Source organism: Condylura cristata, unplaced genomic scaffold (genome assembly GCF_000260355.1).
Source record: "Condylura cristata isolate star-nosed mole 26May11 unplaced genomic scaffold, ConCri1.0 scaffold00024, whole genome shotgun sequence".
NCBI classification, from domain to species: Eukaryota; Metazoa; Chordata; class Mammalia; order Eulipotyphla; family Talpidae; genus Condylura; species Condylura cristata.
This window is the reverse complement of record NW_004567125.1, coordinates 1,219,831-1,360,586: the sequence shown is the minus strand read 5'-3', so window position 1 is coordinate 1,360,586 and position 140,756 is coordinate 1,219,831. Positions and strand designations below refer to the sequence as shown.

At 49.5% G+C, this 140,756-nt stretch overlaps 5 protein-coding genes across 6 annotated transcripts in view; 3 read left to right on the top strand and 2 right to left on the bottom strand.

Moving 5' to 3' along the window:
• Positions 1-3,848, top strand: part of RHBDD2 (rhomboid domain containing 2) — a 7,329-nt gene extending 3,481 nt beyond the window's left edge. The window contains exons 3-4 of the mRNA XM_004688280.2: positions 1,845-1,995; positions 2,901-3,848. Coding sequence (XP_004688337.1) covers positions 1,845-1,995; positions 2,901-3,258 — 509 coding nt within the window. The 3' untranslated portion in view covers positions 3,259-3,848. The remainder of the gene's footprint in view (positions 1-1,844; positions 1,996-2,900) is intronic.
• Positions 3,849-23,004: 19,156 nt separating this feature from the next.
• POR (P450 (cytochrome) oxidoreductase) lies at positions 23,005-71,941 on the top strand. The gene is made up of 16 exons (XM_004688279.2): positions 23,005-23,074; positions 49,918-50,103; positions 60,661-60,709; positions 63,898-64,026; positions 65,446-65,595; positions 66,110-66,234; positions 66,652-66,741; positions 67,126-67,224; positions 67,886-68,002; positions 68,109-68,227; positions 69,824-70,005; positions 70,157-70,306; positions 70,699-70,969; positions 71,041-71,186; positions 71,267-71,352; positions 71,450-71,941. Exons 2-16 carry the CDS (start codon positions 49,931-49,933, stop codon positions 71,592-71,594), a joined length of 2,031 nt encoding a protein of 676 aa, XP_004688336.1. The 5' UTR covers positions 23,005-23,074; positions 49,918-49,930; the 3' UTR covers positions 71,595-71,941.
• A 161-nt stretch (positions 71,942-72,102) lies between these two features.
• On the bottom strand, positions 72,103-77,524 carry TMEM120A (transmembrane protein 120A). The gene is made up of 12 exons (XM_004688022.2): positions 77,317-77,524; positions 75,657-75,775; positions 75,313-75,429; positions 73,992-74,051; positions 73,674-73,769; positions 73,507-73,596; positions 73,248-73,313; positions 73,085-73,146; positions 72,894-72,986; positions 72,709-72,773; positions 72,546-72,614; positions 72,103-72,462 (listed from the first exon to the last, which is right to left on the bottom strand). The coding sequence occupies exons 1-12, from the start codon at positions 77,395-77,397 to the stop codon at positions 72,349-72,351; spliced, it is 1,032 nt and encodes a 343-aa protein (XP_004688079.1). The 5' UTR covers positions 77,398-77,524; the 3' UTR covers positions 72,103-72,348.
• Positions 75,749-110,817, bottom strand: STYXL1 (serine/threonine/tyrosine interacting-like 1). Of its 2 annotated transcripts, XM_004688021.2 has the most exons (9): positions 110,695-110,817; positions 102,259-102,362; positions 98,311-98,372; positions 94,679-94,826; positions 91,196-91,341; positions 87,966-88,111; positions 82,948-83,045; positions 81,241-81,353; positions 79,198-79,406 (listed from the first exon to the last, which is right to left on the bottom strand). In XM_004688021.2, the coding sequence occupies exons 2-9, from the start codon at positions 102,359-102,361 to the stop codon at positions 79,275-79,277; spliced, it is 948 nt and encodes a 315-aa protein (XP_004688078.1). In that variant the 5' UTR covers position 102,362; positions 110,695-110,817; the 3' UTR covers positions 79,198-79,274. The 2 variants fall into 2 exon arrangements, with proteins under 2 accessions (XP_012584713.1, XP_004688078.1); XM_012729259.1 differs by lacking the exons at positions 81,241-81,353; positions 82,948-83,045 and adding an exon at positions 75,749-75,802 and having other exon boundaries at positions 79,194-79,406.
• A 96-nt stretch (positions 110,818-110,913) lies between these two features.
• On the top strand, positions 110,914-124,505 carry MDH2 (malate dehydrogenase 2, NAD (mitochondrial)). The gene is made up of 9 exons (XM_004688278.2): positions 110,914-111,120; positions 115,586-115,754; positions 117,171-117,254; positions 117,739-117,848; positions 119,317-119,442; positions 121,332-121,409; positions 122,367-122,466; positions 122,809-122,960; positions 124,191-124,505. The coding sequence occupies exons 1-9, from the start codon at positions 111,055-111,057 to the stop codon at positions 124,320-124,322; spliced, it is 1,017 nt and encodes a 338-aa protein (XP_004688335.1). The 5' UTR covers positions 110,914-111,054; the 3' UTR covers positions 124,323-124,505.
• Positions 124,506-140,756: the final 16,251 nt, after the last annotated feature.

Genomic DNA, 140,756 nt, shown 5'->3' with positions numbered 1-140,756 from the left:
GCAGCAGGTGGGTCAGGAGAGGTCTGGATCACCTCCAGGGTGGGGATCGAACTCATGCTGAAATGGCTTTAGCTTCTTAGTGCTGTGCTTTAACCCGCTGCGCCACCAGGGAGGGCCCAAGATAGCTCTTTTTTACCTTATTTTTAAATTTTATTACAATTTCACTTACTTCAAACTTTTTTTCTAATATCAAAGTTTAAAGCTATGAACACCCCTATAGGCACTACTATAGCTGCATCCCACAGATTATGATATACTGTGTTTTCATTTACTCAGTTAAAAATACTTTCTGATTTTCCTTGGGTTAGAAGGGTTATTTATAAGTGAGTTGCTTAACTTCTACATATTTGGTGATTTTCTAGAATTACATTTGTTACTGAGTTTTTATTTCATTTGGTCCTTTTAAATGTTTTTCTGGGCCTTTATTTGCTGTATCTTTGTGAGTGTTCTTTGTATACGGAAAAGAACATAATTTATAATCTGAACATAATCTGGTGGGTATAGCGTTCAGTTAACATGTTAGTTATGTCAAGGTGTTCATGTTCAAGACTCCTATATTCTCATACTTCTATCACTTACTGAGAGAAGACCATTGAATTCTGCAACTAAAATTGTGGACTTCTCTATTTTGTCCTTCCAACTTTTATAATAATTTTCCCTTTTTTAAACAGGCATGATTCACTTTATTTTTCTTGTATAAAACAATGTGGTAGCCATAACTGGAGCCTTGGTCCTTAGTGGTCATTTTTATTGTTACCCTGTATAATCCATCGTTTGTCTCCAACTTGTTTCATAACTTTCCCTCATTATCATTCAGCTATTTAACTGTCATGTGCCTCAGAGTGGTTTTCTTTGTGTACCTTGTTTGAAGTTTATTGATCTTGTACGTATGGGTGTAGAGTTTCCATCAACTCTAAAAAATTATCATAATTATTTCTTCAAATATATGTTTCTCTAGGATACCAGTTTACACATATGTTAAACTACTTGATATTGTTTACTGGTAGGATAACTCAGATGATTTATTTTTCATTTTTTAGCTTTTGCCCCCCTCCATTTCATTTAGAATAGCTTCTATCGTGCTTCCTTTAAGTTCAATGATCTTTTCTTTTACAGTGTCTACTGTGTAGTTTTATCCATCCAGGTAGGTTTTTTTCTCCCTCAAGTTCAAGAGGTTCCCTTTGTTCTTTTTTTAGTTTTCATTTCTGTCTTGACTTTCTTTCTGTGTTCTATCATGTGGTTGTGATTTCCTTTAAATACTTTTACATATGTATAGTAGTTGTTTTTTTCCTGATAGGCACTTAACTTACTTGTTAAGGCATTGCCTTTTTGGAGTTCTCTGCTGAATGCCCTGAGTGTTCACACACTGATTAGAACTTCAGCATATCTTCGTCCTGTGGGAACTATAGAGGTATTTCTCCCAGCATCCTGGAGTTATTCTTCCCTCATAGCTACTCTTTGCATAGCTTGAGGAGTCTCACCCTGTGTATGTACACCCTAGAGCGTACTAGGGCAATCTCTGCTTCATTACACAGCAAGGACAGAGTTACGTACTCACTTATGATTGCAGAGGTAGAGGAATTCAAGAGATGGCGGATGAGTTGTCTTAGGGAAAGGGGAAGGTTAGCAGCTATGTACCCTCCCTTTTTACTGGCCATATTGCTTCTGAGATACAGTGGGTGGAAGCTCAACATTTGGTTTTCCTTGGGCTTGAAACTTTTGTAAAGTAATGGTGGGAATGAGCACTAATATCCCTGTAGAATAAATGTGGGAACCTGTATTCTTCGGTGTGGAGAATTTAGGCCTTTAGCTGCCTCCAGTTTTACTTAATATACCAACCTCAGATGGCATCACATACTGCTATTCCATCGACCTCTCAGAGCGTGTAGCACTGAAGCTTGACCAGAAGTTCCCCTTCAGCCTGATGAGGAGGATTTCAATGTTCAAGTACATCTCAGGCTCTTCAGCTGAAAGAAGAGCAGCCCATAGCCGGAAGTAAGTAACAGAACTCTTAAATCTTACTTTTAAAGCAATTTCAGGGCTTGTGGAGATGGTGACTGGTCATGGGGGAAAGAAACAGTGTGCAGGCAGCCCTAGGCCCAGAAAATCTATACGCAGTGTTCTGAGTGTTTTAGAGTCTGCCCAGCTACATACATCAAAAGTAGGTGCCAGCCCAGCAGAGGTGGGAAACGGAGAGCACTGGAAGCCTTGTATTAATCCTAAATGGCATATGGCAGACTGAGGGGTGATGGGGAGAGGGGGCTACACTGTGTGCTGGGCCTATACTTAAGTCCCTGATGTACAAACATCAGTGGTATTGGCAATGGTTCCCCATATTCGGAACTTTGCACAAGTTCAGTGGATAAAACCTGTGGTCCCAGGCACAAGGCCTGTGGTGGGGTCTTTAACCTCAGCACAGACGGCTTCCCAAGACAGTCATGTCAGTGCCTGCCAGTCAGGACCTAGAGTTTATGAGTCACTGTTCTGAAGACACAGGTGGACAATCTCTCAGCAGACAAAGGCCCAGGTTCAAGCCTGTTGCTCCATTAGGGTCCTCCCACCAGCTCTCCCACAACCGGAAGTACATTCTCTCAGGGGAGAGTTGCTGAACCAGCCGCACATGTGAGCTGCCGTGGCCTGGCCCCCACCTCTGACCAGTGTGCAAGCTGTGTGAGCAGACTAGCCTTCAGCTGACCCTGAGTGGGCCCTTCTCTCTCTGGGCATCTGTTTTCTGTTAAAATTAACCTTTCCCCCAACTGAGTACTTAGAGCTAGCTGACAGGAAGTGTTAGCAGCATGTTGTAATGTGAACAGCAGCTCTGCTCCAAGTATTTCTCCTGTGTGTGCTGCTTGCCTTGGCATGACTGGCCGAATGACCGTTTTGTCTCTTGTTCATTCCAGGATGAACCCTGTGCCCGGCTCCTACCCGACGCAGAGTGGCCACCCTCACCTGACCCCAAACCACCCTGTCGCCCAGATGCAGCATGCAAGTGGCCAGAAATTAGCTTCCTGGCCACCCTGTGCTCCTGGGCACATGCCCAGCCTGCCTCCATACCAGCCTGCCTCTGGCCTGTGTTACGTACAGAACCATTTTGGCACAACCCCTAATTCCTCTGGTGTCTACCCTGCTTCTGCAGGTGCCTCCCTGGGGGTTCAGCCCCCCGCCCCCCTCAACTGCCCTGGCACAGTGTATTCTGGAGCCCTGGCCTCCCCAACGGCTGCAGGCACCAAGGAGTGCTCACGGGTCCTAATCCCTTGAGAGAGTCTCCAGAGAGGTTATCTCACACCATGGCCTTCTGCAGAAGGTCCTCTTCTGAGATTTTCTTTACAAAAAATTATTTATTGAACACCTCTATGTGCCAGCTCTGTGTTGAGTACTTTGATATTCCTATTTCAATCTCGTTCATCTTCATGACAACTTTGTGAAGTGCAGTTTCTTGTCCCCAGTTTACAGGTGCAGACAGCGAGGCACTTTGTGATGCTATCAGGTTGTGTAGCTCTGCCATGCCATGGCTGGGGTGCTTGGCGTCAGGCCAGGGCGCCTCCTACCTGCCTGCCTCCTGGAGAACACAGGTTGAAGAAGAGGCCCAGGTTGTCTGCGGAAATTCTAGCTCTGCATTTCCTGCCCGTCGTGTGTGTTGTGCTCTTGGTTATAGTGTGTCCGTGTATCTTGTGTCTGCCTTTTGGAAGCTCCCAGCTGGTGTGCTTGGCGTCCCCAGGCCTGTGTAGTGTTTCTCCCTGCAGCGGCACCCTCACCCAGACTTCTGCCCAGAAGTGGTGAGACGGACCAGTGTGAACCACAGTGGCCTGCATAGTGTTAACTGCCTTTGTATAAAGAAACAGCCTTCAACCTGCTTGTGGTGTGTGGTCTCTCCGGGGTCTGCTGGGGGATTAGAGAGAACATTGAGATCTGGGCATTGGGGTGATGAGGAGAAGTGTTGGCAGGTCATTGAGTCAGGAAAACAACCTCTACTCCACTTCGGTTTGGGGGGTGAAATGCAACAGTCCTGGGGGAGCTAAGATTGGCAATGCCTTCCCTAAATAGGGGAGCATCTTCCCAGGGCTGTCTTACAGCAATGACACCTGTAGGTGGAAGCAAGGAGGAAAGCCCTGCATCTTTCCTGCTCCATCAGTGTCTCCCACTGGGCCAAAGCCAGGAATGCATTAGTGAGAGACCCAAGGAATGTCATCGGTGGGGGTCGGCCTCGGGAGGCAGGGCTGGACTGGGACAGCAGGGTAACAGCCAACAGGCACCTGACTAGCCCAGGCAGAGCGTGTGGCTTCTAGTGAGCGCCTGCTGCGGCTCCTCCCCACATCAGGAAGTGCCTGACTTGCAGGTGCCTTCATTTCCCATGGGAACGGGGTGGCTCACTAGGGCTGGCTTTTTGACAGGTCCTGGGTGTTAGAGGTGGAGAAGACACCCACAAACCCACCCAGCCAAGTGGGACCCATGGTGATAGGCATATACTTGTGTGGCCTCATTTGGGGGACGGCTTTGGGGGTGGAGCTGAGCCGGTGACTCCTGATTGTATTGTGAAGGATTCACCAGTCAAGGAGCCAGGTGCCTGCGCTGCAGTTGGCACGTGTCAGCAGTCACAAAGCAAGTCTGGCAGGGCCCAGCCTGGGCCCTCTGACTTCAGCCATACCTGGCACCTTTCCCAGTGTCACTTGGTGAAGGCAGGCTGCTGTACGTTCTTGAGTTTTTCTTCCACTCCCATCTCAGGCACATAACCAGACCCAGTGTGGCAGGGTCATGTCCTTAAGTTGGGCTTCCTGGCATGGACTGCCCAGCTGTAGAGGCCATGGGCCTGGGGATAGTGGGGCTGGGGGGCCCCTCAACCTCCCACACATCTCTGAGTAGCAAAGTTATGAGGATCCTCAGAAGCCATTCATTCCAGCCATCACCCCTTCCTCGTTTTACTGGTGCTGTCAACAACCCTGACTACAGCATCTGCTGAGACAGCTGCTCTGGAGCTGACTGTGCCTGGATCGGGCAGCACTGTACCACCAGCAGCCTGGGAGCAGTCAGAAGGGGCCATCTCTCCCCTCCATGTGCATTTTGGAGGACCTGTTGAATCATCCACATTCACAAATAAGTGTGTGCCCAGACTCGAGATGCAAGCTAGAGGTTGGGATGAAGGCCGGCTCTGAGCAGAGAACCCCAAAGTGGGGCTATGCTCAGTAAATATTCATCTAAATATTTATTGATGAATGAGCTTAGCACAGGCCTAATCACAGGCAGATCCCTGCCCCTTGGGAGGCCAGGGAAGAATGGACAAGCAGGCAACACTTTATACGCCTCTAAGAAGAGCCCCCCTTCCCTCCACCCCATCCTGGAGAGCTGGTGAGCTGAGGATCAGACCCTGAGCACGTTCATGGAGGGCGTTTAGAGGCAGGGAAGGAAGAAGGCACCAACCATGTCCTGTGGCTATTGTTAGAATGAAGAACACATGATCGTCAGCACAGGGAAAGCGACTCCCTGCAACCAGAAACCTCTCTCCCATCCCCAGGCAGGCAGGACCTACTGCAATTAGAGAAGCTTCCAGACTTTGTCCAGATTCCTCGCTTTGTCTGCAGGGAGCAGCGGAGAAGCAGAACCACACTGGGGCCATCTCTACAAACCTTCCCGGGGCAGTTTAGCTCGAGGCCCTAGAGTGACAGGAGGAAGAGGGCTGGCGCCTTCTCCCCTCCCCCACTGCCTAGAGACTCACCTCCTGGTGAGGGAATCAGATTTGTGGATCACTACAGCTCAAATAAAAGGCTGTGTGCCCTGCCAGGCTTCATTCCTTTTCACTCCTGATTTTCATTCATTCATGTATCACTTTGTGAACCAGGACTGAGTCCCAGGCCTGTGCTAAGCTCTGGGGTCATGAAGATGAAAAAAGAGCCAGGCCTGCCTTCACAGGATGTGCTCTTGGTCCATTAAGGGAGATGCTATATGGAATGAGTGAGAGAGAGAGGAGCCAGGAGGGAGGGGCAGAGAAGAAACTTCCAAGGAGGAGAGATACCAGGCCAGGGCAAGGCCAGCAGGAGGTGGTCACAGCAGAAGCAGAAGCTAGAGAGTAGAGATCCAGAAGGTAAACAAAACACACTAGGAAAGAGCTGGTTGCGTGCAGTAGCCCAAGCTGGTGGCCTTGGCTGGCAGCCTTGTGGGGGGCTGGGGGAAGTAAGGGCAGACAGGCTGAGGGGAGGGAGGGCGGGAGGGTTTTAGGCAGAAACAGAAGCAGGTAAAAATTTCTGGGGTTGTCCTGAGCTTGTGGTCAAGCTGAATATGTGCACACAGCCTCACTCCTGAAATCAGTCCTCCTTCCCTGCCCAGAGGAGCCTGAGCGGGATGGGGGAAGTCCCCCCACAAAGAGCTGGAGGCAGGATAATCCTGCAGGATTCTCTCAGGCATGGAATGTGAGGGTGTGGGGAACTGATCTTGGGGTTGGATACTTGACTTGGGTCCCTTGGGTTCCTGAGAGTCACAGAGGCACCTCCCTGGTCTCTATCCCAGGGTGCTTCCTGAGCGCTGGTCTGCCAGTCTGCGCATGAACCTGTCAGCTGCAAGGGCGACATCTAGCCTGCATCTGGAGCTCCAGGCCATTCCCAGATCACACCTGGAAACTCGCTCTAGGCTTCCGGTTTAAGCCTAACGCCCCTTCCTGAAAGGTCCCCAGAGGCTTGCCTGACCAGTTCCACCCTTGAGTGGCAGCCAAGTCACATCTCAAGGCTGCCTTTGGTGGAACTCTCCCTCCGGGACATCTAGCTATGGCCTCCTACGCGCAGAGTGCCCAGGACGGGAGAGACAGTTTCCACAGACGTGGCCCTGGGATAGCTCCGGCCTTCCCAGTGCCCAGGAAAGCTGGAACCACATAGCGGCCCCTGCACTCTCCACCACAGCCTGCACAGACTCATGTAACCAGGCACAGCATTCTAAACATGTCTGTGTGCACGCACTCACAAATCTGGGCCCTCCCCCACGTCGATCAAGTTCAGACTGGTAGATGCCCACCACAAAAATGCACAGAGAATCATGCACGAGCTGGTCTGCGTGTGTCTGCACCCACATGTGCCTTGTCACAGGCAGAACAAGCACGCAGGTGGGAACCCCTGTCCCTCCGGCTGGCCCAGCTTCGTCTCCCACCACCCCTGCCTTTCCCGAACACACACAGAGATGAGCAGACGGCTGGCAGGAAGCATCTGAAAATAAGCAAAACCTTCAGGAACAGGCGTGACCTAAACCTTCAGGAACAGGCGCGGCCATCTATCTCCCTGAAAAATAGGGTGCTGCCCTTCTGCCCTTGAGCCTGCTCATCACTTGCCTGGAATTTCACCATCAGAGGGCTGTTGCTTTGAGTTCAGTCCCACCCTCACCCCATGCTTGTGAACGTGAGGCCCAGAGAGGGACAGTATTTGGCTAAAGACACACAGTGAATCCGTGAATGAAGACAGTGGCCACCACTGCCAGGAGTGAGGAGAAGGCAGGGAGGGGTCCCTCTAGAGTCCCCAAGGAAGCATGGCCCAGTCCACACCTTGATGTGGGCGTTTAGGCCTCCCAAAATATACCTGGATACATTTCTGTTGTTATAAGCTTGATGTTTTCGGTTGCACTAACTCTAGAAAGAGAACACAGGCAGGGTCATCCAAGCACCCCACATCACAGCCTTCCTCAGCACCCAGGAGGGCCCCAGGCCAAGCCTCACCCGTGACCCTGCACTGCCCCATGATGGCCTGGCACCAGGCCTCTCTGGGACAAAATGTGGACAAGGGCATTCTGGGGAGAACAGCATGTGCCAAGATGGGTGTGTTTGCTCTGCTGGTTGGGCCCAAAAGTGGGGTGTGGAAAGGTCAGTGAGGGTTTGCCCTTAGGGTTGGACTTGTGAGGTTTGGGGCCAGGGTGGGAAGTGCCTTGGGGACCAGCCTAAGGGGGGCACCAGTGAGACCAGTGAGTCTCTGCTCTGTCTGCCATTTGGAGGTCTGGAAGGAGTCACACTAATTTGCCCATGATAGAGCCCGGCTGAAGCAGGGCCCTCCCTGGGGCTGCCCCTTGGGTTCAGGGGTCAGGAGGCTGGAGTGTGAGCTCAGAGCAGGCCCCTGGCCTTCCCCTGGCCTGCCACCTCTGCCAAAGGTGAGCAGGCTGTGCCATGTGAGGGGCCCGTTCCTCCACCCCACGCACAGCCAGGGACATTCCTGTGGTTGCCAGAGAAGGAATCTAAAACCCTTGAGCCTCCTATTTGTTCTTTGTTGTTATCCACTCCCAGGTGTGGTCCCTCTTCCCTTAACTCCCAGGCCTCCAAGTGTACAGAAAGATCACCTGCCGTTACAGGTGAGGGAGGGCATGCCCAGGTGGGAGGGTGGAGGCCAGGTGTCCCACTGCCCATATGCCCCCTGCCCTGAAAGCTTCCCCTCTGCTGTGCAAGAAAGTGGGCAGAGAGGAGGGGTGACTCTCCACCCTCATTTTGCAAGGGGTCTGCCAGAGTGGGGAACTCTCAGCCACCTTGCTGAGACAGCTGGACAATGCCGAGTCCCTGTCCCAGCCCTCCTGTAAGAGAGGACACTGGGCTGAGCTGTGGGTGTCGTGTCCTGCAACTCTGGTATCCCTTCTCCTTATAGAGCAGCAAGGCAGAGGAGAGGAGGGACAAGACCTCCTGGGGCCCTGCGAGGAGGGTGGTAGGTCCCATCAGGGTGCCTCATCAACCTTCCTTCCCTGGAGGAAGCAGAACGGACAGGGAGATGGCCCGCCCTGGTGGTTCAGTGGGTTAAAGCGCTGCTCTATGAAGCTTTCGTCAGCCGCTGCAGCACCGGTTCGAACCCTGCCAGGGAGGTGACCCACATGGCGCAGCAGAGGTCTCCTGGCCCACCACTGCTCCCCTCAGCAGTGTATTTCAGTACAGCGGCCTGTTCTGCTCCCCACTCCGTTCTCTGGTGAATCCTCTCACCATCACCCCCAGCCTCTAGCCTATACCCTAGTTCTTGTGTGCATAAATAAATAAATCTTTAAAGAAAAAGAATGGCCTGGGAGTGACGAGGATGCGCATTAGCACTGAGGCTCAGGGACGCCATGAGACAAGTCTGTGTTGTGTCTGGTAAATGGGCATGAAGGCGCAGGTGACACCGCACTATATACTGGAAATGATTCCACCGGTAGGAGAGGCCCTTCCGCCCACTGGGTGGGCCTCGGGGCGCTGATGGCTGTGCTGCAAAGGCCCCTGAGCTCTCCGGTCTGAGAGGAAAGAAGCCTTCCCTGGGGCTGCACAGGGGTGCAGGTAAGCCCACATGTGCACCCCACCTCCCTCGGAGGCTAAAGACGGCCCCAGCCTGCCCTGGCCAGACCTCTGCAGCAAACGTTGTTCAGAATGCCAGCAAGCACTGCAGAACATTTGGGGGAGAGCCCTCTGCCTTCCTGCCTTTCTGCCGGAGGCAGAAAGGGGCCTTGTCCTTTAGTATCTTTCCCTTGGGAGCCAGGAACCCTTTCCTGGGGTGCCTGGAGGCCAGCCTGAAACCCACCTGCTGCAGCCCCAGGCCCCATGGGAGAAGTCTGGGCCTCCCTGCAGGCCCTGGTGCCTTCCTTCCTAAGGTACTCTGGCCCTCCTGTGGCTTCCGCACCTGGGAGAGGTTCAGCTTTCCTGAGAACCAAGGACTGGCAGGGAGTCAGGTTGCAACTGGCTTCAGGGAGAAGGGTCTGGATCTCAGGTTGCCACTCACCCTGGGAGGCTCCCCTGGAATTAGGTAACAGTGCCAACCCTCCAGAGCCTGGCCCCAGACCCCTTCACCCATCTTGAAAGGTGAAGTCCTGAACGAGTTTCCCCCTGCCCTGCTCTTGGGAAAGAGATGGAGAGCAGAGGATCCCATGGTCCAAGTTCCCCCAAGAGACCTCACCCATGAGGAAGGAGACAATTGTCAGGGCCAAAGCTCACGCACATGGCATGGGACAGGATGGGATGGCATGACTCTGCAGGCCTTGCTAGCTTTCTGGCTGCAGAACAGATGAGAAAGAGGCTGGTGGGCAGTCTTGTCGGCAACAGAAGCCCCTGCCACAGGGCCGAGGAGCTGGCGATGCCATAGGGCAGTGCTGACACCAGGTCAGGTCATCGTGCCCGCTGCAGGGAAAGGCTCAGGCAGAAGCCTCGGGACCAGGGAGAAGCCACGGGCAATCCTCACAGGTGGCTGGGTCCCGAGGCTCCTACTGCTACCTGTTTATGAGGGAGCTTTTCTCAGAGCCACTGACCTGCCCGGCCCAGCGGCAGTACCGGGGTGGTACCAGCTTTTGATGAACTCCCCCTGCTCATCCAGGAAGTGGCTCTCCAGGAAGTCGCAGGGGTGGGCGTGCCCGTGGCTGAAGCCGGAGCCTAAGGACCTCAAAGGAGGCTTCCACAGCATCTCGGCTTTACCCCACTCGCCTCAAGATAGCTTCTTCATGTTCAGCTGCACGTAACAAAACCCCAACTCAAACTGGATTAACAAGTGAGGACACTCACGAGCTCACACGGACAGAGGCCCGGAGGCGCGTGGCTGAGCGCGTGGCCTGGTGGGCCAGGGTGCAAGGTCTCACGCCAGAGAGCCCTCTGCCCCTCCTTGTCAGACCACTTCCCTAGCGGCCATAGGGCTGCTGACCTGAGGTCACGGCTGCATGTGGCAAGACTCAGAGGCAGAAAGGGACCTTGTCCTTTAGCATCTTTCCCTTGGGAGCCAGGAACCCTTTCCTGGGGTGTCCCAGCACCCCTGGCCTCCAGCTTCCAGGGCTGGAGTCGGGGCTTGTGTCGATCCTGTCGGTGGCTGCAGAGGCCACCACCAGGTGCAGGGAGTCACAGCCTGACAACAAGACCAAGGTGGGGGGCACCTTGGAGGCAGGAGGTGTCTGGATCAGGCAAGGTGAGATGCTGAGGAAGCAAAAAGCACAAAAGTTAGCTCGTGAGTGTCCTCACTTGTTAATCCAGTTAGCACTCTGGGACTGGTTTCCAGAGTCCCTCACTGTCCTAATCATTTTTCTGTTTATTCACCCATTCACTTGTTCCTTCCTTCACTCACTTGTTCAAGTAGTGGTTGCGTGCCTAGTGCAAGCTAGGTCCTGCGGCAGTCCTAGGAAGTATTATTGCTACTTCTTAGAGACGAGGAAACAGCTCCGAGGTGGCAGAACTTGTACAAGGTCTCAGGGCAGGTGAAGATCATCTTACCTTTCTAGCTTCTGAAGCAAAACTTTGAACAAATGGACATATATACATCCTCGTGCAATTTCCATTGGAGTTGGTCTAATCACCCCAAAAGAGATCATAGGATTATTTTTAAAGTAAGATATGAAGTAGGAATGTCCCCTGAGAGGGGAGCTGGAGAGGTATGTGTCCTGAATGGACCTCACTCCCTTGGGCACTGATGGGCCCCAGAGGACCTGGCTGGAGGGGGCTTCTGTGAGGTCTTATGAGGGGCGAGGGGTGAGGGGCTTGGCCAGGGCAGGGGGCTTGGCCAGTCCCCAGCTAGGGCATTCAGGGAGGAGACAGTTCTCAGATGTGTAGGCTGCATGCTTAATCCCTCACACCACGCCTCCGCCCCATAAAAGATCACCACGGGGCTCGAGTCCTGGAAACTGGGACAGTCCTCAGCACAACCCTGTCCTGCTCTGTCTTCCCTGCGTGGGGTCCCCACATCCCAGCTCCCCAGGTGGGTGTCTCCTCCAGGACAGGGGCAGGGCAGGAAGAGTGGGGGTTGGGGTCAAGGACTTCTAGCTCATGGGAGTCCTGTGACCTGGCTGCTCCCTGCACCTCTGAGGGAGGCCTGGTTCAGAGGAAGGAGAGAGGGCTGCCCACATCTGGTGGCCAACTGGAACTGAGCCCCAGGGCAGTGAGGTGGGGGGTGGCCAAGCCTCAGTGAAGAGGTGGGATAGCTGGTGGGGCCTGCCTTTCTCCATCCAGTCTAGCCGGTTGGAGGGAGGGAGCAGGGCCGAAGGAGCTGGTGTGGAGTCTACACTCCCCCACCCCCACCTGGGTCCTGACAGGTGGTGCAGTGAACCAAGCTCTGGGTGATTGTGGATACTGAGGGCTGTCACCCCAGGCCTGCCATGGGTCATTGTGCGTCCTTGGAAAAGTGTTTCGACCCCTCTGGTTGAGTATTCTCATTTGTAGGATGAGATGGCATGCGATGATTGTTAAGTTTCCTCTGTGTTGACCAGCTCTGCTTTAAGTGGGTGGTGAGACTGGATGTTGGTGGGCCTCACGTTTTGTACCCCCATTTCATCTGCTGTCACCCTCGTCCTGTTCTACTACCATCTCCAATTCCCCCCCCGCCCCGCCCCCCATGCCAGGGACTAGCGGCTTCCGAGGGCTTGTGGGTGCAGCGCTCACAGTCAGCTTCTCTCTTCCCCAGAGGCAGGCCAGAGGCAGAGTGGACAACCCAAGGCCACACGGAAGACGGTCTTGACATGCAATTCCAGGGGGTCTGTGTAGGCAGTAGAGTCTTTGAGGGTGCTAGCCCAGCTGCAGGTGTGGGACTGAATCTCTGGAAAGTCACCCCTAGTTTCTCTGGTGCTGTGCCCCCTGGCCACCTGCAGGGTGAAATCGTGTGTAGATATGCAGGGATTCCTGGCCCCTGACTGGAACTGCCTGGCATGGTGGGAGGCAACTGCTTTGGCTGCCTGGATCGAGGTGGGTTGAACCTCCAAGGAGGCTGAACCTCCACATCCAAGGACTGGGAAGCTTCTGAAATCTCCATAGGGTGGGCACTAGCAGCCACCTCTGGGAGACCTGGAGGCACCTGGCTTAGGTCAGGAGTTTAGTGTGTTCTCTGGAGACTCAACAAAAGCCGGGAGGATGACCTTGGTGAGGGGGACAACTGTTAAGTGTGAAGGCCCTGGGTGAGTGTAGCCACGTGCAGGCTGGGCAGCTCAAGGCAAGGAGGGAGATCACCGGACTCTTATTTCTCCATCCAAACACTAATCTCTCTTGCAAAACACGTTATGGGGAGTGAGGCCAGCGTTTTTTTCTTTCTTGAGCTCTGGCATTGTCTTTTTCTCTTGGCAGACTTGGTATAACCAGTGTTGCCAAACTGGATCGAATAATCCTGTTGCAGTCCCCACCGAGCTGTGTGAGGGGCCTGATCGGGTTTCCTTCCTTGTGGGGCGTGACCCCTCAGAAGCAGAGGGCCTCTCCAGCCCTGGGAGAGAAAGTGTCTCTGTGCCCAAATGTGGGCAAAGTCCCTTCCTCAGACATGTGCTCAGGGACACTTTGGAAAGAATCCTGTGAGAATGGTCCTGGAAACCAAAAGAGAGTGAAGGGTGACAGGGCCATTTCACTGTCCTTTACTAGAGAGCTCATCCCCCCATTTCACGGGGCTCTCAGGAGCTTTCGCTGAGGTCCCTCAGCCTCGGGGTCCCTCTGCCTCAGCCCGCAGACTCCTCAGCCTCACCCCGAGTGAGCTGTGGTGCAACCCCCTCCCCAGCTTAGGAACAATCATCCAGTTTTCCTCACACCTGGACACAGTCTTCTTTCATACCTTGATTTCCATTCATTTTAGAAATCAGAGACTTTAATACCACAGAAGATAATCCCCCTTTGTTTCACTTTTTGGATCTTCAAACCAACTTTGGAAAGTGAATTGACATATTCCCATTTTACAGGCTGAAGAATTGAGGGCCAGACATGGAAAAACTTGTGCCGGGTTAGAGGTGGGTTTGCATGAAGCCAGAGTCACTTAAGTTCCAGCATCTTCATTTCCTGAAAACAAGAACATATATGAAAATCATAATTTTATTGGTAGAAAAGCTTGAGGAAGGTTTGTTTTTCTTTACTGAGCGAACCCTGGTTTTCAACACTGTATATGATTTAGAGGAATAGGACTAAAAGCACTATGAATGAGCTTTACCTTTTCCATTATTACAAGGCATCCATCTGGTGACTTTACTCAGCAAAATGAAACAAGTCTGGAGAATCACATTTGTAATATCCTACTATTTTTCATGAAGGGAGCCCCAATATTCATCTATCCAGAAAAACCTGCTCAAGGCCTGCCAGGGCCTTATGTCTCAGGACATAAGTAACAGGATGGAGGCCCCAAATCAGCCATCTTCCTACCCCCTCTATCTCCTTTTGCCCCTCTGCTCCCACCCTGGTTTCCCCAGTCCTGCTGTCTTGGGGCTGATGGGCAGGTACAGCCTACCTGCTCTGTTTAGCCGCAAAGGTAGGAGGTAGATTCCTGGGGATGGTTAACACTGACATTCCTACTTCATATCTTACTTTAAAAATAATCCTATGATCTCTGTTGGGGAGAGCAGACCAACTCATATGGTGCAACGTGGCAATTGCATGGGGATGCATGTCCGTTTGTTCAAAGGGAAACTTAAAACCATCAGCAATTTCACAGGTCATTGGGCTTTCTGAAAAGGCAGTGAGCACCCAGTCATGGGATGTGTACAGAAGGGGGCTGGAAGCCCGGAGCTGCTGAAGGGGTGAGTCAAAATGTGGGATGGAGGGTTGTTCAAGTAGAAGCTGTGTAGGGTGGGAATCTGAGAGTCTACAGGGACAGAAGTGTGGAAAGACTGCATCCTAGCTCGTAAATGGGTGAACCGAAGACAGGTCTCAGCATTGGGGTCTGGATAGCAGGTGGAGGTGTCTTATGTGAGATTAGCTCCCTGCATTTGGGGCAGGAGGCTGTCACCAAGACTCTTTTTCCTGACTCTACTCCCAGCTCTGCTCTGAGAAAAGAGGCTTTGATTTCTCTTCACAGGCATCACTATGCTCAGGGGTGCAAGAGGAACTGAGAAAGCCTCATTTCTGTTCCAGCTTAGCCCTTGACCTTGCTGGATACAACTTAAGATATCTCCTAGGTTTCTCCCGGGACAAATAATATCTGCTTATCACCTGAGCCCAATTGCTGCTGAGGTTAGATTTGATACTCAAAGGATCCTGAAACTCCAACCCCTTTATGAACTCTCTGCTAGCCTGCACCCCAGAGGACAAGAGACTCAATTTCCTCATCTATAATTTGGGAACGATTACACCCATCTTTTAGGATTATGTGAGGTTTTAATTAAATCTGTGGCTTTCAACCTGCAGCCTGTATCAGCATCACTTAGGAGACTTTTGCTAAAACATGGATGTCAGGGTTCCCTTCCCCCAAGAGTTTCTGACTAAGAAGACTTAAGAAGAGGTGAGAGATTGGCATTTCCCACAGATCCCCAGGTGATGTTCGTGCTCTTGATTTGGGGGCCACACTTTGGGCATCACTGAGTAGGTCCTGGAGCATGAGCTGGCCAGGAACCCACCAGCCTGCCAGTCCACGGGCTGGCTGAAACCCACTGTCATTTCCGCTGGGCAACCTGACACACAAGCAGGTGCTCTCGGTGAGCCCTGTTTGAACTGAGCATTCATGGAAGCCAGGAAGTCTCCTCCCCAGGGGCCCTTTCGCAACGGTTGTCAGGGATGTTCTAGTTGTTATGGCAATAGCAACAGCAGTCTGGCGATTTCTGGAAAATAATCATGGGGCTCTTTGCAATGTTGGGGACAGGGGACAAAGGTTCTGGCCTAGGACACGTGGACAAAAATGTGAGTGGAGAGAGGGAGCGGGTGCGGCTTCAAGGCCTTCCCTTGCAGGACACTCTCCCATTTGCTCTCAGTCCCTGTGCAAACCCAGGAAGGATTTAAACTTTGGTTGCATAACAGAGATGGGAACAAAGGAAAGGGGGTGTATGGAGGATGTAGGGAGCAGAAAAGGGGAAGGGATCTGAGTTCCTAGGAACCACTGAGCTCTGGGCCACTTCACACACATTAATCCATTCAGTCCCTCCCAGATCCCAAGGGCTCGTGTCACAAGGATCCCTCCAGGGTCACACAGCTGGCTGGGCCTTGATGGCTTCCAGACTGGAAAGCTAATCTGCTGTTGCCAAAGGCCATGTTTGTTCTGTTCTCTCAGGGCTGCCTCTGTGAAGGAGCTGAACTTTGGAAGGGATTAGAAGGACCCAGGAGTGTGGGGGTGGTGGAGAACCTGCAAGGAAGGTCTGGGAAAGTTTTCTAATACATATCACAGGGAGCCAGGCCTGTCTTCATCAGGGCTCTGGTCTTCACAGCAACCTCCCCTCCTCTTCATCTGAGTCCCCGTTTGCATCCATCGAAGCCACACTTTGACACACCACCCCACTCTCCTTGTGGTCAAGGGAGCCCCATTAAGGCAGACAATGGATCTCAAATTCAGCTATGGCTGAGAATGAAGCTTATTTAAAATGTCAGTTTCTGCCTTGACTCCAGAAATTCAGACCCAGTGCCTGGGGTAGGGGAGTCCTTGGAAGTGGCAGCCTTCATAGGCCTCACTGGATTCTAACATGGGCAGCTCACTGAGTACCCTTTGAGGTACCCAGGGCCCCCACTTGGCTCTGTTTTCTCACAATGCCTTCTGGAAGCCTGAAGGTTTAGAGAGCTTTCCTTTCAATGTCCCCATGGCATCTGCTCCCCCCCACCCCCACCCCACCCCCAGCCATTCCCCTGGGAGTGCTGATGATTTGTGTAGTCCCCACAGCTCTGTCTGCAGACAGTGTCCCCGGCTGGCCAGCTCAACCTGCTGACAGCAAGGCCATGTGTCTGGCTTGATGACCCCAGCAGCTGGAATGTGCTGTTTACAAGGACTTGGCTGATGACCAGCCAGGAGGCCTGAGCAGCTGTCCCTGGACTCAGAAGTGAGCTAGCCAGTCTGGGGCTCTTTGTAGGAGAGGTTGGGGCAGAGAAATATCCCATCAGTGGTGAAAGTACATTCACGGTCAGATAGGACTGTTTTGTTTCCTTTTTACATCTGTAAAAGTGAGGAAAGGCCAAGTGCTCATTAAAGAGCAGCAGGAAGTTCAGAGTCCTTCTGTACTCAAGGTCAGGCATGAGCTATGCCTAGGCTCAAGGTCAAGCATGAGGCATGGCCAAGGCTTGGAGGTCAGGAAGGTGTGTCTTCAGGGCCTCGCTCTTTAACAATATGCTCACATGGAGAGCTGCCTGCTGCCTGCTGTCACACATCCATCTTTTGATCATTATCATGGGCCTCAGAACACCTGGGAGACGAGGCAGGGCCAGGATTTTCCCATTCTGCTAACAATTATTCAGAGACAACTTGGCAAAAAAAAAAAAAAAAGCATCTAATTAGCATTGGAAGTGAAATTTGTCCCCTGATCTCTGTGGGGGACATTCTGTGCTTCCGGCCAATAGGTTCCAGAGTAACCATGGCCATGCAGCGTCAGGAAATCTGCAAACTCATTTCCCCTGTATGCTCATGGAAACTCCCAAGGGAAAGGGCAGGGCCATCCATCATGTAAAGGCCTGGGAGCTTGGCTAGAGCCAGTGGACAGTGTCATGGGGTGGGGGTGGGGTGAGGGGGAGTATGGAGCTTTCTCTGTTTATCAGCCACATCCCTCGGAAATGTCAGCCCCCAGCTTCTCTGAGGACCCGGCTGACCTGAGGTCCTCTTTATCTTTTTAAGAGAGTGGTCAGTCCCTTTGGGGCACACTGGGAGGGAGCACCTGCTCAAGGCAGAGGGTGGTATATAGCACAGCCTTGGAGATTCTTGAAGACAGCATGCCAGTGAAGGGAAACTGAGGGAGAAGAATACAGGAAAGAGTCAGGTCCACAGGAACAGGGGCCATGCGAGTCGGGGAGCCGACACCAACGTGGGGCTATCAGTCCAGAGATAGAGCTGAACACAGACCCCTCTGGGGACTGGCTGGAGGCCCCTAGAGGAGCCAGTGCCATCAGTGGGAAGCCCAGTTCCCCGGGAAGAAGTGCAGTGGGAAGGATTTGAACATGCTCGAAGCACTCCCAGGTGGGTCCCAGGGCCTGCCCCACTTTAAACACTTATACGTTGGATATTGGGGCTCTTGGGACTCTTCCCCTCACCTTTCTGAGCCTCGATTTACTCATCCGTTGAATGCAGATATTAGCGTATACGCGAGAGCTCTTTAGTAAGGGGTATAGAGTGTTTAGCACAGCATGTGGGGTCTAGTTGGAGTGCAAGACATAGCATTTAGGGCCTCCCCCATCCCACAGCAGGTGGGAACCTACTGCAAGTGCCAGGAGCTTGGTCCCACTGAACTAGGAAAGACTCCCAGGGATCATGTGGTCAAAAAATACTGATACTGCATCAAGGGTGTTTAAAAGCTTCATCGAGGAAAAAAAGCTTTGCATTAGGGGCCAGCTTCTGACCGCCAGTTCCTGAAATTTCTGTCTACTGAAGGTGCCCTGAGTTTTCAATTTGTTCACACTCAGGGGGGTGAGTGTGGGCCTAGACGACTGCAGCAGAGGAAGGGCCACTCCCCTGGAGGTCCCATCTCTTCCTTAGAAGATCACACCTTTCTCATTTCTTACTGCACCCCTACCTGTATTGAGAAAAACCCTTCCATTCTGTGCATTAGAAAGAGCCCCGAAATACCACAAAGGAAGTCTCTGGACAGGCCACAAAGCCCTTAATTTGAGGGGCATGTCCAGCAATGAGCACGGGCTAGTCCCTTAGGCCCCTGGCTCTAGCCTAGGCTCTGAGGCCCCCTGGACTCCTACTCCCTTTCATCTAAGCCCAAGCACCTTAACTCCAGCCCACCTTTCCTGACTCGTCTGTAGCTTGTCCAGCAAATGTCTCCTTCCCACCTGTATTTGGCAGAAGTTGGAGGAGTTGGAGGCGAGGAGGTAGAGAAAACCTCAAACACAGAGGCTGAACAATAGTATGGAAGCCATCATTTCCAAAAGGAATTCAGTGACTTTCCATGGGTAGATTTAGAATACAGATATATAAACTACTCCGATGGTTCAGCGGAATAGAAGCATACAGCACGTGTGAGGAGTCTTCCAGTTTCACTGGAGTACTGAGTTTGTCAAAGAAAGCTCTGAAGATCAAGCTGGATTGTTTGGGGTCAGATTCGAATGCCCTTGCATTCTAGACCAAGGATTTCCATTCGTTCCTCAGTGTGCTCCTGCCAGGAAACCTGAAACACAAATAGCAATTCAGCCTTCATCCTTGACAATAAACCAATCAGAACAGGGGCCTCTAGCAAATCCTTGATAGCACGAGATTGAAGATCTGTTTCTTTTAAATCATGCCATGAAAATAGATGACGGTTCGGGAGGAGGACAGCTGCACAGGAAGAGTCCTGTGATCACAGGAGTGGCTTGCTGAGCTGGTGCACCCAGTGCTGCATTACAGCATTGTGGACGTGACTTTCAGGCCCGGCCACAAAGAACACATAGGCAGAATGTAAATGTTCTCAAACTTAGTAGTGAAAATATTGAGACTCCTTAAGGAGGCAGGGCTGGGAGTTCAGATCCAGAGAAAGATCAAGGAAGCTGACAACTTCTCTGTTCAGTAGGAAGAGATACAGCTTGCAGTTGATGAATCCAGAAGTAAAGGCCCAAGGCTGTTACTTAAATTATACAGATTACTAACAGAGGAAGTAAAGTAAGCACGTAAATGATTATGTTGAAATGTGTGGGCAGGGGAGGTGAGTTATAGTTTTACATGACCTGACTCATCATTAGGACTCAAGACATTTACACCTAAAATAAAGGACAATAAACTGCCACAAAAAGATTTATTTATCACGATGGTAGTAAGGGCCACAAGGAAGTGCTAACCAAAGTAAGAAGTGATTCTCTCTGGGCAGTAGTGATAGCAAAGAAGAGTTATTTGTCACCCACATGTAGAATTTTAAGAAAAAGGATGTGTAATTACTGTTCTTTAAGTATTGGGAACCAGTAAGGAAATGACTCTTTCACCAGTAACAAAGTTGTTTGAGTATTTTTTTTTTACTTTACAACAGTTTATTTTTACATCATTTTGTACATTTTTTTTCCATCTCATTTGTAATCCCCACGGGTTTCCCATCACCAAGTCACCCGTGTGTCATCACCATAATCCCGTGCACTTCCCTCCCCACCCCCGTTTTTGATCCCATTCCCCACTCCACCCCCGCAAAATGTCTCTGGTATATGGTTGTTCATTATTTTGGTATTTTCTCGTCTGGTCCATTATACTCCTGCTATGAGTGAAACCACCCGGTATTTTTCTTTCTCTTTCTGGCTTATCTCACTAAGTATGATCTTTTCCAGCTCCATCCAAGTTGCTGCAAAAGACATGTGTTTCTCTTTTTTGGTTGCTGAATAATATTCCATTGTATATATGCACCACATCTTTTTAATCCAATCATCTACTTTTGGGCATTTGGGCTGCTTCCATGTTTTTCCAATTGTAAATAAAGCAGCAATAAACATGGGGTGCAGGTATCTTTTTCAATCAGTGTTTTGTGTCTTTTGGGTAGATACCCAGAGTGGGATTGCTGGGTCGTAGGGAAGCTCCATGTTTAGCAGTTTGAAGAGCAGTGGTGATAGTGGACACCCTTGTCTTGTTTGTTTGAGTATTTTTTAAAAAGTATGTATTAGATGGGATTAAGAATATTCATAAGACATAAACTGTGAAATATACAAAGGACATTGGGTCTCCCTGGTGGCAAAGGGGTTAAATCACAGCACTATGAAGCTATCCACAGCCACTGTAGCCTGAGTTCGGTCCCCACCAGGGAGGTGACCCACATGGCACAGCAGACCTCTCCTGTCTCACCCACTGCTCCCCAATGTCTTCTGATCTCCACTCTGTAGCTGATGAATGTGCTCACCCCAGGCATCTCTGGCCTGTACCCTATTCCTTGTATGCATAAATAAATGAACCTTAAAAAAAAAGATACAGAGGACTTACAGTAATGCCTCCCTTTGCCCTAGAAATACCAGTTACTATTTCCTCTTTTTTCACAGAAAGTTCATGCACTTACAAATATGCATACACATTACATACATCCTCCTTCCTCTTCCTCCAGAGTATCTCCTTCTTCTACTCCCCCCCACCAGATTATCTTTTGACAACAAAAACAGGTAAGCATTCTATACCTGCAGCTCTCCAATTTGCATCTCTTTTATGCATATATCTCAGATTTTTCCTTATCGATTGTGAGCAACCTAGAAAGCTTGTTTTTTTTTTTTAAGTCAAATTTTATTATCATTTGCTTACAAAATGTTGTGAATTCAGGACGGCGTCACCCCTCATGTGTGGATGCTTCTTTTGTTGTTTACAGCTGGATGTTTTGGTGTAGGGATGGAGCAATAGAAAATGATAGTGCCTATGTCCACCCAGCTTCACCAAACTGGCATCAAACTGTGGGATTTTGACATCATTATAGGTGAAAAATGGTATCTCTGCCAAGTTTTAATTTGCATTCTTTATGTAGAGGCTTGAAAATTTTTTATATGGTTAAGAGTCACTTAGGTTCTTTTCTGGGAACAGATGTTTCCATTGCTTTTGTTCATTTATATTCATTAGTCTTTTTCCTCATTAATGAGTTGGGGCTCTTTATTAGGGAAACTATTAATAACTGCAAATATTTCTTTCTAGTTTGCCATTTGTCCTTTGACTTTGTAGCTCTCTGTGACATATGAAGTTTTGATTTTTGTGTCATAATTCAGAAACTTGGAGGTTAACACAAAATCTTCACAGCTTCTTCTAGGATTTATGGGGTTTCTTTTTCTTCTCTCTTTTCAAAACAATAATTTAGGTCCTTTATCTTTCAGGATTTTATATTAGCATAAGGTGTGCAGTGTGTATCCAACCTACTTATTTTTCCCCCAGCTGGCTAGTGGGAGTGTGTTTTGAGAGGGAAGCATAAAGGGACAGAGGTAGGGCAGCAAGCAGAGCAAGTATCGGAGGAAGTTTCCCTGATTAGTGGGTGTAGAAGAAACTGCAGGTGACACGACCTAATGAGATCACTCATGTGAAAGGTGAACCCAGGTATGCCTGAACTAGGACAGGGTGGCTGGAAAGAGAAGGGGTGGAGCTGGGGACCCAGAAGAGAGAATCCATAGAAATGTAAATTGGCTCACTGGAGAAATGCTAAAGAGGTAAGATGCCTTTTCCTATCTTCATGAGGTTATTATTAACTGAGAGAACTCCGTGTTAGTCAGTTCAGGTTACACACAAGCACAGGCAAGGATTCAAAGGTTAAAGCTTCACTGGGATACCAAGAGAAATGTTCAAAAAGCATGAAAATGTGGACGGGAGCCCGATCTGGTGATATATTTCCCTACTGCTCTTTCCAGGGCTCCGTGTCAGATTTACACCTGCGTTCATTTAGACGTATGCCTCACACTGAGGGCGACTGCATTCTTCAAACCTGTTGGCCGGATTAGTTCAATATCTGGATCAGACTGGTTCCTGGACTCAGGAGGCCTAAAACTGGGCATAAAGCCTCTAGCTAGGATTTTACTATTTTCAAATGGCTTGAAGGTGGTTTGGTTGGACCCGGGCTCTAAAGATGGAAAACAGACTCGAGAGAAAAGAGTTGCCCACTGTTCCAGCTGAATTCTCCACAGCGCCCATACAACAGTGGCAAAGCTTACATTTGCAAACACTTACTAGCTCCCTGAGCTAAGCCCTTCATGGGTTACATCAGCAACCCTCAGCACCCTACACTCGGGAGCCACGGCAGCGGGCAGAGGTGGGAGTCTTAGCACCGACTGGGGGAGCCAGACTTTCGAACCCATGGCGCACTCCGACCCCTCCCCGCCTCTCCGATCCAGCCCTAGCTGTCTCCAGGTCCCATCTCGCCCCCACCCAAGCCGAGTCCTGCACGGATCATCAGTGCTTGCAGCCTCGCCATTGTCAGAGGAGAGAACTCAGGGCGTTCTTAGAAGAGAAGCTACCGCAAAGGCGAGCGGCCGGCCGCGGGCGTCCAGGCGGCGTGGCGCACGTGCACCGCCCCGAGGCGCCCGCGGGAGGGTGGGCAGTCCGGGAAGGGCAGAGGGCGGGAGGAGCAGCAGCCGCCCGCTCCGGCATTCCAGCGGGTCCCGGAACGACGTGCCGGGCTCCTCGGCCGGGCTGCCCGGCCGGGACGCACAGGGGGCGTGGCCATCCGGGCCGAACCAAGAGCGCAGATTCGCAGGGGGAGCCGTGACCCGGGGAGCGCGCGCGCCGCCCGGCCGGCCGGGGTGGTGCCGCTGCGGCCACGCCCCCACCCCTGCGCCCGGCGCGAACGGTGGTAGCGCCTCAGGGGTTTGGGCCTGCGTCCTGCTCAGGTGCCGGGAGAGGTGTCCTGCAGCCCCGCGGTGAGTGCGCGCGGTCGCGACTGTGGGGTTGTGGAGGTGGGGGCGCCGGGGCTTGGGGTGCCGAGACGCCGGCGCCTGGCGCCCTCTGGCCCTCGCGGCCGCCCGAGCTTTCGGTGCTGGGGCGGGCTCTCGGGCCGGGCAGCTGCGTGCCTCACCCGATGCTCTCGCAGTCAACGCGGCGCCCACCTCGGCCCTTGCCGAGATGGCCCATTCCCCGCGAGCTGACCTCTCGCGGCAGCTTGAGGGTCGTGGTTTTCTCTGCTGAGGGCGTCCGAACTGCCTTTGTCCAAGGGCGCGGTCTCGGCGTCAGAGGGTTCTGGGCTCCCGTCCCTGCACCATCACCCTCTGGCTAAGCCACTCTTACTGCCGGAGCCTCAGTTTCCCCGTCTGCCAAATGGGCTCAGGAGCCAGCAGTTATTGGAGTGGCTCACGTAGGAGGCGCTCGGTGAGTGGGAGTGAGACCCGCATCTGACCCTGCAGCCTACGGTGGGCTCGGGAGCCAGCGGCTGGTCGCTTGTGGGAATCTCAGCGTGCTGGCTAGCGGTGGCATCTCTAGGGACAGTGACCCTTGAGGGCAGGTGCGTTGGTGCTTCTCGGACTGACCTTTACCGGGTTTGCTGAACTGGGTGCATTGGGTGAGAGGTCGAGGTCTTCTGGGCGGAGGGGAACTTCAGGAAACTTGACCTCGACTTTTTGCTTTTCATTTCTCAAGGCATCCTCCTTGTGTAAGCTGATGACCAATGCTTAGGAGTTTGGAGTCAATTCAAAGAATGTAGCTGCCTCCTCTCTGAGACCCATAAATGCAACTTTCCCTCTCAGCTTGACCAGGCTAGAGAATAACCTGGAGTGGGTTTAAACCTTAAACTTCTTGAGACTGTTTAATCCTCAGTAACAGAGTAACCCAGTCCAGCCTTCTACTGCTTAGCCCCCACCCCAGGATTGAGGTGCTGAAGATCAAATGAGAGGGTCTTGGAGACATTAAGAACTGTTCCTTAAGCCAAGGAATTGCTAACTTCTGGTTAGTGCCCCTTATACAGTGCTTATTCCTCAGACGCTTGTTTTGCAAAAGGCATTGATTCTTTATCCATTCCTAAGTTCTACCTCTACAGGTGCCCTTTGGGTGACGGTGGGATTGGCTTGATCCAGGAAAAAGTCCTAAAACCCCAGTTAGTAAAGCAGTGAACCCAGAGAGATCACTTGCTCAATTTTGTGTTTCTCTAAGGCATTCTTACCCTCCTTTTGAGAGAGTCGTTGCTTGGTGGATTTGCCGTGCTTTTCCTGCAGGCTTTCATTCCATACCAGTAACTGTTCCGCTGGGCAGATAGCTTAATCATTGCCTTTGTGTCCCAAAACATCGGCATTTCAGAGAATAACATGTTAGCTCCCAGTTGTGTTGTGAAGACTTAGGATTGATCTTACCTTTAAAATTCTTCGTTTCTCACATTGGAAACATTAACAGATAGGCCAGCCTCCACTGAGACGAAGGGAACTCTAGGGATGGAAGTAGCATTATTGAATGCAGGCAACACGAATAAGGCAGGTGAATACTCCTTGGCAGTGTGAGTTCTGCTTAGGTGCCGGTGCTTGACAAACCTGAAATTTTAGAACTTGCCAATGACTTTGGGTTGATCCTGCCTTAACCCCTTGCAAATCAGAATCTGAGTCAAACAAGTCCATGTGTATTTAGGAAATAGGCTATTTGATATCAGAACCATTTGGCAAATCAGAACACTTATTAAACTCTGGAACATTTCAAGCTATTTAAGGATTTCGATTTTAAGCAAACTTTTTTTTTCTTGATGTAAAACTTCTGTAAGTGCTAGCACCGTTCATGGTTCCAGAGAGCCCAGTTGCTCCTGTGCTAGTCTCTGCTTCCTGTGCTTTAGGAAGGAGCAGAACACTGAGTGGGGGACCAGGGAACCTGAGTTCCAGTGTGGCACTAGTGCTGTCTGCCCTTTGCCAAAGCACCCCAGCCTGCAGGCCTCTCTGTTAGTGCGCTACAGCTCAATTTGTTATATGTCACCTTCTTTTAAATACTAAAATCAGAAGGAAATGGAGAAGTAACTCTTTAATAAAAATGTATTCTCCTTATAAATATATTAAGTGATATTGTTAAACTTAAAGAAATACACAACAGAGGCAGTGAACATTCCTTAGAACCTGACATTGAGACCAAAAAATCTCCATTGGCATTTTTCTTCACAAATAATTTTTTTTCACTTAAACAACAAAAAAAATTTTTTTAAAGATTTATTTACTTATTTATGCATACAGAACTGGGGTGCAGGCCAGAGGTGCAGGGGGTGAGAGGATTCACCAGAGACAGAGAGGGGAGCAGAACAGGCAGACTGACAAGGTCTGCCGCGCCATGTGGTCACCTCTGGGGCAGGCAGGGATCGAACTCATGCGGAAGTGGCTTTCGATTCCTAGTGCTGTGCTTTAACCCGCTGCGCCACCAGGGAGGGCCCTAAACAACAAAGTTTTAACTGCCAAAACTTTAAACACAAAACTAAGGCGACACTACTTACGCCTTTTGGAGGCTTGCTTTCCATGTCAGGAGCTACCTCATTCTCTTTCTGAGGCTCACTTTTTAAAAAATGACTCTTTCAGTAACCAGTATTATTGAAAACAATTATGCTGTTTGTCATTTTTTGCCATTAGGAATTCTGCTACAGTGAGTCGTCTTACCTTTTTATCTTTGTGCAATTGGGCAAACATTTGTGCATAATGAATTCTTAGAAGTGGCAGATCTGAAACAATGCTTGCGGGCTTTTAGATGTATTTTCTTAACAGATATTGAGGATTTGCTATGTATCAGACACTGTATGAGGTGTCAGGAATACAGCAGTGAAGAAATAGACAATCCTCATGGATCGGGGTCTTCTACGGGGGCAGAGAAGAGGGAGAGAGGCTGAGGCAGCATACATGGTTTATCGAAGAATGATAAATAATTTGGGATTTAGCTCTTTCTTATAGGTCAGATTCATTTATCAGAAGCAAAAAAAAAAGAAAAGAAAGATGGAGAAATTCCTGCTTTCACCAAAATTATAAAAACATGAAGTTTATAAAAATATGAAGTACTTATTAGTACAAAAAGACTACATTTGTGTATTCACAGAAATAGCCAACATAGACAGTGAACATCCCTCAGAGGATCCTTGCACTGAGATATTTTCTCTATGGAGAGAAATGCAGAGGGTGTGTGTGTAAATGGTGTGATTAAATGCCAGTAGACATTGCAAAACTACCCTCCAAAAAATGCTATCTTGTTTCACTCCCACCTACATAGATGCATTTTTTAATTCAGAATTCTACAATCAATTGTGAAGATTAACTGTTGGCTGCAGGGATGCTTTTATTTCAGGAGAGCTTATGCCAGACTCTGCTAATTTTGTATTATGGATACACGTGTGTATACATGAATTATCCATTGATATTTTTAAAGTTCTTTTGACGACCCCCAGAAGGCTGGCATTTCCATGTCTACTTCACAGCTGGGGAGGCCATCTCAGAGATAAAATTCCTTGTTCAAGGCTCTGAGAATGAAACTGAGATCTAACTCAGAACCACCTCATTCCAGAGGCTCACTCCTCCTCCTTTTGTGTGGTGTTAATCTCATTTTTTAGCTGTCGGGATTGTTTTTTTTGGAAGAAGGGAAGTCTTCTAATAGATATAATTGCTGAATAATGATGTGATTATTCCGCCTGGGTTCAAGTATCACAAAGCACAAACAAGTATATCTGTCTACAGGTCTCCTGATATGTTTCATTATATGGTGTAAGAAATATAAGTGAAATGCATATTCTAGAGATAGATGAAGCCAGTTCTATTATTATTGTTTTACTATTGTTATATAGGCTAGAGAACAAAACTTGTTTTCTTTGTGTCGTTATTTTTCATATTTACTTGATTAAAGTTTAGACTCATCAGGCAGGTGGGGAGAAGCTTCTAGGTCAGAGGTAGCTTACCGACCCATAGGCTGGTGCCAGGCCCTACTTCATCAAGTGGAGGAAAGAATCCCTGCTCCACCCCCTCCTGGAACACTCAATGTGTTTCATTTTTGGCTGCTAATTCTCCCTGTTCTTGGCAAGCTTTCCCTCCTTGTGGAATAACACTTTAAAAAAATACATGTTTGGTCCTCAGGATCTAAGCTTCTGTGTTTGGGGCCAGGTGCAGATACTTGAGGTCTCTGGTGGGCAGAGGCAGAAACAGAAAGGTGGACATTTGTGACAGAGCCCCTAGAACTCACTCTAGAGACTGCATCAGTGGCTCTTATCCTTGGTGCTGACCAGTCTGTGCCGGGAAGCACCCACAAGGAGCTACCATCCTGGGGAAAGGGGGGCGCACAAGACCCCCCAGAAGAGGTGACATTGTGGTTGAGTCCTGGAAAGTAGGTAAAAATTCACTGAGCCCACCAAGGCATGTACCCTCTGTGGTTGGGGGGCTTTGAGCCATGCTGAGTGATGGGAAATCTTAACATGATAGTGATGAAAGCAGAACAGTTTGCTTATAATGGGTTTTCTTTCACCCTTTCTTCCTACCTAGTGTTTTCTCTCTGGGTGAATTCATCAGGTGGGAATCTTCCTATGCCTAAATCTATAAGCAGACAGTTTTAGGGCTCTACGTCTTCAATATGTTTTCTTCCCCAACCCTCTCCCCACGTGAGGTGTTTACGTTAGTCGTGTACCTGTTGGGAAGTGTAAGTGTGGGGGCGAGGTGGAGACAGAGTGAATGAGGCGGAAGATTCCCACGGTAGATTGGCTCTTCATAGGCTGCTGGCGCCTGTTGTTGGGGCCATTTGGAGCCAAATTCATCAGCCTCTCATGCCCAGTGCTGGTTTGTTTGCTACCTTGATTAACTTGGGTATGTTGTGGCCAAAAACCTGGGGGCCTTGCTCTGCTTCCCGGTGGCTTGTGGATGTGATTATCAATTTATTTCACTCACAAAGAGGTGGCAGGTTAGGGGAAATGGAGGGACTTAATTGGAGTGCCAAAGGGTGACACATTTGTCCACAGCTGAAAGAATTGTACGTGTGCTTCCCTTCATCAGTTTCAAGACTAAACCAGAATCCACTGGGCCAAACCCTGGGCTGGGGGCTGGTTCTCAGAGAATTGGACTCTATGAGACACCCTTCAGGAGTAGGATACAATGGAACAGATTGACATTGGTCCACCTGGTTGTATGGGTAGGAAGGTGGGACTCTGTGGTGTGCCCTCTGATGTGGCACTTACATAATTTATTTCCGGGGGAAATTTACAAGTTATGTTTAGTCATTTTCAAATCTTCCTGAGTTTTACATTCTGTACCCTTCCCTGTGACCTTGCCTACGCCACCCCACTTGCCATGCCCAGCCTTCCACTTCATCTCTTCCTTTGATGCTTATGTAAGAGCACTGTAACCTGTGCTGCTTCTCTCCTGGCAGGCCTGAGATCATCTTTGCATTGGGTAGGCTGTGTCTTTACCAGGGTTTGAGGGCTGGTAGGACACATGAACTTGTGCTTACCTTCTCTGACCCAGATGTGTTGACTTGGTAAGTCATTTGGGGTCGGTTTCAACACTGCAAACAGGGATGGCAGTTCTGGAATACACAGACTGTATTAGCCAATTGTGCACAGTTTCTTTCAGGGGTGGGGTTCAGTTGGGACACCTTCCAGGCTTCATCAGGGATTTGTGGTCTGGTGAAGTGTTTGTTGGTTTGCAATTGTTTAAGAACCACACAGTGTTCCTTGAACATGTTGGACCCAGTCCTTTATGTAATAAGATTTGCAAACTCTAAAAGGTCATTTAGCATGACAACAGGGTTGAAAAATACCATCACACCCACTTGAAGCCTCTACTGGCAAAGTTTGTATTGCTGCTGGTGGCCTCGCCATCTTCCCGGTTGTAAGTTCAAAAGACATCTTTCCCTTCTCAGCCTCATCCCGGCTCTCCCCCACTGTGCAGACCTGTCAGATCTCAGTCCTTGGACCCCTGTCATTTCTTGCTGCTCTGTCCTCCTAGTTGGCTTCCCGAGTCCATGGAGTCCATAAATCCTCCCTGCTCCTGCCCCCCAGGTCTCAAGATCTGTCCGTGGTACCGTTGCCAGTTTGATCTTAAAGCACAGACAGTTGCTGTCATGGTTTTACTGCTTAGTGGGTGTTTTCGTTTGTTAGTTCATTTTTTCTCCATCTCTGTGTCTGCTTCCAAAAGGATACTTAAGTGTGTACTTAAGTGTGGGCTGAATGCAGTGAGGACAGGTACCGCCCCATTGTTACCACAGGTGTAAGCCCATGAGTCGAGCAGTGCCAGGTGAGAGGCGGTCGCTCAGCCACTGCTAACTGGTAAATGGGGGAATAAATGATGAGCGAATGTTTTGGCTTTTTTCTCCCAAGTGCCCTGCTAAAGCTTTCTCCTGCCTGTTGATGAGGCCCAGTTGTCAATATTGGGTGTGAGCTGCGTTTTTGCAGATTATTCTAAGGTATAATATGAATTTTTAAAATGGTTTTAAGTTTTCTATTTAGGTGTGAAATTTTAAATGTTTCAGGTTCTTTCTGCAATTGATAGCTTATTCAATACTTAACAATTTTGTAATTGAAAAAGAGAAAATGGGTGCTCCCCCATAGTATTTTGTGTCTTTCTAGATATTTCCAGATCTATTACCTAGATGCCAAAAGCATGAATAAATTTGTTTGTTTACAAAATTCTTTTTTTTTTTTTAAAGATTTATTTATTTGTACATACAGACCTGGGGTAATAGGCCAGAGGCTCAGAGACGGTGAGAAGCTTCACCAGAGACAGAGTGAGGAGCAGAACAGGCAGATCGACGAAGTACACTGCTGAGGGGAGCAGCGGGCGGGTCAGGAGAGGTCTGCCATGCCATGTGGATCTCCTCCGGAGCAGGCGGGGATCGAACTCTTGCTGAAGTGGCTTAAGCTTCTTAGTGCTGTGCTTTAACCCGCTGCGCCACCAGGAGGGACCTGTTTACAAAATTCTTATGAAATAAATAAAAGGGTAGAGTCTAGTCTCACCTTTGAGTGTCTCGTATGCAGGTCTCAAGCTGGGTATTTTATGCTTCAGCTGACCTTTGTAACATTGTGAGGGTGCCTTGGCTGAGACTGAGGTTTAAGTAATATTTCCAGAGCTCTGTAGTGTGTAGGTAGCATATCTGGAGTTGGGACCAAAGTCTGTCTACCTATAAGGTGAATGTTCTTTCGTGGCTCAGCTCACATTGTCCTTAGACAAACCATGAAAGGACTAAAAGCTGAGACCCCAATATTTAAGAGAAGAATCCTGGGGGACAGGTAATTATAGTGAAAGACCAGCAAGGGAAGCTCTTGTGTAACACATAGCCCAGCTCAGCGCTTCCTAGCAGACAGGGACAAAGAGGGATGGTTGCACAGGCAATATCATTGAAACAGAAAGCAGATCAACTTATCAGGGAGACTCCTGGGCCTTTTTATTGGGTCCCTTGAGTCAGTGGGAGTGACCTCTGCTTTCTCAGGCATTTGGAGAGCACCACAGCCAGACACTGGCCTCTGGGTCTTGAGCAGTGCCTCACCTGGTGGTACACCCAAGATGCTGACTACAAAATGAACTCAGGTCATCCAGTGAGGTGACTTCTGTTGGTGACTTTATCTCATTCTAAGGAAGTTTTGATAAACTGACTCTGACATCAGTTGTCAGCTTCCTAAGGCAGTATGGTTAGGGCAATAAAAAACTCCCTTGAGCAAATGATTTAGTGCTGATGGATAGTCTTATAAATGGTGCAGTAGTTATGGATGTTTTTATGAACACACCAGAGTCTTCTGTCACTGTGGAGTCAGATTACTGACTTGTTCACTTGTGAGTTAGTAACCCTATTCCCCAAACCCTACGAGTTGGAAGTATAGTATGAACCCAGACATGGGTCACGGAGATTACCAACAGTCAGTGCTCAATACACATGTGATGGACGCCAGCCTTTGTGGCTTGACGGTGTCACATGTGGCGATGGCCTGACATCGAGGTGTATGCAGACGAAGCTGGGGGTGTCAGTACAGTGCCATCTGAAGCTTCAGCTCCAAGACAGCAGGCCTGCCCTCGCAGTAGACTCTGGCTTCAGGAAATGGAGGCCTGGTCTCTGACAGGCCATGCTCTGTCGTAGTCATGTGACTCCTGGGCACTGCCTGCGCCCTGCTGCGTGTGTGGAGCTGCCTCCCAGAGCAGCCTCCCAGAGCAGCCTACGCGACTAGCTTGCTGCCCTCGCCAAACTCACTTTTGCTGAATGGCACAGCCTGCTATGGCTGGATCTGGGATGACTGAGGGTAGCCTAATAGCAACTGGGGGCCAGTGTGGGACACCCCCAGTCATGCTTGTGGGTAGCAAATGATCACTAGGGTTGCAGTAAGAAGTGACAGAGGGCCCTTAAATCTTCCTCTTTGAGTTGCAGACTGGGAGACCTTTGGTAGTACGGGCGGCCCTTTCTTCTTTGAATATGTGCCTGTAAAATGAATGAAATGTATTTGTTTAACTAGGTTTACTTAATCAAAAGAAAGGGCTTGTGTGACGCTGCTGGCTTGGTGTTTGGCACACAGTAGGTATTGAGTAATGTCAGCCCCTCTGTATACCGAGCATGCTGACCAGACCAGCGACGGCCCTTCTCTCGCCTGCAACTTCCCGGTGCTTGTACTTGGAGAACCAAGGGCACTAACCTTTGTCCCTTGGAGTTTGTGGGGATCCCAGGTCGGCAGACATTTATTCAGCACTTGCTAGAGAAGCACAAAGGTGAGTAAGACATAATTCTTGCTCTTCAGGAGTTTGTGATCAGTTGAGAAAGCGGGACGTGGAAGTAACTGTGATGTGAGGCAGAGGATACTCAAGGCATGACTGAGCGAAGAGTGAAGACTCAGTAGGAAACGGTACTCAAGGTAACAGACCCGGAGCACATGGCTCTGAGGACCACAGACAAAAAAGGGAAGACCCTTGCAGGAGGGAGAAGAGTGAAGCGAAAGCAGGCGGCGATGTTGTAGCGTGTAGGGAAGCCCGTGAGGGGCCTGTGATGGGAGCACTCCTGGCAGGTTTACTCCTGACTTTATCAATCTGACCAGTTTTTGACTTGCAGGGCAGTTGTGAAATTGGGACAGAGTTTTCTTACGCTTTTCATGCATCTTTCCCCGATGTTAGTATTTTATATAATTGTCATGCCATTGTCAAGAACAAGAAACTAACATAAATTTGGTAAAGTATCATTAACTCATGGTGCTCAGCAAACTTTCTGTGGAGGACCAGATAGTAAATACTTCAGGCTTTGTGAGTTATAACTTCTCTGTCACAACCACCAAATCTGTTGTCATAATGAGAAAGTGCCCATAGATAATCTGTAAATGAAAGTGGGGCTTTCGTGCAATAAAACTTTTTATACAGGACTATTTGTGCATTTCTGGCAAGAATTCCACAGTCCATAGTGTGGGGCTTCCCTGGTGGTGCAGCACTGTGAAGCAGTCCACAGCCATGCTGTGAGCAGCACGAGTTCAATCCCCAGCAAGGGAGGTGACCCACATGGTGCAGCAGACCTGCCCTGCCTGCTCCTCCCCTCAGCAGGGTATTTCAGTATTAATCTGCCTGTTCTGCTCCCCACTTTGTCTCTGGTGAATCCTCTCCAACCCCCTCTGGCCTGTACCTCAGTTCTTGTATGCATAAATAAAGTTTAAAAAAATCTTTAAAAGAATGCCACAGTGTGGTGTGTCCTCTTGGGAGTGCCGCAGGGTGTCGGGGAGGCCTACCTCAACCTTTTGGGTAGACTGGCAGGTCAGCAGGGGTTCTCCACTGTGAAGTCGCTGATTTCCCTTTGTAGTTTGAGGTCTTGTCTTTGTAGTGTCTAGGAAGAGATATTTTGAGAGATGCAGATCCTGTCTCTCAGGGATTCTTGTAGATAATTGGTAGATAGTACCCACAGCGGTTATTACTGTGGTGTTTGCCTAATTGTAATTCTCTATTTTTCTCTCTCTTTCTACATTTATTAGTTGAGCTTCTGCTGTGAGAAAGAGCTAACTGTCCCTTCTCTTCTATTTATTTATTTGAATATTATCAGTATGGACTCTTGGATTTTTATTCTATGGTTAAAAATAAGTATTTCACTGCTGCTGTTGAACAATTCAAGAGGAAATTAAAAAAACAATTCCACTTACAATAGCAACAAAAAGTACTATACTTAGGAATAAATTCAAGCAAGGAGGTGTCAAACTTTTTTTTTTTTTTAAAGATTTATTTATTTGTGCATACAGAACTGGGGTATAGGCTAGAGGCTCAGGGGCGGCAAGAGGCTTCACCAGAGACAGAGTGGGGAGCAGAACAGGCAGATCGATGAGGTACACTGCTGAGGGGAGCAGCGGGCGGGTCAGGAGAGGTCTGCCGCGCCATGTGGTCACCTCCGGGGCAGGCGGGAATCGAACTCATGCGGAAGCGGCTTTAGATTCTCAGTGCTGTGCTTTAACCCGCTGCGCCACCAGGGAGGGCCAGGTGTCAAACTTTTACACCAGAAATGTCAGAACATTGCTGAAAGAAAATAAGATTGCTGGACAAATGGAGATGCTTCGTGTTCATAGACTAGAAGGCAGTCCAATCCAGATTGTTACCATCAAAGCAATGTAGTAATTGAAAGCAGTCCTAACCAAAATCCTGATGGTCTTTTATTATGCAAAATAGGAAAACTAATCTAAAATTTCTATGGGATTGATGGAACCCCTAAGATTCAAAACAGTCTTGATAAAGAAAAATAAAATTAGAGGGCTCATACTTGACTTTAAAACTTGCTACAAAACTACAGGAATCAAGACAGTGTGGTACTGTTTTAGGGATAGACATATAGATCAGTGGAATAGAACTGAGAATCTAGAAATAAGCTCATTACGTCCTTAGTTAATTATTTTCAGCAAGAGCACCATGGTAAGAATCCAGCAGGGAAAGAATAGAATAGTCTCTTCACAAAGGAGACTGGGGCCGACTGCACGCACGCACACCTTCACTTGCAAGAGTGAGGCTGATTCCTACCTCACACTGTGCAATACTCAACTCAAGGAAAAACCGTGTAAAGGCTAACATTATAAAACACTCAGAAAACCTTAGGTTTAGCAATGGTTTTTTGGACATTACTCCAAAATCATAAGCAAGAAAGGGAAAACTAGGAAACTGGACCATTACTGATTGCCTAGTCCTCTTAGAGGTAGAGACACGAGCACTGGCTTCCTCTTTCTGTATGTGAGGATGTAACTGGAGAACTGCTGTCTGCAAACCAGGTAGCAAGTCTTCAGCAGACTCTGGATCTACTGATGCCTTCATCTTGGAATTCCCAGCCCAGAACCAAGAGAAATAAATGTTTGTTTAAGCTTACCTAACCTATGGAATTTGTTATAATTAAAACATTTGTTTACCAAAGAACACTATCAAGAGAGTGAAAAAGACAACGCACATCATGGGAAAAATGTATGCCAATTATATATCTGATAAGGACGTAGTGTCTAGAATAAAGAAGTCTCATAGTTCAACAACAACAAAACAACTCAATTAAAAATAAGCAAAGGACTTGAACTGAATTTTTCCAAGGAAGATAGTCAACTAGCCAGCAAACACATAAGAGGATTCTCAGCATCATTTGCTTTTAAGAAAATGCAAATCTAAACCACATGAAATACCACTTCACACCCACTAGGATGACTATTTAAAATAAAACCAGAAAATAGCTAGTATTGGTGAATATGAGGAAAAATTGGAATACTTGTATATTACTGGTGGTGGAAATAAAGTATAGAATGAACCATGTGACATAGAAAACAGTTTGGTATTTCCTCAGTTCATAAAGTATAGAATGAACCGTGTGACCCACCAATCCCATTTCTTGTTATATATCCAAGATCACTAAAAACATGAATGCAGCATTATCTATAATAGCCATGAAAACAAGCCAAGTACCCATCACCTGATGAACGGTTAAACAAAGATATAATCATACCGTGAAATATTACTCAGCCATAGAAAAGAATGAAGGGCAGATGCATGCTGCAACGTGGATGACCCTTGAACATTTTATGCCAGACATAAAGAACCACTTATTTATACTTATGCTGTGAGTCATTTTTATGAAGTGTCTGTAATCAGCAAATTCATGACAGAAAGTTGATTAGTGGTTAACAGGGACTGGGCAATGGAGAATGTCTGTTTAATGGGTACAGCATTTCCCTGAGGGGTAATGAAAGCCTTCTGGACCTAGACAGTGCTGATGATTATACATTTTAAATGTACTCAGTGTCACAGCATTTTATGATTTAAAATGTTAAATTTTGTGTTACGTGTATTTTATCAAACACACATACGCACACAAATCTTAGAGGAGTTGGGGAAGAAGGAAAGTCTTAGAGATGAATTATCCCTCCACCCAAAAAAGAAATATCCAGTAATTTTATTTGGTTGCTTAAAATGTTCTAGCTTTAGCCAATGGGGACTCCTTCAACTTGTCTCCTGGCTCTTTGGATAGCCTCATCTTTTCTTGTGCATTTCCTTAATTCACTACACCACAAGAGGTTCAAACTCATGGGAGCATTTTCCACGTCCTAGACCTGGTATCTGTTTCTTTGAGAAGTCCTGCTTCCTTCTGTTGGAGAATGGTGTTTAGAAACCAAGATCCTGGGTGCTAGCTGACACTGTATCTTTAATCTGCTTCTGCACCAGAGCATAGAGCAGGAGGGAGGGAAAGCAAGCCAGCAGGAGGGAAAACAACCCAGCAGGAGGGAGAGCAGCCCAACTTCCTGGAGTGTCTCCACGTAGCAAGTGCACTGCTAACCCATATTTGGGCTTTGGGTTGTATTTTTTTTTACTTCTGGAGTTATTGATGATACTGATACTTCATTGTAGAAAGGGAAGTGACTAAAGGGAAGTTGAGATTTACCTAAAATTATAAAGCTATAAATGGGCAGAGCTATTTTGAACAATTCTTTTTAAAGAGCTGTGACCTCCATTGTCCCTTCAGGCCTTTCTCTGTGCTCTTCCCTGTCACCTGCCATTCTGTGCCTCCCTTCATCTGGAAGCTCTTCCTAACCTACCCTGGTTCATGCCAGCCTCACCCAGATGTGAGTTGTCACCCACCATCTGTACTGTTCACTTGGCACAGAAGTAACTGCCTGTTTTTGTCAGGAGGGCAGAGGACGTTCCCCAAATAGTGTGTCTTCTCTTGTGTAACGTGCCTGGTGCTGGGCATTGTGGGGCCTGGTGAAGGTGGACGAGCCTCCAGCGTATTCTTCCTACTACTTTTGACTATGGTCTCAACATCACCCTCCGTATTTCTTTTTTGTTTGTTTGTTTTAGACATTTCTTAATAGGATATATTTGGGAATGTTTGATATCTGCTTTTTATTGTAAACAAGCCATGAAAATATTTGAGAAAAAAGTCACGTGTTAGCCCATGACTCATATTGTGCACTCATATTTTCACTTGTTTCTCAGAGTACATACATTTGTATTTTTAAAAATAATATAATAGTTTATTTTTACATCATTTTGTGCATTTTCCCATGTCAGTTGTAATCCTCTTGGGCTTCCCATCACAAAATCACCCTTATACTATCACCAAAGTCCAATGCATTTCCCTCCCCCCTCTGTTTTTTGATCCCATTCCCCACTCCACCCCCATAATATGTCCCTGGTACATAACTGTTCATTACTATTATTATTATTTTCTTGCCTGGTCCGTTATACTCCTGCTATGAGTGAAAGCATTTGGTGTTTTTCCTTTTTTGGCTTATTTCACTAAGCATGATCTTTTCCAGCTCCATCCATGTTGCTGCAAAGGACATGTGTTTCTTTTTTTTTGGTTACACCAAAAGACAGAGGCTACACCAGAGACAGAGTTGGGAGCAGAACAGGCAGATCGACGAAGTACACTGCTGAGGGGAGCAGTGGGCGGGTCAGGAGAGGTCTACTGCGCCATGTGGTCTCCTCCAAGGCAGGCGGGAATCGAACTCATGTAGAAGTGGCTTTAGCTTCTCAGTGCTGTGTTTTAACCTGCTGCGCCACCAGGGAGGGCCCTTTATTACTAGTTTTGTGTAAGAAATTTTTTTCCCAATCAGTGGGTGTCTGTTTGTCTTTTGTAATGTCTCTTTTGCTGTTCCCTCCGTATTTCTTATTATTTTTTTTTAAAGATTTATTTATGCATACAGAACTAGGGTACAGGTCAGAGGTGCAGGGGCAATGAAGGATTCACCAGAGACAGAGTGGGGAGCAGAACAGGTAGATTGATGAAGTACACTGCTGAGGGGAGCAGCAGGCAGGTGAGGAGAGGTCTGCTGTGCCATGTGGGTCACCTCTGGGGCCGGGGATTGAACTCAAACTGCAGTGGCTTCAGTGAGCTTGCAGTGCTGCATCCTAACCCGTTGTGCCACCAGGGAGGGCCAACCTCCATACTTCGGGGTACTCTGTGGAATGTTTGCACAGGCAGCATTTGCACAAAAGCCAACCAAGTATTTATAGCCCATCTTGTTAGCTAAGGCTCAGTAACTTGGTCAGTAAAGTATAAGTAAAGTCATTACCCAAATTTGGTTCTTTGAACTCCCACACCCTTCACTGTAGTTTTTCTACTAATACTGTTTTGTAATCCCAGACTAGAGAAAAATTTTTAATGAGATGGTCTGCTTCTTTCAATGTTATGGCCCCTCCTCTGTGAAACCATGTCTTTTTTAGCAAAGTCATGATTTTAGTTACAGTTCACATGTTACTTTCGGAAAGTCACCGTGATTTCCTTCAATCTGACTGAAGTGGAGGCATTCCAGGGTCAGCCGATGATGAACAAGCAGTGTGCCCGCTCTTTACGAGCACGAGCATGGGGCCATTTGAGACCTGACATAGTGCTGTCGTGGCAATGGAATCCCTGAAGGGTAGATGGGTCTTGTTTTCCTACTCATATGAGTTGGAACAAGTACAGGCTTGGGTACAAGAGCAAAGCCCAAAGTACAAGAGCAAAGAGGGAAGTGTGGCTGAAGGTGTCACTGTTTTCCGTGTGGTCAGTGGGGGTTGCAGAGACTGCGCCAGCACCGCCCAGTGACAGCAGGGGCTTGGGCCGAGCGCTGGGCTCGGAGGAGCTCAGTCCTAGCCTTCGTGCTCTGCGAGGCCAGAGCGCCGATCTTCCCCTTCTGCACCTGCCCTTGCCAGGTGTTGCCCCAGTCTCCCTCATGTAGGTCTGGGGCCCTCTGTCCCCCCTTAACCTCTGACCTCCCCACGAGGGACTTCACATTGCACCATCTATGGAGTGAGCTCACCTGGACATAAACTAAGCTTTCCCGTTGCCAGTTGAGTTGAACCGATCAACTTGGTTAAAAGACTGTTTCAGACTGCCTGTGCCCCCGCTCACCAGGCGACCAGTGAGGAAGGGCGCTGGCGCCTCAACCCCAGCCAGGCCTGCGGCGAGCCTCCAGGCAAGCCCTCTGGTGTTGCGGTTCCTTCTAAGGCAGCGTTGGACTCAACCCACACCCTTGTTTTCCTTCAGAAAGGCTGGCTTTGTCTAGAGTTTTTGGGTTTGTCCAGTTCATGTTTCTCTAAACTTTTAAGGAAATCTAGGCACTTCGGTGAGTCACCTAGACTGACTTCCAGGGCACTAAGTGAAACCTGCTACCTCTCCCCGCATCCTCCCAGTGTGAGCACATCCAGCTCACTGCACCCAGAAAAGAATCGCACTTTTGACATTTTTCTTTTATGTGGGATCTCACCAACTCAACACATCTGTTGTCTTATGTAATTCTGGCAACAGCTCCTGTCAGGTAGACATACTGCCTCTATTTCAGGGATGGAGACACCAATGCTTAGCGAGATTGCAAGGTATGTGTGTGTAAATGTTATGGCATCAGGAGTTTAAACATCTGCTCAGTTTCAGACATGCATTGTGTAAATGGCCATTGAATTGTACTTCCCAGGACCCTGACGCTCCCTTCCTGTGTCTCCCACCATCCTGCCTTCACAGTCTCCCGCCAGCAGTTGCAGGCAGCAGGCTCAGGGCTGAGGGGCGAGAACCTGTGTTCCCAGACTGTGATCCTCATCTTGGCGTGAGGCAGGAGCTTGGCCAGCAGCTCCTCTGACCAGCACCTCAGAAGGGAGTGTGAGGGTCTCACTTCCTGGGACTGTTCCGTGGCTCAGAGGGCCTGCTGGGCTCGCGTCTACTCGGGGCTTCTCTCTCGCCCACCTCCGGGACTTGATGCCCTCTATGCCCTGAAATACTTATTGATTCTTGTGTTGAGGGTTTTGACTTGGTTTCCCTCAAGCTTTGTGAGCATAGTGCTTTCTGCAGCTACTGCCTTCCTTCCAGACGTGCAGTGAGTTTTGTAGCAGAGAGAAAGCTGCCAAGAAATGTTGAAGATAAATCGCTATTTGGAAATAGTTTGACAAGAAGTCAAGAGTCTTAAAATTTATTCTCTTTGATGCAGGAATATTCTAAGATGATGGTATTTATTTACCTCAAAATACTTTAGTGTTTATTTTCTAAAATTTAAGAACATTTTCTTAAGTAACCATAGTATACTAATCAACACTAGGAAATGATATAGCACATTGCCTAGTCATATTTTGCCACAGATGCCTTTATTTGCAGATTACTTATTTATTGCACTTAGATTACCTCTACCGCCATACTAGAATATTCTCTTGTTTCTTTTGATTTGAAGCAATTTCTCAGTCTATCTTTATGACTTTGACATCTTTCCAGACATCAGGCCATTTATTTCTCTGTAGGATGTCTCTGTATTTGTCAAATGGCTCCTCATAACAGGATTCAGATTATGTGTGTTTGACAGAATGTCACATGCATGGTGTTGAGTCACAGCACACCCTATCAACCAGCAGTTGTTGTCATTTTGTTACAGCTGTTAAGGTTGACCTGGCTCTGGTGGTCAGCCAGGCTCCCCCTGTAGAGTTCCCTACGTCATCTAAATATCTGTCATTGAACTTTCATCCTCTAGTTTTAGTATTCTTGATTCTATGTGAAACAGTTACTACCGTGGCGGCTGTGGTGATAGTTATCTAAGTCCTTATTCCTTCTCCATGTCCATAACCTCCTGGGTTATTTTTCTGGAAAACTGTATTAATGACTTCAGGATGAAATATAATTATTTTTTAAAAAAGATTTATTTATTTATGCATACAGAACTGGGGTACAGGCCACAGGTACAGGGAGTGACACAATTCACCAGAGACAGAGCGGGGAGCAGAACAGGCAGATTGACAAATTACACTGCTGAGGGGAGCAGTGGAGGAAACAGAAGTCTGCCATGCTATGTGGGTGAGATTTATTTTTGCTTAGAGGAGGTCAGACTTGCTTACCTCCAGGTTGACTTGGCCAGCTAGTTTTGGAGGTATTTTATCATCCTGGAGCTGAGCCACATATGGCAGCTGTCAAAAGACATATTCTGACCAAAGTTGTCTGTCCATCTGTTTGAAATTTCTTTTTAAAACCTTTTCCTTAGCTTTCTCATTCAGTCCTCATGAAGGATGACCGTGCTGGTCCTTTTAAGATCACTGTGCCTGTCACAGTCACTTTGCCTCAAGTTTGCAAACTCTGCTAAAATCTATTCCAATGCTTTATGGCTTTTATTTATTTATTTTGCATACAGAACTGGGGAACAGGCCAGAGGTGCAGGGGTGGTGAGAGGATTCACCAGAGACAGAGTGGGGAGCAGAATAGGCAGATCGACGAAGTACACTGCTGAGGGGAGCAGCGGGCGGGTCAGGAGAGGTCTGCCGCGCCATGTGGTCACCTCCGGGGCAGGCAGGGATCGAACTCATGTGGAAGTGGCCTAAGCTTTCGTGCTGTGCTTTAACCTGCTGCGCCACCAGGGAGGGCCTAATTTGAATTCTTTTGGAGAACTCTTCAGGGTATCCATTTTCTTGGGAGGATTCTGGTGGAGTGGGTCTGTTAAGAAATCCATCCATTTCACTTATGTTACAAATGTTAGTATAAGGTTATTCCTAATAACTGCAGAATCCCATGATGTCCCCTTTATTCCTATATTGGTTACTTACGTCTTCATTTCCTTCCCATCAGTCTGATTATTTGAAAGCAACCTTTGTATCAAGAGTTAAAAGCAAAATAAACAAAATCAAATCTAGCTGAGAAATGACTACTCTTTTTTTTTTTTTAAAGAGAAAAGCTTTTTGTCTAAAGGTGCTTCCATTAGTAGTATTTCGGGAGGAAATCAGAATGGACTTCAGAAATAGAGACACTTTTTAATCCAAGGACCACCACTTGCCAGCTAGCTGTGTGACCTCCGGCAAACCATTTAAACCCATTTGAGCTTTGATGTCATCATTGAGGAGACAGCAGTGATTTCCTGTGAGGCAGCTGAGACAGTAACATACCACTAAGGTGCCATCTCTGGCCATTTTCTAATGGGCTGCCTCTGTCACTGTTGTTAGCAAAGGGAGAAGTTGGGCGCCACCTGCTGAAATAGCCCATGTGTAGCGCGACCCCCATTCCCTAGGGCAGGCTTCTGCCTGCTTCCGTGTGCTTTACCGCACTTGGTAAACACTGATTGTGTCGGCTTTCAGCATTTCACTGTGGTGCTCTCTTCCCGTGGCCAGATTGTGGACTTATGCACAGCAGTGGTGTTTTCCGCATTTCCCTCTTTCATATTTGCATCTCTCTCATATATAGAGTATGCATAGACCAGCAGACATTTCAATAAATCAAGAATAGAGAACTAAGTAAACATTGGCTCAGCAAATCAATAATTTACAGATAACCAGAGAATATAACTTGATAAAGGGTCCTCATCAAGTATTTTACAAAGGAGAATACATTTTTAGGAGTATATATATGTGTGTGTGTAATAAATTTATGTATAAAAAAGATGCAGGAAACCCCTAGAGAGAAAATAGCTGCATGGATTTTCAGCTTCTGGCCTGACTTTATCCTCTAGCATGTCACGTTTGAGCCAGTGGGGCTGTGGTGGAGGTGGTGAGTCCCTGTCTCTGGAGGCCTTGCAGGCAGGGGCTGCTTGCTCAACTGAGGTGCCTGGACTAGGGAGGGGAGGGAACGTCAGGAACCCTCCCTCTGGAAACTAGAGGGCGGGGAAGTTCTCCCCGAGGAGCCTCTGGCTGTGTAGACTCTGGGGCCTGGTGACAGCCCAGATGTAACAGTGCTGTGCTCTTCTACTCCTGAAGGTGTGCCTGGCTCCGCAGGAAGCACACACTGTTCTTGGGGCCACTTATTTATTATTATTATTTAATAATATAATCGTTTATTTTTACATCATTTGTGCCTTTTCCATCTCAGTTGTAATCCCCGGGGGCGTCCCATCACCACAGCACCCGTGTGCCATCACCATAGTCCAGTGCACTTCCCCCCCCCCCCCCCGTTTTTGATCCCATTCCCCACTCCACCCCCATAAAATGTCTCAGGCATATAGCTGTTCATCATTATTACTATTTTCTCGCCTGGGGCCAATTTTTTAATGGGAAGGTTGTGCTGTCCTCCTCCTTGCCTACTTGCCAAGCCCCCATGCCATGCCTCATCCCTAGCCTGTACTTGGGGCCAACTATCACCATTTCCATCATCTCTTTTCATATTCATAGCTTTTGTTTAAATAAATTAGCACTGTGCATGCTTGTGTGTGTGTTTCACAAGGCTTAGTGAAAGAGAGGTAGGACTCAGGCCAGAGACGGGGTTTTCTTCCTGCCGCTTCACCATCCAGCTAGTCAAGTTTGATGACCACTTGTTTGCATCCTAGATCCTTCAGCGGGCAGGCACCCTGGTTACCAATAAGCCCAGACCACCCTGTCTTCTGCTGACACGCCCACAGTGACGGGGCCACACCCCTCAACTACCCATTCTCTCTTTCAGGCTCCTTACTCACAAAGTTCTTCTTGGATGGTGCCTAACTCTGTGATCTCCAACCAGGCTCCATTTTCCCACTCAGACACCTCTCCCTCCTGACTACCCAGAGGCTGTCTCCACATTGTCTGTTCTCTAGGGCAGTCCCCTCAAATTCCATTTCTGTTTCCCCTGTCACATTGTTTGGAGGTAGCTCCACCCTGGGGAGTCCCGATTATGAGCCTGTGTTTGCCTTTGATGCTGAGGGTAGAACCCATTTGCTACTCCCCGGTGGGCCTTGACTGCACCGTGGCTCAGGAGGCTGTGCACAGCGCCTTCGGCCTTCCCTTTGCCTGCTAAAAGGAGAATCACGGTCTGAGCCACAGGCCTGCGGTGTGGACGCAGCACGGGAACCATACCTTGCCCTGCCGGTGGTGCTGGTGGGGTTCTGGTGGCTTCCTGGGCGCTCATCAGACTGTCTTCCCTTATTGCTGCTGATGCATTAGAAGCAGAAGACTTTACAACTGGTCGGCCTGCCCCAAACATGAGTAAACTAAGACCTCTGACTTCTGTGTTCTCTGTTCCATATTTGTAGTCAGAATTCATTGAAGCCAAAAGGTTATCAGGAGGATGAACCATGTGAAGTCCTATGCAGTATCTTAAGGCCATAAATAGTTCTGAGTTAAGTTTAATTATGTTGCTAAGTTATATACATAAAATATCAAGGGCTCGGGGCACTATGGATTCTGGCCAGGGGTCTGAGGCCGCACGAGGCTGATTGGGACAAACCCCGTGCTTCTGCATGAGCAGCTGTGTTCCAGCGCTCAGCCCCAGTAGGACTTCGTCAGCTCGATTTGTGCTGAGTGATATGCGCTCTTCTGTCTACTTTTGGCCACGTCATACTTTCACAGATCCAGCTTTCCTGTTTGCCTTCCTCTTTCACATCATTGCCTCAGGCGCAGGGCCAGTCATGTGTCTCCAGATCATCCCCACCAGCGTGTTCGTGGGGGCACTTGACCATCTGCTCGGAACAGCGGCCCGATTGTGTTCTAGTCTCGGAGGGCTTGGCTAGAGCGCTGGCTATTGGTACCGTGGGCACAGCCATTGTTCTAGTCATGCTATATCCTCCCCGTCATCACTGGCTGCTCAGGGCCCAGAGACCTTCGGCACATAGAGGACCTCTGGGCCCTTTACACACTGGCCTCAGTTCTCTTTAAAAAGCTCACCTTGACGTCCACTGCCCACACATCCAGGCGCGTCCCTCGGTACATGCTGCATTCGCAGCAAATGCGCTTCCGTGGGTGAGGCCTCAGCACTTGCCTCCCCTGGAACTTCTCTTATTTCCCTTATCTGACTGGTTGTTTTTCACAGCCCAGCTGAGACGTTGGCCTCTGGGTGCCCCTTCTTTGATTGTTTTAGGTCATCTTACCTCTTTGTTCAGACCTCAAACTGCGCCATAGCTGGCCTCCCCATGGCCTTGTAACTGAAGTGCGCCTGCTAATGACAGCACCGCACTGAGTTGGCGCCCTCCACCCCTCCAGCATCCAGCATGGGGGCAGAGGAGACTGATAAAAGGCTGATAAAAGACAAGGTTTAAATAAGATTCAGAGAGCTATAACAGAGTACCCAAAGTCTCCAGGATACAATTTAAAAAGAAAAATCATTTGCCATACTAAGTCTGAGAACATCTGGACTTGAGTGAGAAGAGACCATCAGCAGACACCAGCTTCAAGATGACTCAGTTGCTGGAAGGCATCTTGTTCATACAAGACTGAAAGAAGAGCAAAACAGACATCTTAGAATTAAAACATACAGTAACAAAGATAAAAACAGTGAATGGCACCATAGTCAAGTAGAGAAAACAGAGGAGATCACTAGTGAACTTGAAGGTAGAATAGTAAAAATTACCCAATCCAAACCATGAAGAGAAACTGAGCTAAAGAAAATGAAAGCAGAGCATCAGGGGCTCGTAAGAAAACACATTTAGGTCATCAGAAGAGACACTGTAGTGCTGAGAAAGTATTTGAAGAAACTCTGGCTTCGACGTTCTCAAACCTATAATTCAAGAAGCCGAGCTAATCCCAAATAGGATAAATCCAAAGAATTCATGCCAGCCATGTCTAGATTTGGATAACAAGCCTGCGGTCCACTCCCGCTGGAGTAGGGTATAGCAGCTGCTCTTTGGGGCACCTGCGTGAGCAGCCCCAAAAGTCACCGCTGCCTGAGCACGTCTTGGTGTGTGAAGGATGGGCTGTTAGGCAAGAGCAGGCTTTGTTTCCTTGGGGCTTTTCCCTTATCTCGAGGCCACTAAATCTTAGTAGAGGTTTGTGGCCCTGTGCATTCCTGGTCCCCACAGCGCTGGGGTGGGACGCTAGATCCTTATCTGGTGATTGCATACTGGGGTTCACTAGGCTGGCTGGCTTCCGTCCTCGTTCCACTCACTGTCATTTCAGCATTGGGTCAGTTGCTGGGTTTTGCTTACTCACCTTTGAAGTTGGTATGGTAAATGCAAAGCCACAAAGACTTCCTGGACGATGACTTTATAAAAGAGTCAAATGGGGAAGGCCCTTCTTTTCTTGCCTGGTTTCCCTTTCAGGAGCTGGAGAGGCTCCTGCCATTGGCCCTGGCTTCGGCCAGTCACTTGTCCATCCTGCAGTGTGCTCAGCTATCTGTGGGCTGCAGGACCTGGATTGGAGTTGCTGCCCTTGGCCAGGGAACTGCCCAGTGCTGAAATTCAGGAGGAATAATGTCAGACTTTCTGTTGCCTCCCTCCCTCCCTCCCTAACAACCTCTCTCCTTCCCTCCCTCCCTCTCACCTACCCTTTCTCCCTCCCTTCCTCTCTTCTAGACCCCTTTTCTCTCTATATTATTTTTTACAATGAAAATGAAAGTTCTTACATGCAGATCTAATTTGTACTAAAAGGTCAGATCTGATCTACTCTATTTGGGGTGGAGAGAATCAATTCGGCTGCTCTATTTGTCATACCTCATTTCTGAGTCTAATTTGTGAAGACATCAGATCCTATGGCCAGGAAGGGGTTTGCCCAGATTCTCAGCCAGCTGCTGCCAGGGCTGTGGCAAGAGCCTGGTCTTGATGCTGCTCTTTGAATCCATTTCACTTTGGGGGTGGGGTCTGTTTGTTGCTGACAAACGCTGCTTCTGGTCCCATGTGCTCTGCACTGTCTCATGTTCCTACTTCTCAATGTGAAAAAAAAGAAATGACTCACATACTGAAACATCCTTCCAGATCAGAAAGGTGCTGGGGCGGGGGGTTGGGGGGGGCTGCACTCTTTTGGTCACTTTGCCACGCAGAGGACAGAACAGAGGATAGCCGTCAGTGTGTCCTGATTGTCCCCGCCACGGCATTTCAGAGCCGGGGTGGCGTGTGTCTGAGTCCTTGGTTCACAGACTGTGCCAGGGCTTCTCAGCGTGTGGCAGACCCAGAGGTGTCTAACTGCAGTGAAAGTCCACATCTCAGTTCCATGTGAATAACTAGCTTGGAATAACTAGCTGGTTCACAGATTCAACATCAGATCTACATTGATCTACTTTTGATAACTTTTTGTCTTTGCAAAGCCTGGTTTTCCAGGTTATTTGGTGCTAACTACTTTATAAATGGAATCATTAGGTGTTTCTTTGGGCCTCAGGATACCTTGTAGGCTGCACTGAGCTTCCAGGGGCCCCATGGCCAACAAAGGCTGGAAATCTGTTGTACACGATGGCCGAGTGGACGTGCTGCCAGCCCCGCATGTCTTTTGAACCTGCGCACTGCATGTTCATTGTACATCCTGTGTGCCGTGTATTCATGTGCACCCGTCACTCACTCATGGGTCATACTGAGCGCCAGATTGTGTGCCAAGCACTGTGCCAGACCAGTGTGACCCACACAAGTGATGATCGTGCTGAGGTCTGAAGACCAGGTAGGAAGCAACTGGAAGGAGAGCATCACAGGCCCGTGGCAGAGGCCTGGCTGGGGGCACCGAGTGCAAGCTGCAGGGGCGGGTGGCGATTGTGTGCACTTCAGTGGGAAGCAGTGACTTCAGTGACAGTTCAGCAGCGTGTTGGCAGCTCCAGCCGCAGGCTGGAGTGTGAGGGGAGCAGAGCTGGGCTTTCCTCCCAGGTGAATTCCTTCTTGCCAACCTGCCCGTCCTTCCTTCCCCACCATGGTGGATACAAAGCTCCCTAAGAAACTGTTCCTCCTCAAGGAGCTTCCAGCAGAACAGGGGAGACAGGGGTGCAGCAAGCCTTCCCACTCGGACGTGGGTCCTGAACACAGCCCCCCCCCCCACCTATTTCTGCCATGGACTTGAGCTGCTGATGCCCTTGGGGCTTCCAGTTCCCCACTGTAGATCGAGACCTGGGATTAAGTGACCACCAGAGTCCTTCCCATCGCTCCTCTCAGCTTTTACCCATGTGAAGATTCATGCCTCAGAGTCAAAGCTGCTGGGACATTCTCAGTTCTTCTGAGACCCCAGCTCTGAGTGCTGGCAGTGTCCACTGTGATGGTGGGAGCCCAGGGCCCCTGACCCCCACGCTTGCCTGCTGCAGTGTCCACTCTCCGCCAGCAGCGCTTGGGCATTTCTGCCATGGTGCAGGAACTTGGGGAGACCGGGGATGCTGAAGGAAGCTGTAATTGAGGTGCTGGACACAGAGCAAGAATGCAGAAGCACGATCGTCGCCTCCCAAGCACAGCCCTGAAGCTGTATGGGCATCGTGCTTCTCAGGTGTAGCTGGCTGTCGTCGCGTGCCAGGCAGGCCGAGCCAGTACTCCGCCCTGCGTCCACTCACCAAGTGGATGACTAACCACCATATTCATCATCTGCGGGGCTGTGAACAACGCCCCTGCTTTTGTGGGCCAGCTCTTCAGGCAAGCAGGGAGCCAGTGGGGGAAACGCGTGCCTTAGTGGCAGAGATGATCGTGCTGTGAGGGGGCAAGGGAGGGCCAGTGGCCAGATGACCAAATGCCTCGGTGAGGCCCAGTTTCTCTGAGATGACGTGGGAGCAGGCTTGAACCAAGCGAAGGAGAGAACCCTGCAGATAACTAGATTAGAAGTAGAACGTCCAGATTCTTTAATACGCATTAATACGCAAGGGCCCTGCAGCAGGCTGGAGGCTTGTGTGAGGAAAGAGGGCAGCAGTAAGCAAGACGTGGCAGAGGTCTCCAGGGGCCGCATCACACGGCGCCTGGACAGGTGAGGACTTGTCTGTACACAGCATGATGGGAGACCATGTGAGGGGGTTGATCGGGGCACGTGATCCGACGACTCTGGCTGTAGTGCGAGGGCTCACCTTTAGGAGCCGCTACGGGTGGTGTGGTGTTGGCGAGAATGGGAGAGTCAGAGGCCGCTCTGCCAGTTCCCTTGCTCTCTGGCACACCAGGACTTTGGAAAGTGCTGTAGGTGGAAACCAGGGTCAGGCAACAGCCCTGTAGCTTTGTGGGCCCTGGTTCCCCCAGTGGCAGAGTAAGGGAGAGGGTTGGTGGAATGTGGGCCTGGTGTCCAGTGACCGGCTCTGCTAGGGCCACCAGTGTGTCCGCATATCCACCCTGACCAGAGCCCCGGCTGGTTCCAGCCAGGCTCCCTGTGGGACAGGTCCTTCCAGAATCCATCACAGCCGCGTGACAGGAGGCTTGTGGGTGTGACAGACAACACAACAGGGTTGGATAGAAAGACATGACTAATGTTGAGTAAACATTACATGTGTTGATAAGTTAACACTTAAATATAAACCAGTCCTCTCCGTGGGCTCAGAGTTAATTTTGTCCTTTAATGTCACATGTCAGTTGAGGCTGATATGTTTCAGACGCTCGGCCTTTTGAAGCACCTCGCACCAGCCAGTGAGAAACATGAAGACCCCAGCCTGAGGGCATGTGCCCCCCGGGCTGCAGAGCGGCAGGGCCCCGCCCAGCGCCCTCAGACGTGAGGGCTGCTCTGCCGGAGTGAGGTGGGAGCCACCTGCCCGAGCCGGAGGCCGGGGCATGACTAAGGCACGCCTGAGCCGCAGAGCCCAGTTGTGGTGAAAGCAGGCCATTGGTAATAGCAGTGATTACAAAATGGAGTGACGGAGGTCTGGGAGCCGCGTCAGCCTCGGTCTGCCTGGCAGAGATGCCTGCTGAGGTTCTAACTGGCACTCTGGCTTTGGCCTTTGCTGACTCATCGCACGCACAGCTGCCTGCCGGCAGGTTTCAAAGGTGCAGGGACCCGTTGAGTAACTTTCAGAGGCGCTAAGTCAGTGTGTGGGAGGTCCTCAAGACCACCCTCTGGTTAAGTGATTCACCAGGGCTCACGGACCTCAAAAAGCCCGTTTCACTTCCAGTTATGGTTTATTACAGCTGAGGGGTACAGACAAACTCACACAGGAAAAGGCGCCATGAGGTGGATGAAACCAGACGCCCATGCCCAGCTGTCCCCTCGCCGCAGTCACACTGTCGGGGCTTCGTTCTCCTGGCAACCTTGTCTGGCATCTCATATGAAGTGTTGCCAGCTGGCAAGGCCATGGCATCCGAGGATTTACTGGATCTAGTGTTGCAGGCACCAGGTACCCACTTACCTACTCAGGCCCCAGCACCCCAGGAGTCCAACTGGTACATTGTGATCAGGGCCCTGGGTCACCTCGTTACTGAAAACTCTCCAAGGGGCCCAAGGTTGGTCTCAGGAATGCAGACATGCTTATCGGGGTACTTTCCAAGGGCCCAGTGGTTATTTTCCAGGAGCCATCCAGGCCTGAAGACCTTTGAAATGAGCAGGGGTGAGGACACGGCCAGGGGGGGGATTGTGTAGCCCTCCTGGTCTGGAACCGGCTCTCCACTGCGTCCGTGGGGATTGGAGGAGGCGCCGCAGCCCTGGGAGTCCGCGCTCGCTCGCCCCCTTTGGCCTGCGCCGGCGCACGGGGCTGTTTGCTCCCGCGGGCCTGGTCCCGTGTTGTGAACCAGCAGCTCCCGCCCCACCATGCTGCCCGCCGCCGCAGCCCTGTGACGTGAGACCCAGCCCGGGCCCTGGGCTCCCAGCGGGCTCCCTGCTGACGCCTGTTGTTTCGCCTCCCGCAGTGCTGTGGTCGGCATGGGAGACTCCAGCATGGATGCCACCGCGTCTGAGGCTGCGGCTGAAGAAGTGTCTCTCTTCAGCATGACAGACATGATTCTGTTTTCGCTCATCGTCGGTCTCCTGACCTACTGGTTCCTCTTCAGAAAGAAAAAAGAAGAAGTCCCCGAGTTCACCAAAATTCAGACAACGTAAGTGACGCTGCTGCAGCTTCCTCCCTCTGCAGCGAGCAGGGAGACTCGGGCTCCTTGTGCAGCGGGGTCCAGTCTTGGCTTTTGGCTTGGTGGCCTCTGCTTCAAAGCTGCTTTTGTGATCCCTTTGTTCACACAGCGTCTGGGGGGGGGGACATGGCGCTCTTTTATTTGTTTTTTTTAATGTGTTTGCATTTCAGAGGGACCATTCTGAAGGGGTGACACCATGTTACAGATAACCTGGGGCACAGGTGTGTAAAAGGTGCTGCCAGAGAAAGGGCCCCAGGCAGAGCCATGGCGAGCACTGTGTCCTCCTCACTCTGTGTCCTCCTCACTCGGGCTGTGCTCACTCCACAGATGTTTGCACAACACCCCATAGCGAGGCTGTTACTGCTTTTGCAATTTCCTGTCAACTCGTTTCATTACTGACAGGGAGAGAGGTGCTCTTTGTTGATGTACAGTACCTTTATTACCTAAGACTTGCTAATTTCTCTTTTTAAATGAAGAGCACAATCCCAAGCTTAGAGATGGGAAGTGACGGGTACAAAGTAACCGTGCTCCCCCGCTCGCACGCGCTCCGAGCTCGCTAGCAGTCGGATGTCTGCCAGCAGTTCTCTGGCCCACACGACAGCCCTCACATCCACCTGAGACAGCCAGTGCAAGGCCAGGTTGTCGTCTGGCCAGTCGCTATACATGAGAGGTTCCCACACTTACTTCTTCTTTGGGTTTGCTTCATTTGCTAACCAGCTCACAGAGCCCAGGAAATCCATCCGCTCACCAGGTGAGCAGTTAATTATTAAAGGATGTCACTCGGGGGCAGCCAGGTAGAAGACTCACGGCCAAGGGGGGGGGGCGTGGGGCTGCTGTGCCACTGAGCACCCGCTCTCCCAGCTCCATGTGTTCACCAGCCCTGAGGCTCCCTGGGCCCCACCTCCTGGGCTTTGACAGAGGTGGTGGAGCTGGCTGGCCTCTGGCAGCGCCCGCAGCCCCCTCCCCATCCAGGCCAGGGATGAGGCTGAGAGCTCCGATTCCTTCCTCATGAGGTTGTTTCTGCCGGGGACCAGCCCTCATCCTCAGAGGCTTCTGAAAGTCACTTGATTAATATGCACCTCAGTGTGGCTGAAAGGGGCTTGAATGAATAACAGAAGACCCCTCCCTCACCGCTGTCCTGTGGGACATTGTAAGGGCCTTGGGAGATCCGTGCCAGCGTGGACCGGGCCGGAGACCCGGTTTCTTACTGTAAGTCACAGCTTCACACAGTCCAGCTTGGTGGATTTGCCCCCCTTTTCTATTTTATTACTAGTCTTAGTTTTCTTTTCATAAAGCTTTCTCTTAAGAAAATTTAGGTAAACAGGTAAAATAAAGAAAAATATATAAGGAAATAAGGGTACAGGTGGTTTTAGACCTGGAAAGTGATGGTGGCCGAGTGACTGTGCCCCCACTCCACGAGAGTGAGCTCGTACCATCGCTGGCTCTCCGGTGACTCTGTTTTAGCCCAAACTTGGGCTCCCCAGAGGCCTGCAGTCAGGTTTAGGGAGACCTTCCAGACCAGGTCCTGCCACCTAGTGCAACACTGCCCCCAGGTGGCTCCTCAGAACCTACATGAGACAGGCTGGTCTCAGGCTCAGAGCAGGCGGGACCTGGGCCTGGCCCCAGCCCCGTGAGGAGAGTGCCAGGGTTCCTGCCAAATCCTAATTCCCTGTTCTAGTTTCCACAGCAGTTTTCTCTCCTGGAAAAGTCAGTGTCTTCAAACATTAAAGCAGATGTGCCAGGAGTACAGGTCTTGTGCCACTGATGGGTCATCTGTTTTTACACAAATGCTTCCTGGGCCTGCTACCCGGATAGCGCGTGAGAGAGGAGGGCCCACGTTCCTCAAGCTTGTCCTTCAGTGCCTGGCAGATCCTGGGCGAGACCATCACCCCCCTGCTTCAGTTTCCTCATCTGCAGGTGGTGGGGCTCTGTGGGCATTAGCTGAGGTCGTGTTTTGGCTGACGCCTGGCATTGCGTTCCAGCGTGGCTGCTCAGTGTTCATGTCAGGGTGTGCCATGCACCGTGAGCCCAAAGGTGCAGGAACCGCCACGGCAGTGTGTACATATCAAGAAGCTGACAGCAAGGACACCAAGGAACATGTCATGGCTTGGGCAGTCCCTGCGCGCGCACCACCTAATCAGAGCCTCTTGGCCCAGAGACGCACCACGTGCCAGGCAGCGTGTCGGGCCGGGATGTGTCCGGCTCAGCCCACAGCACAGGTCCTGCTACTCTAAGAAAGAACCCTTCTGGGGGAGGGGCAGGAGGGCATGCATTGGGGAGGAGAGGCTGGCGGCTGAGAGGACTTGGCCAGCAGAGGGCCAGAGGGAGGCCTGAGGCCTGCTGGGCGAGCCAGGGTCCAGCCTGGCCCAGCTGGAGCTGGTACAGGTGCTTTCCTGGTGTGGCAAAGTATTTTAGGTGAAAAGTGTGGTTCTCGAGATAAGCATCCTGACCTTGCATTTCCTTGTCTGTGGAACAGAGAAGCCCAGCTCACACTTCCATCCCAGCTCACACTTCCATCCCAGTGACAACATAGAGTGCCCGGTGCATCTCCTGGGAGACCACATACTGATCACGTCCAGCTCTCCCCGTCACCTCTCAGGCCTTGCAAGACATAGGGAAAGTACGTTCTGAAGCTCTTGTGTCTTATAGACTCTAGCTGCTTCTTTTGGCCAGGATGCCAGAGCTCTAGCCCTCTTTATACCCACAGAACTGGAACTGCCAGCCGTGTGGTAGCCCGCCCCCAGCCACCCCCGCGTGTTGTATTGTTGTTGCCGTGGCTTCCGCCCCCCCGCCCCCAGCTCAGTCTCCTGTGAGACTTTTAGAGAGCAGGAATCAAGTTCGGGCCCTAAAGCTGCACGACTAAGGTCTGAACCCTGCCGCATAGTGGCTACCCGATGTTTGCCCTTTACTGCATCTTTCCAAGTCTGTGTCCACTGTAAGTCAGGGATAAAAGGACTTAATTCGGGGGTTGAAAATTAAATAGCAATCTGTGGTACCAGACTGTGCCCAGCTCACAGGCCGTGGTGAGCCTCGCAATGGCACGTATTGTTGTTGTTATCCCCACTTGCTTCATCTTGCAAGAGTCCTTCAAATAAAGCGGATGAGCTGAGGACAGCACTGCTGACTGAGGAGGTCAAGGCCGCCTGACTCAGCCTGTGCAGTGCTGGCTTGAGCTCAGACTTGCACACCCCACAACCATGTTTCCCCCAGAGTGGTCTGCAGACTTCGAATAAATAGTGACTTACACACAGAAGCCCGGGCAGCAGCAACAGTGAGAGGGTGACACGTCCACGCTACGCAGATGAGCCTCAGAAGCAGCCGTGGCTCGTTCATTCCCGGGTCACGGCGCCGCCAGCTCGTGCTGAGCCCCAGCACCAGGGTGTTGGGCTCCCACACCGACTAGTCTCTGTTCAACAAAAGCTTCGAAGCAGAATCCGTGGGCCATGGTTTGTCTCAATGAGATGCTGCTGAGTGGTTTTACAGCGTCTGTGCCAGTGGAGAGTCCCACCCTGGCATTTTTATTTTAGTGGTTCTGAGAGCGCTTGCTGGAGTGCCACCTGCATTCCTCTAGTGGCCTGTGTCCTTTCCCTTTGCTCACTGGGCTCAGACCTCTGTTGGGCCTGTTCAAGACCGCCCATCGACCCTGTCGGCTTCTTAGGGCTCTTCATATTTGTGTGGGGGCAGGAAGTCCTTTGTTAACGTCAGCAGGGTCTGGAAACTGTGACTTGAGGCAAAGCAACCTGTAGCCAGGCTCTCAGATAACACCGTTGTGTTCAGTTTTGACTGGGAATTCTTCTCAGTGCTGTTTGGCGCGACACCCCGTGAGGACCTGCTGAGTGCGTACCTTAGAGGCGCCCTTTGTTAAGTGACTCCAGCAAATGCCACCTCCCTCTACAATGCACATTTTTACATTTTTGGTGATCAGACATTCTTGAGTTAAAGACTAATTTGTCAACCTTTTGGTTGACCTTATCCTTTTGGGATTAGTGCTTTATTGAGCTTAAGATCTTGAGGGTGTTCTAAAAGCTCAGTGTTACAGGTCTAACCTGGATCTGCCCTCCAGCTGCAGCTGATTTGCACTGGCCATTTATGGGAGGTGCTTTCGGGTTCGTTTTTCCCTTATGGGCGTCCATTAGCTCCATGTGCCATATGTGGGAATAGCTCTTCCTTTCCCACCGTGTCAGCGTCACTGTTCACAGAACAGGTAACCATCTACCTGGCGATACATTTCAGACTCGGTCGTGTTCTCTCTGTTTTTTGCTCTTTCACCAACTCTGTGCTGTTCTATTCTCTGTGATTTCGTACTTGTTTGTGACTTGATGTCTGGTCATCTTAAGGTCTCCAGCTCTGTTCATGTACAATGCTCTTGGTTTTTTTTTTTTTTTTTTTTTTTTGAGTTTTTTTGAGTCTTCTCAATTCACATAAGCTTAAGAATTACCTTGCCGGTGTCACCAAAACCAACCAACTGACCCCAACAAAATAACAAAAACCCTGTTGACACTGGGTCAGATTTGTAAGTTCATTGCATCTTAGACTATTGAGGCTTCTCATCTGGTGGTTTATCCCCTAGGGGAGTTCTTTTGAACTGTTTTTAACAGCAATTACAGACTTATTAAAGAGGGCAATTAGAAGCAGCATGTTCTCTTAATAATAGTAGTAATAGTAATGTCTTAAGTGGTTTTCTTCTGCCTACTCACTCCCACTGGTCCACTTGCACCTCTGGACAGGCCTTCTTCTATCCCTGGGCACTCTGTGGGAGGGAGCTGGAGGCGGGGTGGCTCCGGCCTGAGCCCTCAGTGCCTGAGCACCAGCATGGGCACCTGCAAGGAGGGTGTGAGCTTGCCCACCTGTGCTGGTGTATCTCATCCATGGAGCTTGATGCAGGGCCTGTCAGAGTGAAGATAACCTGAGAATCGCCCTTGAATTCATACCTGTGGCTGCCTTCAGGGCAAACTGTGGCTCACAGAAACTGGGCTTGGCTTGCATAGTGCATATTTTTATTTTTTATTTTTTTTTATTACAAAGTTTATTTTTACATCATTTTGCACATTTTTTTTTTCATCTCGATTGTAATCCCCGCGGGTTTCCCATCACCAAATCACCCCTGTGCCACCACCGTAGTCCTGTAGTCCTGTGCATTCCACCCCCCATTTTTGATCCCATTCCCCACTCCACCCCCACAGAATGTCTCTGGTTGTTCATTATTTTTGTTATTTTCTCTCCTGGTCCATTATACTCCTATGAGTGAAACCATCCGGTATTTTTCTTTCTCTTTCTGGCTTATCTCACTAAGCATGATCTTTTCCAGCTCCATCCAAGTTGCTGCAAAAGACATGTATTTCTCTTTTTTGGTTGCTGAGTAATATTCCATTGTATATATGTACCACATCTTTCTAATCCAGTCATCTACTTTTGGGCATTTGAGCTGCTTCCATGTTTTTCCAATTGTAAATAAAGCAGCAATAAACATGGGGGTACAAGTATCTTTTTCAATCAGTGTTTTGTGTCTTTTGGGTAGATACCTAGGAGTGGGATTGCTGGGTCGTAAGGAAGCTCCATGTTTAGCAGCTTGAGGAACCTCCAGACAGTTTTCCATAGTGGTTGTACTAGTTTGCATTCCCACCAGCAATAGTGCATATTTTTAAATTAAAACATTGAAAGTGTCTGACTGTTTCACATAAAAACCCAGACATGTAACATGTTTTGATAAAAAAGAAAGAAAGTAAGTATCTGGCCACCCCAGGGATGCTGCCCTCAGTGGCGGACCCCAGAAGGGCCTTGCTTGGGGTGGGGGGAGGGTGCCTGTGCCACAGCACCCCCACAGGCTAGGCCCCCCCAGAGGCTTGGCAGTGCCCCACCCCAGCATAACCTCTGCTTCTCTGTGAAGCTGGAAAGTGCTTTAAAGAAAAACAGAGCTTTTCATTATGCAACATTTCAGCCACCAAAGCACAGAGCCCAGAAAAGTTAACCCATCTCATCTGCCCTCTTCTGAAATCTGAGGCGTGTATGGCAGTATCCCCTCTAAAATTCAGGCTCCCTTTTTTAAACGGAACACAGCGCCATCCTCACCCTCCTGCAAGCCCCGGCAGCCGGAGCCACCACAGCCTTTGTTGGTGTCTGCAGCCTCTCCGCAAACCAGACTCTGCTCCTGACTGCTGAATCTTGCCTCGCTGCTTCTCTGCCCCTCTCTCTCGGGTAGATTGAGGTCTAACTTACAAGCAGCAAATGAGGTTCTCTTTTTCAAAGTGTAAGCTCTGATGAGTTCTGACAGATGTCTGCTGTACCAGCAAGACCCGGGACATCCTGTTGGCCCAGGACGCCGGCCCTGTGTCCCTTTGCGAGTCTCTAGGACCAGGAGAGGCCAGAGAGTGCCCTGTGGTGTGAGGACAGCGGCACCGTGCCTGAGCCCGACCCTAACTGCTGTTCCGGGGCAGGGTGCCCACCACACAGCCCACGTGAGCTCAGAGCACCCTCATGACCAGGCCCAACAGTCCCCAGGCCTTCTGCGCCTTCTGAGTGTGCCTGGAGCCTCCCCAGAGACTCATGCAGGCTGAGCTCTGCTGACACGGAGCGGAGGGCGGATGCAGCCTCGCCAGCGGCATGGGCATAAACCCGGGTGCCGGCCACGGCAGACTCCGCAGGTCTGGACTTGCGTTTCCACTTCCCTCGCATCTCATCTCTTGACCTGTCAAAGGGGCTAGAAATCCTTGTCTCCTTCGCAGGGTGGGAGGCTTAGCTCCCGACACAAGCTAGCTCGCAGCAGGCCCTCGCTGCACAGTGGCTCCCACTCCCTGTTCTGTTTGACCGTGAACTCCCACCCCTGCTTTGACCTTCCATCTGCCAGAGGCAACTGTCATGGCAGGAAGAGCAGTTCTTTCCTCCGGCTCCCCTGGCCTGTTGGTGGAGAGAGCTGCAGTTCTCATTTAGCCTCCAGTGAGCCGCTTTCTGTTTGCACCCAAGGCAGTGCTTCCAGACCACGTGCTTTCTGCCGAGGCTCTGGGACTGCCTCCCCCTTGGAAGGGAAATTCCAGCACTCCTCACGGTACCCCCTTCCCGGCACCGGCACCCCCTTCCCGGGGTAGCACTCTCAAGCCTGCCCCTGGCTCTGTGAGTGGAGTGTGAGTCTCAGCTGCTGTTCCCCCTCTCACCTGGGTGCCTGTTACCTGGGCATTGGGGAAGGTGCCGCCCCCTGCTCCACTCTGGAAGGAGCCCTTCAAAAGCAGCTGTCCCCCCTCCCGACCTCCCCAGAGATGTGGGGAGTTCCAGAAGAAATCAGTTCTGCTGTGCATAACATTAAGTTTGGGTTGCAGTTTTCAGAAGTCCTGAGTGTTGCCTGGAACTAGAAATAAATGAATCACCCAGGGCATCTTGGTTCATGTCTATCCAAGTGACTCAGTGCTTTTGTCCCCCTCCCTGGCGGCCTCCCCACATGGGGACTGCAGCTGACTTAAACCTCACCCGAGAGAGACTCCTGCTCCCAATTTAGGAGGGAAGAGCTCTGGCTGGGGCCTCCCGTGCTCCATTCCGGAGCTGCATGGTGTCTGGGCTCCACGCCTGGCAACTGCTGACGGGCTCTTTGGCCCGGGCTGCCTTTGGAGGGTGCACCTGAAGGTAACGTCTCAGCAGCCGTGCAGTGTGTCCCCCGCCCCCACTGCGTAGCAGAGGGATGAGGCACGCTGGCCTCACGGCTGCAGCGTGCTCCCGATGACACAGCCCAGCACAGGTCCCAGGGCCGTGGGGTCTCTTGCCCTCAGCTCTTTGTAGGGAGGGAGAGGGGAAGCAGATCTAATTCAATATGATCCTCAGATGCTATGGCCTCGGGATCAATGCAGCTTCCTTTATGGAGAAGCAGCCCTGCCATAGCAACCTGCACAACTGCCTTCTGGTGTCTAGAGGAGCTTCATTCAGCCCACAGGACTTCCTTTTTCTTTTATGGGAAAAAGGGAGGATGTGGGGAACAAGCGCTTTGATATAAACAGTTACCAAGGAGATCCGATTTGGGCTCAGAAAGGTTTTCTCCTTCCCTTGGTCCATACAGAGGGAGGAGGGGTATGTGCCGAACGCAGAGAATCACGGGAGGTTTCAGCCTCGAGCCCCGAATCCTTCTGCTGGAACTGCCAGATGTTGCCGCATTCTCAGGCTGGAGGCCACAGATGCAGGCAGGGCTCGGCGGGAGTTCCGAGGGCGCTGGGGGACCAGGAGCCGGGGCGCCATCAGAGAGAACAGCCCCAGGGCCCCGCAGAGGCATGGATGGAATAGGGCTTGGCAGCCGCTGGCCCCCAGAGAGAGCCACGACCTGCCTTTCCCCCTGAGTCCTGGAATGGGAAGTGAGAAACCATGGGGTGCATGTACTCATCTCCGCGGGACGAGCCCACACCGAGAAGGTCAGTTCCAGACAGTGTCCCTGTTAGACTGCTCTAGTCCCTTGGGCAAGGGGACGCCTGGTACCATGCCCTAGTGGACAGAGCTGCTTTCCTGGCAGGGGTGCCCTAGAGGCAGGAAGAGGGTGCTGAGGGGAGCTGACCAGCAGAGTTGGGATGGTCCTGGGGAATCAGCCGGGCACGGATGCTGCTGACACCCAGAAGGTCCCGTTCCCCGACTCTACCCTGCAAAAGTGAGCTGTGTGCAGGCGCCAGCATGAGGCCGTGGCGGAGAAGGCCAGCCCATGTGTGCGGGCGATCCCCCCCAGCTGTGTGGGTAGGGAGGCGGGTTCCTGCTCTCTCCGTAGGGACCTCAGGCAGCAGCAGTGTGTTGGGACAGTGACTGAAGACCCACCTCTCCTAGAGCTTCCCTTTTCTCCCTCACGGACCCCAGTCTACCAGGGATATTTGGAAACTACCCCTGAAGCCCCTGGAAGAGAGTGGGAGCGTCCTTCCCTGCCCCAGGGCCTGAAGCTATGAAGGGACTCCCTTAAGAAGTACCCATGCTTTTTGGGGGGACCCTAACTTTGGGGCTGGGAGGGCAGTGCCATGTTCGCCCTCTGACGTTCCACCTGGACATGACCAGAGGCCTCCACCTCCGCCCAGGGCCATCAGCCTGGGGTACCTGCTCTGGCAGCTGCCTCAGGAAGCCACCCCAAGGCCACCTCCCACATGCACCCCTGACTGCTGGGTGGGCGCCCCACCCAGAAGCCCCTCAATGCCTGGTTCCCATACTTTTCTTCTTGGGAGCTCTTTCCTGTTTCAGAATCAAGGCTCTTCTGAGAGGCCTTTCCTGGTTTCTTTGGACCCATCCATTGGTCTTAGCACACACTACCCGGTGCCACCAGCCGCCTGTGAAGTCAGAGTGGCCGAACACCTTTGTTCTTCTAGAGAACACCCCTTTGTCCTTCAGCGCCTACCAGGTTTCAGGTGCCCTGGGGAGACTGCAGAGGTCGAGATGTGGGGTTGTCAGAGAGCAGAGCTTGAGGCCTCAGGAGCAGCTAGTGCTTGCCCAGTCACAGCCCACCTTGGTGGCAGAACCGGGATTTGACCCCAAGCACCTGCTGCTGGTGTGTGGCCTCTCCCACTGCCACTGCTGTCCTTAGGGCTCATCTTTTCCATCCAGGCCCTCAGCCCTGGGAGGCAAAGATCGCCTGGCTTAGTCACCGTCCTTGAGTTGGCCCAGTGCCCGCCCACCCGGGCTGCACGCTTGGTCCGTGGCTGGAGGCCAGCGGCCTGGCACTCATGGGAGGTGCCTGTGTCCCCTGCCGCTTCAGCAGGTCTAGAGACATCTCCACCTTCTCCAGCTGGAGCTTCTTGGACCTTTGAGAAGAGTCAGGAGCCAGTGGGCACACCCATTGAGCTGGCATCTGGATGGAGGTGTGGGCACCTTGAAGAGGGCGCCTACTTTTGGGGGCAGGGGGAGGTGCTCTGCCAAGGATCTTTTACACTGAGGAATAGTAAGAGTTTGTGGAAAAGAGGGAAGGACATTGTGGGCGAGGGCACTGGCGGGCCACACTTGGGGGAGGGACACCGTGGTAGGCGTTCCCCACCCTCTCCTTCAGGATGTATTTGCTGACTCAGCTCCCTTTGCTCAAGGTTTGCTATTACATCCTTGTTAGGGCCTTCAGAATCAGTCTATCAGAAGCCATATACCACATTTCTTAACATAAAAAGTAGATTTTACAATCTGATGACAATAGCCCTGTGTGTTCGCTGTAGGAGAAAGACCGTGTGGGAGTGGGGATAAAAATTAGCAAAAACAAACCACAGAAACCGCAACACAACCAGCTGTGCAGCCCTAGGAGAGGACAGCCCGGCATCTCTGTGATTCTCCTCCCGACCTCCTTTCGGGGAGGGCAGGCGCGCATCCGTGTTGTCTTGAAGGCGCCTCCCCACCCGGCCGTCACAGCTGTATTCCAGTCTCTTCCTGTTCTAGAACCTTGAGCTGCCCCCCTTTCTAAACAATAAAATCGACTTTTTAGTTATAAAAATCACATGGAAACATCCAAATTTGGAAATGTTGGAGCAGAGGCAGCTGCGACGGGGTCCCCATGACCTGGGGCATCCCCACGCACCCGTGCCCACTGGCGCTTTTGTTTTTCAGGACCTCATCAGTGAAAGACAGCAGTTTTGTGGAAAAGATGAAGAAGACGGTGAGTTTTCTCTCTTGTCTGTGCTTTCCCAGCAAGTCTTGGCTGGGTGGATGCAGGGGCGCCCGGGCGAGGCCAGCTCTCCTGGACAGGAGGCGGCGAGGGGACATGGCCCGGGCACCCCCATTCCAGTCTGTCCAGAGCCCGAGCTCCCCTGCTGTTGCCGAGACACGCTCTCTCCTTTTTTAAGTATTTCCTGCTTGAACAAACCAGGCTGTACGAAGTGACCCTCCCACCCAGGCCAGCTGCCCACGGCACTGCTTTGGCTCTTCAGGCGCGGTATGCTGGTCTCAGCAATCAGTTTTACGGCAAGGGACCCATTGCAGTGGTCACAATAAGAAGAAACGTCCAAGGAAAGCCTTTCGCCTGGTCCTGACACTCCTCACTGCTGTTTTTGGTGTTTGGCAGCTCGTACTAGAGCCTCCTTATGCCCATGCAAACAAAGACGAATACAAATGTCATGCTACACTTTTCTAAAACACAAAAGGTGCCATGTTACTGTGCGTGTACACTCCTATACCCCTGTATCGCACGCTTTTAAAGACCTTGGTGATTCGTACTTAATGCTATGTCTGGGAGAGCCTCCCACAGCCACGCAGAGACCCCGCCTCACCCTGTGGGCTGCATGTTAGCCACGCCTGCACGCCTACGTAGCTCTTGAAACAGTGCTGCCGTGAGCACGTAGGTTGCTGTCTGCTTACAGGTGCGGTGCCGGCCAGGCGTTCTCCATCGTGAGGTGCTCGCATCTGAGGCGAGGTGGGAGACTCCTGGCAGGGCCACGCCAGGGCATACATGCAGTGCGAGAAGCTGCTTTGCCGGCAGTCTGTTTCCAAAGTCTAACATCTGGCCCGCTCTCTGGATTTAAAAACGGCATCTCTTTGTAGTTCTGTGTGTGTGTGTGTGTGTGTGTGTGTGTGTTTTAATGGATGTGAGGGGAAGCAGACTATCGTGTTACCATGGCATTTTTTTTTTAATGGATTCTTCATTCAAATTGAGGAACTCCTTAAAATTATTTGGGAGATTGAGTCCTCATCTGTGATAGGAAATAAAAGTAGCTTCCTAGTTAATAGTTTGTCCTTTGACTGAGCTTATCATGTTTGCTGGGCCATGTAAAAAGTCTCACAGTCCATCCTATGATTTCTTTTATGACTCCTGGACTTTGAGTCACCTTTGGAAAGGTGCTCTTCATTCAGGAGAGGAATTCTGTGTTTTCTCCAGTCTCCTTTTCCATATTTAAAGTTGGATTTTTCAGTTTACCCTGGTGTGAGATGTGAGGTGTGGTGCGTGGCTGTCCTGTTGTGTAACTGTCCCATGTCCCTGTGCTGACTCGGCCCTTCCCCAACAACACCCCCCACCCCCGGCTTCCTCACACCCCTTTCACACGTGTGCTTGGGCCTCTCTCCATATTCTCCTACTCTGATGTGTGGGCAGCTGCTGCACGCAGATTACGCTGTTTTACTTCCTAGGCTTTTACATTCATCATTCTCCAGCAGAACCGGGCACTGCCCCATGCCCTCCCAGAGCTCTCACTCTGCACTTGTCCTGGCTGGTATTTCCTTTGTGTCTAGTGACTAGGGGTAACACCTTTTTTTGAGATAAAATTCACATACCGTACAGTATATGCTCAGGGATGTGCATTTCAGCACTTTTTTGCATAGTTGTAGCAGCCCATAACCTATCACCACAGCCAGCCTAGGACGTCGCGTCACCTGCACCCACTAGCGACCCCCTCCCATTCTGCCTTTTGTCTGCCTGGGTCCCAGAGACGGCTCGTCCGCTTTGTGGCCTTCTGTGTCGCTGAGCCTGGTGTGTCGAGGGTTCATCCATCTTACAGTGTGACCAGTGCTTCTCCTTTTTGTCGCCAGGTTAATGTTCTGGTGTATGGAGTCATACTTTTCACATACTTTTTTTTCCCCCTGACTTTTAGGATCAGTTTGTTGAGGAGAAAAAAACAGTTCAGATCTTTCTTAGGATCATATTACATCTCTGTAATACAAGGAGAACTGGCTTCTCGTATGTTGAGTCTTCCTTCCTATGAAAATCAGTGTGCCTTTCTGGTTGAGTCCTTTATCACTAGGTAGTGTCTTGAGTGTTTCCTTATAAAGTTTATTTTTTTTAATGCTACTATAAATTTTTAACTATTATTTTATAATCTTAATTTATACCTTTAACCTGGTTTCTTTAGCATTTCCCCCCCTTTATGAAGTAGTAAGGGCGATTATTTAAAATACGTTTTTTTTTGGGGGGGGGATGATTTAAAAACAATTTGTAGAAAATTCATGAAGTCTAGGAAGTATGAGAATACTTTAATTGTAATCCATGTTTTCCTTAGTTCTGGGTACCTGTATCAGCTAGTGCTCAATGCAAAACTCAGAGACTGTTCTGGGGGCTGGGTGCTGGGCCACCACTGCAGAGAAGCTGCATGTCTGGGGAAGAGGCTAGAAGGTGGCCTGTTGAAAGGCTCACCTGCAGGTTTTGCAAGCACATCCTAGCTTCCTGCAATCCCTAGCTGCAAGGGAGTCCATGGAATAGAGTTTGTGCTTTTCAGTAGCTGCTGTAAAAGGCACAGAACACTATCAAGAGTAAGCTGTTCCATAGTACTTTTCCCTGTTGTCTAGGTTTTTATAATGAATACCTCTCACTTGTAGATCATCTAGAAAAACAGACCCCTAAATCCCCATTTAGAGATTCTTGGTGTATTCCTTTCTTGTCAGTCTTTTTTCTTTGTGCAGGTATGTTTATTAAAAAACACATTAACACCTGGGCCTTCCCTGGTGGTGCAACAGGTTTAAAAGCACAGCACTATGACATGAGAAGCAGCCACTTCATGAGTTCGATCCCAGGCCAGGGAGGTATCCCACATGGCGCGGCAGACCTCTCCTGAGTAAAAAAATCTTTTAAAAAACAAAACAAAACAAAACATAATACCTGTAACAAAATTGGACAACACTTTACATACTGTTTGGTTACTGAATAATTTGTTACATTTTCAAGTGTCATTGTCTGCCAAAAGTGACCTTGGGCAGCATGTAAGATTACCTTGATGGCTGTAGTCATTAGTGCTGTGAGATGCTAGCCCCACAGTGACTTAGAAATAACCTAAAGCAGAAAGGAAAGAGGATTCCCATGTCCTCTGTAACCCCCCCAGTGAATTGGCCCTTTACTGACTCCTTGTGTCTGGCCTTCCCTAGGGCAGGAATATCGTCGTATTCTACGGCTCTCAGACAGGAACTGCTGAAGAGTTTGCCAATCGCTTATCAAAGGACGCCCACCGCTATGGGATGCGGGGCCTGGCCGCAGACCCTGAGGAGTATGACTTGGTGAGCTTTCACCTGGCCCCTTCTTCCTGGCTCTTCCAGCAGCATAAGGAAGACGTGTCTTAATCCTGGGGATGCTTTAAGGGCTGAGTTGCCAAAAGGACAGACAGGAATGGGCTTCTCCTGTCATTTGTCCTGGTAGCCAGGTGCCCAGATGAACCACAGCACTGCTCACACTGGACTTCTGTGCCCCTATGCTGTGGGCTCCACCAGGGCTGGACAGGTCCAGCAGAAAGAACAAAGGGATTGGGTGTGGCTCAGAACGGTCTCACAGAGCAGGGAAGGAACTCTGCTCTCTTTCTGCCCCACCTCAAGTTGCAGTGGCAAGAGAGCCAGGGCACTAGGTCTCTGCCCACCTGCTGAACTCTGGGTCAGCGCCTTTCCTGTCACAGGGGAGGATGAATCATCTTCAGGAACCCTTCAGCCAGGCTCTGAAACAGGCTTTTATTACCTCTGGTCTGGGCCAGAGCAGGGGTTGGGTGGAAGGGACAGGACCCATGGGAAGAAGATAGCTGGGAGAGGTGAGGGGCTACCAGAGAGCTTGAAAACTGGCGAAGGCCCCTCTTTGCTGGAGGACCCCCTGCCCCTCTTCCTCCCAACTGTTCTTTACAGTTGCTCTGTGGGGCACTGAGAAACTATCTGCAAGACCCGGTCTCAACATCCCGACCCTGTCCAAGGGCTGTGTGGACAGTCACGCTCCTTGCTCCCCCAGGCCCATCTTGCTCATTCTGCTAGGAATGTCCGGCAATCAGCTTGCCTGTTTCTGGGTCCGGACAGCTAGGCCAGGGCCCCAGGTGGAGGCAGTGAACTGACACCCAGGAGGGGAAAAGGCCGGTAGGGTGCAGGTGGTGCTGGGAAGAACCCCCCAGAGAGCTCCCTCCCCACCTCCTGAGACCTGAGTTTGCCTTGCTGTTCTTACGGCTCCAACCAGCCCCATATTCTTCCTCTGAACGACTGACTCCCAAGCGCCAGCTCCTTCCTCACCTGCCATGCCATCTCCCAAACTGTCCTGTCCCCCCCTGCCCCCCTATCCACACCATCCCCCACGGCCACCCATCCCTCTCCAGACCTGGGCTTTGAGTCTGCGAGCAGTTGTCAGAATTAGTGAGGAGATGGGAGGCCACAGCAGAGGAGCCACGTTTTGAGTGCCACCTAGTGGCCGGGATCCCAGCCTGTGCACTTCATGCTGCTGTTCCTTACTCTTGGAACACATCCCCAGCCACTTGAACCTAACTGTCCTGCTCCCCGAGTTTGACTGCCAGCCCCACTGTGCACCTCCCAGACAGGTGGAGTTGTTCCCTCTGCCCCACCACACCTGCCATTCCCTGGTTAGCAGCTGCCTGAGGCAGGGCATCCCATCTGCTCAGACCTGACCTCCTGCCACGATCGTAGTCAGCAAGTGGGCTGTCCTTGTCTCTTCAGGCTGACCTGAGCAGCCTCCCACAGATAGACAACTCGCTGGCCGTGTTCTGTATGGCCACCTACGGCGAGGGGGATCCCACCGACAACGCCCAGGACTTCTATGACTGGCTCCAGGAGGCAGATGTAGATCTCTCTGGGGTCAAGTATGCGGTGAGTCACCCTGTCTTCTCCCAGTAGCTTCTCATGGGCTCGTGGCAGCCTGTGGTGCCTTCCCCTGGGGCTCTAGGGAAGGACTCCTGCTCTCCTCATGCTGAGTAGCCAGGTCAGCAAGAGGTATTGACTGCAGTCTGGCAAGGAACCCCAAGAGAGGTGTTCATGAGGGGACCTGCTCTTGCCTGGGCCCCAGCACTGAGAGCTATTTCTCCTATGACCCCAACCCCACCTGCTCCAGGGGAAACTTCTTGCCAAAGATGAGGCAAGAAATATGGACAGGTCAGGTGCTGTTCCACTGGGTGGGTAGCCAGCAGGTCAGAGGCTGGTGTGGAGGGGGTCCTGGGCTACAGGCCACCTAACAGAGCCACTTCCAGGGGCAGCAGTGGCCAGCTGCTCCTCGTGGCTTTCAGCATCTGACGGGTAGAGGACCAAGGATGCTGTCCAGTGGCTGGGCCAGCACTGCAGGAAGCCCACTCCCTGGGCTGGTCTCAGACCCACCTTTTCCATGCAGGTGTTTGGCCTTGGGAACAAGACCTATGAGCACTTCAATGCCATGGGCAAGTATGTAGACAAGCGGCTGGAACAGCTCGGCGCCCAGCGGATCTTTGAGCTGGGGATGGGTGACGATGATGGGAAGTAAGTGTCCCAACCAACCCCGGGACTCAGGCCACCTTCCGGACCCGGTCCCGGCTTTCATGTGTCAGGAGGGGAGTGAAGCCATGTGTGTACTGGACCTCTGTGACAGGCACCACCAGGGCTGGGGGGAGTTGCTCCTCCTGAGCAAACCTCTGTCCGTCTACACCCTTGCAGCTGGCCAGCTCAGATAGTCCCTCCTATGGTTAGTATAGACATTCTAGAGCCTTCCTGATGCCTTGGGCTGACCTCACTGAGTAGGCCAACATGAAATGAGCACTAGGGCTTGGGGAGGGTGCCAGGGGAGAGCTCCAAGCTGGTCTGGCAGCCCATCTCGTGCCTAGGCTGTTGGTCTACACCTAGTGGATCTTGTGGCCCCCTTGGGCTCCCTGGTTCTGGCTCACTCCCTCCTCTCCCCAGCCTGGAAGAGGATTTCATCACTTGGCGAGAGCAGTTCTGGCCGGCAGTGTGCGAACACTTTGGGGTGGAAGCGACTGGAGAGGAGTCTAGGTGAGGTGTGCCCGAAGATGGGGTGGGCGGCATTGGGAGCACCTCTCAAGGGTGGAGTTCTGGCCCTGTGCAATGGCCATGGGGATGACAGGCTGGCTGAGCTCAAAGTGCAGGAGAAGCACAGGTCTCAGCTAAGATGCTTAAGGCTGCCCTAGGCATAGGGCAACAGCTTGGCACCCAGCTATAGTGCCACCCGTTGCTCTCAAAGTGGCCTGGCCCCACCTACTTAACCCCCCTGCCCAGGGTGCCCACCTGCTCCCCCTCCTTGTGTTCTTCCACGTCCCCCTTTGTCTCCTCAGTTACCCTGCCTGGGGCGGCCACCCTTCTCCCTGGGGGCCCACTCTCACTTCCTCGCCCCGGCCTCATGCTATCTCCCCTTTCCAGCATTCGCCAGTATGAGCTTGTGATCCACAAGGACATAGACATGGCCAAGGTGTACATGGGTGAAATGGGCCGTCTGAAGAGCTATGAGAACCAGAAGCCGTGAGTAGAGTGCATGACAGCCCTGTGTCCCGAGGCCTGAAGGCAGCAGACAGCTGGCAGCCTGGTCTCTGCAGGCCCCATCCCTCAGGCTTCCTTGCCAGTGGGCGCCAGTGGGGGCACCCATATTTTCATCTCCACTGTTACAGGAAAGTTCAAGGCCCAGAGTGGGGGGAGGGGCAGGCCTGTAGTCCAGGACACAGCCTTGGGAAGACTGGCACCTGCTCAGGTGATACTCAGTTGGCCCCGACACTTTGCTCTGCAAATGCCTTGGGCCAGGGTAACTCCAGTTCATGGACCACGGTATTGTAAGTTTGACTCTGGGTCTAGGTTGAACTTTGACAAAAGGGCTCAATTCCTTTAAAATTGGCCTCAGTGTTTGGACTTTCTGTCCAAAAACACTGTTTCTGTCGGGCCCCTGCCTGCTTTGCTGGGGTGCTGTCCGGACTCCAGCTAGAGTCATTCAGGAAAGTCCCCTTGTGGCTCTTTTGGGAGCACCACCTTGGACTGGGCTGGGAGAGCCTTTCTGTGGTTCAGACGTTCCCTGGGCCGCGGAGCACAGCTCTGTGGCTCCCTGTGCGTTGTGTAACCAGAAGGTCCCCTGGGGGTAGGGCGGTCCGGACTGAAGACCTGGCCAACCCTGAACAGTTCTCTTCCCCACCAGCCCCTTTGACGCCAAGAATCCATTCTTGGCTGCAGTCACCACCAACCGGAAGCTGAACCAGGGAACTGAGCGACACCTCATGCACCTGGAATTAGACATCTCAGATTCCAAAATCAGGTACCAGCCACGGCACCCCTCCCCAAACCCTCACTCAGAGCCTCCTGACCCGTAGGTAGTGCAGGCTGTCCACCCTCTTCCTGAGCTTGCGTCTCCTGCCCTCTAGGTATGAATCTGGGGACCATGTGGCTGTTTACCCAGCTAATGACTCTGCACTGGTCAACCAGCTTGGCGAGATCCTGGGTGCCGACCTGGATGTTGTCATGTCCCTGAACAATCTCGATGGTGAGTCCTGGACACAAGGCCACTGTCCCTCCAGCCTCCTGACCCAGCTTTGGCCTCTTGGCAAGAACAGTCAGCGAGTTTCTGCGTAGGCCCAAAGCCTGGTGCCTGAGATGCCCTCCCACCCCAAACGCCATGGCTACAAGTTCTGGAGCAAATTTGGGGCAAGAAGTGAAAGTAGCTGTAAGATCCAGGCCTCTCCCTTGGGCCCCCCACGCCTCACTAGCACAGCACCTTACGGGCTGAGGGAGCTGCAGGCTGGGGCTCTGGTCCCAGGCCTGGCTCCACCAGGAGGGGCCTCTGAGGCCTGGGGCTGCCCTCTCCTTGCTCCAGGGCCTTTCTCTCCTCTCCGGTAAGATGCAACCCTACCAGTGCTCTGGGTACATCCGGGGTTCAGAGTGCAGGGGGCCCTAACCATGGTGGAGGTGGGGCTCTCTGCCTGAGCCTCTCACCGTGAGCCCCATGCTCCCCGTCCCACCAACCTGCCTCACTCTGTCCTCTGGGAACCTCACATGGGCTGCTCCTTCTCCTTAGTTCCAGTCAGCCCTTGAGGGAACAACACGAACAGGAGCCGGTTTACGTCAGAAGTCGTCCTGCCGGCCGTAGTGCCCTCTCACTCTGGGAAGCACAGGCCTTGTGCCTTCAGGGGTGCCCCTTGCTGTCCCCGCTGCCCTACACCAGGAGACTCAGCCCTGCGGGCTGCCCTTTGCTGCCCACACTGCTCAGAGACGTGTAGCTTCAGAAAAGACAAGCTTGCATGGCCAGTAGTGTGAGGTGCAAGGCCTGGTTTCTAGGCCTAACACAAGGAGGCTCTGGGATGCTGGACCCACAGGTGTGTTCTGTTCATGCAAATCCATCAAACTACCAGATGACATCTAGTATAACTTGTACGCAAGTATAGTTTGTCAGACCAACTGACGTCTCCGTTAAGTTCAAAACCCCAACACCGAGCCTCTGTTCCAGACCCTCTTCCCGGGGCCCCAGCAGCCCTCCTGGCTGTTTGTGCCCAGGAATACATAAGCCACAGTCACACCTGAGAGGTGGAGTGCCACTCTGCCCAGCCCCTGGCTGCTTCCTGCTCTGCTACCCTTCGCAGGCAAGGGTCAGGTCCTGCCACATTGCAGGAGGGCTCAGTACGTGTCCTGGTGACCAGTGCAGCAGAAGGTCCCAGCAAAGATGGGCAGGAGCAGTGCCTGGGAAGTGCAGGGCTCCATGCCAAGAGCACTCCTGGACACCCCCATGGGCACTGAGCATTGGCCTCCACATGGGACCAGGCACTAAAACTGACCTGGAATTCACGCTGAGTCTGGGCACCCAGCCCACAGGTAGGACATACTTGGGGAGCTCTGTCTCAGCCCCTCTCTCTGAACAGCATTTTGCAGGCAAAGGGGTTCCTGGGGAGCTCAGATTCTCTCAGATTTAGAGCAAGTGAGTGCCAGGCAACCCCACCTCTGAGGAGGTTGATGAGGAAGGACCAGAGGAGCTGCTTTCTCCAGCCCCAGCCGGGACCCCTGCTTCCTGTGGAGCAGGCCTGAGGCTTCCCCACCATGCACAGGGGGTGGCCACTCTCCCCAAATCCTGCCTTCCCTTTCCTTGCAGAGGAGTCCAACAAGAAGCACCCCTTCCCCTGCCCCACTACCTACCGTACGGCCCTCACCTACTACCTGGACATCACCAATCCACCACGCACCAACGTGCTCTACGAGCTGGCTCAGTATGCCACGGAGCCCTCGGAGCAGGAACACCTGCGCAAGATGGCCTCCTCCTCTGGCGAGGGCAAGGTGAGTTTGCACCCAGACTGCCACCACCCCAGCTTTGGGGCAGCTCCCAGCCAGCACCCCTGCCACCATTCTTCAAACTCCTTGGGCAATATTCAGCCTTGGCCCCAGCGTCCCCTCACCCAAGCTTACCCCACGTTCTGGGTCTTTCCAGGAGCTGTACCTGAACTGGGTGGTAGAGGCCCGGAGGCACATCCTGGCCATCCTGCAGGACTACCAGTCCCTGCGGCCCCCCATCGACCACCTGTGTGAGCTGCTGCCTCGCCTCCAGGCCCGCTACTACTCCATCGCCTCGTCTTCTAAGGTGGGACGTCCTCTGGAGTGGTGTCTTCCTGGTTGGGGGCTGCTGACCCTAGGTTTGAAGCCTGGCCCCCTTAGAAGGTACAGTGTGAGCTCTGGAGGTGCATTGGAGCCCTGAGCCTCAGCCCCAGCTCTGCTCCGATGTCCAGGGCAGTTCACATAAGACTGTATAGGCCACGAATCCAGCAGGCTGGACAGTACACTAAACTGTTCTCACACCCCACGGTGAGCAGCTGTCTGGACAGCTGCTGGAAAGGGACCCCTGAGGGTCCTTGGGGGGTGTGAAGGGGCCCTGAGCAAGGATCCCTGTGCCCTCCGGCTTGAGTAACCAGGCTGGGTGGCAGAGGGGCAAGGGGCCTAGGCGCAGCTGCTGAGCTCACTGGCACCTCCGTCTAGGTCCATCCCAACTCTGTGCACATCTGCGCTGTGGCTGTGGAGTATGAAACCAAGGCTGGCCGCATCAACAAGGGTGTGGCCACCAGCTGGCTACGTGCCAAGGACCCTGCTGGGGAGAACGGGCGCCGGGCCCTGGTCCCCATGTTCGTGCGCAAGTCCCAGTTCCGCCTGCCCTTCAAGGCCACCACCCCTGTCATCATGATCGGCCCCGGCACGGGGATTGCCCCCTTCATGGGCTTCATCCAGGAGCGGGCCTGGCTGCGACAGCAGGGTGAGTGCATTTCAGGGACGGGTTAGGATGGGTTGGGGTTCTTCACTGACCGTGGCCCCGTGCCGCCCCAGGCAAGGAGGTGGGGGAGACGCTACTATACTATGGCTGCCGCCGGTCTGATGAGGACTACCTGTACCGTGAGGAGCTGGCACAGTTCCACAAGGATGGCTTCCTCACCCAGCTCAACGTGGCCTTCTCCAGGGAGCAGCCCCAGAAGGTGAGGCAGTGGTGGGCCACCCTGGCCAGGAGGGGTGTCTGTGGGACTGTCCTAGCTCACTGGCACTGCCCTGGCCCCAGGTCTACGTGCAGCACTTACTGAAGAAGGACAAGGAGCACCTGTGGAAGCTGATCCACGAGGAGGGTGCCCACATCTACGTCTGTGGGTGAGTGAGGCAGAGGGGCAGGGCGAGGCCACCCTGTCTGCTTGCCTGGAGTGGGGCCTTGTCTGACCACTCAGGACCACCTCTTTCCTGTTCATAGGGATGCTCGGAATATGGCAAAGGATGTGCAGAACACCTTCTACGACATCGTGACCGAGCTGGGAGCCATGGAGCATGCCCAGGCTGTGGACTACATCAAGAAGCTGATGACCAAGGGCCGCTACTCCCTGGATGTGTGGAGCTAGGAGTTGCCGGCCTGCCTTGCTCCTCCCATCACACCCTTATAGACTTGCTTGCCCATGTAATCATTTTCCTCACTCCCTTCTGCCCATCTCCTGGGTGGTTTCTGCTGGGCCTGGCCACAGCAGGCAGGGCCAATAACAAAGACTGCTCCAGGTCCCAGATGCGCCCTTCGGAGCCCCCAGGGCTTGTGGCTATGGGTGCCCCAGCCCACACTCTGTGAGCACCTCAGGGGCTGAACAGGGGCGTTTCTCTCAGCTGAGCTGGGGCCTGGTCTCTCCACATGATTTTCAATGAGTGTAAATAATTTTAAATAACCTTTCACCCTTGGAATAAAGTCCTGTTTTCTGTATCTGCCTGGTTATTGCTAAGCAGGGGTCTTTCCCTGGCACTATGTGACTCCAACCCCAGAGTGACCATAGCTCAGGACCCCCCAACAGCTGTGCCAGGGTGGTATAGAGGGTCACCAGGCCCATACCTGAACCTTGGGAAGAGCACACACCTCCAGCCACCTCTGTGCCTCCTCCTTTATTGAGGCCACTGGCCCCCAGCTCCCCAGAGTGGGGAAAGAGGCCCAGCTCTTCCTCTCCAGCATAGCCTTTAGGGCCCACGGAGCCCAAAAACCCAGGGAGAGCAAAAGAGACCCTCCCATCAAAAGGCAAGCCTCCACCCCCTCAAACAACATGTGGGGTACAAAAGCCCCTTCCAGGATGGGGGTGCTGTAGGGAGTCGTGCTGGCTGGCACAGACAGGCCCAGCCTCATTCATTCTTGTTCCCGTGCCTCTGACTGTGGAATTTCTGGTGCACAACCCGCAGGGTGGTGAAGAAATTGCCGAGGAAGAGGAGGAGGAAGGGGAAGCCACACATGAGCACCTGGGGGCAGGGGAAGGAACGAGGTTTAGGTGGGGGGCTACAGTTGGGACCTCCAAGCACCTCTTCCAGGGTTCCCCGCTCACCTGCCATTCCTTGCATTCAGGGTCCCGGGCCAGGTTGAACAATGTTAGTGCATTGAAAAGCTGCCAGAACTGGAGGAGATAGGATAGAAAGGGGTATTACACAAGCCAGTCCCTGCTTGAGCCTAAGGCCAGGAAGAGACAGGGACACACAGATCCAACTTACATGTCCAAAGAACAGAAAGGGCAGCAGGAAGGTGAGTCCTCGCCACATCCAGGACTGGAAACCCTCTGTGGGGAGAAAGAGTCAGGGCACAGAAGAACCAAGGGGAAGGGACACCCAACACTGGGCCAGGAGAGAACAGGACATCAGCCCATCCCCACCATCGGGATTCCACGCGCCTGACTCACCCACAGTGAGGTCCATGGTGTGCCTCTCCCCCAAGGCCCGCAGGCGATACAGGCAGCCGCTCTGGTAGTAATACTGCAGGAACTGCACAAAGCCTGGGGGGGGCGGGGGCCACATCAGACTGGGCTGGGGCCCAGGCCCTTTCCCACCCCTCCCTGTGGGCAAGTCCTGCTCGGACTTCTGAGACACTCACTCTGGTACATGGAGAAGGACAGGAATTGGTTCCGGAACTTCTGGTACATGAGGCCATCAGGCCTACGGCAGAAAGCAGAAACAGAGGAGGCAGGTGTGAGGACGCCAGCTCCCCATCCAGACGCCCTCGCTGAGGCTCTCAGAGCCCAGGCCGGGCCACTTACCACGTCAGCATGACTCCGGACAGGAACGTGGATACGTAATGATGGAAAACCCACCAGCCTTTGATCCTGTATCAGGAAGCCGCTGTCAGTCAGGTTTCCTCAGCCCCCAGGTCCATACTCAGAATGGGGCTGAGGTAAGAAGAAACCAGTACCCCAGCCTGGTTCCACTACTCAGTGGTCACCCCCGCCCATGTTCCAGGGTAGTTTCAGGGCTCCCCCTCCCATCCCCCAACCTGGACTGGACTCTGCCTTCACCCACCGGGAGCCGTTGTTGATAAGGATGCTCTCTCGGATGGTCAGGGTGCAGTAATACCAGACCAGCAGGAAGTTGAAGGTAGCATCTGTCACCCTGGGGAAGGGCACAGAGGGTGGGTGCCAGAAGGCATGGAGAGATGCAGGGTCTACTCCAAGCAGTGGGACACCCACCTGGAGTTGAGCAGGAAGCGGCAAGTAAAGGAGATGAGAATGAGGATGATGGTGAGGTAGAGCTTGAACTTCTCGTACTCGTCTTTGTAGGCAAACCTGAGTGGGCACACACTCATGGGACAGGCTGGATGCTGGCAGGGCCCACCCTCGCCTGCACCCATGGGGAGAGGCTGCTGCTGTGGACCCACTTCTGGGGAAGGGCATGGGGCTAGCGTGGGAACAGCCCCTGAAGCTCAAGGCATAGCCAGGGAGGCAGGGCAGAGGAAAGGAGCCCAGAGGTGAAGAGGGGCTGAAACCCAGTCCATCACAACAAATTACTTAGCCTGCTTGCTCAGGAGTGTCACATTGACGTTGCCCAGAACTAGGCTCAGGTACAACCTAGGGGAAGGGGAGACTGGGTAAGGAGGGACCCTGACAGAGAGAAGCCAAAGGCGACAGTACCCCAAATGGGCCAGGCTACAATCTGGCCTTCCCATGGCCTTGGCTTAGGGTTCTGACCTCGAGATGCTAGAGACCAACTCCACAAGGGACACTTTCCCAGCCTTTCTCCTGGCATGCTCACCAGTGGTGTCCAGGTCAAACCAACATCCCCTGCCTCCCATACTTCTCCCCCAAGCTCCCCACCCCACCTCAGGGCCTGACTCTCTCACCCCACAGAAGCTGGGCCTTCATCTCCAACTAGCCTTGCGACCCAGGTATGGACCTGTGCGTGTACCAGTACCCACCCCAGTGTCTAAGCTCGCTCTGAGAAACTTGAGCCTTGACAGCCTCCCTAAGAACTCTGATTGGATTCTCTGAGACCTCTCAGCAGGCAGCTACACTCAAGCTTTCCCATACAAAGTAACTCACAAACCCAAGCAAAAACCACCCTCATGCTAAGTTCCAGGTACTATTTCTACATACTGGTTTCTCCTACTCACAGTGAAACTCCAGAAAGTTGCCTAAATGTGACTGTCTCCTCAGCCCTGTCATTCCCAGTATCAACTTCTACCTCCCCCTTCCCATGGAGCAGTTCTCTCCAAGGTCACCCTGACTTCAGGAAACATTTACCTTTCCTGATCACATTTAACCCCAGGGCCATCTGATCAGAGGCTCCTGGCCACTCCTTTCTTCCTCAGTTTCTGGAACTGGCTCTCTTCTGCTTGTCTTGCCACCTGTACTCTGTTGTTTTTTTCATCCAGCCCAGGCATCAGCATGAAGGAGGAAGGCTGCCCTTCCTCTTCAGTGACTAAAGCAGGTCTAAGAACATGTTGACCTGTTTTTCTCCCCTGCCGATGGGGTCTCAAGGCCCCTCTGGTTTCATCATGACATTCCATTCACTAGTCCCACCCCACACTCAGCCACCAGACTTGCTGTCACCTTGCTGTGTCGTCTGTGTCACTCATGAATTACTTCGCTCAGACTCTGCCTACTCCAAGAGGCTGGATCTAAACTCAACCCATGCCCTGTCCTCCTTCCCCTCAAAGCATCCATCCTGGCGAGTTGTCACTGTCACTGAGCCATTCACCCTGAGTTGTCTTAACCATCTCAGAGTGAGTGCTGGGGACATTTGCTGACCAAATGACCAAGCAGAGGGAAGCTGCACCTTCAGCCTTCCTCCCCAAGGCAGCTGTGAACAGAGCTGGGGTAGGCATCTCACCCATTCTTCTTGGGCAAATAGGCCTCCATGTCAAAGAAGAGGCCTTGGCGTTCCTTGATCTGGTTCTCCAGCTCCTGCGAGGCCTCCTCTGCCTCCACTGGGAGGGAAGGTTTGCATCTGCAGATGGGGCCACAGAAGCCAGAGTCAGAGCAGGAGGGTCCAGGAATCACACTTGACACCTGTGGGCCATGAAGGCAAATGGTGCCCAGAGATGGGAGAGGCCATGCTCGGGGACACTCAAGGACTCAGTGCCAGCTCTCCACTCTAACCATCCCACCAGGTCAGACCCCCATCCCTGCCAAAGGTGAGGGAGAACATGGGGGATTGGGAGAAGGGATCCTAACTTCTTCAGAACAAGAGCCAGCTCCTGGAGCCGCTTCTTTTGCCGAGTGATGGAGCTGGTACAAGTGTTCTGCAGCTTGGTCAGCTCCTCCAACTTCAGGCGGTACAACCGGTGGTTCTCCTGGGGAACAGGTGGAGAGAAGGCAGACTGGGTGGAACTGCCATTGAGTTCTGCTGGGCAGGAGGTCGGGGTAGAGGCTCTCTGGGACTCCTTGGTAGGGGCTGAGCAAGAGACAGGACTTGCTGCTCCTGTTCAGAGCCCACCCCTGAGGTAGCTCTCCCCTACGGAGGCAAGATGATGCAAACCCAGAAGCCCACACAGCACCATTCTCCCAAAAACAGGCTAGTTTCCTGACAATTTTCTGTCTCAGTCTATCCCTAGTTGTTCCCATCCCTCCCTACCCCCCCCCCCCTTACAGGTTCACCTCATAGACCAAGCAGGCTACCTAAAACCATCCCCACCCTTCAGATCCTCCAGCCTAACTGGCCTGCAAATGCAGGGGGCTGGGCTTGTCCAAGGTACCTTCTGCTTGGGCACTCCCAGGTGATCAGGATTAATTTCAGCCCTTGGACCTCATGGTAAAAGGCCTTTCCCTCGACCCCTCCCCCAGCACCTTTGGCCCAAGCTTCCCAAAGCACTTTGCCCTGGTGAGTGAATCCCAAGCAGCAGCAGCAGCCTGGAACCTAGGCAGGTCTGAGAAAGGCCTGGCAAGAGTTGCAGCCAGGCTGGGAGACAAGACCTGATCAGAACTCTGAGGAGACGCACTAAGGACAGCGGGCTTGGCTTCAAAGCAGACGGGGAAAAGCAGCTCCGGAGAGGTAAAGGTCAGATCTTGTTTCTCATTTCCAGGAAAGGCCCTTACACACCCCTCAGCACCAGCATGTACCACCTCTGCCCCACACACTGCCACTACCTTCTCCTGGCTAGGGGTGGCCTGCAGCCTCCTCCCTAGCTTCCACACAGAACAGAATGTTGGCCCACACAAGCCAGATGCAGGCAATTCCTCCTTTGGCTCAGGGAGCCGCCAAGCGGGCCAGGTGCATGCGGTTGGCCCCTGCAGGGAATGCCCAACCCACTCCTCGGCGCGCGCACTCGCACTCTCCGCAGCAGCCACAGCAGCGGTCTTCTTTGGCGCTGTCCTTCACCTGGGCTGACCCCGCCCCCACGGGGGAGGAAGCCGGTCTTAAAGACCGCGGCCGCGGCAGCACTAGGGCCAAGGCAGCATGGCCCAAATGAGGGGACAGCACTGCAGGGGTTCTGACCCAGCCGGGACAGCGCCCACGGCGTGCTGGCTGAGTGGCTGACTCGAGACTGGGCCTGGCCAGGTGACTCAGGCGGCCACCCTCCCGAAATGGGACGGATGGCGACTCTTCCTGAGGCCCTGGCTGAAGGGCCAAGTCCACCCAGTTTAGTGGGGTCCCATGGGGGATGCAGTAGCAGTGCGGGGCTAGGGTGCCACCGCCCGATATTCATTTGGGGCCGAGAGGAGTGTAGAGTTGGCGACACCGGGACTGAAGGCCTCTCCGCCCTCAAAAACAGCTCCAGGGGTCCCCGACCCCTGACCCCGAGCTCCCGGCTGCCAGACCCAGGGCCACTTGACCCTTGACCCCGAGCCAGAGAGACGTGGCTCAGGGACAAGGGGCGCCCGCTTTGGCGCTCACCTGGATGCTCTGGAAGTCCAGCTGCAGCTCCTCCCAGTCCCGCAGGCAGTCACCCAGCGGGCCCGGGGGCGGGGGCTGCATGGCTGCCGGGCCGCGCTCCCGACCAGCCACGAGTAAAGGACTGAGCCGCAACCCCGGCTAGTCCCAGGGACCTCCGCCACAGCCACCTCCGCCGCCGCCCCCGTCCGCTTCCGGGCTCGAGACGCCAGGACCACCAATGGGGAAAGGCCTGGAGAGCCGAGCGCGCTGGCTCCGCCCCCTGCCTGAGCCAATCCGGTCCCGGGGCGGGGCCGGGGCGGGGCCACGTGTACCTCGAGCCGCTAGTCGGGCGATTCCAGGCCTGGGTAAGGCTGCAGGGGTGGTGACCCCTCGCCTGGGCTCCACCGGGCATGGCAGCTGCGTGGTGCAGCCAGCAGGGCCCTCATCTGTGCAGCTGGCGGCCAGACTTTAGGCCTAGGGAGGTTACACCTGCCTTCACAGCTTTCCTCCTCCGGAACCTGCAAGGAGGGAATCCTGAGCCTTCTCTCTCCCTGGGGTTTCACAGCAGGCTCCTCCCTGTCTCCCAGCTCTAGGCTCTCTCCGCTGCAGCCCCTTCACACGGCCACCTAAAGAACAGGGAGTCCCTACCCTGTCCTCAAAAATTTACCAGTGGCTCCACTCGCTACCAGGAGGCCCCTGACCTACACAGCCTTTGCACTGTAGCCATCCCAGGCTCTGTTCCAGCTCAGACTGAGTCACGCCAGCACTTCCTGGAAAGTCCTCACTCCTGTAGCCCGAAACCCCACTATTCCTTGAGGGCTCCCACTTCCACTGGGAGGGCTTCTCTACTCCTCTTTTAAGAATCCTAGAAGGCAGGAAGAGGGTCGTCCCTGTCCCCAGTCCCAGTGAGGTGGCAGGGAATGTTTGCTGAATGAGCATAGACAGACGTCGGTAAATTGTCCATCAGCCTCTGTGCCCGCTCCTGACTCCAGGGCTGTTCAATGGGTGTTGACAGCAATGGGAGCAGTGTTCTGATGAAAACTCTCGTTAAGATTTGAGGAATCGGCCCTCCCTGGTGGCGCAGCGGGTTAAAGCACAGCACTGAGAAGCTAAAGCCACTTCAGCATGAGTTCGATTCCCGCCTGCCCCGGAGGTGACCACATGGCGTGGCAGACCTCTCCTGACCCGCCCGCTGCTCCCCTCAGCAGTGTACTTCGTCGATCTGCCTGTCCTGCTCCCCACTCTGTTTCTGGTGAAGCCTCTCACCGCCCCTGAGCCTCTGGCTTGTACCCCAGTTCTGTATGAATAAATAAATAAATCTTTAAAAAAAAAAAAAAGATTTGAGGAATCTCAAATCTAGTGTGGAGGGTGGGAGAAATAGGAGTCTCTTCTTGGTGAACTCAGGCAGAAAGGAGTGGGGACCAAGGAAAACAAAGCTGGACAAATAGCCAGGGATGGAATAGAAGGAAAGCTGGGACTGTGGCAGAGTCAAAGATGTACCCCTGTGTCCAAAGCTGTTGAATGTAGTGATTAGAACCTGAGCCAAGGCTAGGCCTGGCATATTTGGCGCTGGATGACCTCTGTTTCTGAGTGAGCATTGTGACACTCCCTGTGGATCAACACAAGGTAGGAGAAACTCCTGCAGCACTAGCACCCCCTGGCCCCAGGCAATCCCTAAAGGATCCAAATCATGAAGGACGTGTGGGGCTGCCAGATACTCCTCCAAGGGTAGCCTGAAGAATGCAACAGGGGTGTCCAGGGTGCCCCAGAGATGGGGGTTTTCATGAGGTCTGAGTAGAATGCACCTGCTGTGTGAGGTGAACAAGAAGTCTAGAAAAAAACCACAGCAGGAGGCTGACATGGGGCTCCGGGCAGCAAAGGCCTTCTTCTAGACCAACCTGGTTACATAACTGGTCCACCACCCACAAGAAGTCTCCAGGGGAGGTTCTTCAAGACCCACAGCTGGGCAACAGAGGAGATCAGTAGAGTGGGTCAGAGATGTCAGTGGCGAAGTCTCCGAGGACAATCTGCTCCCACTGTGACAGCTGAGCCACCAAGTTCCGACTTGGGCGCATGTTGTTTTTGCACTTCTTGACATGGGCCCAAGACCTCTATGAATGCAAGCAGAAGAAATAAACTTTAGGATTGGACCTGGGCTCTTTCCATATGGATCAGAGCCAGCTCAAAAGGAACAGGAGACACCTTGCTCAGGGACCAGAAGCAGACCGAAGGGCTGAACACACTGGGGCAGGGAGTCATAGGGACTGGCTTGTACCTGTTTCTTGATATGGTGATAGAAATTATTCTTATTTCAGATGGCTCCAATAAAGATAAGACTATTGTGAAACCTCCTGTAAGCAGGAAGGCACCATGCCCATGGTGGGACACAGTGGCCCCTCATCAAAGGTTGGCGTTGTGATTACACAAATGAATGGAAAGGGGCAGAAAACTCTGGGTAAATTATCAGAAGAGAGAAAATTGAAGCTACCTTCTTTCAGGATTCTTCCCTAAGGTACAGGAGGGTAATTACATGAAGGAACGTAACAGAAGAAAAAGGAAATCAACAAAATGGTGCCTCAACAAACTAGGAATAGATGGAAACTACCTCAACACAGTAAAGGCTATGTATGAACAGCTCATGGATAATGTCATACTTAGTGGTGAAAAACTGGAAGTTATTCCTCTAAAATCAAGAATAATACAAGGTTGCCAGCTTTCACCATTTCTATTCAACACAGTGCTGGAAGTCCTAGCCAGAGCAATAAGGCACAAGAAGAAAGTAAAAGCATCCAAATTGAAAAGAAAGGCATAAACTTATCTGTTTGCAGATCACATGACCTTATATCTAAACAATCTTAAAGATTACACCAAAAAAAAAACAACAACACAGTATTAGAGGTAATAAGTGAATTTAGCAAAGGTACAGGATAATCAGCAAAGTCAGTTGCATATCTATCACCAAAAATGAACAAATTGAGAAAGATTCTATTTCCAATAACATCAAAAAGAATATATAGGAACAAACTTACTAGAAACTTGTACTCTGAAAAGCACAAATAAATAGAAAAACATCATGTGCACCCATTAGAAGATGAATACTGTTAAGATGTCAATACAAACCAAAGCAGTTCATAGAGTTAATGTGGTTTATCAAAATCCCAGCACCATTTTTGGCAGAAATAGAAAAATCCACCCTAAAATTCATATGGAGTATCAAGGAACCCTGGATAGCCAAAGCAATCCTGAAAAAAGAAAAAGTTAAGGGTCTCACACTTCCTAATTTCAAACCTTTGAAGGTACTACAAAATTAAAATAAAACAGTGTGATACTGAAAAAGACAGAAATTTAAATCAATGGATCAGAACAAACAGCTCAGAAATAAACCTTCACATAAGTGGTCAAATGACTTCAGCGAGCATGCCAAAACCATCCAGTGCCTAAAACAGAGCTGTGAGTCTCCCATCCCTTTGGGCAAGGGACAATGGAAGGCACTGTCCTTTAGAGTCATGAACTTGAGTTCCCACAGAGTTTGTAATGACGGGTCTCTGCTTCTTTCCCATCTCTGTACCCTGCTCTCCTCAGAGGTAAAAGAAGATGGTTGGCTTGGAGACACAGTGAAGCTATTCCACTACTGAATCCTGTGCTAAGCAGAAGGCAGAACCTCCAACAAATGCTGATGGACAGAGTGACAGCAGTGGGGACACGCAGATAGTGCTTACCCAGCCTGAGTCTCTGGGCCTCCCCCAGTGTGCCCAGCCTCAACTCTAGCTAGACTACTGAGACCCAGCCCTTGGCTGTAGGGTGAATGAGTAAAGCCCTGGACTTGGAGCTGCCTCCCTGAACCTTTCCCCTCCCACCTCCCAGTTAGGGTTCAAAGCAGTGGTGGGCCCATTCCTTCCACCTCCAGAGGTGGCTGTGTATGAGCCTGAGCCAGGGGTCGCACACCTTTAAGGTCTCCTCTCTTGAGTGCATGAGGTAGGCTATAACGGCTGCGCAGCTGCGACTGATACCCAGAGTGGAGAAGACCAGGATAACAGAGCCAAGCTCCAGGTGAATGTCTGCAAAAGGAAGGAAGGGTGGGGTCATGCATGGCCTTCTTCCCTGTAAAATGAGGAAGCTGGAAAATGACTGGCCTCAGTGGGTCTAACAGTGAGTTCAGACCAGCACACCATGTCCTCAGCTAATTATGTGACATCTCTTTCATTGCCTGGCAAATGAGGGTCCTCAGAACTGGCAGCAGTTCTAGAAAATGACACCTGGGTGTCCTCAGCATCATTCTGCAAAGGGCTTTCCTTTGCTTTCCAAGTTTCCAGCCCAGGAAGCTCCCTAGAAAATTGGTCTCCCCTGGTTAGGATGAAAGGATCATCCCCGCAAAGCACTTGGGTGTTGACAGAGGTAGTGCAGTCTGAGTATAAATCCTGGCTCTGCCACTCACTGGCTGTAGGACTTGAAATTGTTACTCTTAGTCACAGTTCCCTCATCTGGAAATGGAATAATATAATTTTATTTGTCTCATAAGGTTTGTAGTGTCCTTAGCCCAGTGCCTGGCAGAGAGATGTCAGCTGAATCACATTGAATGCCCCAGAGGCTACAAGTCTCATCCAATGAGGAGCAGAGGAATTGGGCCCTGGGTCCGGCCTGGTAACTCTAAAGAACTGAAGATAAACATACCAACCAAGTAGTAAATCACTGTAGTCTGTCAGCACTGGAGGAGAACTCAGAGATGACTAAGTCAATGCCTCATTGTATAAATAAGGAAACTGAGGCACAGAGCAGTTAAGGCCTGGCCCAGAGTCACTAGGCTGCAAGAGGGGGCATCTTTATGCCATAGAGCCTGACATCCTATGGTAGGACACATGGAAGTCTCAGTCTCAGCTATTTGTCAAATGAGAATTGCAACCTCCTGGAAAAATGAGGCATGGCTAGACCAAGATTTCACCCTCTGCCCTACATGCAGTACTTCAGACAGGGGGGCTATGTTGGTGCCAAGAAAGTAGCCCTATGCTGACCTGACTCAACCTCACCCTTGGCAGGCTCTTGCTCCTGTTGAGCAATCCTCAGGCCTGGGACTGTCTGAAAAACCCACCCTCAGTGAGTCAGGCAACACACAAGCACTGCTGCAGCTAGCAGAATACAGAGGCGCTGGGCACACGAACTGGGAATCACAGACATCATAGTTATCATAGTAGGGGTCTAGAATCTCCCTTCTATACTCACCTCCAGATCAGATAGGAAGGCAGGGATGGGTGAAGTGAGATTGAGCTATGGGCCCCAGAGCCTAGCCCAGAGCAGGTCTCCATGAACCATATATCCAGTTCATTTCAAGACCTCCAATAGGTGTAGTAAGGCCAGGGTGGGTTCAACCAGGCCCAAAAGGCCACATCAGTCCAGCCAGGGCCAGAACAGAGATTGCTCAAGCCACAATCTGCTGCACTAGTTGGCACAGAGCTCCCTAGGTGAACATGGCCACATAATCACCAAGGGTCCCTGAAAGGTGGTCCCAGGACTTGTCCACACCTGGAAAGGCTCGTGCTGGGCCCTGACCTTACTCTCCTGAGCACTGGCGGCCACAATCAGGACTAGGAATGTGGATGAGGTGCCACATACCCTCTGCCCTGGGCCCAGGCTGCCAGATAAGAAGAAGCTCCTTACCAATGAAGTGACAGAGGTGACGTAAAAATGGTGAAATATTCGCTTCCTGAGTATCCTCTATATGGATGTGCAGAAGCTTGTTAGCATCACCTTTGAAACTAAACAGAAGGAAACCACTGGTAACTGGACAGACTGAAACACTGCCCCACTGTGGAGTCCTTCCCCCAGCACAGAAACAGAGAGGAAGCTGAGCACATGCAGGAGATACGGGCAAGACTGAAACACTCTCAGAAAACAAGTACCAATCTCTCATTTAGCCATCTTCCTGGCACATAGTAAGTGTTCACTAAATAGACATTATTATCATTAACCAAAATATGGAGCTTTCTGAGAATATGGTGCAGACATAAAGATGAAGATGTTTTTTTCACCTCAGAAAACAGGTGAGAGAGATGTAAAGTTGTGAGATTGCTGTTTTAGATAGGGAGGTCAGGAAGGGTTTTACTAAGGATGTGACATGAGAAGAGGCTTAAAGGAGGTGGAGGAGCCAGTCAGGCAATCGTCTGAGAAAAGTGCCCTCGGTAGAAGAGAATGCAAGTGCAAAGGCTCTGCGAGACAGTACATTTAGTGATCCTGAGAAACAACAGGGAGGATCAGAGTGGCTAGAGCTTTTTGAACAAGGGCCTAGGAAGAAGGAAGACGAGGCATGTGGCATGTTTAATGAGAGATGCCTGCAAGGAGCTGAGCAATGCCAGGCATGCAGGAAGCACTGGAAAGTGTTACTTAAAGAGACTGGTCAAGTGGGGTAGGCAACATGGGTGAAGAGGGTACAAAATAAATTATGAGGATATAATGTACAGTGTAGGGGCCATAGTTAATGACACAGTTGTATATTCTAAAGTTACTAAGAGTGTAGTTGCTAAGTTCTCATTGCATGAAAAAAAATTTGTGATTATGTAGAGTGATGGAAAACCTAACTAGACTTATTGTGGCAATCATTTCACAATTTATACAAATATCAAATCATTATACTGTAGACCTAAAACATAATGTTATGAGTCACGTCAACTATTGTTTACTGGTGACACTTAGCTATATGCAGACCACTATGCATGCAGAAAGTTACAGTATATTCAGAAACAAAAGTAGGCTGATTAAGTTTGTGCATCAGCACTTGGTGTGACAAATATAAGCACAATTCACCACCCACCCTCCCATCCATCTATCTATTCTTTTCACAACACTCACTCAGTGCCCACTATGTGCCAGGCCTCGAGTTGGACCCTTGTGGACACAGGATGAATCAAATAGACCCCTCCCTGCCTACCTTCAAGGTGCTCTGAGTCTGGTATGGGAGGCAAATACACAAACACTTGGCTAGGTGTCGGGATAAAGACCTACACATAATATTGAGGAAGAGAGTCAGGGAGAATTGAGAAGCTGGAGAGAGCTTCTTGATGGATGAACCATCTGAATGGCGAAGACTGGAGGATACAAGGTTAATATATAAAAATCAATTGGATTTCTATATACTAGCAACCAACAGAAATTGAATTTTATAATTTATAATTGCATCAGAAAATATAAAATAAGCAAAAATGTGATGCAATATATGTAACATCTGTATATTAAAGACAACAAAACAATGCTGAGAGAAATTAAAAACCTACTAAGTCAATGAAGAAATAGACCGTGTTTATGTGTAGGATTTCAATTCTCCCTAAAGTGACCTGTGGACTCAGTTCAATCCCAATCAAAAGTCTAATAGGCTTCTTGCTGGAACTTGGTAGAAAACTAGAGCTGATTCTAAAATTTATATGGAAATTCAAGGGAAGCAACTAAGAAAAAGAACAAATTTAGAAAGCCAACATTACCTGAGTTCAAGATTTATTAAAAAGCAGTAATAGGCCCTCCCTGGTGGTGCAGAGGGTTAAAGCACTGCACTAAGAAGCTCAAGCCACTTCCGCATCAGTTCCATTCCTGCCTGCCCCGGAGGTGACCACATGGTGTGGCAGACCTCTCATGGCCCGCCCGCTGCTCCCCTCAGCAGTGTACTTCTTGATCTGCCTGTTGTGCTCCCCACTCTGTCCTTCCACATCTCTAGCCTATACCCCAGTTCTGTATGAATAAAATAAATAAATCTTTTAAAAAAAAAAAAGCAGTAATAAACAAGAGTATGGAACTGTTGTAAAGCACAAGCCAATGAAAAATGAATGAAGAATTCAGACATAATCTCATACCCATATGGTTGGGTGATTTTTAACAAAGGTGCCAAAACAATTTAATAGAAAAGTATTGACTTATTTATTTATGCATACAGAACTGGGGTACAGGCCAGAGGTACAGAAGTGTGAGAGGATTCACCAGAGACATAGTGGGGAGCAGGACAGGCAGATCCACAAAGTACAATGCTGAGGGGAGCAGCAGGAAAAACAGGAGATTGAACTTGTGCTGCAGTGGCTGCGGATAGCTTCACAATGCTGTGCTTTAACCCCTTAAGCCACCATGGAGGCCCTAACAATGAACACTTCCATATCTGGCACCATATACAAAATTCATTTCAAAACATGTCAATGTTAAAGTGATAAAATGTTTAGAATAAAAAGTATTGGTTTACTTTTCTACTCTTGCCCTAGTAACACAATGCTTTACTTGCTGTAGTTTTTTAAGTCTTGGCATCTGGTCAAGGAAGTCTTTTCATGTGTTGTTCTTCAATATTCAGCTAATTTTTGCTGTTTGCATTTTCATATAAGTTTTAATTCTATATCAATTTCCACAGACCTACTAGGATCTTACTGCTTTGTACTGAATATGTAGATCAACTGGGTAGAGCTGACACGTTTACAAAATTGGCTCTTCTGGCCCTCCCTGATGGTGCGGCGGGTTGGAGCACAGCACTAGGAAGCTGGAGCCACTTCCACATGAGTTCAATTCCCGCCTGCCCCGGAGGAGATCCACATGGTGAGGCAGACCTCTCCTGACCCACCCACAGCTCCCCTCAGCAGTGTACTTTGTCGATCTGCCTGTTCTGCTCCCTACTCTGTCTCTGGTGAATCCTCTCACCACCCACACCTCTGGCCTGTACCCCAGTTCCATGTGAATAAATAAATCAATCTTTAAAAAAGAAACAATTGGTTCTTCTAATCAATGACCAGCCTGGGTAGTTTCCTCAAAGGCACATACTTCTAAGTGCTGAGCTGAAGACACAGGGACCCTCTGTAGATGCCTACAGCTCTAATTCTTCATATTCAGTTTTCCATTCTCTAAGCAGTCTCTCCTGTAAATTCAAATCAGGTTGACCTCTCTAATTTCTCAACTCTATACCTTAAGCTCTTGAAGAATGACCCCACCCCTGTATTGTGACCAACAATCTCCTGGCAATCAGCTGGGCCCATTGTAGGGTCTGCCTTGGTTTCCTTCTCCCAGAAATCACTACCTAGTGTTGCCTGTTGGTCAGTGTTTGAAACCTCTTGTTCAGTTATTTTGTCTGGTATTTTTCAATGGAGTTCTAAATCTCACCCCAGTTACTCTATCATAGTCAAAAAGGGAAATTCCTCTCATTTACATTTTTAAAGGATATATTCTCTGATTACAAAATTGTGGGTTATCAGTTGCTTTAAGACTACATTCTTTATTGTGTGACAAAATATATTCATACTTAGTAATTTAAAACTACAAACATCTATCTGGATATGGAACTACAGCTTGGATCTGGAATCTGGGTACAGCTTGGCTAAATACCATTGACTCAAAATCCCTCACGAGGCCATAGTCAAGCTGTTGGCTGAGTCTCATCTGGTATCATTTTAGACTTAGCTGGAGAAGAGCTGCTCAGAAGCTACCTTACATGCTTTTATCAGTACTCAGTTCCTTGGACGCTTTTTGCCTGAGGGTCTCTGTTCAGCACAAACTGCTGGCTGGAGCCTCCTTCAGGTTCATGCCTTGTGGACCCTAGAAAGCATCTTTCCTCCTTCTACCATATGAGACACAGTGAAAAGATGTTGCCCTGACCCAGAAAGCTGGCCCTTGTGAGACACTGAATTCACTGGCATCTTGATCTTGTACTTCCTGCTTCCAGAGCTTGAGAAATAAATTTCTGTGGGTTTTTTTTAAAAAGATTTATTAGTGCATACAGAACTGGGGTACAGGCCAGAGGCTCAGGATCGGCGAAAAGGCTTCACCAGAGACAAAGTGGAGAGCAGAACAGGCAGATCGATGAAGTACACTGCTGAGGGGAGCAGCGGGCAGGTCAGGAGAGGTCTGCCATACCATGTGGTCACCTCTGGGGAAGGCGGGAATCGAACTCATGCTGAAGTGGCTTTAGCTTCTTAGTTCTGTACTTTAACTCACTGTGCCACCAGGGAGGGCCGGGGCTTTTTTTTAAAAAAAGATTTATTTATTTTTACATACAGAACCCAGGTACAGGTCAGAGCTGCAGGGGGATGAAAGGATTCACCATAGATAGAGTGGAGAGCAGAACAGGCAGATCGGCGAAGTAGACTGCTGAGGGGAGCAGCAGGAACGACAGGAGAAGTCTGCTGCGCCATTTGGGTCACTTCCCTGGCTGCGGATCAAACTAGTGCTAAAGCAGCAGCGAGCACCACAGTGCTGCACTTTAACCCGTTGTGCCACCATGGAGGGCCCAATTTCTGTGGTTTTTAAGTTACCAGTCTATTGGGTTCTATTATCTCTGCCTGAATAGACTAAGACAAGAACTACTTCCCAGAGCGCCTGAGAGTAGGCAAAGCAGGGTAGAACAGGATACTTTGTACCATAGTGTTAAATACCAGGAAAGCATTACTTTGGGTGAAATTTTTTAGTGGGGGAAGAGGTGTTACAGTTTTGCTCTTTCATATGTCCATATGTGCCACTCACCCTCCACCACTTTTGGTGAGATTTATAGGATAAGCACAGGATGTCTGTTGCAGGCAGAGGATGCCATGGTCAAGGCAGGAAGAAACTGCATCCCAGGAATAGATGTGTGCTGACTTCAAAGAGCTTTTTCAACTCTCTACATGCACTGCACTGAGCATCTTGTATAAATAAGTGATACTTAATCTAAAAAAAAATCAACTTACAATGGTGTTGTCTCCATGCAAACATTGACATGTGCTTTGATTTTCAAATCCTTCTGAATTTTAGGGTCACATGCTTGCCTGAAGTCACCCAGGTAGATCTTACCTGGAATTATTTCAACAGGATATGGCTGAAAGGCATCCAGTTCCTGAGGTGAGAACAAAAATGGTTAATAATACACATATGATATATCTGCTATACATATTTACTATGATAATATCCCCCAGGGAAGAAGTTGATCTTGGTTTTATATTGTTTAAATTTGGTTTTGTCTTTTGATTTTTCTTGGGTGGGGGTTGTCTCTTGACATGCTATTCATCAAGCAGAAAGACAAAATCCAGGGCAGTGAGTAATACTGAAATGTGGGCATTCAGAGAAACTGGCAAGACCTGCATGGGGTGTTAGAGGGACTGAACTGCAAGGTCACAGCACAGAGGGCTGATCCGGACACAGACACCCTACCTCTGTCCACCCCTCCTGTCTGCATTAGACTAAATGCACAAAGATTCAAGTCGAACCCCCTGTGACCAAGAACAGTGGAAACCAGTTGTCCAGTTGGGGGAGCTGGAGACTAGAAAGAGAGAGCTCATTTATCATACTTAGAGGCCACCATATATAAACACCTTTATTTAAAAAACAATGAAACTACATAGAGCCTAGTTACCATTAGGAAATGAAAACTGATGAAATTCTTATGAGTTCTGATTTAGAGTGGTAGGGATAACACTTAAATGGAAGCCTACTGAATTCCAGGTTCAAAGTTAGGAAAATTTTAGTTTCTTTGAAAGACAAAGAAAAACAAAGAAAAAGCTTATTTCACATTCCCAAAGTATATTCCAAGAAACAATGGTCCCTCATGATGCATTTTGAAAAAAAAATTTCAGAGAACTGAGCATATATGGGAAGCAGAGCCTACTCTCCCGCTCTCAGAAACGCACAATGTACATTAGCAATTAAAGGCTCAAATAAATTCAGCAGAGGGCTCTCCCTGGTGGTGCAACTGGTTAAAGCACTGCATTACGAAGCTCTATGAAGCCACTGAAGCACGAGTTCCATCCCCAGCTAGGAGCTGACCCACATGGTGTGGCAGACCTCTTCTGACCCAACCGCTGCTCCCCTTAGCAGTGTACTTTGTCAGTCTATCTGTTGTGCTCCCCACTCTGTCCCTGGTGAATTCTCTCACCCACCACACCTCTGGTCTGTACCCTAGTTCTGTAAGCATAAATAAATAAATCTTTTTTTTTATTACAAAAGTTTATTTTTACATCATTTTGTACATTTTTTTTCCCATATCAATTGTAATCCCTGTGGGTTTCCCATCACCAAGTCACCCATGTGCCATCACCATAATCCTGTACATTTCCCTCCCCACCCCCACCCCGTTTTTGATCCCATTCCCCACTCCACCCCCACAAAATGTCTCTGGTATATGGTTGTTCATTATTTTTGTTATAATAAATAAATAAATCTTTAAAAAAAATCTTCAGCAGAGGAGAAACCCCCTAGTCACTTTCCACAATGGAAAGCAGAATGGAGGCTTCCCAAAACATTAAAACTAGAACAGCATATGATCTCGCAATCATACCTCTGAGTATAACTAAAAGAAATGAAATCACTATCTGGAAGAAGGATCTGCATCCCCATGTTCACTGCAGCAATACTCATATTAACCAAGATATGAAACAACCTGAGCGTCCATTCACAGAAGAATGGATAAAGAAAATGTGATGTGAATATGAAATGGAATATTACTCAGCTGCATAAAGATGGAAATGTTACCACTTGCAGCAACATGGATAGTCTCAAGGACTTTATGCTAAGTGAAATAAATCAGAGATGAAAGACAAATACTCATCATCTCACTTATGTATGCAATCTAAAAATGCCAAACTGATAGAAACAGAAGAGGAGAGTTGCCAGAGGCTGGAGTTGGGGGGAGCGCCCTAGGAGATGTTGGTCAAAGGGTAAAAACTAAGATGACTAAGTTCTGGAGATCTAATATACAACATGGTAACTACAACTATAGTAACTATAATAACTGTAGTGTATGCTGTATTGTATACTTGAAAGTTACTAAAAGAGTAGATTTATTTTTAAGGATAGATCTTAAATATTTTACATATACACACAAAACCCACTATTGTTGTTATCACCTAACGCTTCCAATATGATCTCTTTAGAAACCCCTTTCCCCCACTGCACTCCATAATTAATCACAAAGATAAAAATCCAGTTCTAAAATTCCTCTGGCTCTGAGTCTAACTCAGAAATGACATTGTAGGGGGTCCTCCCTGGTGATGTAACAGGTTAAAGTGCAGCACTATGAAGCTACCCACAGACACCGCAGCATCAGTTCAATCCCTGGCCAGCTTAATCCCCAGCCAGAGAACTGACCCTCATGGCGTGGCCTGCTGCTGTCTCACCCGCTACTCCCCTCAGCAGTGTATTTAGGTCAGTCTGCCTGTTCTGCTCCCCTGTCTCTAGTGAATCCTTTCACCCCCTGCACCTCTGGCCTGTACCCCAGTTCTATATGTATAAATAAATAAATCTTTAAAAAAAAAGACATTGTATGGAATATTACTCAGCAACCAAAAAAGAGAAACACATGTCTTTTGCAGCAACTTGGATGGAGCTGGAAAAGATCATGCTTAGTGAGATAAGCCAGAAAGAGAAAGAAAAATATCGGATGGTTTCACTCATAGCAGGAGTATAATGGACCAGGCGAGAAAATAACAAAAATAATGAACAACCATATACCAGAGACATTCTGTGGGGGTGGAGTGGGGAATGGGATCAAAAATGGGGGGGGGAAGGGAGGGAAATGCACGGGACTATGGTGGTGGCACAGGGGTGATTTGGTGATGGGAAACCCGCAGGGATTACAATCGAGATGGAAAAAAAAATGTGCAAAATGATGTAAAAATAAACTTTGTAATAAATAAAAAAAAATGAAAAAAAAAATGACATTGTAGGTATTGAAGGCTACTTGCTGTCTGCCTCAGTAGTCTCCCCTCCCAGCGAGCCCACTGAAAGCTCACATCCTTGCCAAGCTGTAAACCTCAAAAACCATAATCAAAGAGCAGGTGGCCAGCTGGGTCAATCCTCAGGCTTAAGAAAGTTCAGTCTGTGACATCTCTCCCATCTTTTTCAAGTTGTCTGCCTCTTCATTCTCCTAGCCCTCTCCCCACATTTTGTTCCCGAAGGGAAGCCCTTGCACCCAATTTTGCCTTACCTGTGGCATCCAAATGATCTTCTGCGTCCGGAAGAAGTGGTACATGGCTGAGAACTGCTGGTAACCCCCTTTCAGGATGTAGATAGGGTAGCGGGTGTTGTGGGTCAGGGCTGTGGCACACTCAAGGGCAGTTCCAAGCATCACTCCTAAGACAGAAGCCCAAGAGAAGTGATCCTGGTATGCTCACCATTTGTCTAAAGCTCCATTATCCTGAAAATAAATCAATTTATTTTGAAAAGCAATTATCTAGAAAGGTGAAGCAAAGATAGAGATGAATATTACAATTAAAATTTAATAAGCAGGCCCTCCCTGGTGGCACAGCGGGCTAAAGCACACTAAGAAGCTGAAGCCACTTCCGTATGAGTTTGATCCCCGCCTGCCCCGGAGGAGATCCACATGGCGTGGCAGACCTCTCCTGACCTGCCCGCTGCTCCCCTCAGCAATGTACTTCCCCGATATGCCTGTTCTGCTCCCCACTCTGTCTCTGGTGAATCCTCTCACCCTCTGCATCTCTGGCCTGTACCCCAGTTCTGTATGAATAAATAAATCTTTAAAAAAAATTTAATAAGCACTTACCACCAAGTAGGTTGGCTCCCCCACCCTCTAACTCTGAGATTATATATCTGTCTCTGTATCATTGTAAGGAAAGATGGCTTAACAAAAAGGAAATGTTATATATATGCATATCATACACCAACAATTCACCTATTCAAGGTATATAAGTGAATGGCTTTTGAGGAAATGCCAAGCTGTTTTCCATGCATTCTGAACAGACATGTATGTGTACTCCAGATCCTTGCCAATACTTGTTTGTTTGTTTTTATTATGGCCATCCTAGTGGAAGTGAAGTGATATCTCTTTGTGGTTTTGACATCACTTTAATCTTAAGTGCTTTCTGTGATCTGCAGAACACTACTAGACAGCAAGTTAGATATATGCAAGGGGAGCTTCTATCACTATATATAAGCCAAGATACCCAGAGGCCAGGATCTGACCCCCACTTTGGGATGTGGCAGACCCCGGAGAGCTAATAAAAGGAAAAAGGGAAAGGCAGACTCTGACTTCTAACTCAACTTCTGCTGCAGAAGAGTTCAGTTCCAGCAGGGGCTGCTGAGGACAGAAGTGGCTTGAGACAGGTCTTACGTTTGGGTAAGGAGCCTGGATCTCAGTAGTCAGGTCATGAGAGATCTGGAAGCTAGTGAGAGAGAGCCAACAACCATCCCAAGAGGCCTGGTTTGAGAGGCAGAGAGATCAGCTTGGGCCTCACGGAGTTACCAGCTCCCTCTTGAACAAGAGACTAACGAAAAAGACTGGTGGGTCAGAGGCATTTGGGTAGGAGTGTCCCAGGCCACACTGCTGCTGTTTTTAAAATCAGACAGATGCTCCCCACCAATGTCATAAGACCAATTAGAGGGCTCATTCACACTTAGAGGTATGGGACCAGTGCCAGAGGAAGGCCAGAGGACAACTAGAAACTTCAGTGAGAAGTCCTGAGAACATCCCGGGATTCAGACAAGATGGCCACACAAGCTGGCTACACCTTACCTGGAGGCCAGGAGCAAAGGACTACAGGAAAACTGATACCTACTTCCAGGATGTGATGAAGGCATCTCCAATACCCAGATTTCTTTAGGGGTCCAGGGAGGCATGTGTTTGACAGTGGAAAGAAGAAGATGGTGGGAGAAACTTTTAAATGGTCTTTTACTCAAAGACTGCATTGATATAAAAGATATCATTGTAAAAAAGAAAAATTGCCTTTAAGAGGGCAGAGAGTGTGTGGCTGGGTTTGGGTTATCTGCTGGAGTTGCTCTGCATTTGTGGTTTCACACAGAGTGAGAATATCTACTCTATAAATAGCAGTGAGGCCGTTTATAGAAAGCAGAGGGGTTCTTTACTGACAATCATTTCTAACATTTCAGGGTCCAGTCCTGAGTCCCAGGACTGCAGACTAGAACCCAATAGGATGAGTTTAGGGACGCTGTCTACCGCCAGGCAAATCTGGTTTTATTAAAGGTAGAAGCCTAGCACCACCCAGTGACTGCTGGTGTGAATGTCCTGACCCAACATTCACAAATACTAGCTTGAGCGGCACAAAGAGCAGAGCCCCTAGGCCAATGACAGAAGGTAGCCAGCCCCAAACTGGCAGTTAGATAGAGATAGTGGCACCTTGACAAAACAGATGAAATGACTGTGATTCAAGGCTCTGACAAGGTGCCAGAGTGATTCATCATTCTCCACCATCACTAAATAGGACTTGGGAAGCTGTTGAAGCCAAACTCCCTGAATTTTGATCTTGACCCCCCCTCTTACTAGGCATGATGGTTTAAAATCATGTCTACAGATCCTCTCAACTGCCTCTTTTTAAAAGGTGGAACCTTAACTGCTCTCTCCCTGAGGAGAGGCTGTAGTAATAACTCACTTCTCATGAGTAAAACATGCAGAAGTGATTGTGCATGAGTCCCAAGGGCATGTGGCTTTCCCTCACTCTCCTCAGCTCATTCGCTCTGGGGGGAACTAGCTGCCATGTCGTGAGGCTGTCCAAGCCAGAGAGGTCCAGATGGCGAAGGACTGGGGCATCCTGCCAAGAGACAGAATGAAATGGAAGTCTGGCAGGAACCATGTTAGCAAGTCATTTCAGACACAGCCCATGGCAGCCCAGTCAGGCCTTCCGATGGCGGCACCCCTAGCTGGCATCATGACTACAGCCTTCAGGCAGACTTGTTTCACAGACTCCCAGCTATTCTGCTCCTGAATTCTGGACTCACAGTGTTTGCTAAGATAATCAGACTACTGAACTAGGGAAGAATTTGCTACCCAGCAATAGGTACGGGATCTGGGGTAAGTAATTTCATCCTTCTGGCCCCAAACTCCCTGTCTATAAAATGAAGATGTTACCTATTAGGGGACATCTCTATGGTCTCACATTTCTCTATACCCTTTGAGCAGAGGCAGTGGCTTTTCAAGAATATCTGTTTAACAGCTTTGTGTAAGAGAGACCATTTTCCCCACAGAGCCAACACCAGGCAGGTTCTATCCATCCTAAAAAGTTCAGTCTCCTCAGCTCAGGGTTCTCCCATAACATAATCCACTAGAGGCGTGCAATGAATTCTCAACTCTGTACCCTCATGTTACCCTTTAAGAACTGGGGCTCGAGAAGAACAACCATGGGGCAACAGTACAGGTTCATGAAGACATTCTTGGCTTGTCTTGTTGCTCTGAGTAACGAAGTCCTTTGTCTCTGAACCAAGGGCCTCTTGTCTTCAGGCAGCATCCAGGAAACTGCTGACTTGTCACCTCGGAGGCAGGAAAACATCTTAGACCCTTCCCAGTTTTCCACATTAATACCCTTAGGAGGCTGCTCTGAAGATTGCAGGGCACTTGGCATGGGCAGGGCGCTTGGCATGGTTCCTGGCACATGGCAACATGTTTAATGCTATTCACTAACTGTTAATGATTATTCACACTGTGCTAGTAAAGACGCACCTTGTTCATTGTCATCAGAGTCCTCATCAACATCCTCGTCATCTTGTTTTAAGATTACCTCCAGGGATGTGGTGTTGTTGTCATATACCACACAGTATTTCACACACTCCAGATCCAGAGACTCTGGAAAAAGATATCCATTTGCCTTCTAGAGAGATCACAAGAAAGGCCTGTTGGTGGGAAGGTACAGTTGAGGAAATATTCCCCACACACCTGCACTGGCTGGACCAGAAATAGGATCGCACCTATTCTCCTGAGCACAACTGCAGGCACAGAAGCGCTGAGAGTGACCAGAGAGTCTGCCAAGTTCTGAGGGTCTTCCATGCCCACATGCTATACTGTGAAAAGCTGACCACGCTGACTAGACCAGAGTCAGGCCAAGTGACTGGCCAAAGAACAGCTACTGACCAGCCGCAGACTACTTATTAGGTTCTCTGGCACAAGGGTGCTATCAGAGCAACCATGGCCAACTGAACATCCTCTCTCTGGGGAAGAGTGGTTGGCACTGAGGGATGGAACCGAAAACCCCTATACAGAGGACAGAAAACAGCTTAAATAAGCAGGAGCCATAGCAGGCATATATAATGAGACAGAGCATAAACTCTGAGAGCAATAGTTTTATTCTTCCTTATATCCCAAGCTTCTGAGTAGTGCTTGGCACATGGCAGGTCAGACATATGGTTATAGAAACAAGTGGGCAAACAAGAGTCATGAGGTCCTGAGGAGTCAAGTCAGGAAATAGTGAGTTCCATGACAGGAACACAAGGGCAGGAACTACAGATGCCTTCTGTGAGGAGGGCCAGGCTCTTACAGTGTTAAAATGGCCCAGGATCCCAAAGGGTGCTGTTTCATAGCTCAGGGGGCCACCAGGCAGTGGCTGAGAGACTAATCTGCACTGGTTCACACTGCTTTCTGAAAGGCCTCTACTCAAGGGGACTGGGCCTGATTTGCTTTTTGGACCTGGTCTGGCTGAAGCAGAGACCCTGACAGAGGACTAGGACAAGAGCACAAGGACTCCACTAAAAGTGGCAAGGCAAGACCATGGGGGTATGGGCCAGGAGAGTGAGAGGAGAAATCCTATTTCTCAAAAGGAATTAGGAAACAGCCAAAGAGCAAGGTTAATGAGGAAAGAGAGGTTCTGGGTATGGAGAAGAGCTTTAGCACAGGAAAGGTGTGGAGAGAGTGGAGTAGGTAGGAGAGCAGGGAGGGATGTGGCTGGACATTCATTCATTAAGTAAACAAACTTTGTTGAGGACTTAACTTTGCACTTCCACAGTGCTAGGTTCTGGAATACAGAGATTCAAAATGGGAAAAGAAGACTGAGTTGGCTTGAAAGATTTGGATGGATGGAACAGGGAGCATTTGAGAGGAGACAGCAAAATCAAGTAGAAATTTGCCAGGTGGGCAAGATCTGGGGGAATGCTGCAGGCAAAAGGAACAGCTTTCAGTCATTTAGTGACTGAAATGAACAGCTACCAGATGCCAGGGACCAGGCTGAACAGCTGGGAGGCAGTAGGGATACAACACACACTTGTAGACAAATGTATGTTCAGGGGGCTTCACAGACTGTTTCTAGACTCTGCTAGGCCAATGGTTGTTAAGATGCACCATCAGTTAAAATCAAGAGCTTGCATGAAAGGAGGGATTTATTATCCTATAACACCATTTTAGGCAAAAGCAGCATGGGCCTTAAAAAACCTGAATCCAGGCGCTACAACCCAGATCTCAACCCCAGGCGTTCTTTGCCTTTCCATGACTTCTTCTCATTTTCCTGAGGCCACTGCCAGGCTCCCATCCTCCAACTCTACTTCCAGAATAGAAAGAACTGCCTTCTCTAATTCCATTTCTGACCTACTCAGTTTTCATCATAGGCCCACAGCCAATCACTGTGACCAGTGACTAGATCCCAGTTTAGAGAGCACCATCAGAGCCTCAAGATTTAAGCAGGGAGTGGAGGAGTTCCCCTCAAAAAGAAAAAAAAAAAGGACAGCTGGGGCTTCCCTGGTGGCACAAGAGTCAAAACACAGCACTACAAAGCTATCTCAAGCCACCACAGCATGAGTTCAATCGCTAGCCAGGGAGCTGACCCACCTGGTGCAGCAGACCTCTCCCCTTAGCAGTGTATTTCAGTCAATTCACTTGCTCTGCTCCCCACTCACGCTCTCTAGCCTGTACACTAGTTCTTTCATGCATAAATAAATAAATCTTTAAAAAAAACAGGGATACTGGGCAGAAAAACAGGGTATCTACCATGTATTATTGGGGGAAAAAAGCCACATTAAAGTGCAGATCAACTGTAGGATATGCTTCAATTTCAAAAAATGTTAAAATATGTGCATTTTAAAACATATTTGTGGTGACACTGAGGTATCAGGGCAGGTGAAGCTTACTGCAGATGAGGCCATGAATCAGAAGGCCATGAATGCCAAACTCAAGGACTTTGTGTCCTACTGAGGCTAGCACTGCCTGAAGGCTTACAACCTGCTGGCAAACAAAAATGGAAGGGAGAAGTGTGAATCTGGTTGAGGGGTTCCCAGGGACTGAGGGAAAGATAATACCTCATTTCCAGAGCTGGGGGGCTGCCAGAATCAAAGAAATAAGCAAAGTTGAGTGATAGCTGGAAACTGAGGGCCACATATCATGAAGGGTTTAGTGACTATCTCTGAATAGGTTAGAAGCAGCAGAAAAAAGCCTAAAATTGAAATTAAGAGCTAAAATATAAAGTCAGAAAATTGAAATTCCAAGGAGAAAAAAAAGTTGTTGATGCTGGACTGGGTGAGAGGAAAGAGGGATGGCAGGCAGCAAACTTATTCAAACTCTGCTTGAACCAGGGCTCGTGCTCCGTGAAGAATTATGTATAGGAAAGGACCAGAGATCTAACAGTGCAGAGGGAAAGGAGTTGGGGAGCAGGTAAGGCTGACAGGACAGTTAATAGCAAGTGCATAGCTGAAGCTGGGAGCCTGTGTGAAATCTCTGAGCAAGAAGGTACACTTACAGATATGAAGGAGACCAAGAACACACCAGTGGTTTTCTTTAGGCAATAGTAGGAGAAAATGAAAATGAATCAAAGAGATAGAAAAGCAAGAGAGAACCTGGAAAGCCAAGATTGGAGAATCTGGTGAGGACTGCCAATGTCAGGGACAGATTCTGAATGAAAGTCTGTCAATTACTTGGAAGGAAAAATACCCTGTGAGGGTGGGAAAAGGGTTACATGGCAGTAGTGGGGGCATGGTGACTGCCTGCAGGACTCTGTCTTCTTGAAAAGTTGTAATGGGTAAAGGAAGACAAGAAAGGAGAAGGCTAGGCAGAACGGGAGAGGCTTCTACAGCTTGGTTCTAGTAACCAGCTCTATAGCTTGTCATCTGTTCCCTGGGTAGAACAGAAGCTTCGTGAGAGCAGGGACAATGAGCCAAGGCTTCTTGTATACTGTTGCAGCTCCAGAGTTAGGGACAATTTAGGAAGTCGGGGTGAAGTACAGGAGACCCTCATAGGGGGTGTCCTGGGACGGTCTTGCTCCTGCTGCCCAGTGTCCAACAATAGGTTCCAGCTCCTAGATCTAGAATACAGCCCCCAATCTTTACACCCCCCTGTGCAGTAGCCAACATGTCCCAGTTCCTAACACTGCTCCATACCTTCTTCACTCTAAGGGCTGTAATCACATGGCTTTCATCATACTCCCACTTGGAACGCACATCTGAAAAGGAAAAGTATTTAACTAGTAATTGTGTTTGTAAAAGAGCTCATGATGAAACTACTCCTAGCACATACATCACCATCCAGTCAAATGACCATTACTGTTGGTTTGGACTTCAAGGCCTGTGGTTTCACTACGTTGAGCTGCCACACAGGACTTCCCTGTCTCCACACCCACAATCCTCCCAGAGGTAGCGAGACTTTGATCTTTGATTTAGGGAGCCATTTTCTCTGAGAGCTAAACAGCAGGAAGGGGGGAAATCAGCGGCAGAGTGAGATCATACTAAACCCCCAAGGAATTTCAGAACCAAATTCAGATTCTATAACGTAGGAGCTAAGACTCTAATGCCTCAGGTAGAACAGAAGTTGGGGTGTTGCTATTTCTGAAAATTGGAAGAAGCATTGAGAAGAGAGAAAGACTTATACATAAAAAGTCCTAAAATAACTTTTATTCAAAATATACAAAGAATTCTTAAAATTCAGCAATAAGAAAATAAATGGGCAGATTTTTAAATGGGCAAAAAAGATAAGAATAAAAACCTCATCAGAGATGAACAGACACCTTACCAAAGACAATATACAGATGGCCAACGATATAAAGAGTTGTTCAACATCACATATCATTAGGGAATTACAAATTAAGACAAAGTGAAATACCACGATATACCTAGTAGGATGCCAAAAACCCAAAACACTGACAACACCAAATGGGAGGAAGTGGAGCAACAGGAACTCTGTTCGTTGCAAAACAGTATAGCTACTTTGGGACAGTGTACCACAAGTCCATCACTAAGACTCTAACTCATATCTGGCACTGCTTTTCCTTGACACCATTTAGCAACAACAATTAAACTGCAGAACAGCTACATTCAACAACATGCATTTTTTTAAAGATTTATTTATGCATACAAACTGGGGTACAGGTAACAGGTTCAGGGGCAGTAAGAGCATTCACCAGCGACAGAATGAGGAGCAGAACATGCAGATCGATGAAGTACACTGCTGAGGGGAGCAGCAGGCAAGACAGGAGAGGTCTGCTGCACCATGTGGATCACCTCAGGGCTGGGATCTAACTTGCACTGAAATGGCTGCTGCTCACTTGCTATGCTGCATGTTAACCTGTTGTGCCACCAGGGAGGACCTGAATGAATTTTAGTATACTCTTGAGCAAAAGAAGTCAGAAAAGTGGCCCTCCCTGGTGGCGCAGCGGGTTAAAGCACTGCACTAAGAAGCTTAAGCCAATTCCTCATGAGTCCAATCCCCGCCTGCCCCAGATGGGACCACATGGCGGCAGACCTCTCTTGACCCGCCCGCTGCTCCCCTCAGCAGTGTACTTCGTCGATCTGCCTGTTCTGCTCCCCACTCTGTTCCTGGTGAATCCTCTCACCCTCCGCATCTCTGGCCTGTAGCCCAATTCTGTATGAATAAATAAATCTTTAAAAAAAGAAGTCAGAAAAGTTGTTTACATGGTTGAAAAACAATTAAAACTACGCATGGCATTGTGAGCTATCGGGTACAATGTCAACACACGAGATCACTGGCACCTGGATACACTCGCAAAATCTTCTAAAAAGGAAATTAAGAAAATAATTTATAATAGTATCAAAGAGAATAAAAATGCTTAAGAACCAACTAAACCAAGAATTTAAGACTTATATGGTGAAATCTAAAAAATGTTGCTGAAAAGACAAATAAAATGGAACATTTCCTGTCCTGTCCCTGGAACATTCCTTTCTAGGAAACTCAATATTGTTGAGATGTCAGTACTACCCAAAACATTCTACAGATTCCATGAAATCTATCCAAATTTTTATTTTTTATTTTTTTGCAGAAGTAAAACATATCCTGAAATTCATATGAAATATCAAGAAACTGTGAATATCAAAACCATTCTGAAAAAGAACAAAAAAAAACTAAGTTGAAGGACTCACAGCTTCTGACTTCAAAACTTACTATACAACTACAGTAATCACATGCTAGTATGATACTAGCATAAAGACAAACATTTAGACCAATGAGGATAGAATAGAAATCTCAGGGGTGGAATTGCTGAGTCATATCAACCCAAAGGACACAAAAACATCAATTCTTTTTTTTTGTTTGTTTTTCTAAGATTTATTTATTTATGCATACAGAACTGGGGTACAAGCCAGAGGTGCAGGGGCAGTGAGAAGACTCACCAGAGACAGAGTGGGGAGCAGAACAGGCCGACTGACGAAGTACACTGCAGAGGGGAGCAGTGGGCCACGCCATGGGGATCACCTCTGGGGCCGGGAATCAAACTCGCACTGAAGTGGCTAGCCATCCTTACCCCACTGCACCACCAGGGAGGGCCCCAAAAACATTAATTCAAAAGGATACCTGCATCCCTATCTTTACTGCAGGACTATTCATAATAGGTAAGACTTGGAACCAACCCAAATGCCCCAAAAAAGACAACTGGATCAAGAAAATGTGGTATAGACTCACAATGAAGTACTATTTGGCAAATAAAAAAGAAACTAATGTCATTTGCTGCAACATGGGTGGAGTTTAAAAGGTATTATGCTCAGGGAAATAAAATAGGAAGAAAAAGAAAAATATTGGATGGTTTCACTTATAGGAGGAATATAGGGGAACCAAATAAGGGGTCAGGGAAAGAAATAAAAATGAAAAACACAACAAAATAAGCAGACAACTATAAATTAGAGACATCCAACAGGGGAGGGGGAGGGCAGGAAGAGCACAAGGGACTATGATGATGGTGCAGGGGGGAATTGGTGATGGAAATTCTATGGGGACCACACCTGAGAAAAGAAAGTAAGCAATGTAAAAAACATGAACAGTGACATAAAAAATATATAAGTAAATTATTAAAACATTAAAAAATAAAGAATGGAAATCTCAGAAATACACTCTGACATAATGGTCAAGTGATTTGACAAGGGTGCTAAAGCCACTGAATGGGGAAAGGACAGGTTTCAACTAGTTTAATACTACTGACCTGTGCACTTCAAAACAGTTAAGATGGGAAATGTGTTTATTTCATTACAATTTTCAAAAGTGAGGATAAAGTCATAATTACAAGTTTATACCAACCCAACTGCAAAATGTTAAAAGCTGACAAAACCAGAAAGTACCTTTCTTACACTGCTGATGGGAAAGCACTTGATACAATGTCTTGGGGGGAGATTTCACAATAATATAGTGAAGCTGAATCTGTAATTAGGCAATTAAATTTCTAGGTATATATCCCGAAGACACTCTCCTCCATGAAAAAGGAGAGATGCACAAACTTGTTGGTTGCAGTACTGCTCAGAACACCACAATGCAAGCACCTCAAATCAATCCATGAGAAATAGACACACATGTCAACCAGCAGTTAGGACAAATATGCTAGATCTTCCAGATAGGATGAATCTCAAAAATAAAATTTTAAGGCAAAAAAGCTACTTGCAGAAAGACCGTACATTATGGTACTATCTGTAAAAATGTTTAAACCACACATTATCTCAGGATGCCCGCATGTAGAAGGGTAGCGGTCATTTTGGGGGAGGGAAAGGAACAGGATCAGGATGGGGAACAAAAAAAGGGTAGTACATCCCCTTGGATAACACTTTATTATTTTAAATCTGAGTGGTAGAGACATCAGTGTTTATTGATATTACTGTACGATTGTTGGATGTTTAAAATATTTCTCGAAAACAAGAAGATTCAGAACTGGAGTCTTCCAGGAGGTACTCCTCTAGATTTAATCAGAGATGATTTCCAACTCACATTACAGTTAGTAGCAGTATTTTGAGCTATGCCTAAGGAGTCTAACAGTTTTCTAAAGTCATGTAGTTCTCCTAGCCTCAAAAGTTTGTGTGAAGGACACTGTTTACTTACCCAGTTTTTTAAGAACTTACCCAATAAACAGAGATAGTTGGGTTCAGTTAATCTGGATAGTTTGGTAACCTGATTCAGGATGTTGTAAAGCTCAGTTGGCTCACACAAAACCAAACCAGCCATCCTATTGGGAAAAATCAACAATGTACAGGCTTAGAACATCTCTCTCCGGTTTCTGTTATTGGACACAAAGTAAGATACTGATGTACACTCTGTATACCTTAAAGAAAAGACAAAGTCATGTAAGGGAACAGGAAAGCTCACTTATAGTATGTATAGTGAGATGCACATAGAGGAGAGTAAAACACTGAGCACAATATAACTAAGTCATATTAGTGCCAAATAGGCTATGAAAGCCACCAATTAATTTGTAAATAATTACTGAGCACCGACCAGATGCCAGGTACTAGAAATAACTGTAGCAAGTATGGCCCACTTCACAAAGGCTACAATATAACAGACACTGTACAAAAAATATAAGTAAGAAAAGGACAATAAGAGAGCCAGCATCCAAATGCCAGAGAAACTAACAACGGGAAGGCCTCACCAAGTTGCGGGGGAGAAGAACTAAACTGAGACAGAAAGTTAGGCAAATAGCTTAGACAGGTGAGGAGGGAGGAAAATGAAGGTAACATGTCTGGGAGCAGGAGGGAGCACAGGGGAGTTCAAAGAAATCTGCTTGGCTAAAACTGGGTGAAAAAATGAGTGAAGCCCCTGGGGAAGCTGCCCAAGTCCCCTAGTGGGGGCTTTACAGGCTATGTTAAGGACCATGAAAGCCAGCTTTGGGTGGAGAATCTCTAATGTGCACTAATAGAACTGCCGAGCCAGCCTGCACTCTGGCTCCTGATTACAGGACTGCACTTGGCACTGGTTCCTGGGCACAACTACCTCTAGTGCCCCAGGGACACAGAGGAGTAAGGGCTAGGCCTCTGCTGCAGCCTCCTGCAGGGTAGCCAGCAGGCCTCTGAAGGACAGCAGGGGTCAGACTGAGTCCAGGAGAAATCTTGATCAAAACAGTTGGGTCCACTTCAGAGATGCTTCCTACTTCCCCAAAGACTTGGCTTCTCAGACTCCCCAATATTATCATCAAGTTCAACCTCCGCGTGGAACATTCCCATCCACACGCATCCTCTGAACTGGCCTTTGTTCTCCTCTACAGCAAGACTTCTCAAAAAGGTGGTGTCCATGCAATGCCTCCCCTTCAATAATGCAGACTCAATTCAGAGGTCTCTAGGCCTGAATTTCAGCTCTGCCACTTACTCTTGGCTGCCTCATCTCAGGGAGTAATTAGTCTCTCTGTGCCTCAGCAATTTTCCACCTCTGTAAAATGGAGGTAATAATAGTATTGCCACTCCTGTAAAATGAGGGTAACAGTATCTGTCTGTTGTGTGTGGATTAATGAAATTATACATGTAAGACATTCTGAGCAGGGAAAAAATGTTCAGTATTGGCTATTGGTACAAACTTTCTCCTGGGACCTTCAAACCCCAACAAACCATAGAAACCCAAAAAAATCAAATCAAAGCCATCAAAAGTACCCATTTTGCCTATCCCATTAGTCCCGTCTGTTCAAATGATGGAGCCTCTCAGCATTTAACACAAGGGGGCACTCTTTCTCCTTTCTCCTCTCCTTGCTCCTTCACTTCTCAGCTTCTGCTGGCCTCAAGGACAGACCCTCCCCTCCATCTCCTCCCTTCAGACCTTTCTTCTTTGTGAGAGGTTCTACTTTTTCACAACGTTCTGGGTCATAGTCATCTCTTTTCTGTATCTCACTGCAGGTGAGGGTCAGCATCCTTGCCAATTACTCTTTGCACTGGGGGCCTGACGTGTGCACTGTAGGGTATTTAGTAGCATCTGGACCTCCACCCAGTAAAGGTCAGCAGCAACCCCACCATTATAATAACTTCTTCCAGAGCAGAAGCTGCAAAATCATGGCTAGCTGAGAACCAGGCTCTGAGACTAGAGTCTAGGCAACTCATCCAGTCCACTGAATACCAATGCATCCCTATCTGAAAGCTCTGTGTGACCAGACACTGAGCATCCAGACTCTATGTGGATGTCTGACAGGCACCTCAAGTAGGGCATGGCTGAAAGAATGCTTCACTCTCACACACTCATACCAACACCTGTTTATTTTTTCATCTTAATGAATGAACAGCACCATTACCCACTTAGTTACTCAAGTACAAATCCCTGTTTTTTCTTTCCCTCAGCTCCTCACATGCAATCTATTAGTGCTAATATATTCCAAATCCTGTCACTTCTCTTTCCCCACCCTTCCCCTTTGGTGACACAACACATCTTGCTTCTTGTTTTCTCCCTAAACTCTAATATAATCTTCAGTCAGGGTAATCTTTTCAAAATGAGTTTATCACGACCTTACTTGTCATTATCTCACATTATCAGGCTCATTTGTTTGCTTACTTTATCTTCACTCACTCCCACTGAAATGTATGTCTCATAAGGATAGGACCTTGGCCTTCTTACTCACTAATACCCGTGTCACCCAATACCCAGAACTTAGGGTGCAAAGTAATGCTCAATAAGCTTATGTGGAATAAATAAACTATCTTTAGTCACCGGCCAATGGGACCGCCTTGACCTGATGCCGTAATGTATGGATGCCACATGCAGATTCCCCCTAAGGACCTCCCAGCCTCCACAACCACACAAGTCCAGGTTCCCTGCCGCAAGCTCTGTCCGCAGGCTATCTTGGAAGCAGTGAATATAGGAAAAAGAACTGTCTAGTTCCAGTTTCCTGAAGCCAACCTCAAAGCTGCTTCCTAATCTAACATCTCCAAGCCCGCCCATCTCATCATTCCTGCCATCTCTTCTTTACACCTAGCCAAGACATTCTCTCTGAGAATCTAGAGGAAAAACCCAGCCCCAGGGATTTCCTTCTTCAGACTTTTCTCCTCCCAAAAGGAGACATTGTCCTGGTCAAACAAGAACTACCTGCTGCCTGTGAGGGTCAGGGACTGTGCACTGACCAGCACAGTCTGAGCACACAGCCCTGGAGCCAAGTTCGGGGGCACTGCTGGCCTCGAAGGGTAGAGGTCAAAGCGCTGGCAACATCCCTTTCTGAACTACACCGAACTCTAAAGATGTCCCCAATTGTCTGAGGACAAATTGGGATCTCAGAATATTTTGATGCTCAACTTTTACATAAAATTAATATTGAGGCCCTCCCTGGTGGTGCAACAGGTTAAAACGCAGCACTAAGAAGCGAAAGCCATTTCTGCATGAGTTCAATTCCTGCCTGCCCCAGAGGAGATCCACACGGTGTGGAATCCTCTCGTGACCCGCCCGCTGCTCCCCTCAGCAGTGTACATCAATCTGCCTGTTCTGCTCCCCACTCTCTGGTGAATCCTCTCACCCTCCACATCTCTGGCCTGTACCCCAGTTACATATGAATAAATAAATAAATCTTAAAAAAATTAATATTGATAAGTTTGGCCAAAAGTATTCTTCTTAGTGAATCCCATTAAGCCAATTTAAGCTCTTAATTGGTTTTCTATAATTCAGTTTACCAATTTCAATTTTTTCAATTTTTAAGTTAATTTTAGGTTATAAGACTACATAGGTCTCAAATATAGTCTCTCACCTTATTAACTGTATAATCAGTCCGTATCTACCACCAAATGTCCAGTCACCACCAAGTCCAATTTTTTATCACTTTCAATTTTGTTTAGCCAAAATTGTTTTTCTGAGAGCAAGTCTTTTTTTCTATGTGAATGTTATGATAAAAATTTGACTCCTTAACCATATTTTTTTATCATACCACATTTGACTGAGTTTGCTTTCGATTGCTATTAAGTTTCAATTGTGTTGATTATTTCTGATCTGAAGGGATGTGGGACAATTTTTCCTCCATTTCATTCAGGTTCTTTGTGGTATGAACTTTGACAAAGCTATAGGAATAGAGTGCCAGACCACAGCATCCCCAAAATGCTGAGGCTACAAATGTGGTCCTGAAATTGTCCTCAAGTTGAGGGGGAGGGGGCACCAGGTCCTACTGTTAATCATCACCAATAGCACTACATTTGGGAAGCAATAAGGTATAGTCACAGGCCCAGACCCAGCTGCCCACATCCTCGTCCTTCATCGTCTATCCTGCTTTCACACCATATCCCAAACTAGGCCAGTATATCCCTGAGAGGTACCCCGTGTGAGGGTGACAGCAACTCAGCTACCAGGACTGGCAAAATGCACTGTTTCCCCAAGGCAGTGGCTACCACACCTGGTCTCACCTCCCACAACTGTCTACAGAGCTGGCTCCTCCTCAATGGGCACAGGCCTGACGTTGTGCTCCGGATACAGGTCCTGGGCCCTGGACTTGGCTTGCTCTCACTTCCCTGACATATGGTGGACCTGGAGGACTGAAGACTGTTCCTGGTCCAAATTTGTCACCAGATGACTCACAGGTTTTGGGAGCTTCTCGCCACCTCTGCCTTCTTGTTATTCCATTTGAATATATCTTAAGAGAGATAAATCCTTTAACTTCCAGCAAGTATGAGCCATAACTACAAATTATTTATCTAAGCACAGGTCTGTATTAAAATATATGTCTCTATGTTCCAATTTCCTAGAGCATCTAGAGGAAAATTAACTCCTGCAAAAGGTGGAGTGATTACAATTCTAACTCTTCATTTTAGCTCCAAGGATCTGAAAGACTTAAAATAAGGTATGATTTTAATTATTTGCACTTCAGAGCAAAAATTATATGGCCCATGACTGTGTTTAAGGCTATCACAAGGTACAAAATGGTTAGTATTCACGGACAGATGAGTGTGGCTTATGTTATGTGTGGGGTGTGGCAATATACCTATACAGTATTAACAGGTACAACAGAAAATGATAAAATGAATCTCTGGTAACAGAAACCAGGAAGTAGCTCTTTTGGGAGACTGGAAAGGAGCATGAGCATGGAATGAGAATGTTTAACAGCTTGTTTGGGGTAATTTTTATAAGGTGTAACTCATCAAAACCATCCAACTGAACACTTAAGATCTGTATGCTTTTTGTGTGAAGTAAACTATATGCCACTAAAATGTAAAAATCTCCCTTCTTCCCCCATGTAGATCTAAGTTTGTGTTCAGATATGTAAATATGCAGGTGCTGTGTGTCCATGACTTCACTCTGAGCTGTAGGAAACTACGTGGACTTGGGCACATGTAGGTACACAGTGCAGAAATTCAATTAGGCTCCCTCTACACCTGCCAGCCTTTCTTACTACAGGATTCAACCATCCTTGGTCCCCCATGGAACAACTTGTCTCATTTTCTAGTTCTTCCCTGGGAAGGCTACGTCCACTGGGTATGAACTGCTCTCCCCACTATCTACTCCTTGAGTACCTTCTGAGCTTCACCTCAAAGACAGTGGGATAAGAACCCTCTGGTCTTATCCTCTCTCACCTAATCTCTCTCTCTCTTTTCAGCAGTCTCAAAGTTCTCACTCTATAATTAGCATCTTTCTGACGTCCAACATTCAAGTTTCAGTTTCTTCACATTTCTGATTAATGAAATCAGAAAAAAAAACCCTTAGGTTAGCCTGTGTCTTCTGCAGCTTTTACAGGCATAGCTGCTGCTGGGCCTCAGCCTGGAGAAGCCGGAAGCTGGATAGCCATTAGCAAAACAAGGTGAGGCAACTACATTTGAAAAGGCTTGCACCCCCAGAATTGCTGAGGCAACAATGACAGAAATAGGCCAAGCAGGGGAAAGGGCCTATTAGAATGTATCTTAAAAGGAACTTTGCCCAAGAGGGCTACCTGGAGGAATAATGGGCCAATCACTGATACCAGAGAATCCAGAAACCAAATGCTAAGGTAGCAACTGAAAGTAGAAAAAATGAGAGGTTGGTAGCCTCCAAACTCAAGGAAACTGCAGATGAAAGAGACTCACAAAAGCAACACATAAAGAAGACTAGGTTACAAACTCCCAACAGAGAATATTAACACCAGACGACTATGGAACCTTTCTTGCTCCTATTTCTACTGTTACAAACCCCCCCAACCCCCCGTCCCCGCCCCAATCCAGCAGTTAGCATAGGGGTGGGAGCAAGATTGGGAAACAGAGAAAGCAACCACCACTTCTCCAAAGGTGGGAGTCTAAAGGAAGCTGAGCGAGAAAGACAGAAGCTTTAAGTTCTGAGTTTTAACTATTAATGTGAACTGCTACAGCAATGAGTCTCTACTGGAGACTAGATGTGATCTAGGGGGCAAGGGAAGATTTAAAGAAAAGGTGGGGATAAACACAAAGCTGTTTTTGACTGCTCTGATTCTTGACTGTTACCCCGCAAGTCCAGTGTAAGTTATGCATGCAAAGGAGGGAACACAGTGCCTGGCACAGGCAACACTTGACAGAGCAGATGGTGAGGCTTGGGATTTAAAGGGAAGCAACTAGGGACCAAATGTGCTTTTCTTCAGCCGAGCTGTTTGGGATGGCCTGACTAGGAGACTTGGGAGGTAGTGGGCTCCTTGTATTGGAGAGGTTGTCAGGGGTTCACTGACTTGATGGGGATGTGGATGGGACTGAGTCCCAGATAAGGGAGTGAACTTGAGAATCTGTGGTTTTAATTTTGGGTTTCTCTCTGTTACCTCAATGCTTCCCTCCATAGGGATAATCTCAGCTCTGGCCTCTCTGGATTTCAATTCCACATTCGTCTTGGAATGACTCCTCAACACTCCACTGAAATTCCCATGTGGGTGATTCACCATCACCTCCAATTCAGTCCATCTAAAACTGAGCTCTTTAGTTATTTTCTTCAGCCAGCTCTCTGACCACACAACCCCTAAGTGCTGTTTCAGTAGATGTATATGTCACTCAACATGACTTTCCATAATCCCTTTCATTTATTTCTTATAACAAGATGGGCACAAACTCTTTACTCATTAGCCCCCCTTTCCATTTTTTAATGGCCACAATCATAACTCATTTCTTTATCATCTCACAAACTAGCCCCCTAAGCAATCTCCCTGTCCATCCCCACGTTCCCCTTAGCAGGTCAGGGTCACTCTAATCATCCTCCAACACAGTTCTGGTGGTATCATAAAAACCTCTGACAAACACTGGCTCCCCAAGAAGCAAAATTCAAACTTCTCAGCCAATATAAATAGGTCCTGTACAAGATAAGGCTTTTTCAGCCTTATCTAAAGCCATTCAACTGTCCCAAAATTCAGAGACCCACTCTCAGGCTGGTTCTGTGCCAGACGAAGACACACAGATGAAAGACATGCCTGAAGCAGGATGCTGTCAGCGCTAGTGGCTAAGCTGTAAGAGGGTAAATAATTAACCAGAGAATACAACCAATGATAAGATAAAAGGAACGCTGCTTGTGCTCATACCCTCATGCCAACAAACATTTGAATAAAGGCGAAGGTTTTCCAATCTTTGGATTTTTCTTGGGACAGTGTTTCAGTGAGCTGTGCTGCAGCTCACTGCTGCCAGTCTCCTTTCTCACATACTGTACACAGGTAGTATTTTCAATATGAATCCAAAGCTTGTCTGGTTCTCTCTGAAAACAATTTTTGTTTTCCTTTTAGGTCCTTACATTATGATTATGCTGTATTTAAAGAGAGTATTTAAATGTAGTAATAAAGAAATATTCAAAGGAAAAACAAACAAACAAAAAACACTGTGTTGTTTAAGGTCCAGTTCGTAGTGTCCCTACTTTGCGAACACCCACACCCAGGCAAGCAAACCTCTCTCCTTGGTGTTGAATGGTCTCACTAAAGAACACCTACTCTTTCTGCACTTCCCAGTTTAGATATTTTATCCACTGGAGATCCTTTTCACATGGCCCCATTCTGACCCAGCATCCCCTTCCTCCGGGGATCCCACTGCACTTCATAATTCTCCTAGGTTACCCATATCATGCTACTTGCAGATGACCTGTCACCGCCACCAGACTGACTGAACTCCTTGAAGGCAGAAAATGTGGGTGTTTTGTTCACTAAGTAGTCAGCTCCAAGTTAGGGCTGGTAGCTGACTAAACAAGTGGAAGGGAGGGAGGGATGAGTAGTAAGCCAGTCGCCGTGCACCTCCGTTGTGTTGACTTGTCTTCTCGTGTCCTGGCAGTTTCACCTGTTTCCCCAGTCACTGTTCCAGGCAGGTTCCGTCAGTGCCTGGTGCTGTTCTCAGCGTCAGTCTCCTCAGTTGTGGGATCTCTAAACCTCTGCAAACTGTAAGGGAAGGGCCTGTGCACCGTGAAGGTCGATGGCAATGACGGGTGGATACGGAGAGAGGGTGACTCATTAGAGAGGCCCCCATCCTCTCACCGTCCCCCCCGGACTCTCAACCTCCTCTCTCCCCATTTTCTTTCATGAACCGGGAGGCCCTTCCCGCCTCCAGGAGCAGTAGGGGTGGGTGTGGCTGAGGTCAGGGGCTCAGGACGCGATAGCCGGCCTGCCGCGCTACCTCGGCGGGTCTCCCTGTCAGAGGCTCTGCAGTGGGCCCCACCTGGAAAAACGGCTCCTCTAAGGCTCTTCCAGCCTAAAGCCCGTCCTCTCCCACCTCTCGGGTGCGGGCTCTCCCTCACTGCGTCTCCCACGCGGGAAGGACCGTACTCCAGAACCTGCTTCAGGCCGCTCAGACAGCGCCTCAGCGGTGCCGGAAGCGCCCTTGGCCCCGCCTCCCAAACAGCCCGGAAGTGGCGAATCACCGCGAGAACCGCCGGTGGGGCGGGGCCGGAAGCCGGCCCATTCTCGCGAGGTCAGGCTGTGCGGCGGCCGGAGGGCCTGTGCGGTGTGGAGGTCGTTGGAGTCATTTACCAGCTGCCAGCTCCTTCGCCGGCCGAGTCGTGCCCCGCCCGCTCCAGCCATGTTCTCCGCCCTCGCCCGGCCTGCTGGCGCTGCTCTCCGCCGCAGCTTCAGCACCTCCGCCCAGGTAGGCCCGACGAGGGGCTGCCTATAGCCAGAGGGTACCCGTAGCCCTGGTCCGGGCCACGTGCGTTCCTGGCTCCGGAAGAGCCCTGGCCCCCAGGCCATCGTGGCCTGGTCCTGGCCCGCGGCTCTGGGCCGGTCCTGGTACCGGCCAGGAAGGGCAAGGGAGAAAACCGGGATTGAGAAGAAGGTAGCCTAGTTCCTGGACTGACGCACCGCGCAGACACCCCCTCCCCCACCCCGGTAGGGCCTGCTCTCCTTCAAGATTGAGAGGCCGGAGATTGGCGCCGAAATTTTTACAATTTTATGCAACTTCCCATAGTTATTTGACTAACCTAGTTCTTGCAGCATCCATACAAATAATGTGTAATTATTAACTCCATAGTACAGACAAGCCGACGTGCCGAGGGAAAAAAAGTGGTCCAAGGTTACACAATCATTTGGCATAGGATTAAAATTTTGATCTCCTGACCATGGTCAGCGACTTTTGGATCACCATGCCTTCTTTCTGACAACATGAACACTGCACCCACCCAAAGGCTTTTGGTGAATCCTTTCTGATGTGGGTGGGGTGGGCCTTCCCCCAAGTGTCTTGACTCTGAGACTTGGCCTCGAGTTACTTAAACCTAAGCTATTTTTAGCCATCATCTTAAACGGTGGTTCTCAACCTCCGATGTGTGTCAGAATCACCTGAAAGCTAATGCATAGAGGCCCAAACTCATTAAAGAACCTGGACCTCTTTTTTTTTTTTTTTTTTTTACATCACTTGATTCTAATACAAGCAAAACTGAGAATCCAAGAGGTACCACATTGCCTCAAATACCACACACAAAAGGAAGGTGATTCTTGAAAGAGATCCAGTTTTCTTGACACCTAAATAACTGCCCTTCAGTTTCCTGCTGTGTTAAGATCATTTGAAAAATAAATATACAGATAAGTACATTGGGTGTCCTCGCTTGCCAAGAATAGTGGTGGGTGGTGCCTGGAGTACTAGTGAGAAATTGCACTTGAGATGGGCCAGAAAGGAGTATACATAGGACAAGGGGAGAAGATAAAAGATTGATGATGAAGAGAGGGAGGGAAAGGAACTGACCAAAGAGAAGACAACAGGATTTGTTGACCCATGGTTTGATGAGGTTTATGAGAAAAAGATGAGTATGGAGACTTTTTTTTTTTTTGACTCCTATTTTTTTTTTATTAAAAAGTTTATTTTTACATCATTTTGCACATTTTTTTTTCATCTCAATTGTAATCCCCACGGGTTTCCCATCACCAAATCACCCCAAGTATGGAGACTTTTTAGTTGAGTTTGCTGGGAAGGAAAAGATAGCTAAAGAGCTCAGGTTCAAAATGCCTGCTGGATAGATAGTTGGAGGAGGAAGTTCTTTAAGTGCGAAACATGAAATTTTTTGAGTATACACAGCCCTCAGTTTATTTCTCAATGTACAAAAATACAGCACTTATAAAGCTCCAGTGGGTATGCATTATAAAATAAACTTGTAAAGAAGGGTATGTTACTATACATCCATTTCAAAACAGTTGCAGTGTACTGTTAACTGCTTTTCACCTTGGAAAGGGGCAGCAGGTTTAGCTCTAACTACGATTAGGACCTAACATTTGAAATAACTAAAGTGTCTTATTTCATTATAAAGATTGCATACTTAAGAGGCTTGTTTTGTAAATAAATAAGTTGATGGGCTTTCATACAAACAGTATCACTTAAGTGCTCAATTCTGAGCATCAGAATGAGCAAGTATCATCTTAGGTATCATGGAACTGATCCACTTAAGGACCCTAGTGAAGGCCCTAGGTCAGTCTGTTTCTCACTAGATTCTATTTATTGCTAGCGGTTAAAAAACAAAACAAAACAAAACTGGCCCTCCCTGGTGGCGCAGCGGGTTAAAGCACTGCACTAATAAGCTTAAGCTACTTCCGCATGAGTTCGATCCCTGCCTGCCCCGGAGGTGACCACATGGGAGGTGACCACATGGCGTGGCAGACCTCTCCTGACCCGCCTGCTGCTCCCCTCAGCAGTGTACTTAATAGATCTGCCTGTTCTGATCCCCACCCTGTCTCTGGTGAAGCCTCTTGCCGCCCCTGCACCTCTGGCCTAAACCCCAGTTCTGTATGAATAAATACATTTAAAAAAAAAAAAACTAATAACATAAATGTTGACATTCATGAAAATTTAACATTTTCATCTGCATCCCAATGTGATTGTCTTATGCCTCCCACATTGCAACCATAGCCCTGGAGATCAAAATAGTTTGCACTGGGATTAATGGAAGCCAGGCACAAGGATAAAGCATAAACAGAGAAGCACAGTAGGGACAACCTTAAACACCAGTATTAAGAGAGGAGGGTGGAGTCTGAAGGCTGATGATATAGGGTCATCCCCACCCTACCCCACCCATTTTAAACAACTAATTTAAAGATTGCATTCTATTTTGGAGAACACAAAATGTGTATTTATTGAAATGCAGTGCTAAGAGAAGTAGCATGTAAGACAGGAGAGGTCTGCTGCTTAAAGACTGCTTCTTGATGACTTTTGGGAGGAACAATTTATTACACAGTAATACCTTTTGTATGGTATGCTCTAAGTGAAGTATGTTCTCATTTAATTCTCACGTTCATGTGTCTGAATATTTCCAGTGCTTTGCACTTACTGCTCCCAAACCTTTTGCCCTCCTCAGTCTCTGTTGCTTAAAGGCAGTGTTGTCAGTTAATGGGGCAGAAATGGAAATCAGTGGCAGTTGGTGGTTTCAGATGCCAGCAGTGCTCAAGGCACAGAAGACAGCTTCCCTTCTGGGACCATACTTCACCGCTCCTCCCTACAGCATCCATCCTTCGAACGCACCTCTCCCTACCCCCCCCCAACAGTTTATTCTCTCCTTTGTACTCTGCTCCTGTGGCACTTGTCACATTAAATTTAAAGCTTTTTGTCATTGGTGCTAGAAAGTCAGTTTGGTATGTGGCGGGTAGGAAATAGGTACCTGTTGAATTGTAGGTGAGTGAGCTTTAAGGGATGTCTTCTAGGCAGCCACTTTGGAGTAATGTGGCAGTTTCTCAAAAAGTTAAACATGGAATTACCACATGACTCATCAGTTCTACACTTCAGTTTATACCCAGGACAGGTTTTTCTCCACACAAAAACTTGCACATGAATATTTAACAGCACTCTCTAAATGGTAGAAACAAAATGTCCTTCAACTGATGGATGAGTGAACAAAATGTGATTTATACAGTGGAACATTGTTCATGCAATAACATAGATACATACTGCAACATGGATGGATATTTATTTCTAAGTGAGAGAAGCCAACTGGAAAGGCCACATTTGAATGCTTCATGTGTATGGTACATGTCCAGGGTAGGTCATAGAGGGGGAGTAGGTTAGAAGATGCTGCCGATTGCAAGGGAAAAGGAATGGCTTTTAGTGGCCATGGGTTTCTTTGTGGAGTGATGGGTGACCAGCTGGAATATACTGAGAACCATCAGCGTATACATTTTAGTGGTCTGGGACATATATTTCAATAAAGTTTTTTTTTTTTCCACATGGATGGGATTAAGTGATGGCAGTTGTTAAATATATTTAACTCTGAAGTGGCTATTGAAAGTCATCAAGTCTTTTAACCTTAGTCTAGTGATTTTGCTAAAGTATCTCTTCTTCAATTTCCCAGCCAACATGCCGGGACCAAATGCTACTTGTCTTACTTTGCTTGGTGATGAGCTAGAGTGACTGTTAAAATGACCAGTGTCAGAATCACCTGGGGTACTTAGTAAACATGCTAAAGCTAAGCCCCATCCTACTTAAAGGAGTTTGGCCCTCTGTGGTCTGATAGCCCAGCAGGTAACTTAACACACCAGTGGATGGAGGTTCCTGAAACTGCAGGTCTGGCCTCCTTGATAAAAGGAGCCCTTGCAAAATGCACATCCTCCTAATTTAATGCACATCCTCCTAATCTTGCTAGGCCTCTAGCAGAGATTATGCTGCCTGTCCCGATAAGATCTTCCTGGTGTCTCTTCCCCCACTGCTGTCCTGCACATAGTACTTCTGTTACAGCCCTTTTCTCTTAGCTGCTCATACAACTTGTTCCTTGTCCCCTCCAGAGCTGGCAGAGGTCTTTTCTATAACCACAAATACAATGACCCAACTGTTGGTAGGTGTTAAGTAAATGTTTATTGTTCTTTAAGTTGCAAATTGAAGGTTAGGTTGATGTTGCCATCCCAGTTGTCTGAATAAGCTAATTATCTTGGAGTATGACCCTCTCTGTGACACCACCGATAGCCATCACTTCCCTTCTTCCTTAGCAGGCTTCTAGACTTTCGAAAGTAAGCTGGACTGGTAGGAATGTAGCAGTTGTGTTTTCCTTTGACGCCAGTGCAATAAAGGGGCCCTGTGCAGTATTTGCAGGCTGCCACATGAATCCTTTCAATGCTGATTCCATCTTTCTCTGTGCCTGTCTTAGAACAATGCAAAGGTAGCAGTGCTCGGAGCTTCGGGAGGAATTGGGCAGCCCCTTTCCCTTCTGCTGAAGAATAGCCCCTTGGTGAGCCGCCTGACCCTCTACGACATTGCTCACACACCCGGAGTGGCTGCAGATCTGAGCCACATCGAGACCAGAGCAAATGTGAAAGGTACTGGGCAAGCGGACCCTGAAAGCTTAACATTTCTCTTCCCCAGCAGACCAGGATCCAAGTTTTAGTGAGGTTCTCAGGTGAAGCTCGGTGTTCAGAGTCATGGGGTTCATCTTAGAATTTACAATTTATGTGATTATCTTTTTGGACTTGGGTACATAAAATTGAAATAGCAGTGTCACAGAACACAAAGGTGTACTCTAACCTTCTCAGTTTTATTGTTTCTAGTTGGAAGGTAACATGAGGGTGGGGAAGTAGGAGCTTCTGGGAACCTCCTATGGGAGCCTTACCGGGGGCCCTCACAGGGGTGTACTGCCCCCCGTACTTGCCTATACTGGGGTGACCTTTGTCAGCTTCTCCAAACCACAGCCACCTTAGGGAAATCTGCCCTCACTAATAGTAAATAGAAATATTTTACCCAAGAGATAGTTCATGATCATGTAATTTTATATCCTCATTCTGCCTCACATTATAGCAACATATCTCATGCCACCAAATATTTGGTAAATCTGTACTACATTTTATCACTAACTTGTTATACAGGTGCTATTGACCTTTGGGGTATTTACTGTTTTGCTATACTATACTATAAATTTGTAAGTTATAATAAACATCTTCATCTATTTTTTAGAGTCCTAAAAGTAGGATTAGTAAATCTTAGCTAATTTTAAACTTCTACTATAAAGTACCAGTTTGCTGTCCAGAAAAGTCATACTAGTTTCTCTGTGCTGGCTGTGTATGATTCTGTTTGTACACACCTTCAGTTAAGGTAAATAACTTGGGGGTTTGCTGTCTGTTATGTTTGTTTGCTTTCCATAGTCCTCCTTAGTTTGCTCGGGATTTTTTTTTTTTTTTTATATATATATTTAAGTTTCTTAAAGCCCCTGCAGTAAGGAGAAAGTAAACCAGAAGCAAATTCTCGTCATGAGAGCAGGTTTCCCTGAAAGTTTTAAAAACAGACTTTCCCCTCAGGTGGTAGCAGTAACCAAAACAGATACTAGTATTTAGAGCCCTTGCTTGTTGGCACAGAGACTTTTATAGGCCTTCAGTTGGGTTTTGAGCCAGCAGCTCTTGCTAGGATGATCATAACATGAAATATACAGCTCTTCTAACTAACTTCTAGCAAGTACTAGCAAGTCAGATAAAGACGGGCTGCTGACTTGGTTTGGGCTTGTGAAACCTGGAGGGGTAATCTATCCCGAAGCTTGGCCCTGGGCACGTGGAGTTTGGAGAAAAGTAGTATAAGGTGAAATGTTCCTGCCAGCCAGAGTGGTTAGATTGGTCCAGGAAAGGAATTTCTTCTTGGACTGTGATTGGCTTTGGAGGTAGTAGGGGCCTGCCTGCTAGGCTTTGTGTCCACAGTTGTGTGGGCTTTTCAGGTCAGAAAGAGTGACATTGCTCTCTTGGATTTTCTAGGCTACCTGGGCCCAGAACAGCTACCAGACTGCCTGAAGGGTTGTGATGTGGTCGTTATTCCAGCGGGAGTCCCGAGAAAACCAGGTGGGTGTCTGAAAGCCTTTATCTAACATCTCACTGTACATTAACAAGGAAGTGGTTTTCCGTTAAGCATGGATCTAACCAGAGTCTCTGTTACAGAAAGGATTCTAAATGTTCCCAATACCTGTGGGATAAAGATCGAATCTTTCTTGACATGGCATTTAAAACCCTTCACATGTCTACAGTGTTTCTTCCCTACCCAGCCTTTACATGCTTTTGAGCATGGAATGTCCTTCCCTCAGACCATCCCCACCACAGGAATTCTGACTGATCCTTGATGGTGCTCAGCTACCACCTCCCTGGCTCCTCCCCATTTACCTGTTTTGTCATTTGTCACTGGATTGTTTTCCTTACAAAATGGGATTACTTGAAACAAGGACCCTGTCTTCCCTCATGTTTGAATTTCCTAAAATATCTAACAGCACTTAGTACATCGTCAGAAATTGGTCCTGTGCTTTGAAAACATCTTGAATTGAATCATTTGCAGGCATGACACGCGATGACCTGTTCAACACCAATGCAACAATTGTGGCCACCCTGGCAGCAGCCTGCGCCCAGCACTGCCCTGAGGCCATGATCTGTGTCATTGCCAACCCGGTGAGTACCCTGTCTTCAGCTCACAGCACAGGTGTTCTGATGTGGATTAAATGTGAGGTTTAATCTCTTTTCCAGTGTGGCTTTGGGCAGATCACTTCCCCTCTCTATATCTTAGTCTCCCTGCCTGGAAAGCAACTCCATTCTTTACAGCTCTTTCCAGCCATGACTGTAACCTGTTAAACCTTTCACTGTGTGTTTTCTCAGTTGCAGAAGTTCCCGCTTCCAATTGTCCCCCTTTTCTTCACACTTTTGCACATATTCTCTCAGACGCTCCAGGCTCTGCTCACTGGTTTTTGCAGGTAGCTTATTCCTCAGTTCAGAAATTCCAAGTACTATATCCTTCCTAAGAAAACAAATAGGATTCTCACTTGTCCTGGCAGGTCTTGGGCTCTGTGTAACAGCAGCCTGCTCCATTTCTCCCTCCTGGTTGATGCTAGATTATGGTCCTGTGTGAGGAGGCGGTGGCAGATGCTGAGTGGGAAGCATGTCACTGGCCAAGTCCATAGGGTCCTGCCTTTCCCTGAGTGGCTCACCCTTCCTCGGGGGCAGTTGGTCAGAAGTAGAAAGCAGCTACTTATTTAGTTCGGAAGTTGACTGAGTCCTAACATAAATCTTGCTGTTTGTCTTTTATTTTTTAAACAATTTTTAAAGGTTTATTTATTGCATTAAAAAAAAACTGGCAAGTGTGTCAGGATGGCCAAGTGGTCTAAGGCGCCAGACTCAAGGGAAAAAACTGGCAAGAGGCAAAGAGGGTGAGAGGATTCATCAAGAGACAGAGTGGGGAGCAGAATAGGTGGATCTACTGAAATACACTACCTATTTTAAGGGGAGCAGCAGGTGAGACAGGCTGCCACGCAAGTGGGTTAATTCCCTGGCCAGGGATCAGATCATACTGTAGAGGTGATAGTACTGAGACTTAACCCCTAGGCCACCAGGGAAGCCCTCTAAATCTTGCTGGGTTTTTTTGTTTTGTTTATCATTTCTGTGTACCAGGTAAAACGCTAAGTACTTGGCTGAATATCAAATCATTTCTTCTTTACAACTGCCTCCGTGAGGTAGTTGTGTGCCCTATTTTACAGAAGGAAACCAAATACCAGGGAGTTGAGGTAACTGACTCAGGATTACAGTGCAAAGTAGCAGAGCCGGGACTCACCCTGAGTTTTTTGCCATGTTCTTTGCTGTCGTTAAGTATGGCTGTGCAGTTGGTAATTGAAGGGTCACGTGCACATTTGAATTTGGGGCGCAGAGGCCACCCTGGGAAGAGTATCTGCCACAGTGAAGGGGTTTTTTAGCACAGGAAGTTCACCTACTCCCATCATGAGGATGGCAGGCCTGCAAATGGTCATCAGATGGGGCTTTCACGTGGCCCTTAGGACTTGGTAGTGGGACGGTAAAAAGATTTTTCTTTCAGTTGTGTGGCTCTGCTATCAGGATACAGAGCCAGTTATGCTTCTCTTGGATTTACTAGGTTAACTCCACCATCCCAATCACAGCAGAAGTGTTCAAGAAACATGGAGTATACAATCCCAATAAAATCTTTGGGGTGACAACCCTGGACATTGTCAGAGCCAACACTTTTGTTGCAGAGCTGAAGGTAAGAGCCGTGTCGGGTTTCTTTCATGTCACACTACTGGACTTCCCTGGCCACATATGCCTCATTGGCATAGAAGACCCACGGTGTAACTTACAAGTTTTAGATGTCTTTCTGGCTTGCCCCGTTGGTGGGAAGTAGTTGTACAGTTTTCTCTGTACATCCAAGCAGCAGGGCTGAGCCCTAGCCAGTGCCAGCGCATGCTCTCTCCCCCTGGTGCTCAGGTCAGGCTTCCCAGGGTTTCTCACTGGCCAGTTCATTGCCGCTGAAAACTAGAGCTAAGAGCATTTACTTGCTAACCATCAGACAAAGGATGTCAAAATTGGCAAACATGAAGAACTTGGGAAAGTTACAGAAATCCTGCTACCAGAATTGCCCCTTGAGTGGAGAGTTTGACTCCTTTTTGGGTTACCTGTAGTATTTCACTCGGAGAGTTCTGACCTTGCTAATTGCCTGTAGCTCCCTGGGCAACTGGACTGAGCTCCCAACAGCTGAAGTCCTCTGGCTTTTCCCAACTTGCTTTCTGGTCTTTAGTTGTGGATCCAGTGAAACCACTTTCTCTGGCTCAACAACAAAACAGCAAGTGTCCCTTTTGAGGTTCAGACCTTTTTCCTGATTTGGCAGACACAGGGGCCTTTCTAAAGTAGGGAACCGTTGTCCTGCACAGGCTGGCTGAGAAGTGCACACGTGGGACCGCTCGGCCTCATTTTGTCCCCCTTGCCCCAGGGAGCCCTGCCTCTGACGGGTGAAGCTGCCCCATTGAATTCACGCTGCAGTGTTTTCCTTGGGCTGTGTGCCTTTCCTGTTTACTTGGCTCACAAAAGATTTTCTTTTGCATTTCACATTCTGCTCTTACATACTCTGGCCTGTGCTCTAACTGCTCTTTTTACCTAAAATGTGTTTCCTTTGGCAAAGTTCTGTAGCCACTGCCCCAACGAAGATTAGCTGCTCAGGAAGCTTTCTCCAAGTTGAGGAAACACTCTGTGCGCCCAGGCCTCCCTGTGGCTGTCCTTGTTCTTGTGTTGAAACACCACATGTCTCAGGCAGTGATTCTCTAAAGCAAGGGCTCTCTGTTGGTGCCTGTGTCCCTGTGACTGTCACAGTGCAGTGGCAATGGGGCACTGTCGTGCGAGCTCCCCGCCCTGTGTGGCCTCTGCGACAGCCTTGTGCAGGACAGTTCCCCTTGTTGGGCCTCTTCCTGGGCACTGCTGGAGTTCCAGCTTAGGGCTGCTCCCCAGACAACCCTAGTATTTGGGAATGTGGCATCATCTTAGGACTGCTCACTTCTTTCTGACCATTAATTCCCATTTAATTACTGTCTTTTGTTTGTCTTAAGTAATATCCAATTCACAGATTCTTGGAGGTGGTCTACCTCTGGTTCAGCAAAGGAATCCGCCTCTTCAAGCAAACTCAATTGTTTGACCCTTTACTATTTTGTTTTATTCTGTCCCAATCCCTGTTTGAATTGATAGATTTCTCACCCCTGATTTTTCCTGCAGTAGTTTTGAATTTTACTCTGAAGTGAGGGAAAAGGACTTTGACTCGTTCTCTGTGACTGTGGGCACATAAGTCTAGGTTTGTGCTTGGGGAAAAATGGGAGTTGCAGGAAAGACTGTCATCCTCTGGTTCTGAGAAGACAGTAGACTGATGATGAAGACTCCTTGTTCACGGGGCAGTTACTCCCCACTGCACTGCCCAGACTCATGCTGTTTGGTGGGCCTGTGGTGGAAAGCCAAAGATGGCAGGAATTGTATGGTCCTTTCTGATTTCTGTGTTTTGTTCCTCTGATTCTGTGGGGATTTCCAGTATTTGTGCTTTAGGTGGTATGACAGGTTTTATACTCAAAGAGCTTGATAAAAATGAATCAGACTTTACTGAAACTTTGGCAACAGGGTCTGGATCCAGCTCGGGTCAATGTTCCTGTTATCGGTGGCCATGCTGGGAAGACCATCATCCCCTTGATCTCTCAGGTAAGTAGGGGAAGCCCTTGCCAGGAAGCCTGAAGCTTGGGAGTGCTTTGAGGATCCATCTGATGCCGTTAGACTGGCAGATCCAACCATTGTCATGCTTTGAAAAGATAGCCTCTGTGGTTGCAGCCCCACCTGGTCACCTGGGGCTTTGATTGGCTGTGGGGTGTAGTCAGCTGCCAGCATTTCAGGGGTGCACTGCTGTGGGAGTGAGTGTGGTCCCAGGATGTACAAAGCCCCCACTGGTAGGAGCACCCTGGACTCCCGGTAAGGAAGGCAGTACTCGGCGTAAAAGTGAGTGGTGATGAGTGCCATGGAGAGTAAGAGCCACCTCGTAACCCCTGAGTGTCATGTTCTGGGGCACAAGATATTTGTGGTATTCTTGTAAAAACTGCATTAACCTTACCCAAAAAACAGGGAAAATGTCACCCTAAATTGGTGAACATTCAACAAGATCAGCAATCAGTACTTCTGACAGGTGTCTTGAGAAAGAGGAAGACTGCAGGACTTAGAAACTAAGGCAGAAATAACTTAATGGCAAGGTGGGGTCCTGGGTAGGCCTCTGGGACAGAACAGAAACAGGGTGGGGAAATTTGTGAAATTTGAAGAAGGGCTATAGTTAAATAACTTGATATTAGCTCCCTGTTTCTCATTATTGCTCTATGGTTATTTTAAGAGGTGAGCATTAGGGTAAAGCAAGTGAGGGAAATCTTTGTTCTATTTTTACAGCTTTCCTCCAAGTCCAGAATTAGTTCAAAACATAACCGTCTCATTTAAAAATGAGCAGGGAGCTCACTATGCCTCCCAATGAAATTGACTTGTTCTTTAGGGCCTTGGTTTCCTGTGTAAGTGGAGGTACCACAGGATCCTCCATGAGTGGGGTGCAGAAAGTGGGGGGGCCTGGGAGTGCCAACCAGGGGGCCAGACCTGCTCAGACTCTCCCTGTGGCTTTGCTTGCAGTGCACTCCCAAGGTGGACTTCCCCCAGGATAAGCTGACAGCCCTCACGGGGCGGATCCAGGAGGCTGGAACAGAGGTGGTCAAGGCTAAAGCTGGAGCTGGTAGGTTCTTCTTGGAAGTAGCCGTGGAGTGCTGATGCCTAGGCCCTGTTGTTCAGAGTTAAAGACTGGGCGAGCAGTGACCCCTCTTCCCAGGTTCAAGCATGTGCTCTTGATAAGCAGGCTATCAGAAGGCAGATCTGCTGACCTGGTGGAATGGGGTGGGGAGGTTGGCCAAGCTGATTCCATATGTATATTCATGCATTTGTAGAATTAAGAGACGCTGACATAAATTCCCTTCGTAACACAGGACATTTTGCAGATGTGTCATTTAGCTGGTGGGCTAAACTCACCTGGAGTTACAATTGCAATACCAGCAGGACTAATCTGCCTGTGTCCTCCTAGGCTCTGCCACCCTGTCCATGGCATATGCCGGTGCCCGGTTTGTCTTCTCCCTTGTGGATGCGATGAACGGGAAAGAAGGAGTTGTCGAATGTTCCTTTGTTAAATCCCAAGAAACAGATTGTACCTATTTCTCCACACCGTTGCTGTTGGGGGTATGTATCCGGGAGTTGTCGGGCCTTCTGACTTGGGGAGAAAATCTGTAGTTCAGTCTTAGGCTCTGCCTGTTCCTGCTCATAATTCAGATTTCTTTTGTGCAATAACTACAACTCGCTGCCTGGGGTGTGCTTCAGTTTTTGAGAGCAAACATGCCTCATAGAATTAAGATCAGGGAGAATCTCACCCTGCAGGGTTGGCACCTCCCAGTATGGGAACCTCCTCCCCATGGGCCTGGCAGTCGTCAGTGGCTGGTTGCAAGTGTTTTCCTGAAGAGTCTCCTCTCTCAGCATCCCATAGACAGCTCCAAAAGAAAAGGCTCCCTCCATCCACACAGCCTGCAGCTGTCTCCCAGAGCCGATTGGAAGGCGGAAGGCAGGGCCATCCCCTCTCCCTGGGGTGTTGTGTCGTGGTCACCCTGTCCAGTTCAGGCTTCCTTCCTCACAGCTCAGCGCACTGATGAGGGATATGCGCCAGGTTGTCCCCTTCAGAATGGTGTCTAGGTCAGAGCTTTCTGGGCACTTTGCGGCACCAGTCCATTGAGTTGGTCTTTGCTAAGTCTTAAGCAAGAAGCCACACATATTTCTCAGCACCAACTGTCAGGCAGGTTTTCACTTACCCATGTGTGGGCAGCTGCTGAAATCGAGCACACGTAGAGAAGTTGCCTTCCTCTCATATCCCAAAGGAAGTACTTGGGTGACTTGCTTGCCTGCCCAGAGGCCCTTCCCATAGACACTGATGGCCACAGGCCATGGCCCTGGGCCTCAGGGGCGCACAGGGTGGCTAACTCAACCAGGTCATTGCAGGTGCTTGCAGAGGGCTGTGGGGCCTGTGGGTAAGGCACACATGAGGCTGAATGTCAGAAAGGGCATCTGAGATAAACTGGTGGCTGTGAGACGTTGACCCGCCTGTGTCCCACAGTCTCCAATAAGTAGGCAGTACATTTATAGATAAGGAAACCGGCTTCGATGGGTCGGCCATCATTCCCTGTTCCCACACTGAGTGACAGAACCCAGATCCCAACCTCAGACCATGGAATATAATGAACTACTGGCCCCGCTCAGTGGTGTGCACCCCAGTATACTGCTCCCTCTGATTTGTAAAGACGAGGGGCTGCAGCCCAGGTGTAGATTGGGTTGGCAGAGCTGCTCAATTCCAGGTTGCATTTCTGTAAAGTATTCATGGGAACTTTTCATGTGTAGTTTTATAAACACCTCCCTCTCCTTCAGAAAAAGGGTCTGGAGAAGAACCTCGGCATCGGCAAAGTCTCCCCCTTCGAGGAGAAGATGATCGCAGAGGCCATCCCTGAGCTGAAGGCCTCCATCAAGAAAGGAGAGGAGTTCGTGAAGAACATGAAATGAGGAAGCAGCCCATGAGCAGTCCACGTCCCTAACTTATTTAGGCATCACGTCACTGTAAAGCCATCTCAGATACCTTGTTTGCTTTGATGATGAGGATGGTGTTAACGTTACCATGCCTTCCAAATCATGGTTCAGTCTATTGCTGCAGCAATAAAAGCAGTCTCGATTTTCTTTTTCAAGGTCTCTCCCATAAATACTGTGCTTGCTTCTGTTAGACTCATTCACAGAGTGTATCTGGCCTCTCGTCTTTACAAATCAGAATGTTCATTTAAAAATTAGGCTGAAGCTTGATGGTGTCAGTCGCTTTGGGGCAGTGTAAAATAAGTCACTGCTCTCCCCACTACACCGCTTCATCCCGGGGTGTGTGAACTCTAAGAAGGGTGAACTCTGACCTGTTTTCTGTCCCCAGTTCTGCCTTCTGTTTCTTGCTAAGCAAACGGCACCAGCTTCTATATTAAAGCTGCCCTGGCTGACCTCTGTCTTACTCAGTTTCATCCTCTTCTGACTTATTCCTGATACTCAGTGACGGTGAGAGTCCATAGCCAGAGTTGTGGCATAAGCTGGGCCGGGCAGTAATAACTGCCAAAATGCCAGCTGGCTAAGGACAGGAAAGGTGGTTCATGTTTTCATTCGTGGCAGATTTTAGGGACATGGGAATTAAAGAGGGACCTGATTTCCTTAAGTGTTGCGGCACTGTTCCCCATGAGCTATGGCCTCTAAAGTTCCTTCCATGTTTGGAAAAGAACTTTCTGTCAATAGGTGATCACCATCCTTTTTGAACTAAAACATTTTTTATCAAGTACATCATTGTTTTCATATATTAATACATGTTCATTGTTCAAAACCCAAAAAGCAGGAAATTAGTGGCAACGGTATTTCATCGGTCACGACTATGTCCCATGTGCCCTTTTATCTCGTCACTGTCCACCATTCCCCTCCCCACACAGTTGCTCATAAGCCATTTCATCACATCTTCACTATGCCGCTGGTCAGCAAGGCTCCCGGCTGGCCTGGAATGCTCAGGATGGAAGGTCACACACATGACTAGTGTTTAGAGGACGCTGGGTTCCCCTCAGGATTCAGGCCTCTCCTTTTTCATGGGGCCTTTCTAGCAGGTGGTCTGGTTTCTTACCTGATGGCTGAATGTAGCTAAAAACATGAAAAGTAGAAACTGCCAGACGTGGAGGCTTAGGCTCACTACCTTTAGGGTGTCATTTTTCTCGTGAAGCCCCACATCCTCAGGGTTCAAGATACAAGGTAAGCCCAGCTGCATGGTGGGAGGGGACAGACGATACCAGGAGGCCTGGCTCCACGGGCCCGACGAGACAAGCTGCCACACGTGACTACTTCCCTGGGAGCATGTATTTGCCCATGTCCTTTTGGGGTAGCTGGACACTCCTTTGAACACACAGTTTACTCCACTGCTGGATTTAGGTTTAGGGTTCCCCTTCTCTAAAGAGTATGACGCTGAACACGTCTGCGTTTGGACTAAGTTCTTCCTGGTGGGGGGATTCTATGTGCCAAGTGTTAGTCCTCTATTTGGGGTCATTTGCTAGTTCACAGCATCCTCACAACAACCCTGACAGGCAGGACCTGGTGCAGGGGCTCACAGCCAGCTGTGTCTTGATCAAGGGTGGCCAGTGTCTCATCTCCACCAAAGAACTGCCTTGAGGTGTGGCTTCCTGACCTCACCCCTCAGAAGTTTTCTGAGAGGAGAGCCAGAGCCTAAAACATTCCAGATTCTGAGCAGCATGGGGATGGTCCATCCCATTTAGAACAGTGGCTGCCCCAGAGCTCACTGCACTGTGAGAGCCTCTCAGCGCTTACACACAAGGAAAACGCAGACAGTGCTGCAAGACTCCAGAAGGGAACAGGTTAGTCCTGGATGTCTTGGGAGGTCAGAATCGGAGAAGATAGCGCCTGTTGAGACAGGAGCGAGAAAGGAGCCAGCATTTGAGCTGGCCCCACAGGCTAGGCAGGGCTAGGCTTAAGAGGACAGACTTCGATGTGCGTGAGGCGCACTAGGAGCAAAAGGACACAGGATAAGGAGAGTGAGGTGGCTCTGCAGACCCAAGAGCTCAGGTTTCATTCTGCGGGTGATAGCAGGGCAGACCCAAAGGTGCTGAGCGGGTAAAAAGGGCCCTAACAGAGATTATGACTCCAAAACTGGCTGGGGTCAGGTGATGTCCTCGCAGCAGCTTACATTTAAGCAGAAAAGATGGGTGGCAGTGATTGGGAAGGGAGGGATACAAGGATAGAGGAAATCCTATTTCCACCTCCCCAGAAGTCCATTAGCCTGTTACCAGTGTGGGTTACACCAGCTGTGCCCCTGCTTTGAAGTTCCAATTACTAACCTCCCAGTCTGCAAACTGGCTGCCACCCCTGTCTTCTGGCCACCTGACACACTACTCCAACCCCCCTCAGTGCAGAACAACGCCAGGCACTGAATGTATGGTGTTAATGGCCATAATGAGCTGGCTGAGGTCTTTGCCAGGGGAAGCTAGACTCCACTCTTTCAAGAGCAGAGGAGAGGCTGGTGAGGCACCGGCGGGGCACCCACAGCAGGGTACCCACAGCAGGGTAATTAGATGGCAAAAGAGTTGGTCCTGCAAAGAAGCTGCCATTGAACTCCCAGGTGGATGTGGCCAAATTGGGTAATTAGGAGGAAAGCACAGTAATGGGCCTTAGCTGCTGAAGCAGAGTGAACTGCTTAACCTACAATAACCCTGACCTCTCCCAGGCAACACCTGGCTGAAGCCAAACCTTCCCTGCAGTTCTCCCAAGGGCCTGAAGAGGGAGCTCGAGGCTGATGCTGCCAAGCGGCTCCTTGGACCCTTCTGGGATAGGCCGTGGATTGAAAATTAGTATTCCAGCGCCACCTCTGCCCTGTCTGGTCTCTGAAGGAGGCAGCTGCCTTCTGACAGGGCTCATGGAGGTGGGCATGAGACCAAGGACTGTGGGAACCAATTCCCAGGTTTGGAAGCAGAAAGGGGAGATGAACAATATCAGTGTACAAGGCAAGAGGAATAGAGGGGAGTCTAGGAAGAAAATACCTCCCCCCCCCCATTAATTTTGCTAGGGAGGCTCAAGACCACACCCCACAAGGAGAACTGGCAGAACAGCACAGGGGGGATCTGTCCATTTCCCATAACCAATTAACCTTGGGCTCCTTGTCTCCAGTGGACAGCAAGGGCAGGCCACTCCTTCCAACACCCCAATGAGTGGGGATTAAGTAAACCAAACCCCAGAGTGGAAGGAAGCTGCTGGTGACCAGGAGGAAATACCCAAGACCACAGCCATTGTGGTCATCATCAACATCTTCAGACCCCTCAAACATCTGGGGCCTCCTGGTGCAGTCTGCCCTGAGTCCCCCAGACATGTGCTTTCCAGACCTCCAGTTCCCAAGGCTTAGACAGACAGCCACTTGCAGGGGCCATGCGTCCTCCCCTTGCCTGCATCCTATGGCCTCACTTCTTGGGGCAAAATCCCAAAAGAAGGTAAAACTTACCTACCAGAAATGTGTGCTTTTTTCCTCTTCATTTTCTTCTAGATGCTTAATTAAATTCCTTCATAAAATTGAACAGGGTCACCCAGAACCAGAAGCTGAAGTGAGGACCCAGGGGGTTGCTTGTGCTCTACAGCTGGTCTGGCTGTGAAATAAATACCAGAAGCCACTAATCAGCAGCTGCTCCAGCCTGCTGGCCCCTCTCCTGGGACACACACACACACACACACGTGTGTGTGGTACAGAGGTAACACCTGGCGGTAGGGAGCCTCCTAAACGAATTAGGTATTTTCATACCTCTGTGGCACAGAAAAAAAGAGAAAAGTGGATCTGGAGAACACACTTCACCCCCAGCATAGCACCCTGTGGCTGCTCCCACCTGTGCTTCAGCCAAAGGGCACCTGGATGTCGGCTGGACATGGCTCCCTATCCCCTCCCCAAGACCAGTGCTGATCAGTGAAGGCCTGACTAGACTCCAAAGGCCAATTAAATGAAAACAAATGGTTATATGGTTCTATGTAAGCTAAAACAACAACAAAATTTCCCAAAAATATATTAATATTTGAATAAACATGCATAGGAAAAGTTCTAAGGACGACACGCCAGCTAGCCTGGTGTAACTTCTGGAATGGGACTGCCTTTGGGTATGTGCGGTATGTAGGATGCTCTCAGCTGTTCATTATATATGCTTTCTGTTACAGGTTCAAATTGTGTCCCTAAAAATTCAAGTGTTAAATTTTTGAGCCTCAGTGACTCTGAATACAACCCCATTTTGGAATGGGGTGGCTGCTGATGAGTTCACACTGGGGTAGGGTGGTCTAGTCTAATAGGACTGGTGTCCTCATAAAGTGGGGGAGTTTGGACAAACACACACACATAAAGAGAGCATGTATTTAAATGAAAGCAGAGATTGGGGTGATGTTCTATAAGCCAAGGAACCCCAAGTTGCCAGGAAATCACCAGAATCCAAGGCAGAGGCCTGCGACAGGTCTTCCCTCTCAGCCTTCAGACAGAACCTACTCTGCAATGCCTTCACCCGGGACTTCTAGTTGTCATAAGACAATACATTCCTGTTGTTTAAGCCACGCTGTGGTAGTTTGTCAGACTGGCCCCAATAAACATCTATGCTGTCTGTTTAAGTGAGAAATCCTGTCTACTAGAGGCAGATGAACAGTGCCCACTGAATATTGCTGGTGAAATTAAAAATCAAGGATGTTGGCCCTCCCTGGTGGCGCAGCGGGTTGAAGCACAGCACTGAGAAGCTAAAGCCACTTCCGCATGAGTTCGATTCCCGCCTGCCCCGGAGGTGACCACATGGCGTGGCAGACCTCTCCTGACCCGCCCGCTGCTCCCCTCAGCAGTGTGCTTCGACGATCTGCCTGTTCTGCTCCCTGCTCTGTCTCTGGTGAAGCCTCTCGCCACCCCTGAGCCTCTGGCCTGTACCCCAGTTCTGTGTGCACAAATAAATAAATCTTTAAAAAAAAAATCAAGCATGTATCTTGGGAAGCATGTTAGTCCACATGCCATCAGCACCCCTGTCATGTCTGATGCAGCAACCACTGCCTCTTTAAAGGTGTAGTAACTTGCCCAAGTTCACACAGCTCGAGCCACAGCAAAAGATGGGACCCTTGGCCACTGTGCCCCAAGCCCAGAAAGCTTTGCCCTTTTCGGGAGGTCCTGCCCATTGCCCAGCTTTCTGGCCCCTCCACCATCTTACATTTATCAGCTGTGGGACCCGAGGCCCCTGGGGTGTGGAGTCCCACAGTCCTGGATTCAAATTATGGCTCTGCTATCCAACAATCATCATTTCATGAAGTTAAATTTAGTCTCTGCCCTTTGCTCAGCTAAACAATGCTGGGAGACACAAAATAGATAAGAAAGGGAAGCTGATAGAGTTGCCATGAGAACCTAGTCTTGGGTCCACAAGACCAATAGGGAGTTGTTGAGAATTCGGAATGCGGCACCCCACACCGGAGACCAGACACCCCAGGAGAGAGCTGGTGCAAACTGGCGCCCCAGCCAGAAGGCCCATGAAGGCAATATACAGGGGTGGGATCTTCCCTCGTGTGCAAAGCTCTCCTGTCCTGCCCCTGCCCCACCCCCACCCCGCTCTCTTGCAGCATATTTCAATATATCTGCCTTCTCTGTCTTCCGCTTTCTCTGGTGAATTTTTTCACTCCCACGGCCCCGGTATCCCAGCCTCATGTTGATATTTCTCCCACTATAATCTGCTATTTAGACCTGAGTGACAGTGGCCAAAGCCTCACCCCCTTGCTGAGCCTGTTGCCTCAGCTGGGAGATTATGAAGGGTCCACCTCAGCTGTAAAGAGCTGGACCGCTGTGAAGTACCAGAATGTCCTGGTGCCTTACCTTGATGTGACTTTTGCCATAAACAGATTCAACCTTTCCTTGCTGCCCCTGGACACCCCCATTGGCTAGAGCATACCCCAGCTGGGCAAGCTGGGTCTCCCTCTCCCACCCGCCGAAAACTTACTACTTCCCAAGTGTTTAGCAACTACCCTGGGATAGATTCCTTGTTGCAAAGATAATTTGGGGTCTTCAGTAGATTTTACAGACTTTTAATACCGAGTCAGGGGTCAGAGTAGCTTTCTACCAGCGTTTCCTTGGCAACCTCCCCTCTCCCTGAGCCCTCCCTGGACCCAGGTGTCCATCATCATGGGGCCGTGCAAGACCGCAGGTGTTGGCAATAGAGACTGATGGCCGGAGGCCATAAAAAGCCTGATTTTTAACTCATTTACTCCACAACAAGCTCAAGCTTCCTGTTGGGGGGCAGAGTAATGGCCCCCAAAGAAACCTGTACCCTAAACCTGTGAATGTGCTACCTTCCATGAGAAGGGACTTTATAGCTGTGATTAAGATGAGGAGGAGGATGTAATCACAGGGTCCTTCCAAGAGGACGTGAGGTCAGAATGGGGAGGAGGAGTGAGGATGCGAGGACAGAGCAGATGAGAGGGCAGGGAGCAGCCTGTGAGGGAACCTGGCAGCCTGGCAGGGCAGGTGGGAAACAGATGCCCCCCTGCGGCACCCAGAAGCTGCACAGCCCTGCTGATACCTTGGCTTTAGCCCTTCTGACCTCCAGAGCTGTTAGACAACACATTTGTGTTATTTTAAGCCATGGTATTTATGATTTATCACAGTAGTCACAGGAAACTAGTCCACCCTGCTAGGGGTTTTGTACTTAGCCCCCTTAATCCTCATCATAGCTCTCCATGGTGGGCTCAGTTAGCCTGTCCACTCTACATCCAAAGGAATGAGCAGCCAGAGAGGTTGAATAACTTGCCCAAGGCCACACAGTAGGTAGCTGGGCCGGAACTGGGCCCCAGGCAGTCAGGTGTGCTTTTCCCCGGCAGCCCTGGATGCAGACCCTGGCACCTCTTGGGCTCACGGCTCCAAGCGCTGTCCTTAGGTGCTTCTGGAGGGGTGGGGTGGGGGTGCTCCTGCTACCGCCCTGCTGGGAGGTAGGATCTTGTGGCAGGCCATAGAGGAGGAAGGGCCGGGATCTCAGAGCAGAGGCCTGAATGGAGGCACCCAGACAATTACAGAGGGACTGCGTGCCCCAGGAAGTCAGACCCTGCCACTGCCCAGCTGCTCTCAAAGGCCACAGAGGAGCACCTCCTGCTCCGGCTGTGTGTGTGTGTGCAGGAGGGGGTTTCAGGTCACCAGCACCTTCTCCCCATCTTAGAGACATTTCTGATTCTCCCCAGCTGGCAACACAGCCCAGCTGGATATTTTGGTAGGGATCGTGGCAAGTCCCTTTCCTTCCCTTGCTTTCCTTTGCCTTCTCGCCCCTTACCTGGAACCCCAGGTGTATCTGGTTCCCTGAGGAGAGGCCACATCAGGTGGCCTCTCTCCCTGCCCCTGTGCTGAGATCCCATCGTTCTGATGCCCTCTCCTTACACCTCCGGCCTGGCTTCACTGCAAACCCCACCTGGGGCCTAAAAATAACTCCACTCTGCCCTGCTCTCTCCCTCCTGGGCTCCTGCTGGTTTTAATATTCTGCCAGCCAGGCTGAGAGCCTTACGCCAAGCAGACCAAGACCAGTAATTAGGTTAACTCCCCCAGCCAGGGAGGGAGGGCACTGGCTGGGGCTGGGGTCGCGGGCTGTAATGCTCCTTTCATGGGCTGGCGTGATTCTGAGCGCGTGGTGTCTGCGGTGCATGGTTTGTGGGTCTGTGTGTTGTGTCTAGTATATATGCCTGGTGCGTGGTCTGCGTGTGTGTGTGGTGTGGGGTGTGTGGGGGGGAAGGTGTGCTGTGTGTATCTGGGCACATGTGATGCACGTGTGGGACTGGAGTGTATACGGTATGCGGTGTGTGTGTGGGCAGGCGTCCATCTGTGTGGTGTGTGTGGTGTGTGAGTATATGTCTGGGCCGTGTGTGGGTGTGTATCTGTGTGGTGTGGTGTGGAGGGCACATGCAGGGCATGCAGTGGGGGTGTGTGTGGTGTGTGATATATGTGTAGACACATATCTAATGTGTGTGGTGTATGGATTATGGATGGGGTTTGTGTGTGTGTCAGGGTAGCTGCTGTGAGCACCATGCTGGGCTTGGGGTACAGAGCGGGCTCAGGAAAGCGGGAGGCTGTGAGACTCTGGCACCAGGCTGTTGCCCTTTACAACCCAAGAAGTACCTGAGTTTGCCCCACAGAGACATCCTCACCCATAACCCCCACATCGGCCTCCTCGCAGACATGCTGAGGAGGCCTGTCAACAGCAGGAAAACAGAGAGGGGCTGTCCACAGCCAGCACCAGCCCAACGTGAGTGAGTCCAGAGCAACTCCAGCACCCCTAAAGGACCCTGCTCAGTGCCAGGCACCTCCCGGCCATGGGTGTGACGTGGGGACAATTCACAAACCGAGGCCTGAGTCATGTGACCTTGCCTCCAGAGTCTGGGGGATAGACCAAGGCCCAACTGTTGGAGAGGCAGGCAGAAAGCAGGAGGGTCTTCCGCTGTGGGAGGGGAGGAGCTGTCCCAGCAGCTGTGGGGGAGCCCCAGGGAGGCAGGAGGAGGTGCGCAGTGCTGAGCCAGGCTGGGGAGTGCTGGTAGGCTGGCAGAGGCTGGCCATGCTGGGGGTGAGGCCAGGCCTCTGCAGAGGGAGCCAGCATGATTTGTGCACATTTATCCTGATGATTGTCTAAATGTTAGAAACCAGGACACCAGGCCGCCACACCCTGGCAGCATCCCTCACCACGAGGCTAAGCACAAACGAAGCAGCTATAGGAGTTAAAGGAAATAACAGCACAGAAGGTTCTGGACAGAGCAAAACTGGAGACAGAACAGGGTTTGCTGGCATCTCAGGGCTTGCCCATGCTACAGAATCCTCCAGAAGGAAGGGTTCAACCTGATTGCAGTTGTCTAGGTGGACTGGCTGGAAGATGAGGTGCCCTCACTCCACACCTCAGGTCTCTTCCCCATCACAGCCCAGTGCTCCAAGGCTGTGGAGCCTTAAACAAATGACTGAACTTCTCTGAGCCTCAGTCTGACCAGTGCAATGGAGGCAAAATGCTCGCTTCCAGGCCGGGTGAGGATGAAGTCTGCAGCAGCCTGGAGGCAGGCAATGAATGGGGAGTGTGTCAGTGATTTCCTCACTTGGAGGTCAGGGCTCTCCTGGGGGCTCGATAGGAGGCACCAGCCTGGGGTCGGGGCTGAGGGAGGAGGCAGAGATAAAGAAGGAGGGGGTTAGAAACTGCAGGCAGGGGTCTCCCGCCCAGACTCTGGCTTTGTCTTGAGGGGGCCTCTGGCTCTAGAGGCCAACCCAGCCGTGGGGTCTCTGGAGGAGCAATTAGAGCAGGATTGGGGGTGAGGAGGTGTGCAGCTGCGTTGGTGTGCAAATGTCCAAGGAGGCAGGAGAGGTTGGTAGTCCAAGGACCCTGGAGCCCCTCTGGGGCTCCCACCTGCCTCTGCCACCCAGCTCTGCCCCAGTACACTCTGGCTGCACCCCAGCTGGGCCAGGGCCTAGGGTTCTAGCAGATTCCTGCAAAGACTTGAGGTATCTGTCCTTCCAAGCAAGGTGGGGTGTCTGCAGCTCAGTGATGACTTCCCTAAGGCCACTGAAGAGGCAGCAAAGGCTCAGGCAGACAGGCACCCATGTGAGGACCCCAGGGAGTGATCCACCCCTGCCCTGGGTGCCTAGAGGGCAGCTCAGTGTGGACGTGCTCCCCGCAGCCATGTCCGCGCCAAGGCTCATGTGTGGGCGAATGTTTTTGTGCATGGATGCATGTGTGGTGCCCTTGTGGGGTGTGTGTGGGTGCCAGGAGCTGTGTGATGTGGTGGATGACTGACATCTGTGGTACAGGTCTAGATATGTGCTGTGTTCCTGAGTGTGTCCGTCTGGGGCATGGATGAAGTGTGGGAAGACTCGGTACACACAGCCTCTACATGACGTACGTGAGGTGTGAGGATCTGTGCGAGTGTGTGCTGTATAGTCTTGTGTGTTGGGTTCAGGTGCCTGGAAGCTATTCTGCTGGCAGATGGATGCTGCAGGTGAAACTGGGTCACACCCGCCAAGGCAGCCTCAGCTGTCGCCTCCCACCACACCCCCACGCTCCCTCCCTGTGTGCCCCATCCTGGTCAGGACCCAGGTATGCTATTCCAGGTCTCCAAGAGAGCTTGCTCCTATTCTTTGGGGATGAGGGCCCCCAGGCCAGAACAGCCTGGATTCTTCCTGGACACAGTAAGGACATAGGGCAGGATGGAAGGACAGGTGGGGGGGACCTAGCGGGGTTATGGCTACACTATACATACATAAAGTGTAGAAATCTACATGTACAGCTCAATGAATTTCCACAAATCAAACACACCTATGTACCCAACATACAGATCAAGAAACAGACCATTCCCAGCCCTCCCTGGGCCCTTTCTCGTCACCACTTATAGCCACTCATAGCCACTATCCTCGGCTTTCTTTCTTTTTTTTAAAACTTTTTTTTAATATTTGTGCATACAGGACTGGGATACAGACCAGAGGTGCAGGGGCAGTGAGAGGATTCACAGAGACAGAATGGGGAGCAGAACAGGCAGATCGGTGAAGTACACTGCTGAGGGGAGCAGCGGGTGGGTCAGGAGAGGTCTGCCATGCTGTGTGGATCACCTCCAAGGCCAGGGATTGAACTCACACTGAAGTGGCTGTGGCCAGCTTGCAGTGCTGCATGCTAACACATTGTGCCACCAGGGAGGGCCTATCCTCCGATTTCTAACACTGTATATTAACTTTGTCTTATTAGTTACTTAACCCCCAACATCCAAGTCCCTTCCCTGCACCTCCACCAGGCAAGACACGAAGGGACCGACTGGCCATCATCACAGGCGCTTGTCAAGGGTCTTCACTGGACCTACATGAGTGATTTCAGAGCTGAGTTCCATGACTCAAGCTGTAGGAAACCTCTGCCCAGATGTGGTTTGACACTGGAGAACTAGCTTCTGTGAGTGTGTGTGTTAGGCCCTTCTATAGTAAAGACAGCTATTCCCACAACCAAGCTCTCTAATGTTGGTAGCTTAGCACTATTTATTATCTATTCTCAAAGAGTCCTACATTGCTATAGCCAGTGGGCAGCTTTCTTCCATATGATAATTCAGGGACTCAGGTTCCTTCCGTCTCCTGGCTCTCTCTTCCCTCCTTAAGGCCTTGGAGTCTGGTGTATACAGTCAGTAGTCAGGGGAAGAGAGCTGAATGAGGGTACACTTGCTTCTTAAGGACCTCTTTCAAGATGTCACTTCTGCCCATATTCCTTTGGGGAGAATTAGTCACATGACCTATCTACATGCAAGGGATGCTGGGAAATGTAGTCCTTGGGTGGACATTCAGGTTCCATCGACAACTCCCCACTTTCAAAAGGGAATATCGGGCCCTCCCTGGTGGCACAACACGTTAAAGTGTAGCCCTGAGAAGCTAACTGCAGCTGCTTCAGCACGAGTTCCACCCTTGGCCAGGGAGCTGACCCACTTGGCACAGCAGCCCTTTCCTGTCTCGCCTGCCACTGTGTTCAGCAGTGTGTTTCCCATTGTTCCTGCCTCTGGCTGCCTGGGAGGCATAGTTCACTGACTCAGTGCTTCCCTCACTTAGCCATTTGAGTGACTTCCCATTCATTCGTATATTCATTCGCTAATGTGTCCCTTCTCTCATTTACCTCCCCACACACATGCCTCATACACACTAGACCCTCTGTACATACACACATCTACACCTCTCACATACCTGTAAGAACCACACAGGCAGAAGGGCTGGGCAGGGTCACACATCCATCATGGGGACAGCACAAGGACATTCAGGCGCTAGGGTCCCAAAAGGTCTAAGGAGAGAAAAGCATGTACTGAGGAGCCAGGAAATCGGTGAAGTGCTTTGGGGACTACTGCCCCTTCCACAGGGCCACATTTGAGGACCAGGAGGGGTCCCAGCCTCAGGGGAGTGTCCTATTCAGGACAATGCCCCAAGACTTCAGTGATCCAGGGCAAACTTGACTTTGGGTCTGGCAGATCGTTGCCTGGGTCACCTATGGGCTAAGGGAGGAGGCCAGCGCTGAACTTTGATTGCCAAGGGCCTCATCTGTGAGCTGGGATGAATCCCCAGTTTACAGGCTCATGGTGATATTAGAGGGAATAAGAGCTAGAGCAGTGTTCAAAGCATGGGTCATCTTCACTCCTGGGCCCAGGCTAAGTGGGACCTAGGTCTGTAGGTGCCTGGATTCCGAGTTCCCACGGTGATGACAGCCCTCCTTCACCCCAGGATGGCTTCTAGCCACCAGAGGGGTCTGAACATGGGGACGGCGTTGAGGCCTTGAGGGTGGACTCACAGAAAGCTCTAAGGCAGGAGCAGGCAGGGCTTCACACCCCTTCTCTTCTCCTACACCCTTCCTGGTCTCCACAAAGCATCCTTCCCTCTCACGCCCACATCCCAGGGATTCACACCCTCCAAAGGAGCCTAATGAGAGCAATGCTTAACCCAGAGCAATGTCCCTTTTGGCAGATTTGCAAGTGTGGGAAGGAGAACAGGGGGCTGGGAGGGAAGACAGGGAGTGCAGGGGAGGGAGCGGGGGAGGCTGCTGCCTTGGCTCATTTTTTATTAAAGATCTGCTTCAAGGTCAGCCCTGCCCATCTGCCACAAGGGACTCCTCAATTTCCCAGGCTCTGCACACAGAGAGAGAGTGATATGCTGGGAGGAGGGGAGGAAACAGAGAGATAGAAGCCACGGACGGCCTGCAGAGAGGCCCAGAGATAGACCGCCCAGGGGTCCCTGAATGCAGACTGAACCCTGCACAGTGCAAGGCAAAAGGCAGCACCAGGGCTGCAGGGGAGGGAGGGGGGAGTGAGAAAGGCCAGGGCAGAGCCAAGGCAGAGGACAAGGGCTTTGTCATCATTTCCAGAAAAAAGGCAGGAGGGCACCTCTGACCTTTCACCTTGCATCAGCAGTTCCAAAGGCTCCATAATAATTAGGACAAGAGGACTTGCAAGGTGTCTTGTGACAACCCCCAGAGACATTATACAGAGGCAACCGCAGCTCAGTGAGGCTTAGCTCACCTCCAGGGCCTGCACGGCTAGGAAGCAGTGCCCTGGGCTTAAGGCCTAGGTCTGACGCCATACACTCCTCAAGTCCTCCCCACCCTTTGGGCCCAGCTCAAGACCAGCCCTCCAGGAACATCTCCCAGACTGCTGCAGTAGCTCTTGAGGGTTGCAGACCCCTTGACCCATCTCCCTCTGGCCTGCAGAGCCCCCAGGCTCCCCTTCAGCTGAGGAAAATGGACCTGGCATTTGTGTTTTTGCTCCTTGGCAGACCAACAGGTACAGGTGCCTCACGGTGTCACCTCTTGTCTTCGTGCCCTGGGCGGCATGCACACTGTCCCTGGAGTTAAGGCTTAAGGAACTACTTTGGTCTTCTAGTTCCAGGATTCTCTCCAGTGAGGACAGAATCCTGCAGCGACCCCACCGGGCATCTCATATCGTCTCTCTGGTGAGAGCCCAGTGACTACGCAAGCCCGGTCCTGCCATCCTGTGTCTGTGCCCCGAGTGTCAGCGTGTGGCTGTGAGACGCAGGTGGAGGAAGGGGGCTGTTGAATGAATTGGGATGAGGTGGGGTTCACAGCACTGGGCCCAGGGTGATGGGACTGTGAGGCATGCTGGGCCAAGGAAGAGCCCAGGGGCTGAGGCGCCGCTGCAAGCTCAGGAGCGTGCTCATGGGTCGGCCCCCCAAAGTGTAACTCAGCAGCATAACAGATTGAAGACCATCGCCCAGTCCTTGATCTTCCTCCCAGCTGGAGGTAGGAGCCATGCCTCCACCTCTGGTAGAGATAGAGGAGCACTAGATAGTGGCACGAGCCCAGCAGCTGCTTACCCACTGGAAATGAGAAAGGATGCTGTGCCTGCTAGGCCTTCTCAGCCTTACGAGGTTGGCAATTTCCACTTCCTCTCCTTTGAAACTCTTAAATCTAGAGCCCTGAGCCACCCTGAACTCTTGTATCTAAAGCCCTGAGCTGCCCTGTAAGAAGTCTAAGGGTTCTCCCAGGTGGCGCAATGGGCTAAGGTGCAGCACTATGAAGCCAGCTGCAGCCACTGGGCACGAGTTCAACCCCCCGCCAGAGAGCTGACCCACATGGCGCAGCAGACCTCTCCTGTCCCTCCCACTGCTCCTCTCAGCGCTGTTATTTCAGTAGATCTGCCTGTTCTGTTCCCCACTCTGTCTCTGAATCTTTGCACTGCCCTTGCACCACTGGCCTGTACCCCAGTTTTTGTATGAACAAATAAGTAAAATCTTAAAAAAAAGAAAAAAAGAAAAAGAAGTCCAATGACACCACGTGGAGAGAGCTGTGAGTACTGCAGGAGAGAATGTGCCAGCCCAGCGCTCTGCCCTGCTAGGGTCCGGGACATGTGACTGAGGGCACCCAGCCCTCCAGTCCACTAGCCATTCATGAAAGGAATACTGCATGGTGACCCCATCGAATGGCCCATGAAGCAGAAGAGCCACCTGACCAACCTTCTCACCCCCACACTTGTGAGTAAAATAAAATGGTGGCCTTTCTGAGTCATTAAGTTTGGGAGAATTTGTTACACAGCAACCACTACAGCAGACCCGGAGGGTGCAGATGAGCACGTCTGGAGGGAGGCTCAGAGTGAACTAGCACTAAAGTGGCTCCCATGCCCAGGGTGGGGAGCATGTTGCGAGGCATCAGAAAAACAGAACTGATGGGAAGTCCAAGAGCCCCCACGGTGCTTCTCTGTAGCACATTATACGGAAAAATAAATGGAAAGAGACAAGGCAAAGACAGAGGGAAAAGGGAGCAGAGTAAATTGTTGAGGTCGGGAGCAGGAGGGATAGAAGTAGGGAAAGGGGGAAAAACAGCTTGGAGGCAGGAAAACAGATGACTCCACTCCACAGCAGGATTCTTGCCTCCTCTACACTGGTGTGGGAAATACAGACACAAGCATACCCCAGCCCCGCCTTTGTGGAGGTCCTGTTCTGGATGGGATAGGACGGTGTGGAGAGGGTAGCAGAGACAGGCAAAATAAGAGAGAAGGGGCAGGGCCATTTCTGAGCTCAGGCCTCTGTAAGCCACTCTCTGGGGCTGGCATCTGATGGTGAAGGACACCGACCTAGCTATGTGCTCATCACAGGGCGCTTCCTGCTCACTTCTGAGAGTGAGGCCCCAGATAGGGTGACCAGGTACCTGGGAAGGTGGGCACCTGGGAGGGGAGTTCATCTTGGAGCTGAAGGACAAGGAAGCAGGAAAAGGTGCTACAGTCAGGAGACCAGCAGATATACCAGCCAGCAGGGGCAGAGGGGGAGGAGACAGGGCATGGCAATGACAAGTTTGGTGGCAGATTGGAGGCAAGTGAGTCTATCTATAGAGGAATGGAGAGCATAAGTCCACTCCAGTTCCTGAACCCCAGGCTGGGGCCAGTGTCCACTTGGAAAGGCTTGTTCACAACAGCATCATTCTCATAATCCAAATGGCAAGATTTAAGACAGACAGCAGCTTGGCTGGTGAGGCCAGGCGAAGATGGAAAACACCAAGAGAAGCAGTCAGACACTCAAGCAACAGCTACTATGTTCTGGAACTGGGAATTCAGCCATGAGCAAAGTCTTTGCCCTCATAGAGCTCAAGTTTTAGGGTGTGAAAACAAAAAAATACATATATATTAAAATTTCACAAGTGGAGGCATAACATGATGGGAGATAGGTAGAGAGAGATAAGATAAAGATAAGGGTGCACAGCCCACAGCAAAGGCCAACGAGCACATGGGAAGATGTTCAGCATCACTGATCATCAGTGAAATGCAAATCAAGGTCAAAATGAGATGACATTTCTCACCTACCAGGATGACTATTATAAAAAAAAAAAAAAAACGTGTTAACTAGGATGTGGAGGAATCAAGACCTTAATGCATTGCTAGTGCCATCAGCATGTTGGGGCCCAGCATGGCAGCTCCTCAAAGAATTAAGCACAATTACCATATAATACAGTAATTCCATTTCTGGGTATAGACCCCCCCAAAATTGAAAGCAAGCCCATGTTTGCCTACCCATGTTCATGCAGCGTTAGTCACAAAATCCAAAAGTGAAGACAGCCCAAAAGTCCACAGATGGATGAATATATAATCAAAAGGTGGTCACTTCATACCATGGACTATTATTCATCCTTAGAAAGGAAGGATGATCTGATATATTCTCCAGTGTGGGTGAGCACTGAGGAAATCGTGTTCAGTGAAATAAACCAGTCGCAAAAAGACAAACACTATATGCATCCATGTACATGAGTTACCTAGAGTAGTTAGAGTCATGAACACAGGAAGCAGAATGGGGGTTGCCGGGAGAAGGAACTGGAGAAAAAGAGTTTTGTGTGCACCACAGAGTTTCTGACTGGGTTTGGGTGCTGACTTCACAACAGTGTGAATATACTGTATGCCGCTGATTTATACCAT

Coding starts and splice junctions, on each gene's coding strand:
- POR (XM_004688279.2), top strand. CDS start 49,931: ATGGGAGACTCCAGCATGGATGCCACCGCGTCTGAGGCTGCGGCTGAA. Junction 64,027..65,445: donor ACCCTGAGGAGTATGACTTG/GTGAGCTTTCAC, acceptor TTGTCTCTTCAG/GCTGACCTGAGCAGCCTCCC. Junction 66,742..67,125: donor GCGACTGGAGAGGAGTCTAG/GTGAGGTGTGCC, acceptor TCCCCTTTCCAG/CATTCGCCAGTATGAGCTTG.
- TMEM120A (XM_004688022.2), bottom strand. CDS start 77,397: ATGCAGCCCCCGCCCCCGGGCCCGCTGGGTGACTGCCTGCGGGACTGG. Junction 73,770..73,991: donor CTCCTGAGCAAGCAGGCTAA/GTAATTTGTTGT, acceptor GTGCCCACTCAG/GTTTGCCTACAAAGACGAGT. Junction 72,615..72,708: donor CCTTTCTGTTCTTTGGACAT/GTAAGTTGGATC, acceptor TATCTCCTCCAG/TTCTGGCAGCTTTTCAATGC.
- STYXL1 (XM_004688021.2), bottom strand. CDS start 102,361: ATGGCTGGTTTGGTTTTGTGTGAGCCAACTGAGCTTTACAACATCCTG. Junction 88,112..91,195: donor AGATCATTTGGATGCCACAG/GTAAGGCAAAAT, acceptor TTCTCACCTCAG/GAACTGGATGCCTTTCAGCC. Junction 83,046..87,965: donor TGCATGGAGACAACACCATT/GTAAGTTGATTT, acceptor CCTTCTGTTTAG/TTTCAAAGGTGATGCTAACA.
- MDH2 (XM_004688278.2), top strand. CDS start 111,055: ATGTTCTCCGCCCTCGCCCGGCCTGCTGGCGCTGCTCTCCGCCGCAGC. Junction 119,443..121,331: donor CTTTTGTTGCAGAGCTGAAG/GTAAGAGCCGTG, acceptor CTTTGGCAACAG/GGTCTGGATCCAGCTCGGGT. Junction 122,467..122,808: donor CAAGGCTAAAGCTGGAGCTG/GTAGGTTCTTCT, acceptor GTGTCCTCCTAG/GCTCTGCCACCCTGTCCATG.